At 43.2% G+C, this 144,179-nt stretch overlaps 4 protein-coding genes across 6 annotated transcripts in view; 2 read left to right on the forward strand and 2 right to left on the reverse strand.

Annotated features, from left to right (window-relative positions):
- Nucleotides 1-599: 599 nt before the first annotated feature.
- desi2 (desumoylating isopeptidase 2) lies at nucleotides 600-59,120 on the forward strand. Of its 2 annotated transcripts, none has more exons than XM_067988619.1 (5): nucleotides 600-893; nucleotides 35,192-35,264; nucleotides 36,064-36,157; nucleotides 38,364-38,505; nucleotides 57,602-59,120. In XM_067988619.1, exons 1-5 carry the CDS (start codon nucleotides 753-755, stop codon nucleotides 57,842-57,844), a joined length of 693 nt encoding a protein of 230 aa, XP_067844720.1. In that variant the 5' UTR covers nucleotides 600-752; the 3' UTR covers nucleotides 57,845-59,120. The 2 variants fall into 2 exon arrangements, with proteins under 2 accessions (XP_067844720.1, XP_067844721.1); XM_067988620.1 differs by lacking the exon at nucleotides 600-893 and adding an exon at nucleotides 1,276-1,615.
- Nucleotides 59,121-82,291: 23,171 nt separating this feature from the next.
- tspan33b (tetraspanin 33b) lies at nucleotides 82,292-111,906 on the reverse strand. 2 transcript variants are annotated; one of them, XR_010963600.1, is made up of 9 exons: nucleotides 111,656-111,906; nucleotides 101,600-101,657; nucleotides 98,556-98,683; nucleotides 93,516-93,590; nucleotides 90,501-90,596; nucleotides 89,143-89,271; nucleotides 87,142-87,303; nucleotides 85,736-85,903; nucleotides 82,292-82,438 (listed from the first exon to the last, which is right to left on the reverse strand). XR_010963600.1 is itself a non-coding variant. In XM_067988621.1 (8 exons), exons 1-8 carry the CDS (start codon nucleotides 111,749-111,751, stop codon nucleotides 85,838-85,840), a joined length of 810 nt encoding a protein of 269 aa, XP_067844722.1. In that variant the 5' UTR covers nucleotides 111,752-111,906; the 3' UTR covers nucleotides 82,753-85,837. The 2 variants fall into 2 exon arrangements, 1 of the variants encoding a protein (XP_067844722.1); XM_067988621.1 differs by lacking the exon at nucleotides 82,292-82,438 and having other exon boundaries at nucleotides 82,753-85,903.
- A 12,142-nt stretch (nucleotides 111,907-124,048) lies between these two features.
- Nucleotides 124,049-128,916, forward strand: cox20 (cytochrome c oxidase assembly factor COX20). Its single transcript, XM_067988622.1, has 4 exons — nucleotides 124,049-124,245; nucleotides 125,487-125,601; nucleotides 127,263-127,326; nucleotides 128,144-128,916. Exons 1-4 carry the CDS (start codon nucleotides 124,213-124,215, stop codon nucleotides 128,292-128,294), a joined length of 363 nt encoding a protein of 120 aa, XP_067844723.1. The 5' UTR covers nucleotides 124,049-124,212; the 3' UTR covers nucleotides 128,295-128,916.
- Nucleotides 128,917-138,356: 9,440 nt separating this feature from the next.
- Nucleotides 138,357-144,179, reverse strand: part of hnrnpua (heterogeneous nuclear ribonucleoprotein Ua) — an 18,953-nt gene continuing 13,130 nt past the window's right edge. The window contains exons 9-14 of the mRNA XM_067988623.1: nucleotides 144,043-144,171; nucleotides 143,417-143,585; nucleotides 141,965-142,228; nucleotides 140,980-141,179; nucleotides 139,947-140,051; nucleotides 138,357-138,706 (exon numbers count right to left, since the gene is read on the reverse strand). Of these exons, the coding sequence (XP_067844724.1) occupies nucleotides 138,650-138,706; nucleotides 139,947-140,051; nucleotides 140,980-141,179; nucleotides 141,965-142,228; nucleotides 143,417-143,585; nucleotides 144,043-144,171 (924 nt within the window). The 3' untranslated portion in view covers nucleotides 138,357-138,649. The remainder of the gene's footprint in view (nucleotides 138,707-139,946; nucleotides 140,052-140,979; nucleotides 141,180-141,964; nucleotides 142,229-143,416; nucleotides 143,586-144,042; nucleotides 144,172-144,179) is intronic.

The raw sequence follows: 144,179 nt of genomic DNA on the forward strand, positions 1-144,179 counted from the left end.
ATATTTCTGGACATTCCTCCTACGCTCCAACTGTGCCATCTACGATGCTCTTGCTCCATTCGTTCTGATTCTGTTGAAATTAGGACTCATTTCACATAGGTCCAAGTGTGGCCTATCAACAAAAATAACAACTTTCATTTAATTTATTTTAAAATTACAAGCTTTCGGAGATTATCTCCTTCGTCAGATGAATGAGATAATCTGACGAAGGAGATAATCTCCGAAAGCTTGTGATTTTAAAATAAATTTGTTGGACTATAACCTGGTGTTGTAAGATTCCTTACATTTGTCCACCCCAGTCCATCACCGGCATCTCCACATCACAACTTTCATTTAGGTAGTGCTTTTATAGGGATGATAACTTAAAGCATGCTTGAACAGATAGGTTTTGAATAGATTTTTCAAAGTGGGCGAGAGGTGGCAAGATAGGGATTTAGACTTAGAGTTCCAGATCGTAGGGCCTGCTAGTGATGATAGTATGGAGGGACAACATAAGATTCAGAGGACTGGAATATGTTAGCTGGAGTTTGCAGAGATAGGGAGCAGTAGAGGGATTTGTAAATGATGAGGAGGATTTGAATCCAACAAGTTTGGGGATGGAGAGTCAATGGAGATTGTAAAGACAGCATGTTGGGCGATGTTATCCAAATTCTGCTGCAGGTTGACATGAGACGCTTTGTTATCAGAGGAGTTGCGAATGGAGCTGAACGCTGTGAAATCAGCAACAAACAAAGAGTCCCACTCCTGACCTAATGATGGAGGGAAGGCTATTGCTATTGCCAAAGCAGTTGAAGATGGATGGGCCAAGGAAGCTTCCCAATGAATTCCAGCAGCAATGTCCTGGGGCTGCGATGATTGGCCTGAACAAACACAACCATCTTTCTTGTTTCCAGGTATGAACCTTATTGGCTTCAGTTTTGCCAGTGTTTCATAGTCGGTTGAATGCTGCTTTGATGTCAAAGGCACCTCTGCTCTTGCCTGCATGAATGCTGTGACTGACACATGTTGGTCTCCCACTCGATTCCCTCCCCCTGAGCAGCGATGCATCGACAGTCTCCCGGTCCGATTGCCTCTCCCTGACTGTGGGCGCTGCCCTCGGCGGACACCTGGTGGTGCTGTGCGGCCCCAGTGGCTGGGTTCCCATCACTGCTTCCTCCTCCGGCCCTGACGCCAGGTACGGGGTGGGGGAGAGAGAGAGAGAGAGAGAGGAGGAGAGGGTTAGTCGTCTTATCCGCGGGAGCGGTGGTCCAGTGGGGGGTGGGGGAGACGGAGGGGAGAAGTGGATGCGGCTGAAGAGTTGGCGCGCGGTGCCCGGTGCGCGCCCGACTCTCGTGCGAGGAGTGTGTGCGCGCGCGCGGGTGAGTGAGGCGGGCGCGCGGGGCAGGCGGGCGGGCGTCTCGCCGATGAGGAGAAGCAACGGGACCGGACGGAGGAGATAGGACGGGGGGGGAAACCGAGAAAGGATAGCCCCGGGAAGGGGGAGGGGCGGGGAGAGGAGAGAGAGAGAGAGAGGGAAGAGAAACGGAAAGCCCAGCCTGTGCCGGCCGCCGGAGAGGAGCGGGGGTGGTGGAAGAGAATGGCCAACGAGCCGGTGATCCTCAACGTCTACGACATGGTGAGTGAAGCAGCGCCGGCCGGCGGGCCGCCTACGCGCCAATACAGTAGCCCCATGTTTAACCCCCTCTGCACTCGGAACTTGCTCAAGTGGTTAAGATCTGTTGCTAATACTCTTTTTTTATATATATATATATATATGTGTGTTTGTGTGTGTATATAATTTAATTACCGTTTAGTATGTTTTCCCTGCTTCATGTGATTTATTCCATTGCTGCCAACATAAGCAAAAGAGATTTAGGACCCGAAAAGAGAGTAAAGTTGTTCTCAAACTCATTGAAACGCGTAGCTCTATACGCACACATACATTGTGTTGCATTTTTGAACCAATAGGACCCAATTTGCCTTCACTAAATAAGTCACAATCAGTTATTGTCGCATTTGATTTAAGATTTTTTATCTGTGGGTTAGGGATCGAATTCCTATTTTTCCATGAAAACCGCAAACTCTTGGAAATTTCTCCTTTTATTGTGGAACGTTGCTGCGCAATGACTTGTTAGTATAAAGGCATAAATAAACTCAATTTTATTTTTAAATTGTAAATATATTTGTCAATTGCATTGTAGTATATCTTGAACTAGTTTAATGTGTGGTAAAATCATTGTGGAAATCAAACTGAAAGTGGAGACTTTTTAAACTAAAAGCTTTGCCTGAAGCTTAATGGCACTTTTTTGTTGCAAATAATTTAAAAAAAAATTCTTAGCAACAATACAGTAATTTTATTTAACTTGTCAACACTGCGACTCAGTCATACCATTTTGTGTCAAGATAATTTTAGTTCTTGTTGACTAAATTGAATCTGATCCTTTTATGAATTTTAAAGCTTACCCTTTGCAAATTTTGTTGAATATGACTCAAAGAATCCATCTTTCTTTAAACCCCTGTGGCATTACAAATGTTTGTAGTACTATACAATAGTGTCACGTTTACTGAGCACTTCAGGTAACCATATCTGTCTTAGCATGTAAAGCTTGATGAAGGGCAGAAGTCTCGTCTCCCACCAGCCCCCTAATGGGGCAATTTCACATATTCTGAGAAGATTGGGTCAAAGTGATTGGGTTACAGTTGTGATATAGCTTTAACCGCAAATCTTGTTTGTCCCCCCTCTCAAAGTTTTGGTCAAGCAACAGTGGGGAAAGAATTGCTCTGATTGCTACATATAGCAACATTGTAAATGCATTTGAAAAGAACGTGATTATGCTTTTGCTGCACATAGTGAACAGAGGAATTTGTTTCCCACAAAGACCAACATCAGGTTTAAAAGTCAATACTCACAAATGTAAGTGTTATTTGGAATTTATTTCATACTTGTATGTTTAGTGGAATTATTCCCTACCAAAGGGAAGGGGTCGGAGACATAACTTGGAAGTGTTTAATCGCCTAACTTTTAACAACTCCCGTGCAGGCTGCTGGATGGGTGATATATCAAAGAGAAGACACATTGGGCTCGAATTTAGCAGGCCTGCGGGTTCCCAGCGGGTGGTCCTCCGGGAGCGTGGTCAACACGCTCGGCGAAATTAGTGGGTTGCCCGCGCGATTGTAGCAGGCAACCCACTAATAGGAATCAATTACCTGCTCCTCCGGGGTCCACGGCGCTGGACTGCGCGTCAGTCGGGCTGCGCATGCGCAGTATGATCTGTCAGCTGGAGGCTCTCTAGTTAAAGGGGCAGTCCTCCACTGACAGATGCTGCAACCAATGGAACAAATTGCAGCATGGAGCAGCCCAGGGGGAAGGCTGCTCCCAGTTTAATGATGCCTCACCCCAGGTATCATCAGATGGGGTGAGGAGGAGGGGGAGGACACAGATCTTCCCCCTGGCGGGCGGGAGGAAGCGGCCTGCCTCTGCCACCAAGAAGGCCTGGCTCGAGGTGGCAGAGGGGGTCACCTGCGCCACCAACATATGGCCCACCTGCTTACAGTGCAGGAGGCGCTGCAATGACCGCAGTAGGTCAGCCGCAGTGAGAACACGAAGTCTTTCCCCTACACTCCGTCTGCCACAACACTGCCCCCACCCCACATCTCCTTCGGCACCGCCAACACTACTCTGTCACATCACCCTTCATACCCACTCAAACCCCATCCTCATCTTACCTCCACCTACTCACCTCGCCAGTACTCATCCTGCCACTAACACGCAACCCAATCCTCATACAGTCTCATTGCTCCATCCCATACTCACCCTCTCGTGCATCTCCCTCACGGCCAGCCTCACTCAACCTGCCACCACCTGTGCTGCAGCCACAGGGCATGCATCACATATGTGCAGTAGGCAGCGTAAGGCAAACGTGTCGTGAGCATGAAGGGGGTGCACAAGGGTGTCTGAGGGTTTGTCATGGGTGTTACCTATATTGAATTTCAGAGCAACAAACAGCACACATTATATTGACACCACCACTGCCATGTCTCCGCGAATCCTGTCCGTTGTGTCCAATAATGCCCGCTCCTGGGTATCACTATGAGGACCCACCACTGATGCCACCCATCGTGTTACTGCAGAGTAGGTGCAGGTGTATTTGCAGGGCTCGTCCGCGCAGACGACTGAGAAGACATCGGCGGTGTAGCCGGCTGCACCCTGGAAGGATGCGGAGGAGAAGGTGTGGAGGGCAGTGCTGACTTTGACAGCGACAGGTAAGCAGTTGGTGCTGGGGCCAGCCAGGAGCAGCTCGGCATGAAAGAGGCTGCAGATCTCCACGACTAGATGTCGAGCGAATCTGCGCCTCCCTGTGCACTGCTGCTCGGAGAGGTCCGGGGAGCTGCGCCTCGGTCTGTGGACCCTGTGGCGAGGGTAGTGCCCTCTGCGATGCGTCTCTCTCTGCGGAGCCCTCCCTCCTGCTGTGCAGGTGGGCGTGCAACAACACCGTGTTGGGGGGATCCACGTCTCTGCGGCGGACGGCGTGGACTGCGAGGCTGCTGGGGCTGGTCATGCTCTTCGTCCTCCAAGGGTATCCACACACCACCCATCTGGCAGGAGGTGGTCTGAGGGGTTGTGCAGGGTAGGTGGGTGGTTCCTCGGACTGGGGCTGCGGTTTCGTGTCGGTCTGTCCTCTGGCTTGGCGGGGGGTGGTGGGGGGCAGGGGTTGCCCTATGTGACGCGGTGGCCTCCTCCGTGGGTGAGGGCTGTCCCCCGTGGAGTGCACCTTGGCACCTGCCACAGGCTGCTGGCTGCAACACGCCTGGTTGGACAGAGACTGTTTCCCCCAGTGTGTGAAGCTCACTGCCTTGAACCTAAAATCCCACACTTCCTCTTTTGACAGCTGATTCAGCTCATTAACTGACCTCAACAAGCAAGGTAAGTACTCAAGTGGAACCCCGCTGGCTTTAATTGCCTGCGGGATTCCCACCAGCGGGGCTTGCGCGCGCAGCCCCGCACGTCAGCGCGGTACCTGGAAGTGGCCGGGATTTCGTCGCGATCCGGTCACGTGACCGGATATCGGGATTTTCCGGGCCCCCCCTGCTGGAAACCCGACGCCAAAATCGAGCCCATTGTTTTCATACCAAGTTTTAATTGTGATCTGGTTATGGGTTGGAACTGCTTTAGTTGGAGGTATCGCCACTGTTTTGAGCTGCGATGGAATAGCTTTACTTGCTATATTGCCTCCAGGCATATTTTCTCTTCTACAGTGTCCAGAAGGAATTCATGATGTGGAGATGCCGGTGATGGACTGGGGTTGACAATTGTAAACAATTTTACAACACCAAGTTATAGTCCAGCAATTTTATTTTAAATTCACAAGCTTTCGGAGATTTTCTCCTTCCTCAGGTAAACATTTACCTGAGGAAGGAGAAAATCTCCGAAAGCTTGTGAATTTAAAATAAAATTGCTGGACTATAACTTGGTGTTGTAAAATTGTTTACAGAAGGAATTCAGTTGAAGTGAGTCGAATGTCTTGAAACTGATAACAGTGGCAACGCAGCTAATGTATCATTTATATGTCATAGTCGACTTAGGGTCAGGATTGAAAAAAAAACAAGGTGTCATACTTGCCTTCTCACAAGGTGGTTTGTTCTTTGCCTCGGAGCAAAGTACCACTGAACGCAAACACAATGCTGGTGATGTTTGTTGGTGGAACCATTATATGTGATCTTGGGCGGGTCCAACAATGCGATTTTTAATTTGCTGCTGTTCAGGGCCATTGAGAAATCCAAGGCTACAATCGTGAAGTAGGAATGTGATTTTGGGGAAACGTACATGCAGAGGATCGCACTTCTGCAGTTCTGCTAAAATTAAGATCTTGACTTTTGAGCAAATGTTAGTCTGGTTTCAGAATCCACTTTGTCTGTACTTGGTTTGGTAACAGTGAGATTTCAAAAAGCATGTATCCAATTTAGTGTACAAACATTAATGACTTGCATATATAAGGACAATATTGAACTCTAACTGTGGTAAGTATTTGCAGTTAAAAACAATAGTATTGTAGTACTGTATATTGAACAGTTTGACATGCAGTAAAATCATGTGCAAATTAAAAGTGAAAAACACTTTTTGCAAACTTCTTCATAAAGTTTAATGGAACCTTTTTTTCTACACATGCTTTTGCAAATCAAAAATAGCATTTTATTCTCGATGAGTGACAGCAATGCAATATCAAGAGTTTATTCACCTCACTATTAGATGATTAATTTAGTACTTGAGATACTCATTTGATCCTTTGGAAGTTTGTTTAAAGCTTGTTATCTGAGAGTTTTACTGAATACAACATGAATGATCCATCTGTAAGCACCACTGCTGAAATACCGTGTGCTCAAAATTAGCTGCATAATTCCCATATTCTACACATTAAGATACCCATGCGTTCAGGTGGTGTTGAACGTTTGTTACCGCCAGTCTCAGAATCTGCCCTGTAGATTAAATCGGGTGAATTCAGAACACAGGCAGTCGCATCATTTGAAGTTATTCCACATGTATATCATATATAATATGTGACGCAATTGAAACTCACTACAGGTTTGTAGTTAGTACACTATTTTGGTTGGATTCTGATTCTGTACCAGCCCCATCAGAAGTGATTTTATAATTCAGCCCAGTTCCAGTAACTTTGCAGTATTGTTTTCCCTAGCTGATAGTCTAGTGGGTAAGCGGTACCCTGTGTGGGTATGGGCTAGAAGGTCGCAGGTTTGACTCCAAGTCTGTGCTGACTTGGTTAATCTCAACTGGGATAATGGTCCAGGAATATACCATTGGGCTAGTAGTCGTAAGCAAATTGCCAGGTTTCCCACTCTGCATCCCTATTCAGTGACGCCTGCTGATAAGTCAGGTGAGATCGGGATTGGGTTGAGCTGTAATGCCCTCCACAGTTGTTGAATGGCCTGTAGAGATTCTTGGTGCTCAGACATAATGAATGGCCATTTGACTGAGGTACCAGAAGGCTGCCAAGGTTTTATGACTCTACGCTGTGGCAAGAGTCAGCAATTTCATAAGGAGCAAAGAAATGGGGAGAAAGAATTGGAGGAAAGATGAACACTTTGCAATGTTTGAGCGGATTATTTGCTGCATTTGGCACGTTGCAATAAATTCTGTCGTGCACGATCTGGAAGCCATGTTGGCTGGCTATTGTAATATAACTGGATACCCACAAAATCTGGAAGCAAATTAGTTATGCTTGGTCAGTCAGGGAGCCAACCCAGGTGGATATGCTGCACTTTTCAGAGCAATTGCCCTTCCTGTACCAAATGTGCATTATAACCACGGTATAAATGAGTTGTTTTGACTTTCTCACTGATGCTTCCAATTATGCCTCCAATTATCTGCTGTACAACACACTGACATCTGATACCGTGGTACGTGCAGATAAATGTTCTTGTGGAGAAGAAAATTCCTTAAAATTACAGTACATTAAGAAGTCTTTCATAGAATCATAAGTTACAGCACAGAAGGAGACCATTCCTCCCATCTGGACTGTGCTGGTGCTCGCTCTTCAACTGGAGTTATCTAATCAAATCTGATCCCATTTCACTGCCTTTTCCCTATACTTCCTTTTCAAAGACTTAATCAATTCCCCTTATAATTTGTGTCTTACCAAAAGTATAAGCCAGCTCATACAGATGAAAGAAAGTGATCTGAGCCTGTGCTGCAATCAGATTGGACCACATAGTTGATAATACTCTCGCCTCTGGGTCATAAAGTTGCGAGTTCAAGTCCTACGCCAGAATTTTAACTCTAAATCTAGTCTGACAATTCAGCACGATATTGAAGGAGTGTTTTATTGTCGGAGGTGCTGTTCTTTGGATAAGATGTTAAACCTCTGTCCATTAACGGGGTTCAGGTGGATGTTAAAGATCTTATAGCACCATTCAAAGAAGGAGTTTTCCTAGTGTCCTGGGTAACATTTCTTCCTTAACCAATACCACTTTTTTTTTGAAAAATAAATTTAACTGAACATTCATCTGAATGTTGTTTCTGGGATGTTAATGTGTAGAATGGCTGTTGATGTGTACAGAATTGACACAGAAGTCTGAGTAATAACATTAGGTGCTAAATAAATGCAAGTACTATATCAATTCTATAACTGTAGCCTATTTACACAAAAATCCTGTTCAAATAATACTCCAACCGAGCTTACTGTGGAAATAATTTGCTTGCATATGAACCATTTTATCTGTTATGGTTGAGATTGATTTCTCAAATATTTTTTACACTGCATATGTACTTGCATATAAGACTAGCAATTTAGATCACTGGGGGCTAAAAGTAAGATGATCATCTTGCATATGAATCATTGTGGTGCACGGTATTGTAGCTCACATTGCGGAACGTATTCACCTTCTCCTGGCCTGGTCCCATTCTCCTGTCTACTTTGGGCTCTCCAGCACTGGCTCCCTCTGGCTCAGCTCTCAGTTTCCCACTTCCTGTCTGCATGCACTAGTTTCACTACATAGAAAATCATCAGAGTTAAAATCAAATTTTCCACTTTGAGGGTTTTTCAGCTTATATTGGCTGGAAAATGGTGGGATTGTCAAATACATACAATACGTGCCATAGCAATTCAAACTATAAGGAAAGATCAGGGTTCATTCCTTATTGGTATACGGGGTATGCCCAGGCATGTGCTGACACGGAATGAATATCTCTACAAGTGAGTTTGGCTGAATAACTTCTGCTTGAAAAACGTCAGTGAATAATCATCTGTGTCAATAGAGTGCTTTGTCATTTCCTTTTGCTGTTTGTGACACATTCTGTTCATTGCGTATATTTACAATAACTGGTACATCTCCCGTGGCATTGCTCTTGACAAAGATTAGGGTCGTTTGTTTTGGAACACTGGTACAGTATTTTTGGATATGGAAAGACAAAGCAACCGCAGCCATACATCAGGTACACAAAGAAATCTGTACACTCTACGCACGTTATTTACATAAATAAATCTATGATAATTAGAACCCAACTTGAAATTTGAACTTGAATATTGTTATCTGCTTATAAATGTTACTGGAGGCTTCACTAAGTCCAACCAGGTCATATCCCCGATTCCTGAGTACATTGGTGTCTCATAAGGAGAGCAATAACATCAATGTGTTGATGAATGAATTGAAGCCTTATCCAGGTGGCCCTAGACTTAATTCCCTGAGAGTTGTGTACTTGTGTCTGGTGGGTCCATCTTCTGTTTAGCTGTGATGCTGGATACAAGGGATGATTTTGCTACAAGTGTGCTGGGAGTTCCAACCAGCCCAGAGCCATTACTCTTTTTTTTAAAAAAAACCCACAAAGCATTGAGTCTTCCCACCAGACATCCATTACCCATACTGTATCCCACTGGTCAGGGTTATGCCAAATCTTCTACCTCACAGGTGGATAGGCCTGTCAATGAAATATGTTGGACCAATGATATGGGAGGAAGTTGGAATGGACAAACTAAAGAGATCGCATAAAACAGAGACACATACACCGAGGCTGGATAGATGCATTTAAAAAAAAATGTATTATAGATAATTAAATTGTATTTTTTATGACCATGTAAGACTGACAAAAGGAAAACTTCTGTTCCAAGACTGTTCGTGTGGTGTAATGAGCCCCTCTCCATTATTGGCACGTACTAGGGGATCAGCTATGATGTAGCTTTGGGTGTGCTTTGAAAACAAAATTGTACTTGAGATGACATCTGACCACATTTGTGAACTGCTGTATCATACTTTGTCTCTTAAGCTATCTTGCCTGATTGTGTTCCCCTTCTTAGGGTGAGTTGCTCAAATTTGGGCTTTTCCTCATGAGATACATTGATTTACTCCTCCTCTCTGCTTTCTGTTCTTCAGCTATCCCTCTATCCATGCAGTCATGTTACCTTTAGTACAGCGAACCTTAATCTTCATAACACCATATCAAATGCTTTTTGAAAATCCAAATAAAAAATATTCAGTGTGTCCTCTTTGTCTACATGTTCATAAATTGCTCAAAGAATTTAATTAAATTGGTTAAGTATGACCTCTTTCTAAATTCACGGTATAGGTCCTGATTACCATATTTTTCTAAACGTTCATTAATGTTAACCCCTATTATGGTCACTAGCAATTTGTGTACTATTGATGTGAGGCTAGCGTCTGTAGTCACCTGACATTCAGTTCACTCCAGATCTTTGCGGCAATTCCCTTTCGGAAATAATTTTGGTTTGTAACTCTGCTAGTTCATCACTAACCTCCTTCGGTATCCTTGACTGTAGTCCATCTGGTCCTGGTGACTTGTCAGCACAAGCATAGGTGATAATTACAGAAATATCGATGAGGAAAGAAAGGTCTGGTGGGAAAAGCCCATGAACAAACTTGAGGTGTGGAAAAATGGTATTAATGTGCCACTTAAGCTTTGCTATGGTTATACTGTAAATAGTTAGGCAATGGTAAACTCATAAGGTTTAAAAGTACAGGAGCCGTAGCAGAACAGAGTTGTAGCTGTTGCTATGTAGCAACATACTACCTCATATCTGTGTTGTGATTCTTCAAATCTCTACCCACATGTCTTGAGTATGTTGGACTTAGCTAGGCGCTAACTTATAATGGTGTTGAGGGAATTCTCGGAAGATAGTGTTGGGTCTAAAGTAGTACTATAATGACCCTATAGTGGCCTCTCTCCTCTTGATTGCATTTGGAGAATACTCTTTTTTTTGAAGCAGAGATACATTAAATGAAAAATTCAGCTTGGTTGCCGTGTGGAAAAAATACCAGGGTACAAAGTTTTTTTTCTGTGCAAGTATTTGTAGGAGCACCAGTGAGGTATTTGTAGGGAATTAAATTTGTTCCATATGTCTCAATTTTGCACTGCTGCACCTGTTAGGACCAAAGCCACTGTTATGAAATTTATAAGAATTCCTGTATTTTTTCAGAATCTGCAAAGGTACAGGGAAGAAAGTTGGAAATCTGTGGGAAGTGAGCAAATGAGGGACGTGTCCTGGTGCCTTTTAATAACCTACAAAACAGCTTGTTGTGATTTTAAAACCGAGATAGCATAAGGTCAGTGAAACAGAACAGGCAGGATATTTGCTTTCTCCACAGGGATGTAATCAGTTTTTTTTTACTGAAATGGAAATTCAGTGCATTGTTTAAATATTACTTGTCAGTTATTTAGAAATGCCCATCAGTCAAATTTGAATATTGTATTTCTTTATTATGTAGCAAAATATTCCAACTAGCCAGATTTCCTGGTGCATTTCCATCCCTTTAGGCACAGGAAAAAGTGTCAACTGATACTCTGCAGGAAAAGCATGATTGTAATGCAGGAGCCTTGCGTCAGAGGAGTACGGTCACAATATATCTTGGTTTTGTCATTCCTTGCAGTGTTGGGGAATCTTTGCTATCTAAAATTATAAATAGTTCTGTGTTATATTGTACTCCTGTTTCTTGTATTTACACTATTTCAATACTTCCAATATCACTCGGACCTAATAATCCTAAATTAAGATATTTATTACATTTGGCGGGGGGGGGGGCGCGCACGCATTCATATTGAACAGAGCATCAAGTATTACAAAGCTCAAATATTAAAATCCAATTAAACTAGATATACCGGGGACAGGGTGACGCAGTGAGTTAGTCACTAACCTTTTACCTCTAGGACCTTTTGAAGCCAGGCTGAACAGATTGCTGTAAGGGTCCTGTGTGAAATGAGTTTGAGCAGCTGTAATCCAGTTCCCGTAAGGCATGGAAAAAACACCCCTAATTTGGCACTAAATTAACAATTTCACCCCGGCCATCGGACGGAATGGGCAACAAACATTTGCGATTGGGGCTGAAGCACTTTGTTGGAGCAGACTATTAAGAGCTTTTACTCTGCTCATCATTCCTTGCCTGGGAGTGCATGATGCTGATAATTAACATCTGAAATTAGCAGCACTCATCTCGTTGAGTATAAAATTTACAAAAATAAGGCTAGAATTACACAGTCTATATATTCTGTTACAATGCAGTCCTGAACTTTGTCATTATTTTGAGAATGTTGGATATTAGTTTGAGGCTAGAACAAATTGTTGGTCCTGTCTTTGTCTAACTTTCACATCTGCAGCTGCACAAATTAGTGTGTAGGCTGCGGTTGCTCACCCATTCAATTTGAACGTTACATAGTATTAGTGCCAGTCACCTGTCTCCCTCCTTTTTGTGGTTGAAGAATGCATGGAAAATCAGGGAAACTGCTTATCTTTAAAAAGAAAGGAGAAAAAACAGGCATCCGAGTTCAAAGTCAAAGCAAAGCCACATTTATTTGGGATAATATTGCATGCAAGGCATTTGATGAGATCATTTCCTGATGCAGTGTGTTTTTAGGTCACAAAAGGAAATGGTCACAGTGTCAAGTCAAGAGTAAAATATATTAATACTTCTAGTGTTGCAGATTTAGGAATGGTTCTTATGAAAGATTATTTCATTCAGCTGAATTGCATCACTGGTGAGTCATTTGTGATTTCCTCAACCCTTTAAGCAAGTTCTTCAGTGCAATTACCTGTTGAACAATCAGGCGAGCCTGGTGATTGTCTTTAAGAGAATTTTCCCCTTGCAGATCTTGTGGAGAGTTCAGGATTCTTTTTACATCTTTATAAAAGTTGAAGAAAACTAAGGTTTGGAGTGTGAAGATTATTCTATTCATGGTGATACATCATATGCATATCCACGTGTTATATTTAGACCACAAGATTGTGACACTCCTATTTGAAACCGAGATTTAGTCTGCTCCTATTTGGACTGTACCTGTACATTGCTACATTATAACTCTTTTGGTATCCACGTTGAAATTGTTACATGCGGTTTTAAACTTTTCTTAATAGTACTTATTTATTTTCTCCCCTCACTATCTCTGGCTGAAAGAGCAGGAAGGTAACCCGTTCACCTATCTCAACAGTGCTTTGCAACTGCCTAATGGGTGATGAAAGAAACTACGTTTCCTGAGCCAGTCTGTCAGTTGCTGACCTGAGACCAACTTTTGAGATTAACTTTCTAGAACAAGTTTGTAGTATGGGATACAGTAGCATGTTACTGGAATAGTGTTCCAGAGGCCTGAACTAATAATCCAGAGCACCTGAATTAAAATCCCAGGTTGAGAATTTGAATTTGGTTCTAAAAAATCTGGAAATAAGCTAGTAGCAGTAAAAGTGACCATGAAGCACTCTTAACCTTCCTACAAAGGATCGTTGCTGGCTCCTTTTCTCTTCTGTGAAGTGCCTTGAGAAATTTTTCTATGCTAAAGGTGCTGTATAAATGCATGTTGTTGCTTTTGTTAAGGTGAACAAATTAGTCCACATGAATCTGACAGTTTAGTGGGTTCTTGCTTAATCAATGCTACCAATTGGAGATTGGATCTGAAAATTATTGGAACCTGATCTGTCAATGAAAACTGCAAATCTTGATGTCTGAGTCGGTCTTAACTTGGTGCAGGATTTGCAACAATGTCTGCCCTCCTCTGCTCAACTGTATAAGAAATGGGATCGGGAAGCAAACTGGGTGATGCAATCTATTAGAATACTGCCCTTTCACCTCTGGTACTTCGGTTTCAATCTAGCCCAGATGGATGAAGTAAAAGGATCCTATGTGAAGTGAGTTTGAGCAGTTTCTGCTCAATTCTTCATGGTCATGACATTAAATTGAGGAATTGCTCAGGGAAATCACGAGGATAGCTGGTGTAAAGAATTTAAAAAGTTCACGCTGGTGCAAGAGGACTGGGATAGATAGCAAGATTTGTTTGTCATATGGGTGTATATTTATTAAAAGTCTTGCTATGTACACATTTCCTGTTCAACTGCCTGTTGACTAAATTTGTGGTAGCGCTTTTTATGTCAACATTTACAATTGGAACTGCTGATATAAAAATTTATAATGGGGAATTTTACCCCCTACAACTTAAAATCTTTTCCTTTTCTGTTAAATTCATTATGAGCAATGTCATGGGAGGTGTGTGTGTATGTGATTATGAAGATATATTTAACAATCTCTTCCAGTGAACTTTGTGAGTGATGCTTTACACCGACAGTTTTCTTCCACCTCCCACCACCCCCCAAATCCAGTAAAGTTCTGCTTTAATGACAACTTGAATGTTGTTAAAATGGGCTTAGCTTTCCTTAGTTTACAGGATTTGTAGTTATGGTATTAGTAGAAAATTAGTTGCCACCTTTGTTTCTTTTTTTCTCCCTTTTATTTTCCCCCTCCCTCCATTATTTCCCCTAAAAGATCGGTCTCCTATCATGCAACTCTCTTCGGTTAGGGTGGAACATAGTGCTTGCAGTCGAGCTGGTCATCCTGTGCTTCTCCCTTCTCTCATTTCCGCCCCCCTTCCCCAATCATAAATTGAGAGAGATTCTGCATCATTTCAGCTGAAAGTCTGCTAACTGAGGCTTAAAATCAATCATATCACTGAAACACGAGTGCCTGACTGGAGGCAAAGCTGTGAACTCTAAACTGTCATGTGCTGGTTGAAATTTTAACTACTGTGGGATCTTGTGAACACACACAATCCTTACACATATACCTTCTTAACCGTACATTTTACTTCCAAAGTGATGTGTTTTCAGATAACGAACATGTAAGTAACCAATACAAGATCCTAAGATTTGACTGGAACGATGAGAATTCTAATGGTAAAGTGATTGTGTTTCATACCAAAGTAGAAAATAAGTTGGGTTATTATAATCAAACTGAGCAATAATGAGAGATGTTGCTGGATAGAGTTCAGAGAGGGAAAGAGGAGTTCCGTTTCAATATGAATCACCATGATGACTACATTCTGGTTTCTACATGAGAAAAATTGGGCTGTACGAGAAATTACAAGCATTGCCTGTCACAACAGTCTGCTGCCATAGGAACCATATGCATGTGGTCGTCTTTGTTTCACTGCATGCTAAATCTGTCCACTTCTTTTATTTCCTACACTGAATCTGGAGCCCACCATTAATGGATACGATTACTTGGAAACAATTTGGGTAACGGTAGCTATGGGTGGTAGTTCCCACTGTCTCGGATGAGGGTTTCCATATCACAGCTGTCTGGTTTAGGTTTTCTTTCTAAACTGTAAAAATACCACACATTCCAACTTAATTGAAATTGAACACTTTGCAATTTGCAGACGTTGGCTCATGCATCCTTAGGCTAATTCTGTTGTAAGTGCCATTTGTTCCCATCTCTTTCAGTGTGTTTTGGAGACTGAAAAAGCTTTATAAGAACTGTTCCTGTAATGATCAAAAATCTTGAACTCTAAGCACACTAGTTTTTTTTCCAAAATGAAGCCAGCTTTGTAAAAAGATGCATGTTTGTGTATCAAAATTAATTTGTGCGCTACAGGGATTCAGATGACCCAAGGATTAAATGGCTTATTGGTGTAATTTGAACCATGTGGTTAAATTACAGCTTCATTCTCACTTTCTACCATCTAGCACTTCTATAAAGTAATCTGAATAAATTGAAACTGTTTTACTACAACAACAATCTGCATTCACATGGTGACTTTAACTTAGAAAAACATCCCAAGGCACTTCACAAAGGCATAATCAAAAACATGGACGCCAAGCCAAACAAGGAGATATTAGATGGGGTGATCAAAAGTGTAGTCAAATAGATGGGTTTTAAGGTGGAGAGGCAGAGCAGTTTATGGAGGGAATTCCAGAGCATGGGGCCTAGGTGGCTGAGAGAACAGATGTAAGAAATAGGAGCAGGAGTAGGCTAATCGGCCCCTCGAGCCTACTCCGCCATTCAATAAGATCATGGCTGATCTGATCCTAACCTCAAATCTAAATTCATGTCCAATTTCCTGCCCGCTCCACGTAACCCCTAATTCCCTTTACTTCTAGGAAACTGTCTATTTCTGTTTTAAATTTATTTAATGATTTAGCTTCCACAGCTTCCTGGGGCAGCAAATTCCACAGACCTACTACCCTCTGAGTGAAGAAGTTTCTCCTCATCTCAGTTTTGAAAGAGCAGCCCCTTATCCTAATTATTAGTGGATGAAAGGAGAGGGGTGGACATGAGGCCAGAGTCAGAGGGACAGTGATTTCTGGGGGCTAGGGAAAGTAGGACTGGAGAAGGTTACAGCGTAAGGGAGGGACGAGGATGTGAAGGGATTTGAGCACGAGGATGAGAGTTTTAAATCGGAGGCATTGGGAACCAATATAAGTCAGTAAGGATGAGGTCTGGGATAGGATATAGGCAGCAGAATTTTAGATGAGCTGAAGCTTTTGGAGGATGGGAGGCTGGCCACGAGAACATGTGAATAGTTGAGTCTAGAAGTGATAGACATGGATGAGGATGTCAGCAGCAGATGGGCTGAGGTTGGGACGGAGGTGGATAATATGGTGGAAGTAGACGGTCTTAGTGATGGAAAGGATATGGGTCAGAAACTCAGCTCGGGATTGAATATGTGCCGAAGTTGAGAACAGTCTGCTTCAACCTGAGACAGTAGTTGTGGAGAGGGATGAAATTAGTGGCAAGGTTATAGAAATTATAGTGGGGGCAAACGCAATAGCTTTGTTTCTAAAAATAACAAGAAAGAGTGCTGAAGTGACATTGACTGAAGATTGTGAACAATTATTCTGATGGCAGTGCAGAACAAAATGGATAGGAAATATCAATATAGAGAGTAATGGATCCCTAAGAATGATTACAAAATTGTAGTCTTATTGAGGATTTGAGTAGTTTCTATAAGGGATTCAGGAAGCAGTTCATAGAAAATAAGGCACCGAATCATGCTCACTTAAAGTTGTTTCTGCCATGACAAGTGATTTATTTATAGAAACCAACAGTTCCTGATATGCATTCCGTTTATACAATAGTCCACTGGTAATTCAAAATCATTTTGTTTTTGGGAAAAAAAACACATTAGGCAGTAGTACAAATTAAGGAATTTTTTTGCAAACGAAACAGGAGGCTGATTGTACATTGTTTTAGTTTGAATGAAGAGGACTGGTATTCATATTTTTTGCAAGTATTAATTCATAATATATTAAGCTTTTTTTGAATGTACTTCACATTTTAAGTGTGAAGTGCTATGTATGGTGAAGGTACATTATGCCATTGAGAAAGCATTGAGTCAGAAAAGGCTAAATGGCCATCAAGTCCATTGGTTCCGCAGATAATCAGTTCCAGTAAGGACACTATCCAACCCATTCAATTTTCTGAGGAAATGTTCCTCCTCACTTTCTTTTCTCTCTCTCTCTCCTCAAAAAGTTAAATTGAGCAAAACTGAATCATTCAACTTTTACTGATTTGTCTTTTATGGTCATGGCTCATGAACCATTAATGTTCCTTGGAGTATTCGATCACCCCTATCTATACACATTTTTAACCCCAAATCTTGCTCCTAACCAGCTATTCTTCCATAATAAAACAGAAAATGCTGGAAATACTCAGCAGGTCAGGCAGCATCTGTGGAGAGAGAAAAACAGTATTAACGTTTCAGGTCGATGACCTTTCGTCAGAAGCTATTCTTCCAGCTGGATTTTAAAAGGGTGTTGTTGATAATGGTTGCATTAACAGTTTTGATGAAGGGTGGACTCTTTGTGAAGAAGGAGGTATGGCAGAGATAGTAAATATTTTCCATCAGTTTTTAAAAAGGGAGGTAGTGAGAACATGGGTATATTAGAGGAGAGCACAAAACAATTGTCAGGGATAACTGTGGAAAAGGAATTGGTTCTGAAAAAATTCAAGGACAATAAATCACTGGGCCCTGATGGTGTAAACCCTAGGCTGTTGAAAGAAGTCAGAGATGAAATGTCAGTGGTTCTGGTCACAATTTTTGATTTTCTTTAAATATGCAAATTGTGCTGTTGGGCTGGGGAATAGCCAATGCAACACCTTTTGTTCAAGAAGGGAGGCAAGGATAAACCAGGTAACTATGGGCCAGTTAATTTAATGGGCTGACTTTTAGAATCCATAATTTGAGATCAAATTAGCAAGCATTTAGAAATGCATGGATTAATCAATGACAGCCAACACAGATTGGTTAAAGGCAAGTCATGTTCGATAAATGTAAGATTTTTTTGTGGAAGTGACTCATTTTATAGATAAAGGGAATGCAGTAGATTTAGTTTATATAGATTTTCGGAAAGCATTCAGTAAGGTTTCATGAGGCCTGTTGAAAAATTTGGGGTGTATGGTATGAGGAAATGTAGCAGCATGGTTAGAATGTTGGTTGACAGACAGGAAACAGTTAGGTTAAATGGGTGGTGTTCAGATTGGACAGCGACAACATGCATTTATAAAGAGCCTTTAACGTAGTAAAACGACCAAGGCGCGTCACAGAAGCATAATTAGACAATAGAATCATAGAAGATTTACGGCACAGAAGGAGGCCATTCGGCCAATCGTGTCCGCTCTGGCTGAAAATGAGCCACCCAGCCTAATCCTACTTTCCAGCACTTGGTCCATAGCCTTGTGGGTCACGACACTTCAGGTGCACATCCAGGTACTTTTTAAATGAGTTGAGGGTCTCTGCCTCTACTACCCTTTCAGGCAGTGAGTTCCAGACCCCGACCACCCTGTGGGTGAAAACATTTTTCCTCAGCTCCCCTCTAATCCTTCTACCAATCACTTTAAATCTATACCCCCTGGTTATTGACCTTTCTGCTAAGAGAAATAGGTCCTTCCTATCCACTTTATCTAGCCCCTCATAATTTTGTACACCTCAATTAAATCACTCCTCAGCCTCTTCTGTTCCAAAGAGAACAACCCCAGCCTATCCAATCTTTCCTCATAGCTAAAATTCTCCAGTTCTGGCAACACCCTCGTAAATCTCCTCTGTACCCTCTCTAGTGCAATCACATCCTTCCTGTAATGTGACCAGAACTGTACACAGTACTCAAGCTGTGGCCTAACCAGTGTTTTATACAGTTCTAGCATAACCTCCCTGCTCTTATATTCTATGCCTCAGCTAATAAGGGAAAGTATTCCATATGCCTTCTTAACCACCTTATCTACCTGTCCAGCTACCTTCAGGGATCTGTGGACATGCACTCCAAGATCCCTCACTTGCTCTAGACTTTTCAGATCCTCCCATTTATTGTGTACCCCTTTGCCTTGTTTGCCCTCCCCAAATGCATTCCCTCACATTTCTCTGGATTGAATTCCATTTGCCACTTTTCTGCCCACCTGACCAGTCCATTGATATCTTCCTGAAGTCTATAGCTTTCCTCCTCACTATCAACCACAAGGCCAATTTTTGTATCATCTGCAAACTTCTTAATCATGCCCCCTACATTTAAGTCCAAGTCATTAATATATATCGCAAAAAGCAAGGGACCTCGTACTGAGCCCTGCGGAACCCCAGTGGAAACATCCTTCCAGTCACAAAAACACCCGTTGACCATGACCCTTTGCTTCCTGCCACTGAGTCAATTTTGGATCCAACTTGCTACTTTCCCTTGGATCCCATGGGCTTGTACTTTTTTGACCAGTGTGCCATGAGGGACCTTGTCAAAAGCTATGCTAAAATCCATATAGACTACATCAAATGCACTACCATCATTGACCCTCCTTGTTACCTCCTCAAAAAATTCAATCAAGTTAGTCAGACACGACCTTCCCTTAACAAATTCATGCTGGCTGTCCTTGATTACTCCGTGCCTTTCTAAGTGATGGTTTATCCTGTCCCTCAGAATTGATTCTAATAATTTGCCCACCAGTGAGGTTAGACTGACTGGCCTGTAATTACTTGGTCTACCCCTCGCTCCCTTTTTAAACAATGATACAACGTTAGCAGTCCTCCAATCCTCCGGCACCACGCCTGTATCCAGTGAGGATTGGAAAATGATGGCCAGAGCCTCTGCTATTTCCTGCCTTGCTTCTTTTAACAGCCTGGGATACATTTCATCCAGCCCTGGTAATTTATCTACTTTCAAAGATGCTAATCCCCTGAATACTTCCTCTCTCACTGTTTATTCCATCCAATATTTCATACTCCTCCTCCTCCCCGTGGATGAGGGGGCGGACATATGAGGAGAGGTTGAGTAGATTGGGACTCTACTCATTGGAGTTCAGAAGAATGAGAGGCGATCTTATTGAAACATATAAGATTGTGAAGGGGCTTGATCGGGTGGATGCGGTAAGGATGTTCCCAAGGATGGGTGAAACTAGAACCAGAGGGCATAATCTTAGAATAAGGGGCTGCTCTTTCAAAACTGAGATGAGGAGAAACTTCTTCACTCAGAGGGTAGTAGGTCTGTGGAATTTGCTGCCCCAGGAAGCTGTGGAAGCTACATCATTAAATACATTTAAAACAGAAATAGACAGTTTCCTAGAAGTAAAGGGAATTAGGGGTTACGGGGAGCGGGCAGGAAATTGGACATGAATTTAGATTTGAGGTTAGGATCAGATCAGATCAGCCATGATCTTATTGAATGGCAGAGCAGGCTCGAGGGGCCGATTGGTCTACTCCTGCTCCTATTTCTTATGTTCTTATGTTCTTAATATTGACACAGAGCCAAAGGAGGAGATATTAGGAGCAGTGACTAAAAACTTGGTTAATAACGTAGGTTCTTAAAATGCTTTTTGCATTTATATATTGCCTTTCATGACCTCAGGCCATCCCAAAGTGCTTTACAGTCAATTAAGTACTTTTTGAAGTGTAGTCACTGTTGTAGGAAATGTGGCAGCCAATTTGCGCTCAGCATGGTCCCACAAACAGCAATGTGAAAATGACCAGACCATTTTTTTTAGTAACATTGGTTGAGGGATAAATATTGGCCAGGTCACCAGGGATAACTCCCCTACTCTTCTCCAAATAGTGCTATGGGATCTTTTACGTTCACCTGAGGGGCAGATGGAGCCGCGGTTTAACGTCTCATCAGCAAGGTGGCCCTCCCAACAATGCAGCACCATCTCAGTACTGCACTGGAGTGTCAGCCTAGATTTTGTGCTCAAGTCTCTAGAGTAGGACTTGAATCCACAACCTGCTGACTCAGAGGCGAGAGTGCTACCATTGAGCCACGGCTGACGCCCAAGAAGGGTCTTAAAGGAGGCAAGTAGAGAGGAGAATTGTAAATTGGGGGCATATGGGGAACCAGGAGTCAATGTAGGTCAGCGAGCATGGGTGATGGGTGAGTAGGACTTGGTGCGGCTTAGGATAACGGCAGAAGGGCTTTGGATGAGCTGAATTTTTTGAAGAGTTGACTAAAGTTGTGGTCAGGGGACTGTCAATGGATGTTATTTATATGGACTTCCAGAAGGCATTTGATAAAGTCCCACATAAGAGACTGTTAGCTAAGATAGAAGCCCATGGAATCGAGGGAAAAGTACGGACTTGGTTAGGAAGTTGGCTGAGCGAAAAGCGACAGAGTAGGGATAATGGGTAGGTACTCACGTTGGCAGGATGTGACTAGTGGAGTCCCGCAGGGATCTGTCTTGGGGCCTCAATTATTCACAATATTTATTAATGACTTAGATGAAGGCATAGAAAGTCTCATATCTAAGTTTGCCGATGACACGAAGATTGGTGGCATTGTAAGCAGTGTAGATGAAAACATAAAATTACAAAGCGATATTGATAGATTAGGTGAATGGGCAAAACTGTGGCAAATGGAATTCAATGTAGGCAAATGTGAAGTCATCCACTTTGGACCAAAAAAGAATAGAGCAGGGTACTTTCTAAAAGGTAAAAAGTTTTAAAACAGTGGATGTCCAAGGGACTTAGGGGTTCAGGTACATAGATCATTAAAATGTCATGGACAGGTGCAGAAAATAATCAATAAGGCTAATGGAATGCTGGCCTTTATATCTAGAGGACTAGAGTACAAGGGGGCAGAAGTTATGCTGCAGCTATACAAAACCCTGGTTAGACCGCACCTGGAGTACTGTGAGCAGTTCTGGACACCGCACCTTCAGAAGGACATATTGGCCTTGGAGGGAGTGCAGCGTAGGTTGACTGGAATGATACCCGGACTTCAAGGGTTAAGTTACAAGGCGAGATTACACAAATTGGGGTTGTATTCTCTAGAGTTTCGAAGGTTAAGGGGTGATCTGATCGAAGTTTATAATATATTAAGGGGAACGGATAGGGTGGATAGAGAGAAACTATTTCCGCTGGTTGGGGATTTTAGGAGTAGGGGGCACAGTCTAAAAAATTAGAGCCAAACCTTTCAGGAGTGAGATTAGAAAACACTTCTACACATAAAGGGTGGTAGAAGTTTGGAACTCTCTTCCGCAAACGGCAATTGATGCTAGCTCAATTGCTAATTTTAAATCTGAGAGAGATAGCTTTTTGGCAACCAAAGGTATTAAGCGATATGGGCCAAAGGCAGATATATGGGGCCCGATTTTACCAGGGGTGCGGGTTTTCGGTGGGTGGCGCGCCCGGCGAAATTAGTGGGTTGCCCGCGCGATCGTAGCAGGCAACACTAATTGGATTCACTTACCTGCTCCTCCGGGTTCCCCGCTGCTGATTTGCGCGTCGGGCGGGCTGCGCATGCGCAGTAAGATCTGTCAGCTGGAGGCGCTCTATTTAAAGGGGCAGTCCTCCACTGACAGATGCTGCAACAAACAGCAATAATTACAGCATGGAGCAGCCCAGGGGGAAGGCTGCTCCCAGTTTAATGATGCCTCATCCCACGTATCATTAGATGGGGTGAGGAGGAGGGGGAGGATAGAGATCTTCCACCCGGCGGGCGGGAGGAAGCGGCCTGCCTCTGCCACCAAGAAGGCCTGGCTCGAGGTGGCAGAGGAGGTCACCAGCGCCACCAACATATCGCCCACCTGCATACAGTGCAGGAGGCGCTCCAATGACCTCAGTAGGTCAGCCACAGTGAGAACACTTAGTCTTTCCCCTACACTCCGTCTGCCACAACACTGCCCCCACCCCACATCTCCTTCGGCACTGCCAACACTACTCTGTCACATCACCCCTCATACCCACTCAAACCTCATCCTCATCTTACCTGCACCTACTCACCTCGCGAGTACTCACCCCGCCACTACCACGCAACCCAATCCTCATACAATCTTATGGCTCTATCCCATACTCACCGTCTCGTGCATCTCTCTCACGGCCAGCCTCACTCAACCTGCCACCACCTGTGCTGCAGCCACAGGGCATGCATCACATATGTGCAGTTGGCAGCGTAAGGCAAACATGTCGTGAGCATGAAGGGGATGCACAAGGGTGTTTGAGGGTTTGTCATGGTTCTTACTTCTATTGAATTAAAGAACAACTCACATCACACATTATATTGGCACCACTACTGCCATGTCTTCGCGAATCCTGTCCGGTTTGTGCAATAATGCCCACTCCTGGGTATCCTTATGAGGACCCACCACTGATGCCACCCAGTGTGTCACTTCAGAGTGGGTGTAGGTGTATTTGCAGTGCTCTTCTGCGCAGACGACTGAGAGACATCGGGGATGTCCCCGGTTGCAGCCTGGAAGGCTGTGGAGCAGAAGTTCGTGAGGGCAGTGGTATCTTTGACAGCGACAGGTAGGAAGATGGTGCACAGGCCAGCCAGGAGCAGCTCGGCATGAAAGAGGCTGCAGATGTCCACGGCTACATGTCGACTGACTCTGAGCCTCCGTGTGCACTGCTGCTCAGAGGTCCAGGAGGCTGAGCCTCGGTCTGTGGAATGTGTGGCGAGGGTAGTGCCCTCTGCGACGCATCTCTCTCTGCGGTAGCCCTGCTGTACAGGTGGATGTGTCACAGCACTCTGTTGTGGAGCTCCACGTGTCAGAGGTGGACGGCGTGGATGGCGAGGCTGGTGATGCTGTTCGCCCTCCGAGGAGGTCATGACTGCAGCTACGGCGGCCCCCATCCGCAAGATGTACATCTGAGGGGATCCGCAAGGTAGGTACATGTCTCCGGACCCCGGGGTAAGTGTGCAGGCTGGTGACTTCGACCATCAGGAGGAGGGTGGTGGAGGCCAAACTGTCCCAAGTGACAGAGCGGCCTCCTGCAATGGCTGAGGGTCTCCCCGCCACCCCCCCCCCCCCCCCCCCCCGGCCACCTATCAAATGGACCTTTGCAGCTGCCACAGGCTGACAGCTGCAACACGTCCATTTCAACTGGGAGTGTTTCCCCCAGTGTGTGAAACAGTCCCATGTTTATCCAAAATCACACACACTCCCTTAATCAGGTCAGTTAATGACCTGAACAAGCAAAGTAAATACTCTCAAGTGGCATCCCGCTGGCTTTAATTGCCTGTGGGATTCCCACCAGCGGGGGCTGCGCGCGCACGCCGGCGCGTCATCGGGGAACCCGGAAGTGGGTGGGATCGAGGCGCAATCCGGTCCCGCACCTGGATTTCGGGATTTTCGGGGCCCCCCCGGCGAAAACGCACCCGGTAGCGGGTGCTAAAATCGGGCCCATGGAGTTAGATCACAGATCAGCCATGATTTTATCAAATGGCGGAGTGGGCTCGAGGAGCTGAATGGCCTACTGCTGTTCCTATGTTCCTATGAAGTTTATGGAGGATGGCAGGCCGACCAGGAGACCATTGAATAGTCAAGTCTGGAGGTGACACAGGTATGGATGTGGGTTTCGGCAGCAAATGGGCAATAATACGGAGGTGGAAGTAGGCATTCTTTGTGATGGAGAGGATGTGGTGTCTGAAGCTGAGCTCGATTTCACATACTCAGCTTCAACCTAAGACGAGTAGCAAGGGTAGGGGAGTTTGTGGTGGGGGCCGAAAACGATGGCTTCGGTCTTCCCAATGTTTAACTGGAAGAAATGACAGTTCACCTCTGCAACCTAGCCATCAACTCCACCCCTCTTCATGATTGCTCACTTGTGCTGAATCAGGCTGCAAAATATGTTAGATTCGACCCAGAGCTGAGCTTCAAACCCTATATTCTATCCACTACCAAGACTGCTTACTGCCACCTCTGCAATGTCACTTGACTCTGCCTGTACCTTATCTCCACTGCCACTAAAACGGTATCTACGCCTGACCACCCGTATCTGCTTACTGACCACGCATTCTTCATCCCCTTAAACTAAAGATCATCGAAAACGCCACTGCTTGCCTCCTTTCTGACAAAGCTTGCCCATCGTCACTGACCTCCATTGGCTTCCTGTCCCCAATTGACTGAATCTAAAATTCTTGTCTATGAATCCATCCATGACCTCAACCCACCATACTGCCAACCTCCTCCAGACTTGCATCTCCTCCTGAATCTTCTGGTCGTCTGACACCTGGCTCCTGTGCTTTCCTCCGCCCTCCATCCAGTCAGTGGTAGAGCCTTCATCCACCTCAGCCCTACTCTCTCGAACTCTTCCCTGAAACCCTTCTACTTCACTACTTACCTCCCACTGTTAAAAGCTCTTCTTAGAACACATTGGTTCCACTAAGCTTTTGATCACCTCTCAACGTTCTGGAAAGATTTGAAACCCACTTTTTTTTTCTTCCCATGCCTTGGGACATGTTTCTATATTAAAGGCACTAAATAAATGCATATTATTGATTTTTCTGTTTTTACCCAGAATAATGGAATTAAGAACCCAGCTATAAATAAACAAGATGTGGAGATGCTGGTGATGGACTGGGGTTGACAATTGTAAACAGTTTTACAGTCTGTAAACACCATGTATTGTTCTGTGATATATAAATGCATAGGCTTCAAGGAGCTCCTGAACATTTACCTGAGGAAGGAGGAAACCTCCGAAAGCTTGTAGATTTCAAATAAAAATCGTTGGACTATAACTTGGTATTGTAAAATTGTTTACAATAAATAAACAAGACTGAGTTTGAGGAAATAAAACAAATGTTTATTGTAACTTGAATTATTAATTCATCAATATGGGTAGTTGCATTGTTGGATCCTAATCTGCTGGATTCCCAGGGAAAAGTTTCTTTAGGATTGGACGATTTATGTAGCTGACAGATATTTCTGATGGTGTTAATAATAAAATGTCAGTATTATCAAGTATAAGCTAGACAAGTGTAAACATTGGTTGACCTACAAATCATAAGCACTAAAAATGTTCCTCTCTATCACCCTGGTGCAATAAAAACAATCTAATAAGGTTGTATAAAATTAAATGGAGGATAAATATCAAGAACTGACATTTTATTGTGTGTAAACTGCATATGGTATTGTCAATGCCATTCATTAGTTTACTTTCTGTAAAGCAGCAGTCACTAACATGTATCCTATATATACAAACGGTCTGCACTGTAGTACTTGTATGTGGGTTAAAAACAAATTGTTGCTCAATTTACTTGTTAGATGTGGGATGCTGCATTTGATGGTCAGGTGATATGATCCTGCCCTATCTTTTATTCCAAAGTAAGTTTCATTTAACAAGGAAGGGAAACCGTTAAAAAATATATATATATTCTTGTGTAGAAGAATTTTAAACTGAACAAACTGGAGGGTGTTTTTTTCACATATTTTGATTTTTTTTTTTCAGTGCGTGCATGGCCTGAGTGGATTTTTTAGTTATTTACATCGGATGTTCCACCAGTAACTACAGAATTAGAAATAATTCCGCTTTTGTCTTTTTTTTAATGTATCATTTTATTTTTGATGTGCTAAGTTGAAATAAATTAATGAAGTATGTCTAGTTCTAATATCCAGGGTACCTAGAACTACATGTTCTACCTAACAGCGCTGTGGGAGAACCTTCACCACACGGACTGCAGCGGTTCAAGAAGGCGGCTCACCACCACCTTCTCAAGGGCATTTAGGGATGGGCAGTAAATGCTGGCCTTGCCAGTGACGCCCACATCCCATGAACGAATAAAAAAAAACTGTTGCCTAGTCACTGCCTGGTACAAATTCAACACCACTTCCTTGCTTTTATATTCAATGGCTCTATAAATAAAACCCCAAATCATATTTTCCTTTTTATGGTCTTTTCTACCTGCACTCCCATCTTTGAAGGTCTGTGTATCTGTGCCCCTAATTGCTCTGTTCCTCCACTCTAAAGAATCTTTAGGATATACTTTATTTTACTGTTTTTTTCAATGTGCTACTTCACATTTCTGTGCATTGAACTATATCTGTAAACTTCATGCCTACTCTGCTAACTTGTCCATGAGCTCCTGCAATCTATTGTATTCTTTCTCATCGTTTATCATACCTCCTAGATTGATATCGTCAGAAAACAAAAGTCCCAGCACAAATTATTGGGGCATACTATTATCAACATCCCTCCAATCTGAAAAATATCCCTTTATCCTACGCTCTGCTTTCTGTCCTTCAGCACTCACTTTATCCATGCAGCAGTATTGCCTTTAATACCATGTGCCTTAATTTTCACAACTCTTTTATGTGGCACCATTTTAAACTCCTGAAAGTCCCTGTGTACAATCACCACTGTATTCCTTTTAAACATTGATTTTCTGAAAAAGCGCAATTAAATTAGTCAAGCACAACCTGCCATTTACAAATCCATGCTATTTAGTCCTAGTCTTTAAGTTTTTGCTATTTTCTAGACGTTTGCTCACAATCAAGGTAAGATAATTTCATATTTTTTATTGTAACCCCTTTCCTTGAACAGGGCTGTAAAATTCATTACCATGGCACAGTTTCCATTTCCAAGCTTTTTTGGAATATTATGGTTAATGCCCCTGCTATTTCTCCCCCTCAGTATTCTGATATTCATAACCATCTAGGTTTGGATACTTCATAGCTTTCAGTCCCATTAACTTTTTTTTTGTAGTTTTCTTTTGAAATTTTATCTCCAATAATGGCTTTCCTACCCCCCTCAGCTACCCTTGGAGAGTCCCACTTTCACCTGCTGCTGTAAAAAAAATAATTATTAAGCATGTGTGCCATTCCTTCACTTTCAAGTACAAGGTGCTTCCCTTTGATTCAAAGTGGTCCCACCCTTCCTTTGACTATTCCTTCACTACTGATGTGTTTATAGAAGTCTTTGCTATTTCCCTTAACTGCTATTCTCTTCATACTTCCTCTTAGCCTTCCTAATCTTCCTTTTTGCTTTCTTTCTATTTTTTTTTCCCCTGCACTATCCTACTTATCTTTTTTAAAATCTCATTTTGCTCTAATCGATTTATAGGTGGAACCCCACCCTTTTTCATATCCCCTTTACTCCTCGTCGGAACACATTTAAATTCTACCGTACCAATTTCATATTTAAGTATCTCCCAGTGCTGGTCAACTGTGATCTTCCATTTTTTCCAAACAATTAATCTAGGTTAGGTCGCCTTTCATTCCATTGAAATGAGCTCATATCCGATTCAACATCTTAGTTTGACATTGCCTACTTTCAGTGTGAACCTAATTAGGTGATGGTCACTGTTTTCCAAGTGTTAGCTCGAATTAGATCTAGCGCTGCATTTTTTCCTTTTTAGACATACAACATACTGATTAAGGAAACAGTCCTGGATGCATTCCAAGAAATCCTCCCTGTTTCAATCACAAATGTTTCTTATCCCAGTCCTACTTGGGTAAATTGTAAGCCCACCATTATTGCAGCTCTGTTAGTACTGCAAACTGTCCTGGGATGCATTCCAAGAAACCCTCCCTATTTCAATCTCCTATGTTTCTCTTATCCCAGTCCTAGTTAGGTAAATTGTAAGCCCACCATTATTACAGCTCTGTTGGTACTGCAAACTGTCCTGGGATGCATTCCAAGAAACCCTCCCTATTTCAATCTCATATGTTTCTCTTATCCCAGTCCTACTTAGGTAAATTGTAAGCCCACCATTATTACAGCTCTGTTGGTACTGCAAATCTCATCTGATTTTTTTCCCAGTGATGGTTTGTGATGTACTCCCAATGTGGTAACAGATCCATATTATTACTTAACTGAACCCAGACAAACTCCTTCTGAGCACTATCATTGATATGTTTTTTATTAACTTTCCTTTCTATGGCTGTGCAATGTATACTTAATTAACAGGAGCATCTTCCTCTTTTTCCTACTCTCTCTCCTGAAAATGTTATGGCTGGGAATATTTAGTTCCCAGTCCTGTCTGATTGAAGGCAAGTTTCCTTCATTGCATTCCGTCCATTCTAATTTTATTCCTGACTTTATTTCTAAGGTTTTGTGTTTTGCCTATAAACACCACAACGCTGACCAATTCATATTCATAAGAAAGAAAGAAATAAAGAGATTGCATTTGAACAGCATCGTACCCAAAGTATTTCATAAGCAATTAAGTACTTTTGAAGTGTTGTCACTGTTGTAATGTAGGCAAACGTAGCAGCCAATTTGCATACAGCAAGGTACCACAAACAGCAGTGAGATAAATTATGAAATAAAACCAGAAAATGCTGGAAACACTCAACAGATCAGGCAACATCTGTGGAGCAAGAAACAGAATTAATGTTTCAGGTCAATGACCTGTCATCAGAACTGGAAGATGTTGGAGATTGAGAGATAAATTATCTGAAGTTTTTTTAGTAATTTCTCCCTGAGCATCCTAGTTTAAACTCACACCCACAGCACTATCTATTCTTGGTGCTAGGTTTAATTCAGGTGGAGTCCGTCTTTCCTGCAGAGACAGCGCTGTTCCAACACCCACAAAATTGAAACCCTCTCTCCTACACCACTCTTCCAACCATACCTTCAGCTGTCTAATCTCCCTCTGTCTAGCTGTGCATGGTTTAATTAGTGTTTCTGAGATTATTAGCCATGGTCTTTTTAGCTTTCTTCCCAGCCTTTCATGACGTCCCAAAGTGCCTTACAGTCAATGAGGTGTAGTCACTGTTGTAATGTAGGAAACGTGGCAGCCAATTTATACACAGCAAGGTCCTACACAGCAATGAAATAAATAGCCAGGTAATCTTTTTTAATGATGTTGGGTAAGGGATAAATATTGGCCAGGATGAAGGGAGAATTCCTCTGCTGTTCTTCGAATATTGCCATGGGCTGTTTTCCGTCCACCTGAGAGAGCAGACAGTTTAACTTCTCATCCAAAAGATGGCACCGCCTACTGTGCAGCACTCCCTCAGCACTGCACTGGTGTCAAAAAATTTCACATACCCACTCTTACTGAAATCTTACTGACAAGATTGACCTGACACGGTACAAAAAGGCAACAAGTATACAGAATTTATAACACAATAGGCTAGGTAAACATGGATTAGTTATACTTTTTGTTAGATAAATCAAAGGCAAGAGGCCTAATCTCAAGGTACAGATTCAATTTGTGGGACCTAGAAGAATTTTTTTCAGTTATAGGAATGTGGAATACTTTGTCTTAAGTTGTAATTGATGTAAAATTGATTTATAACATTCAAGAAAGTACTAGAGAATTAAAAATAAACGGGCATGACAAGACAGTGGGAAAATAGGCTTAGTTTAGGGAGAAAGCAGGAAAGTGGGTCTGTGTAAAATCAGTCTCTGAGAGTTTGTTATATAGGATGGTGCCAAAAGCCTTTCTGAAATCCATGTAGGTGACAACCACTGCCTCATCCTTAACCACCAGATCTGTAAGCTCCTCAAAGAACTCCAATAAAAAGTTCATTCGTGACCTGCCCCTTCTGATTAGAGACCCAGCATGGGTTCAGAACAGTTTCCCCACAATGGAGGTACAAGGTTTGTAATTTGAGGGTTCATCCCTTCTTCCTTTTTTAAAGATGGGGGGGTCACATTTGCTATTTTCCAATCCCCATTGGGATGTTACCCGATCCCAGTGAAATTTGGAAGATATCATTGAGGGGATTTGAAATCTCTTCTGTCAACTCCACCAGCATTCTTGGATGGAAATTGTTAAGAGCTTGGAGCCTTCTTTACCAACTGTCTCCTAAACCTTTCTACGGTGCTTTCCCATGTGATACTAAGGGTTTCCTGTCTGCTCACTCCCTTACATTCCTCTTTCAACACCAACATCCCTGCCCCCTTTTCAGTGATAAAAACAATCATACAATAATTTACTAATTCCACCATTTCTTTGTCCTTAGACACCAACTTCCACATTCACTGGTCCAATGTCCCTCTGCATCCTTCTCTTACTTCTAATATACTTAAAGAATGCTCTATTATTGTCCTTTACATTTTTTGCAATATTCCTCTCGTGTTTCATGTTTGCTTCTCTTATGTTTTGTGGCTTTCTTCTGTTTGATTTTATAATTCGCCTTATCCTGTTCTTTCCCTGTACATTTCAGAATTTTATACGGTCTTTTTTCCTGATTTCTCTTTTCATCTATGTCGGTTTTACCCTTCTTCCTTCCCTTTAAATTGTTCCTCCCATTTTATTCCTTTCATGTAGCATTTCATCCCCTCCTAGGCTGTGCCTGAAATTCACTTTCTGGATAACTTTTATTATGTTTTGTTGTCATTTCAACTTAAAATTAACAATTTGCTGTCACTGAACACCAAATGGTCCCCTACTTCAACTTGGCCAATTGCTGCATCATCATGGTGCAACAATATCCGAACTGGAAGAGAGCCAGTTTCAGTGATTTGAGAAGGGATCTAGCACAGGTGGATTGGAAACAAAGATTGGCCAGGAAAACAGTAAATGAACAATGGCAGGTCTTAAAGGTGGAGATAGTTCAGGTACAAACCAAGCATATTCCCATAAGGAGGAAAGATGAGGAATCCAAAGCTAGAGTTCCCTGGATGACAAAGGAAATGGAGGTTGAAATAAAACAGAAAAAGGTTTATGACGTCATGTACCGAATACAATTGAAAGCCAGACGGAACACAGAGTGCAGGGGGAAATTGAGAGAGGATATAAGAAGAACAAAGAGAGAGTATGAGAAAAGATTAGCGGGTGACATAAAAGGGAACCCAACAACTTTTTATAAACATAAAAAGTAAAAGGGTAGTTAAAGGAATGGTGGGGCTGATTAAGGACAAAAAAGAAAATCTTCTTGTGGAGGCAGAGGGCATGACTGAGGTACTGAATGTATACTTTGGATCTGTCTTAACAAAAGAAGAGGATGAAGTTAATGTCGCAGTAGAGGAGGGGGGGGAGTAGAGATATTGGATAGGATAAAAATAGATAGAAAGGAGGTGCTAAATAGATTGGCATCACTCAAAGTTAATAAGTCACCTAGTCCAGATGGGATACATCCTAAGTTGCTACGGGAAGCTAGGGGTGGAGATAGCAGAAGCTCTGACCACAATCTTGCACTCCTCCAGTCCTCTGGCACCACTCCCATATCCAAGGAGAACTGAAAATGTTACACTCCTGTTCATAAAGGGGAGAGGGGTAAACCTGGTAACTACAGGCCAATCAGTCTAACAGCGGTGGTGGGAAAACTACTAGAGACCATTATCAAGGACAGAATTAATAACTTCCGTTATGTGGAGGGATTGGTTAATAAGGGACAGCTAGCATAGATTTAGTAAAGGCAAATCGTGCCTGACTAACCTGATTGAGTTCTTTGATGAAGTATCAGAGAGGGTTGATGAAGGTAGTGCAGTAGATGTTGTATATATGGACTTTCAAAAGGCATTTGATAAAGTACCACACAACAGACTTATTCGGAAAATAGAAGCCCATAATATTCAAGGGATGGTGGTATCTTGGGTATATAATTGGCTAAGGGAAAGGAGGAAGCGAGTAGTGGTGAATGGATGTTTTTCTAACCGGAGAGAAGCATGCAGTGGGGTCCCCCAGGAGTCGGTATTAGTGTAATTGTTTTTCTTGTTATATCTAAATGACCTGGACTTGGGTATAGGGAGTACAGTTTTGAAGTTTGTGGATGGTACAAAATCAGACAGCTTTTTCAAAGAGCCGGCACGGGCACGACGGGCGAATGGCCTTCTTCTGTGCTGTAAGATTCTATGATTCTGTCATTAGTTAGAAACAAATTCAGTGATGCATCCTCCCTTCCTCTTGTGGGTTTCCTCACTTAATGTTTAAGAAGAAACTTTTGAAGTACTAAAATAAACTTTCTTGTGTGTACATATATTCCTAGTGTAAATCCTGGCCTATGTCAGGAGAGTCAGATCGTATCCAGAGATCTACAGTTGTAGCTTCTCTTCCCGCCCCATGTCCTTACCTCAGAGTCCCCCAAGAGTCTATCCTTAGCCTCCTCCTCTTCCTCATCTACATGTAGCCCCTTGGTGTCATCATCTAGAAACATGGTGGTCAGCTTCCACATGTATACTGATGACACTCAGCTCTACCTCTTCAACACTTCTCTTGACCCCACCACTGCTTCTGTGTTGGCAGACTACTTGTCTGATATTCTTGGATGAACCCCAATTTGCTCCTGCTAAATATTGGTACAGCTGAAGCCATTGTCTTTGGTCCCCACCACAAACTCCATACCCGTGGTTATGATTTTGTCCCCCTCCCTCACCACTGTCTCAGGCTGAACCAGGCTGTTCACAACTTCAGCGTCCTATTCAACCCTGAGCTGAGTTTCTAACCCCATATCCTCTCCATCATAAAGACCATCTACTTCCACCTCCACCCCAACCCATTGCTGCTGAAATGCTTAGTCATGCCATTATCCAAACTCGACTATTCCAATTCTCTCAGAATCATAGAAAATTTACAGCATAGAAGGAGGCCGTTCAGTCCATCGTGTCTGCGCCGGCCGAAAATGAGCCACCCAGCCTAATCCCACTTTCCAGCACTTGGTCTGTAGCCTTGTAGGTTATGGCACTTCAAGTACATATCCAAGTACTTTTCAAATGTGATGAGGGTTTCTGCCTCTACCACCCTTTCAGGAAGTGAGTTCCAGACCCCCACCACCCTCTGGGTGAAAACATTTTTCCTCAGCTCCCCTCTAATCCTTCTACCAATCACTTTAAATCTATTTAAGGTGATGGCCATTCTGCTATCCTGTTCACTTCATAAACTTCAGCTCATTCAAAACTCTGCTGTCTGAATCCTTTCTCACACCAAGTCCCACATGCCCATCACCATTGTCTTCATTAACCTATATTGGCTCCCATTCCTCCAACTCAAATTTGAAGTTCTCATCCTTGTGTTTCAATCTTCTCATGGCCTTATCTCACCCTTTCTATGTAACCTCTTCCAGACCTACAACTCCACCCTCCCTCCAAACTCTACGTTCCTCTGACTGGCGATTTGCGTACTGCCCTCCCTCCCTTTGCCCCACCATTGACAGCTGTGCCTTCAGCCACCTTGGTTCAACATTCCTAAACCCCTCAGTCTGTCAATCTCCCTCTTCTGCTTTAAGACCCTCCTTAAAACCTACCTCTTCGACCAAGCTTTTGGTCACTCCTCCAAATATTTCCTTTTTTGACTCTGCATCCATTTTTTCCTTACACTTCTGTGAAGTTGTGTGGGATATTTTTCTACATTAAAGGCACTATAAATGTAAGTTGTGTTTGATTGCAATCCCCCTTGATTGTAACTGAGTGCTTAAAACTAATGTTTTTATGTTCCACAGCAGGACATCTACCTCTATTTTGTGGTGCCCTGTAAAGTGATTCCGACCACTAACTTTTTCTTCCATCTTCTAGATCTATCCAAAGAGACTCTGTGTGCCAATTCCCAGTTCCTTCCTCTCAACATACCTTCCCCAATAAATAAATAGTGCCACCCACACTTTTTTTTCTTTATATAACCTCCTGACACCCATAGCACTGCAGACATATTCCCCATTTATCCTCTTTTTTTAGACAGGTTTCAGTAACTCAGATTAGACTCTTCAGTAACTCTTAAATCCCTGTTTGTCAACACAGTACTTCTAATTCATTCATTTTGTTATGTTTCTGGCATTCATGTAAATATATCTTAATTCATTCTTTAGCCGCCTTGCTATTTTTTTTGTATGATCCCTTCCTGACTATTATTGTTTCCTTTCCCCTATCCCGCCCCCATTTTTCTAATTTGAATTCTTCACAACTGTTCTACTTATCCTTTCAACCAAGATCAACAATAATGTGTGGCACTTCCTCCTCCAAACAAAAGTTTTGGCAAACACTTTTTCATGAAAGTGTTGCCACCATTGACTGAAAAGGAGCTTGACCTCTGTCCTCCATTGTCAACAGCTCTCAGACTACAAATATTATACCATAAAGCAGCTTAGCATCTGTAGAGAATGTGGTCATGTTTTCTTTTATGCTGGATTGGTCCTCTATTGTATTTATCTTTGATGCTGTGTCCTATTAATACACTGTTTGCTTTATGGACACTTGGTAAACAGATTAACTGCATGGACAACTGAACTATGTCTCGAGTGAAGCATAGGAATCATAGTGGTGTTCTAGTATTGCAGAGATTAGGAAATGTTTGTCCCAAACTTGAGCTGTCGTCAACTGGTATTGTCATTTCTCTGAACCTTTTTGCTTGTTTTTCTTCTCTAGTACTGGATTAATGAATACACCTCATCATTGGGAATTGGGGTCTTCCACTCAGGCATTGAAGTATATGGCAGAGGTGAGGACTTTTAAAATGTTTTTTCCATAAGGCAGTGCTATTTATACTAAATTATTTACTTGGTATTTGGATCAAAATGTGTGTATTTGATCAAATTTTTATAGGTTTCTGTTAGACATTCCTTTAGTCACATGGTTGCAGTTGTCTACAAAGTTTGTGGTTAGCATTGTATTCCCGTCCCCCCCCCCCCCCGTCAGCTTACTGCAATTCCCTTCAATTGTATGTTTTATACTGCTTTACCTCATAGATTGTGGAACGGTGCCAGCTATGGATTTCTACATGACTCTTGCCATTGCTGCTTTGTGATGTCTCCTGGCAGTTTGGTTCTGGGATTGTCCTTGCCTGTTCTGTTTCCCTCGCACCACTGGTCTACTGTTCTGTCTCTCTTCCTGGGGGGAGAAAAAATTCTTGAGGACTTTGATATTCAAAACCAATACTTAATTTAACAGTTGCATTTGAAGCTCACAGAAGGACTCTGTAACATGCCATCAATACCCCAGCCTTTTCCCCCAAAATGTTGATTTTAATTTAGCCTTATTCTACATTATAGTGCAAAGATGTTGTAATTGAGAACCTCAAGTGTAAGTAGTATGGAAACACAAGTTGTCGAGTTGATAAACTATCTAATTTCATAGCTCAAAATGGTGTTCGTTTGCAATTTGTGCTGCAGCTAAGTGCTTTAAATTTCAACAAAGTAATTATAGGGAATGCTGATTTGATAAATTTAGGTCAATGTCATTGCATAGCAAAATGCAGGTTAAAACTAAATCTCTGACTAAAGGCTTTTAATTTTCTGCAGAGTTTGCCTATGGCGGCCATCCCTATCCATTTTCAGGAATATTCGAGATCAGTCCTGGAGACTCAACAGAACTAGGAGAAACATTCAAATTTAAGTAAGTAATGTAGGCAAGATTTTTAAAAATTATTTCTGATGCTTTTGAAAGTCCAATTATTGAAATGATCCATTATTTTACATTAAGCATCCTTCACACACATAGGGATAAACTAGCTTAATGGGTTCTGGTGAAAACCACGTGCAAAGCACACACATAAAAATGTCAATGAAGTTGCAGATAGGCTGTGCCATCTACTCTCGCTGCATAAAGCTCCAGGACCTATGTCATAGCACCAATCTGTTTCTCCCCAGCTAAAGACATTATGTTCTTTGGTCCGCATAACAAAGGAGAGGTAGTACGGCAAAGTGATTTTGTTAGAGAATTTCAGAGGGCAGAGCTGTGGTGACCAAAAGATGAGCCTTCGATGGTACGTTGGAGAGCATCCAGGATCAGAGGATGAAAAAGTGTGGAATATGTAGCTAAAGATGGGGTGGAATGAGGCCATGGAAGGATTTGAAGATGAGGATAAGGATCTACAAATTGATTTTCATAGGGAGCTAGTGGAGCTTGACAAGGATAGGGATGTGATGACTGTAGAATGTTTTCATTTGTTGCCAGGATGTGGGTGACACTGGCAAAACTGCATTTATTGCCCATCCCTAACTGCCCTGAGAAAGTGGTCTCCTTGAACCACTGCAGTCCTCGTGATGGTGGGGCTCCCATGTTGGAGCTCCAGGATATTGACCCAGCAACAATAGCTAGGTTCTACTAATCAGTGCTCTAAAATAATACCCAACCCTAGAAAAAAATGCAGAAACCTTGTTCGGTACAAGTTGTACTTTGCCTTGTCTGGATGAGTTATATTTGTTTATGTAGCAATTCTGTGGTTTTTTTTATTCGTTCATGGGATGTGGGCATTGCTGTCAAGGCCAGCATTTATTGCCCAACCCTAATTGCCCTTGAGAAGGTGGTGGTGAGCCACCTTCTTGAACTGCTGCAGTACGTGTGGTGAAGGTTCTCCCACAGTGCTGTTAGGTAGGGAGTTCCAGGATTTTGACCCAGCGCCAACGAAGGAACGGCAATATATTTCCAAGTCGGGATGGTGTGTGATTTGGAGGAAAACGTGCAGGTGGTGTTCCCATGTACCTGCTGCCCTTAACCTTCTAGATGGTAGAGGTCGCTGTTGAAGAAGCCTTGCGAGTTGCTGCAGTGCAATCCTGTGGATGGTACGCACTATAGCCACGGTGCGCCGGTGGTGAAGGGAGTGAATGTTTAGGGTGGTGGATGGGGTAACAATTAAGCGGGCTGCTTTGTCCTGGATGGTATTGAGCTTGAGTATTGTTGGAGCTGCACTCATCCAGGCAAGTGGAGAGTATTCCATCACACTTCCGACTTGTTCCTTGTAGATGGTGGAAAGGCTTTGGTTAGCACCAGTAGGCTACAGAATGATTCTCAATTAGATCCAAGTTCAAGATATTTTCACAAATAACATCTACAAACTGAAGTAAAACATTTGAGATTGAGCTCAATTGAAGCAGTGTTTGCCAAATCATTGTGGTTTGATCGCGTTTCCCCTTTTGGGTTTAATACTGCACAATATAATGGTAGTTATTCCCATCTGAGTGGCTCCAGAATTGCTACTATAAAAGGCGATGGAGGGGGAGAAGCCACAATGTTTAATTACTGCTCTAAAATAATCCCTGTACAATAGATGATGTGTAACCAGTGTTTGACAAATTGTGCTATATATTTGAGGCATCTGGTAATATTTTATGACTGGGACGAACTATATTATATATTTTTCAAATGTTAAAGAAAAAACACTTTTATTGTTGCAAAGAGGGTGTGATTACTCCTGGTAGCTGAGTATCGTTAGAATGCAGTCGCAATGGTCATCAGATATTGCAGTTTTCACAATTAAATTTTAGGAACAAACTACTCATGCAGTCATTGCACGCACAAGCACAATGCAAAACACCCTGTATAAAGCTTGTTGAAGTTATATGTATGCACTTGGCTAGAATGAGTTGTGCACAAGACAATTTTTGCATGTCAGTAAGTTTGCTTTCTACTATGGCTGATTTTAAATCTGAGAAAGCTAGACTGGTTTGGAGAGCAGGACATTTCAGAAAACACGGGCACCATCTTGAGAATTTAGGGCAGTTAGAATCTCTAGATTGGTCAAATAAAGATTTATGGAGTTTAGTGCATTCTTAACTTCCTGTATGAGTTCACTTAACCTGTTTGCTTTTGTGTTCTGTAGGGAAGCAATTGTGATGGGTAGCACAGATTTTACAGAGGATGACATGGAGCGCATTGTAGAGGAGCTTGGAAAGGAATACAAGGGGAATGCCTATCATCTAATGCACAAAAATTGCAACCATTTTTCTTCAGCGATATCTGAGGCAAGTACATTGTAATTCACAGAACTGGCATGCAGAGTCCTTTTCATTTATCACGGTTTTATCTTAAATGGCTATTGCATTTGAAAGTGACATTATCAACATCAAAATAATGTGGGATTTATTTTTCCATGCCCTATCTGTCTGTCTCTTCCCCCCAACTTCGCTCACCCACCCTTGTATAATTTGATGGCAATATTAGTGTTCTGGGTTTTTCTTTGTGAGTGTCCCTAGTGAAACACTTGTGTACTCAGGAACGAGTCATTTTCCACTTTGGTTGATAGGAAATACATAAAAGCGACCTCAGAAATTACAAAGGATTACAAAGAATGTACAACACAGAAACAGGCCATTCGGCCGAACCATGCTGCTGTTTATGCTCCATGTGAGCCTCCTCCTACCGTTCTTCATCAAACCCTCTCAACATATCCTTCTATTCCTTTCTCCCTCGTGTTTATCTAGCTTCCCCTTAAATGCATCGATGCTAGTCACCTCAACTACTCCTTATGCTAGCAAGTTCCACATTCTTGCCACTCTCTGGGTGAAGAAGTTTCTCTTAAATTCCCTATTGGATTTGTTAGTGACTATTTTGGGTGCGCTTGTGGAACAAGTCCATTAAGTGAGTGTCTTTTTTGAGTTTTTACTTAGCTTATCTACGGAGGTCATATCCAGCGTTTCACACAGGCTAAGGGAGGGCAGCGGGTACTGGGGTGAGGGGAGGGCAGCCTGTGTTGTGGGACAACAGACGGGACCAGTCAGATTACACCAAGCATGGAATCCACCCAAAACTGAGAGTTGCAAACTGAGCTAGGTCATGAGGTTAATGTCCTGCCTGCCATATATCGATAAATCATCATCTGATGTATTTGGTGCTTTATTATTAAAACATACATCAATTATTAACACAACAGAGTTAACATGAAACATATTTACAATTGTCCGTGAAAGCGACTGTCGCTTTGATTGACACGCCACGCGGGGTCAGTTACACTTTGGTTTCCATACCCACTGAAACTGGGGCTCTGGATTGTGATCACGGACAGACTCCATATAGCAACGTCTCTTGGATTATCTTCCTAGAGGTGTTTTTCTTTGTTGTTCTTATTTACCGCATCAGCTCGAAAACTACTCTTGTGGTTTCCTGCTCTTCGGAATTCACCTCCGATCCAGTATTCCTCAATTTGGTAAACTGCTGGGCACTTGTGGATTTTATCTTGGTACCACCCTCCTTCTAGATTGCTTGGTGGAGGCTCCTGATGCTAGAACTGCAGGAGTCACCCTAGCGGTTCAGCTTCTGCACTTTACGCCTTGCGTCGCTGAAACGGACAGATGGGGAGGCTTTTTGCCCGGGACCAATCCCATCCGAATGTGAGCAGACTCACTTTATTTTCTTTATGTTCCCCTCCTATGAGGATGTGATCTCCGTCAGATCACCGTTTGTGAGTTCTGTGAGCGGTCGTAACAGCCACGAATTGTTATAATATGACTGGCGGGACAAAACTCACAGTGACCGAGAGCACACAAGACGATCACGGCTACAGTAATGGGATGACTGTAACCTGATGAGTGCTAGTTGGGTCGCGATTTAACAGCAGAGCTTCACGACTACAGCCAAAATGTACCATAACCGGACTTACTAAAACACAAATCAATTGAGGGCAAGTGGTTACCCTTAAACTTTGGTATCACCTCAGGGGATCCTGAACTCTTGCCTGGACGGGTCAAGAGAGTCATCAATTACCACCGCAAGATCTACACACATCACCCTTCCTTAAGTTCTTTGCATAACCCATTTAGCCAATGATGTGTTTGTTCCCAGCAGGACCCTGAGGAGGCACAGCTCACTGTGACCGAGAACTTAAAAGACTGTCACAGCTACAGTAACTAGAGGACAACTCTCAGTAGATTACTCCCATCTAAGAGAGCCTTAAGAAAGTAATAGTTACTCCTGCCAAAATTTTATGGTCCCTAGTTCTGGTCTCCCCCACAAGTGGAACATCTTCTCTACGTCTACCCTATCAAACCCTTTCATAATTTTGAAGACCTCTATCAGGTTACCCCTCCATCTTTTTTCTGGAAAAAAGAGTCCCAGTCTATTCAATCTTTCCTGATAGGTACAATCTCTCATATCTGGCATCATAGTAAATCTTTTTTGCACGTTCTCCAATGCCTCTATATCCTTCTTATAGTGTGGAGAACAGAACTGTTTGCACTACTCCCAAGTATAGCCTAACCAAAGTTCTGTACAAGTTTAGCATAACTTCTGTGCTTTTCAATTCTATCCCTCGTGAAATGAACCCCAGTGCTTGGTTTGCTTTTTTTAATGGTCTAAATAACCTGCGTCGCTACTTTTAGTGATTTGTGTATGTGTACCGCTAAATTCCTCTGCTCTTCTACCTCGTTTAGACTCTTATTTTCCAAGGAGTATGTGGCCTCCTTATTATTCCTACCAAAATGTATCGCCTCACATTTATCTATATTGAAATTAATTTGCCAATTACACACCCATTCTGCAAGTTTATTAATGTCTTCCTGCATTTTGTCGCAGTCCTCAGTGTTAACTATACCCCCCACCCCCAAATTTGGAATCGTCCACAAATTTTGAAATTGTACTTCCCATTCATGAGTCCAAATCATTTATGTATATGGTGAACAATAGTGGTCCCAGCACCGATCCTTGTAGAACACCACTTTCCACCTTTTGCCAGTTTGAGTAACTACCTTTAACCCCTACTCTCTGTTTTCTGCTTTGTAGCCAACTTCTACTCTGCTATCCATTCTGCCATTTGTCCCCTGACTCCACATGCTCTGACCTTAGTCATGTGTCCACTATGTGGAACTTTATCGAAGGCTTTTTAAAAATCCAAATATATTACATCTATTGCATTGCTCTTGTCTGCACTTTCTGTTACTACCTCAAAGAATTCAATAAGGTTGGTCAAGCATGACCTTCCCTTTTGAAATTCGGGCTGACTATTCTTTATTATATTTTTGTTTTCTAGATGTTTATTACATCTTTGAGTATGGATTCTATTACCTTTCTTACCACCGACATTAAGCTAATTGGTCTATAGTTCCTTGGACTTGTGCTATCTCCCTTTTTAAACCACATTAGCTGTCCGCCAGTCCTCTGGCACAACTCCGTTTTCTAATGAATTTTTATATATACGTAATAGTGCCTCTGCTGTTTCTTCCCTAACTTCTTTTAGTATGCGTGGATGCAGTCCATCCGGACCTGGGGTTTTATCCTCTCTCTAAGTTTGATAAGTTTATCAATTATCTCCCCCCTTTCTAACTTAAATATCTTTAATCTTTTTTGATCTCTTCTTCTAATGTCATGCTCACCATATTAGTCTCCATGGTAAATAATGAAGCAAAGTAATTATTTAATATTTCTGCCATTTCGCTGTCATTGTCTATGAATTTATCTTGTGTATCCGTTAGTGGCCCTAGCCCATTCTGATTTTTCTTCTGTTATTTGTGTCTGTGGAATACTTTACTTTTTTTATTTCCTTGATAATTTAATTTTGTGGTTTCTTTTTGCCATCCTAATTGTTTTTTTGACTTCTTTCCTAACCTTTTCGTATTCCCTTTTGTCATCCTCTCCTTTGTTGTCTGCGTACTTAGTGTATGCCTTTTTCTTAAGTTTCAATTTTGCCCTAATTTCTTTATTCTTCCATCCCACGACAAAGCTAGGTGGGAATATAAGTTGTGAGGAGGACGCAAAGAGGCTAAAAAGGGATATAGACAGATTAAGTGATTGGGCAAGAAGATGGCAGATGGAGTATATTGTGGAGAAATTGTGAAATTATCCACTTTGGTAGGAAGAATAGAAAAGCAGAATAGTTTTTAAAAGGTGAGAGACTAATAAATGTTGGTATTCAGAGGGATTTAGGTGTACACAAATCACAGAAAGTTAACATGCAAGTACAGCAAGCAATTAGGAAAATAAATGGTATGTTAGCCTTTATTGCAAGAGGGTTGGAGGAGAGGAGTAAGAAAGTCTTGCTGCAATTATATAGGGTATTGGTGAGACCACACCTGGAGTACTGTGTACAGTTTTGGCCTCCTTACCTAAGGAAGGATATACTTGCCTTAGAGGCGGTGCAACAAAGGTTCACTAGAATAATTCCTGGGATGTAAGGAGAGATTGGGTAGAATGGGCCTATATTCTCTGGAGTTTAGAAGATGAGAGGTGATCTCATTGAAATGTATAAAATTCTGAGAGGACTTGACAGGGTAGATGCGAGAGGCTGTTTCCCCCAGCAGGAGAGTCCAGAATTAGGGGTCATAGTCTCTGGATAAGGGGTCAGCCATTTTGGACTGAGATGAGGAAAAATTTCTTCAGAGGGTTGTGAACCTTTGGAATTCTCTATCCGAGAGGGTTGTGGCTGCTCAGTCTTTCAGTATATTCAAAAGTGAGATTGATAGATTTTTGGACACTAAGGAAATCCAGGGATCTGGCGATAGGGTGGGAAAGTGGAGTTGAGGTAGAAGATCAGCCATGATCTTATTGAATGGCAGAGCAGGCTCAAGCAGCCTTATGGCCTATTTCTATTCCTATTTCTTATGTACTTATGGTGTGTCATTACTGACTAGTTTGTTCTTGCTTTTTAGTGGGATATATTTCTCTTGGACTCTCTTGACCACCATTTTAAATGTTACCCACTGCTGTTCTATTTCTTTATTTGTCAGTAAATTTTTCCAGTTTATTTTTCCTAGTTCCATTCTTATCCCTCAATCAGCTTTTTTCCAATTCATTACTTTGGCCTTTGTCTTAGTTATGTCCTTCTCAATCTTTATCTTAAACTTTATTATGTTGTGATCGCTATTACCTAGGTGTTCCCCAACGCTTATATCTCTTATTGGTTCTGATCCATTTTCTATTACTAGATCCAGCAGTGCTTCCTCTCTTGAGCTCTTTACATACTGGGTGAGAAATGAGTCCTGCGCACATTGTAAAAGCTCCATTCCCTCTACCCTTTTACCTACCTCTTCTTGCCAGTTTATTTGGGGGTGGTTAAAATATCCAATGATGATTATTCTATGCCCTTTACTCATTTCACATATTTGCTTACATATTTCTTCCTTTACTTCCTTTCCACTATTAGGTGGTCTGTAATATACCCCTATTAGCGTGATCAGTCCCTTATCTTTTATTTCAATCCATATGGATTCTGTTTCTATCCTTCCGTTAGTAATGTCCCTTTTTTCTACTGCCATTGTGTTAACCCTAATTAGTACAGCTACTCCACCCCCATTCTTCCTTCCCTATCCTTTTCTGATTTAAGTTATAACCTGCAATATTTGGTTGCCAGTCCTGGCCTTTATGTAGCCATGTTTCAGTTATTCCTACCACACCTGGTTCCTCACTTTGGATTATTGCCTCCATTTTATTTTGGACGCTGTGTATATTGCTGCACAGGCAGTTTAAATTGTTTTTAGTGGTTGTTCCTTTTACTTTTACACTTTATAACTTTTTATTTTTCTTATTTATCACTCCCACTGTGTTTATTTCAGTTATTTTATTGTTTACCAGACCTGGAGTATTTATGGTTTCTACAACGCTGGCCTGGACTTTACTCTTGTTTCATATTTATTCATATTTTTGCCTGAACCATCCCCCCCCCTCCCCCTTGTCGGTTTAAAGTCTTATTAACCACCCTATTTATCCTTTCTGCTAGGTCTTTGGTCCCAGCCTGGCTCAGGTGCCGCCTGTCCCAGAACTGGTGCCAGTGTCCCTTTTTCCCACACCAGTCCTTAAGCCACATCTGAACTATTGTCCCTATGCCAATTTGCACGTGGCTCAGGTAATAATCCCTGAGATTACTACCCTGGAGGTCCTAACTCCTGACACTCCCTTAGAAGGACTTCATCCCTATTCTTTCCTATGTCGTTGTTTCCATCGTGGGTTACAACTGGATCCTCCCCCTCCCTTTCCAGATTCTTTTCCAGCCATTTCGAGATGTCCCTTACCCTGGCACCAGGTAGACAACACCCCCTTCAGGACACTCGATCCTGACTGCAAAGAATTGTATCTATCACTCTAAATATCAAATCTCCTATAACTACCACCTTTCTGCTCTGCACCTCCTCCCCTTGGACAGCCTCCTGCTCCAGGGTGCCTTGGTCAGCATTCTGGCTGTCCTTCCCACAGTCTTTTTCCTTATCCTCACAGGTATCAAGTGCTGTGTTCCTGTTGGACAGGACTAGTGTCTGTGGGACCACCTCCTCTATCTCCCTTCTGTTCTCACTACCCCGCTGACTACCAGTCACACTTTCCCTCTCCTGTACCTGTGCTATCCTCTGAGGTGTGACTCGATTTTGAAGAAAACTGTCCAGATATTCCTCCCCGTTCCACATGTGTCGGAGTGTCTCTAACTCGCACTCCAGCTCAAAGACTCTGAGCCGAGTGTCTCAAGCCAGAGACATTTACCGCAGATATGGCAATCCAGGAGTCTTGCTGTCCACAAACTGCCATTTACTGCAATCCCAGCACGTAACCTGCACTGCCATTTCTAATTTTTATTTGTTATTTACTTAGTTAGTCTAGTTATTTAATTTTTTGTTAAAAATAAGGTTTTAATTTTTTTTATATATGTTTATCCTATATCCTTATCCTAGATCCTTACCTCAATACTTAACCTCGATACGTACCTTAATTCCCTCGGGTTCCGCTGCTCCTTTCTCTCTGCGCTGCTTCTGACGTCACTTTTTCAAATTTCTACCTGTGGTTCAGTTGGTCTCGCTGTGCTCTTGCCACTTTTAATCTCAGGCCTCCGCTGCTGCTGCGCTTTATATCCCCACCGCTCTCGCTGTACTCGCTGCTTTCAGTCTCGGGCTGCCGCGCTTCAGATCCCTGCCGCTCTCGCCGCTTTTAGATTATTTTTTTTGTAAAGATGTCCAGCCTTTACAAAAATTCTGTAAAGATGTACTTGTATAAAACAATTTCACAACCTTCACAAAGCTTTATATTAATGGTTTGCTTTGTTGCCTACCAACCACATATAGGTTGGAGAGGAACCTTTGAGCAATATATTATGACTGGTGTCTTGGTTCTGGAAAGGAAGTGCAACAGAATAAACTGTAAAGATCCTCTTTTTTGTAAAAAGTATTTTGTGTAAACCAGATGTTTCACGAGTCAAGTCAGTTTCTGATCCATAGGGTATAATGCTACTTTTTTTTTAAAAAGGTGTTTGTTTTCCTCACAAACTTTCTTCCCATCCTCCTATCCTGAAATAGTGGGCTCCTTCCGCTAACTCACCCAATGCCCATTATTCACGTGTGAGCCTCGGCCATGAGCAACATAAGAAATAGGAGCAGGAGTAGGCCATACAGCCCCTTCAGCCTGCTTCGCCATTCAGTAAGATCGTGGCTGATCTTCTACCTCAACCTCATTTTCCAGCCTTGTCTCCATTTCCCCTTGATTCCCTCGGTGTCCAAAAATCTATCGATCTCAGTCTTGAATATACTGAACGACTGAGCATCCACAGCCCTCTGGGGTGTAGAGAATTCCAAAGATTCACAGCCCTCTGAATGAAGAAATTTTTCCTCATCTCAGTCCTAAATGGCCGACCCCTTATCTTGAGACTATGACCCCTAGTTCTAGACTCTCCAGCTAGGGGAAACAGCCTCTCGGCATCTACCCTGTCAAGCCCTCTAAGAACAATCAGTTATTCAACATTGGTGGCTTCACAGATGAGCCCGGTCCTGTTCCCGCAGGTATTCCACACATGCAGCAGTGGTTACTTGATGGTGATTCGGAGCAGGAAAACCTGGCCTATTTTCCCTTTCCTATCAGAACGGTGCTGAAACTAATTGTAGTGCCTCTAATGCTATCCACCTACGGTCAGCTAACTCAACATTGATGGGTATCAAGCCTGGGACCACCTTGACCTACTCACTGCAATAACGGTTTTAGTGTTGTACTGATTGATGTACATGTATAATGCAGAGACTCAACCATACTGTGGATGATTTCCTGAAACACGTGAGCATTGATGAAAGTAAATTTCACTGCTATCTTGGTGACATTAAAAACTTCAATGAATTCTGCAAACAAATAAATGAAGTATGAGTTTGTTTGTGTCAAATAATTAGTTCAAACAGGCAGCTGTATTGTGACCTTTCCTTACTGCTGCTCAATCCACACCACCTTATCGATTATTGCTTGGTCACATTGTTTGTAAATGCTGTAGTAGCAGTTGTATTATTCGCAAAATGTGGGCAATTTGTTAGTGCTGCTCTAATTCAGAAACAACGAACTTCTACTTTTTAAAAAAAAATGCCAGGTGGCATAATGTGGAACAATGCATTGGCATTTCAACATACTATGCCAAGGGGCTGAAATTTCATGTGCAGCGAGTTCCCAATCTCTCTCGTCTTGCTAAGCGCATCTTTAGAGTGAAGGGAAATAGTGGATGAGTTTTCCAAGGTTGTGCTTGGGTACCTCCTGGTGGTTGGTTGCAGGGTGGCATTGGCTATATCCTGCACGGAGCTCACCTGCTTGGCTAAGAGAATGGTGTGCGATGTGCAAAAGCCTGAAATGCCAGAGAGGTTGGAATACAGAAAATGCTGGCGTAAATGTGCTTAATTAAAAGAAGTTGGCGCAACTGTGGTAGGTTTACCTGTGGGATGCCCCACAGGTTTCAAATGGGATTTACTGGTGAATCAAAAAATAAGACATCATTATCTAAATATTTGGGCTAATGTTATCTTCTAGCTGCATCTGCCCGGTATATTTTAGAACAAATGGCTGTTATTGCTGTATTTGGAAAGTTTGGAAAGAACATGCTTGAGGGAGAAGTTCCAGCTTCCTTGAGGATTATATGCATCTAGTCCCCTGCGATTAGGTAACTGGGATGGAATTGACTACATGGGTTGGAGGAGGCAATGTACAAAATGGTCAGTACTTAAAAGGTACAAGGGCTTTGCATTTTGCCAGATGTCTTCTATGACTGATGATGTGTAAGGCTACTGGTTTTTCAAGGAGAAAAGACAGATTTGTGCAATGTGATTGAGAAAGATTGGGAAAGATCCTGGAATGCTACATAATAAAAACTTAATTTGACTTATCCAGTCACTGTAAACCAGTGGACATCTTATAATCAGTGGATTATGAGGCACTAGAACCAGTTTTCTGTAAGAGCTCTGCGCTAGTTCATCAATCTTTGAGTGCTCGTAGAACCCAGCTCAATGGCTCCATAGGGTCATCGGGAGCTTCACCACAGACCTGACAGTAAATCAATCCTCAAAGTGCCACAAGAAAGAGTTTTTTTGTCCTAGTTCATTTATGTATCATAGAATGGTGGAAATACTTTAACAAATTATTTGTATTGTGCACTCCCTATCTCTCCAAATCAGTCTATCTGAAAATGTCTTTGGGTGTAATCAACACTCAGAAATGTTAGTCTATAGAACATTAATTTATAGAACAGAGTGACTTTTTAAAATATCCTGGTTTGTCTATTTTGCTTACTGGCTACTTTATATGAAGTAAAATGCTATGGACTATGTATCAAAAACACTCTAAAGCAATGTATTCATTTTATTTTACTAAAGTTATGTATTTGTAGCAGTTTTAAGTTTTTTTTAATATCCTGACTCTAAAACAATTTAGCAAAGTAAATTAGATTACATGGGATGTAAAACCTCCCTAGAAAGATCAAATTTCAAACCCATGCCAATACTTTACTCAATTGTTTTGCAATACTGACATCCATGTGTGTGCTGTCTCTAAATGGGATTAGCAGGAAAAATGTTCAATTATGTTTCACCACTTTATTCTTAATTGGTTAAAAAATATCTGAGCCTCATTCACAGTGTGAATTATTGATGTAAAACATTTTTGCTCAATAATCTAATTTAGAAAGAACACAAATCTAGAGGTCCACTTTCCCACCATACAAAATAATTGGGGAAAATATCACCATCGTTTACGGTTGGATCTTTATTGGGACGGTTTTACATTCCTTAGAAACTTTTGTACTTTGTTTAAACTTTTTAGTGGCAGCCCAGGGTTCAAACTAGTAAATTGTCCGAGGTTGGTAATTTTAGCCATGAATAAATCTGTACGTTTGAAAGCTTCAGGCTACCAAACTGACATTTTCCATTGTGAGACTCCTACAATATTGCATGAGCATGTGGCAAAGATCTCGTTATCTTTGGTGCCAAAAATTTGCTCAGACGAGATAGGCCCGTCCAAGAGATATTTGAAGTCATTTGATTGTCTTACTGCTGTGTTTTATTTATGCATAGGATTTGTTCCTTTTTTAAAAAATCCTATACATCCCTAGAGGAGATTTGTCACGTAAAATGATTGTACTTTATTTTTTAAAAAGCTATCATACTGTTAGGTAAACGTTGATTTATATATAACATTACTTTAGAGGCGCCAGCTGTCTATTGAAAAAAGGGATGTTTTGGCAATAGTTCAGTGTCAACACTGGTTATAAACTAGAGCATATGGACAACAGATCATGGTGTTTTACTGAGAGAAATAACTCTGTTCAGTGTATAAATATGTAGACTTTTTTTATTTGATAAAAGATAGGGACTTTGCCTGAAGAAGGAGTTGGGTGCAGGGAAGATCAGCTATTCGTCTACCCTGAATGTGACTTTAACTATTATGTTTTAGGGTTGAAACCCTTTGAAATAAAAGGAAAGAGGTAACAGACCTTTTTCCAAAACCAAAATAAATAGTCGAGGCTCATAACGCAGGACACCATCAAGGTTGAAAAGAGAAGGCAATGTAAATCAGGAGGTATTGACTGGGTAGCACAAAACCTGGGTTTAAAGGCCTGATTGTAGAAGGAAGGAAAGATTGAGGGAGATGAGTATTCCATTTTGGAATTTCACAATAGATATTCTTAGTATCATTGTCACAAGCCACTCCCCTATGCTGACCTCTCAGACTCTGCAAAGCAGACAGTGTCTTTACCCACGCTTGAGTTTATCCATATCTTGTTTTTAAAAAAAAAATTACAGCATGAGCCAAAAGGGAGGGGGAAGGATAGGAAATAAGAGAGAGCTTGTTTGGGTGATATCTCTCTCATTCTGTTGCAATCGTTTGAAGGCATTGAGCAATATCCCATTGTACATGGAGATTGGAAAGACAGGAATTTAAATTCTTTTCATTCAAAGACAAGAAAAACATGCAGCCTCTTTGGCAGTCTCTGTCCCTTCTGCTTTAGCTCACGGTGCCGTTCTTGTTACAAGATACGGATGAACTTATACCATTAAGAAAATCATGCTTTCAGTACTCGTATGACCTTTCCTTTGCTGCACTACATGAGGCCTCAAGATCTTCTTTGATGGTGCAGTCATTATAGGGCAGTCAGGCTTTCAAATATGCCTCTACCCAGATGACAAGTTAATCAGGGCATCCACAAAACATTTGAAACATATTCCTGGTTATTTTGAGTTATAAACAGCTTTTCTTAAGTCTCGAAGTATTGTGGCATATTTTCAATATTTCATCAATTTGCCAAGATACCAAACTTTAAAAATTAACCATGAAGCTATGTTATAAACCAATTTTTAAAAATCCATCTTTTCTAAGCCAGAGTGCAGATAAGTAGCCATATGCCACACATGTGGTTGGCTAAAAAATTTAATTTCACTCAAAACTTTTCTTTTTTGCCAGTTTCCTCACATACTGAACCTTAAAAATACTGTAAACAACTGATGAGGTTGCATTGAACTCTGATATTTGATTTGAATTTTTTTTTAAAAAGATAATGGAATTGATTTATTACTTGGACATACAAAACTAGTGGCATATTTTCCCACAGGGTGTATTTTTTTAAAAGTTATTCTCAGGATGTGGGCGTCGTTGGTGAGGCCAGCATTTATTACCAATCCCTAGTTGCCCTTGAGAAGGTGGTGGTGAGCTGCCGCCTTGAACCACTGCAGTCCATGTGGTGAATGCAGTCCCACGATGCTGTTAGGTAGTGAGTTCCAGAATTTTGACCCAGCGACAGTGAAGGAACGGCAATATATGTCCCAAGTCGGGATGATGTGTGCCTTGGAAGTGATGGTGTTCCCATGCACCTGCTGCCCTTGACCACCTAGCTGTGGAGAGATGCTGCTCAAAGTTAAACAGTGAGCCCTGGCCAAAGAATGGCATTTATTTTTTAGTAGATAGGGTAGTGAGCGGTCAGAAGAAAACGTTTCGTGGCAGATTCGTTTAAAAGATTTTGATGGCCAAAACAAATACATTTTGTTAGAAGGAATTAGTTTAGAAATGTTTCCAAGCTGAATTTAACTGAAACTTTGTTAGGTTTGTCTTTGCAGGATTAATTTTTTTGTAATGTATTACAGTAGGATTCAACATCACTCACCACTCTTAAGCGGATCTAGTTTTCTATGATCCAGCGCATGCCTTTACTTGCCCAATATTTAGGTAATCATCCAGGGGTCGAGCAGAGAACCACATTCCCTTCTCGCATGTGAGCCTCCAACATACGGTTGATCCTTGAGTCATGCTTACTCATTTTTTAAGTGGTGATGCGCCCCTGTTATCCCTGCCACTGTTGGCTTTAGACTTACAGCTCTCTGGCTGCAATTCAGCCAAGATATAGACTCAAACCTCTTGGAAGATATCCCAGAAAAAAAGGAATTAAAAACTGTAAAACACAAAGCTGGAAATCTGAAATAAAAACAGAAAATGCAAGAAAGTCAGCCGATCAGGCAGCATCAGGTATGGTTAACGTTTCAGGTCTTATTACCCTTCATCAGAACTGGTTCTGATTGTGCGTCAAGACCTCGAACATTAACCCTATCTTCCTCTCCACAGACACAGCCTGACCTGCTGACTGTTTCCAGAATTTTCTGTTTTGAATTTTAAAAACTACTATTTTTAACTGCACTCGATGGTCGTCCATTCACAGGTTTCCAAAGGATGTTTGCGCGCACAAATACAGCAGTCACTGTTCAAACATTTCTCAGTTGGTCTGTACACGATTGGCATGTCAAGCTGACCAAATTGTGTGGAATGACACCTAAACGAGAGGTATCAAAATGCTTCTTGGGAATAATGCAGCTTAAGTAGCCATTTTGCATCCCAAATTATAATGTATATTTTGCAGTTCAAAAAATACACTATGTACCTGAATTTGTACGGTGACCAGAAAATAAATGATCTATCATACACAAAAAATACTCACTTTTGTCACACAGTATATAGTTGAGTTTGAGTTGATCATCTCTTCTTGGTGGTCTCTCAGATTTAGCATCACAAAATGAGAATGTTATCTGTAACTGTACAGTTATATACTTGTGCCCATGCCAAACTTCCACTTTGGTGCCTTGTAATTATTAACAGCATCAGAGTTTTAAACTGGAAGTTACCACATTGTATTATACTAGCAATTTAGACACAGCTGGATTTGCAAAAAGCATTTCAAAGTCTTGTATAACAAAATAAATCCCTTGCAGTCTTTTATAGAATCTTGAGGAGTGAAGTTAGGCATGTCTCCAGTTGAAGAGCCAGCCAAACAACACATTCTTTTAGATCTAGAAAAATAACTGGCAATATAATTACGGATTGTTAGTACTGAGTAACTTACCCTGTTTTTATGTAGCTGTGCATGACACAGGCATACAACTCTCCCAGATTGCTTTGTCATTAACTTGAGCCCTATTGCTACATTTTCTCTTTATTTCTCACTTTGTTTCCACGTAAGTGTCATCTTGCCGTAGTTGGTAGCACTCTTGTCTTAGTTGCAAGTTGTGGGTTCAAGCCCCACTCTAGGTCTTGAGTGCAAAATCTAGACTGACATTTCAACAACAACTTGCATTTGTATAGCATCTCTAACAAAACACCCCAAAGCACTTCGCAGAGGCGAAAATGATCAGAACTGAGAAATGGAAGGAGAAGGATTCGAGCTGTGACTGAAAGAAAGATCAAGGAGATAGGCTTTGAAGGAGGCAAGAGAGGTAACCAGTCGAGGGCCTTAACGAGAATTTTCCAGAGTATGGGGCCAAAACAGCTAAAGGCTTTGAAGCTGAATGTGGAGCTGAGAGAAGATGGATGCAAAGGAGTCTGGAATTGGTGCAGTACTGAGGGAATGCTATATTGGTTTTCAGATGAGTCCTTAAAAGAAGGCCCCATCTGCCTGTTCAGGTGGCATGGCACTATTCAAAGAAGAGCTGAATTCTCCCAATATCCTGGCCAAAATTCCATGAGAAGCAGATTAAATGGTCATTCATCTTGTTGGCTATTTATGGGACCTTCTGTGCATTTCCCTCCAGAACAGTGATTGCACTTCAAAAGTAATCATTAGCTATGAGCCACTTGGGAAATCCTGAAGACCTGGAAGATGCTATATAAATGCAAGTTATTTTCTTTTCTCTTCTATCCGATCCATGATTTTTGATGGTTGAATGTTATGGGGTATGCACCTAGTGACAACTTTGCTGAGGTATTTCTCGACAGCTTTGCTTAATGAACTGAGAAATGGCCAAGTCACACCTGCCTTTGGAATCATTGTGTTGGTAATAAAACTATAATTAGTCTTCAGTTTGATACAGGATTAAAAATTATTCAGTGATGTGGCATATGTTAATGTCACTCTGTGCATTAATGTGGTTTGTGCCAGCAGTTGCCCATACAGAGTTCTTGAACTTGGTTATTAAGAGAGAGTCATCAAAAGTCGGGCATTTTCTTCCATAGGAAGGCAGCCACTTTAGACCACACTTGCCGTTCCAGGTAAGTGGTTGAAAAATGGCTTTAGCAGAAGCCAGAAAGAAAACGCCTGCTTTTTGGTTAGGGAATGGTGTGTTCAAAAAGAGAAACCCAGCACCTTATTGAAATAATTCTTACACATCCCAGTAAGACTGTGTGCCTCTTATTCAAATCCATCACAGATTTATTTTATATGTTGAATAAAACAAAAGTGAAGCTTGAAATGTAAAAATAATTAATGTTTTGATATTTCATCTGGAAACTATCCTAGATACTAGCTTGCTGATCCAATTTTTTCCCTGCACATACACTATTGGGTATGTGCTGATGCACGCTGCAGCAAGCAAGATAATTACTGGGCATGTGGCAGTTCTTGGCCTGAATCCATTTCCCCCAGCATGAGTGCCACCCTGTAGTCACTGTTTGAACACACACATTTCCTGAAGTAAAGGATGTGAAGTTGGATCAGATGGATGCAAATTGGATTTTGTTGGTGCTAATAGTAAAGATTTATGAGGAACGTGTTCTTATATCACAAGGATAAGATGGGCTTGGACCCATGACCATCTGACTCTATCACTGCATCAAGCTGGCACTTGATGAAAGGGAGATGGAGGGGTTTGTATCTGTGCCCTATTGTCCTCCTACCTCAGAATATCTGAAAGTACTGTTCTGAGATTACTTTATTCTGTTGAAGCCTAACTGAGATGCATCATTTTGAAGCTAAAGAGGCTTGGCTCATCCCTCTAATACCTCGTAGCTTTCTTCTGTACTACCTCCAGGGCCTGGATGACCCTGTTATGTTGCAGCTGACAGAACTGCATGCAGTACTCCAGGTACTACTTGACCCCAGAGCACTTGTTAGTTTCTGGAGATGTGAACTCACTGACGTAACCCCTAGGATCTTGTGTGCTATGTTTCAACACTTCCCAAATACAATCCCATTGGAGTGCCTCCTACCTTTTTCTTCCAATATATGTAATACCTTGTATGTGTATTATTGAATTTTATTTGCCTCTAATCAGCCCAGCGGCATACTTTGTCAAGCTCTCTTCATAAAATCTTGTTGGCTTCCTCTGACCCCACAGTTTATTGCCTGTTCCTAGTTGCCCTAAGGAGGTGGTGGTGGGCCACTTTCTTGAGCCACCAGGTGATTTTTGATACAACTGAGTGGCTTGCTAGGCCACTTCACAGGGTGGTTAAGAGTCAACCACAATGGTGGGAACTGGAGTCACATTCGCGCCAGATAAGTGCCAGGCAATGACCATCTCCAACAAGAGAAAGTCTAACCACCTCCCCTTGACATTCAACGGCATTACCATCGCCGAATCCCCCACCATCAACATCCTGGGGGTCACCATTGACCAGAAACTGAACTGGACCAGCCATATAAATACTGTGGCTACGAGAGCAGGTCAGAGGCTGGGTGTTCTGCGGCGAGTGACTCACCTCCTGACTCCCCAAAGCCTTTCCACCATCTACAAGGCACAAGTCAGGAGTGTGATGGAATACTCTCCACTTGCCTGGATGAGTGCAGCTCCAACAACACTCAAGAAGCTCGACACCATCCAAGATAAAGCAGCCCGCTTGATTGGCACCCCATCCATCACCCTAAACATTCACTCCCTTCACCACCGGCGCACTGTGGCTGCAGTGTGTACCATCCACAGGATGCACTGCAGCAACTCGCCAAGGCTTCTTCGACAGCACCTCCCAAACCCGCGACCTCTACCACCTAGAAGGACAAGAGCAGCAGGCACATGGGAACAACACCACCTGCACGTTCCCCTCCAAGTCACACACCATCCCGACTTGGAAATATATCGCCGTTCCTTCATCGTCGCTGGGTCAAAATCCTGGAACTCCCTTCCTAACAGCACTGTGGGAGAACCGTCACCACACGGACTGCAGCGGTTCAAGAAGGCGGCTCACCACCACCTTCTCGAGGGCAATTAGGGATGGGCAATAAATGCTGGCCTCGCCAGCGACGCCCACATCCCGTGAACGAATAAAAAAAAAGGTAAGGACAGCAGGTTTCTTTCCCTAAAGGATATTAGTGAACCAGTTGGGATTTTACAACAATCCGACAGCTTCATGGTCACTTTTACTGATAGCAGCTTTTTATTTCCAGATTTTTAAAACTGATTTCAAATTCTCAAGCTGCCATGGTTGGATTTGACCTTGCATTCTCTAGATTATTAATCCAAGCCTCTGGATTACTAGCCCAGTAACAAAGCCACTATGCTACCATACCCCTCCATGTTCATCTATTCAATAAATTTGCTTGATAGTTAGTCTGAAATGATGTCTGATGATGTGCATTTTGAAGATGTAAAATATCCTGCAGAGATCCAGCAGCCAAAGAAAACTTTAAAGAAAGATTTTCTTTTCAGTACGCTGAGCAAATCGCCAATACTGACTTAATGTAGAGCCAATCAATGCTGTGAGGAGCTAAGAACACACTTGAGAGAGTTAAATACAAAATCCCAAGTATCTAGGATAAAGGGGAGGGCAGAAAAGATGTTACAGTATCTTCGATTTATTATTGCATGTTTATTTAATATGATTTATATTTATATCTAACTTTTTATTCTGCAGTTTATTTTTTTATGTATATTGAAAAATTTGCTTTGAATGAAGCTTGTAATCATCAAAGGAAATATCTCTGTGATTACACTTTCTGTCTGTAACTTCATCTCCTCCAAGGCTTTTCTTGAGCCTTTTTTGTTTTTCTCAGGTGATTAAGGAGCAGAGTGGGAAGTACTGACTTCACAATACCAGAGGTTGCCGAATTGAGGCTAGTGGCTGATGCATTGAACAGATCGTTAGGTGTGCAATGCAAGGCTATAATTCAATTGAGGGGTTAAGACGGCATAAAACTGTAAAAACTAAGGCATTAACATGTTTCCAGCTATCTACTATGTTTGTTTGTTCAATGTGATCAGAATACCAGCTTGCTGTTTTCTTTCATACTGCATGGAATTCCCCTCTATTGTGATGCTTATCTGACGCGATGGGAAGTTTGACCGACTTCTGTGGTTACTACATCCTGAGAAGAAAAGAAGAAAGAACATGCATTGATATAGCACTTTTCATGACCTCAAGACGTCCCAAAGTGCCTCACAGCCAATGAAGTGCTTTTGAAGTGTAGTCGCTGTTGTAATGTAGCAAACGCGGCAGCCAGTTTGCCCACAGCAAGATCTCACAGAGCAAATAAGATAAATGACCAGATCATCTGTATTTGATGGTGTTGGTTGAGGGATAGCTATTAGCCAGGCTACTCAGAGAAATTTCCCCTGCTCTTCTTTGAACAGTACCATGGGTTCTTTTATGTCCACCCGAGAGCGCAGATGGGGCCTCGGTTTAATGTTTTATCTGAAAGATGGCGCCTCCAACAGTGCAGAACTTCCTCAGTACTGCACTGAAGTGTCAGCCTAGATTATGCGCTGAAGTCTCTGGAGTGGGGTTTTAACCCAAAACCTTCTGACGCAGAGCCAAGAGTGCACTACACTGGGCTGAGGTGGACACAAGCCCCTGATTATGCAACTCATCTGTAATTTTTATCACGTGTCTTGACAACCAGAGTAATGTAAACAAATAGGCATATAGTGTCTGTACAAAAGAAATAAGGCACATGGAGCATAATTGATGCGGGGAGGGGGGGGCGGGGCGGGGGGGAAGTACATAGAGTGAACTGGGTTTTAATTAAATGTCGAAGAAGCTTTGATGGCTCTGTTAGCCCACTGTGAATCGAGCCCCACAAATTCGGAATAGTCCGGGTTTGATCCTGAGTCTGTGCTGAGGTAGCTGATCTCACCCACAGTTGCAGCAGAAACCCTACCATGGCTTCCGTGCTCCTGTCCTAGGTAGAGGAAAAATGGTGCTGGCTTCCTACTCCTGATCGCTCTCCGACAATCCCTGCAGGACGTGCATGTGGGTGAGGACAGGGTCAGGCCTGGCTGTAATTCCCTCCACAATGAACTGCCTCCTGACGCTCGCAATCCAGAATTATTGAATGCTACAGCATACAAACATTCCTTTTTAGCCCACAAGGTCTGTACCAGTGTTTTTCTCCACATGAGCCAGAAAGTCTATTCCCACCTTGCTGCTCACCCCCTTTACCCTTTTAATATTCCTCTTTTTAGGTTGCACAGCAAGAATGGTTACTTGAGCAAGGTTCTGGACGGCAGCCAGTGTCCTTCACAAGTTAGGTGGAGGAGGAAATTTGAGGGAAGAATAATATTTGTGTCTTGATATGCACACCTAACCTTAGAAGACTTGGATCCTTCAGCTGTTTGCAAAGCAGCATTTTGATTTATCCCTGGAATAATGCAACATTTTATTACATTAAAAAAGGGCAGCACACTTGTAAACTATTTAAAAATGACTTTCTATTTTTTTTTTTAAAAACAGATTCTCTGTGGAAAGGAGATACCTCGCTGGGTCAACCGACTGGCTCACTTCAGCTCCTGCATTCCCTTTCTCCAGAGTTGCTTGCCGAAAGAATGGCTGACACCTGCCGCACTCCAGACCAGTGTAAGCCAGGAGCTGCAGGATGAGCTGGTGGAGGCGGAAGATGCAGCAGCTTCGACCTCTGCCTCAGCGTCGACCACCAGGTCCACTTTGCCCAGACCGGGCCACCACACCAAATTGTGATCCTGCGGAGTGACCCAAGACTGACTTTGTAGATGTACAACTGACTTTTTTTTAAAAAGTAACTATCTCAATCATTAGAAACTGCTCTGCAGGGTGCTGAACATTCAAGATCCTTGTTTTTCATTTAGATTTTTTTTTCAATATTTTACCCGGCGTTTGTTCCATGCTCAGGATTATGTTTTCTAGTTGATATTCCTTGTTCTTTTTTGTGATAGAAATCAACCACCTTTTTCTGATGGCTTGAAGGGGTCACTTTAAAGAACTTGTTTTAAAAGGTATATATACAGTATTTTGGATAATTGTTTACAAAATCCCATGTTGTAACTGGGATCAACACTAACGACCTGTTGTAATGATGGTACTGGTAATTTTATATTTTTCAAGCACTCTAGCTGTTGTAGACTGGTACAGTAATGAAGCCACGCGTTCACTGGTGATTATTCCATGGCAAATCTTTAATAACTCACCCTTCACATCATTGTCTCCCCACACCAGCACCCCTCCCACCCCCACCAAAAACTAGAGAATAAACACACGATTGACAGACTTTTATGTTGATTATAAGACGTTCAAAAATAATCTTTTGAGTTATGTTTTTCAGAGAATATATTAGTGCAACAAAATAAATCTTTTGTGTGCTTCTAAAACTGTACCGGTCTGCAACTTCTACTGAAGTTAAAATGCTATTACTGTACGCAGAGAGAGTACAAAACATCATAGTGAGCAATAAGCCTTTCACCAGCATTCTAAATGAACAGGGAGTTTGAGTTTTGTTATAGTGAAATAATTAGTGTCTCTGTTCTTGGGGCAGAGAATAAAAGATCTCTTCAGCTGCATAGACCAATAAGTGAAACAACCCATACTAATTGGCCTACTGTTTAGGGTGCCTCATTCTGCTAGTATTGTACGTAGTCTGTTTAAAACTTTACAGTGTCAAGAGTTGCACCTCAAGGAATTTTGAACCTTGTAGGAACTCTTGTCTAATCTTTTCTAACTAAATGACATTGTAGGAGGGATTAGCACTTTAAAATGTACACTTAAGACTACTGTGAATCATGAAATGTGAGATAAAAATGTTAAATGTCTTTTTTATTAAGAAATCCCTTTGGCAATGCAGGGAGACTATTATGGAAGTTTTATTTTTCAGAAGTGATTTACAGTATTCTGAGGAAATGGTGTTTTGATCATGTTAAGTGTGCACTGTTCCAGCCAGCTGGGGATGAATTATGTAACTGTCCCAGGCTGTTGCAAACCCTCATTCCTTGCCTTTTCTTTTTTTTTTAAAACCCACTGTTCATTTCAGCAACTCTTTAGCAGGCTGTCCTCGCAATTGACACTCTGCGCTGTTGTGTGCCTTAGAGAGTTTGTAAATGGGGTATTACAGACTATCCTAAACTTATAAAAGGTGACTTAAAGGGACATTGTGTTTCTATGCTTGGCAATCATGTGTACACAAATCCTCCTTGGGTACCACGCCAAACAGATCTTTCTAGTCAGCCCATAGAGTTCATTTGCAAAAACAGTTTAATATTTATTAAAACTGCTTGATGTTAGAATGCACTTGATAAGAGAGTTGTCACTCATAAGAATGTACGGTTGGAGAGGTTAAATGGCAGAGTTGTCAAATGTTGAACAATATTACCAGGCCTTTTCCTTTAACATCCTCAGGTGTTAACGTGTGACACTAGTTAGAACTTGTATAATTCTGACAGACTGACTCTGATCCCTGAATGATTCTAGTTATGCTTCACACAGGAGTTCTTGACATCCTGCCAAGAGTTGTGTTGCTATGCAATAGTATTCCGAACACTGCCTAACTTTTGTCGAGCAATGCAACTGCTGTCAAGATCACTGGCTGTTGTTGCTTATCTAAGTACAGAGTGTGTTCTGGTCAGGTGACTAACAATACTCGTGAGTTCCCTATCTCTACTGCGTCTGTCTGGGGAGACATGTTAACTGAGTGGTGGGCGGAGGAAAATGGAAGAACAAGTCAACTTAAATCTGGCTGATATGCCCCCTACTGACTAGTTTGTAGTGGTACACTTTGCCTACTATCTTAGTGATGGAGTGTCGCATAGAGTGGGAGGAAATGTTTTGGCAGTGTGCATCATTGGGGAAAGATAAATGGTATGAGGCTGCTCTTTAGTTCATTTCAATTAAGAACACACACAAGTTTGTAATTGCCCTACACTAGGTATCGGTCCCTAAAAGCATATGCAGTCCCATTAACCCTTTGCTGGCCAGCCGTAGCTTAGTGTACTATTCAAAAGCCTTTCTAACTCAACTGGGTACAAATCTTGGCCACCGATGTTGCAAATGAGACCACACACTTTATAACTGAATTTGATGTCCATTTTCTCTGAACTGATGGACATTGAGCACAATTTTGCAAACATGGCTATGTAAGTGACTTACCCAGATTAATAATGGACATTGAGAGGTGGTGCTGTTTCAGCCTCCCCCACACTCTAAATCTGATCTATTATCACTGGGTAATAGACTGGTTTTAGAGCACAGTTGAGATGGGGATACTCCCACTACTTCATAGTGTTCCCCTGATCTGCTGCACAGTTAGGGAGCGAGCAGTGATATTTAGTGACACTTTGAATGGGGAGAGGGAGTAACTCAGAGCCACAACAGGGGTAGGGAAAACCTGATACTCAGGCAAATGGGTAAAGCAGTTCAGGTGCGCACACACACCACTGATGCAAGGGCAAGTGGCCACTCTGTAAGGCTGAGCCCTGCTTTATGATTCGCGTTAAAGTGATCTGGTGGACACTGGTAATGGCCGCTGGTCCAAAAAACATCTACTTTGGGATTAGCTATGCAGCATGTCAAGAGTCCTGTGGCATTTTGGGTCTTAATTGGGGGAGAAAAGTATAATGGCCCTTGTTAATTTGAACTCTGGACTGAGGAGGTTAAATACACCTGCATCATGCTCCCAATATTGTCTCTTACCTTGTGTAGCACTATTTCACTGAGTGAGACCTGCAGGCACTGTGTACCTGTGACCGTATCTTGGGTAAAAGTTGCATAAGTCCACACAGCACTGCCTCTTAGTTGGTACAGGATATGTTACGTACCCGATTGCCAGGGTACTTCTGTGAGGTGCCTTTTAATTGTGACACAGGGACCTATTGAGAATCCAGGTCAATTCATCCAAAATACCTCGTCACATTTTCCACTCCAGTAGCTGTATGTAAGATTAATTCATGGTATATCTATTTAATTAAAAAAATAACGATAGGCAACAGTCCCTTTACTATTCCAGACCTTGCAAACTTTAAAAGTAGTTCTTGTACTTTATTTTTTTGAACAAAATGATGTGATGGCAGCATTAAAAACTTGTTTGTTCTAAAACTTGCTTGATTTTGAACTTGTTTTATTGTCAGAACTTTAATTGCCGACACCTGCAACCCACACTATCTGCTTTCTCTTTGTTGTTTTCAGTAAAATTATAGTAAAAGGAGGCAGTGTTAATGGGAAGAACTGTTCAGGACACTTTCTTGGCATCTGGATTCTTTTTTTTAAAAAAGAGCTTAAATCTCTTGGGTTTGGATATTTTAATTTTGACTGTGTCATAATTCCAGTTTGTGCCAACATTCGGGTGCTGCAGTTGGTGTTTTCTGATTCCAATACATTGAAGGAGTGTTGCATTTGAACAAGGGTACACTGTCCTTTTTTTTCCCCCAATGGGTCCTTTACACCCAGTGGTGTAAAGTAAGGTGTCCAACCAACTGGATAGATCTTGTTCCATCACCTGCCACAGAGCAGAAGGTTCCCGAATTGATGCCCAACCTGTGTGAGTTAACTGATCTCAGTTGGGGTGGCGAATGGAGCACTGTAGTTAGGGACCCTGGACAAGGGAGGAGATAGGAACATAGGAACTGCTAGACGAGAAAAGACAAAGGTCCATCGAGTTCACCTTCTACCATCCTGGTAGACGCACAATACAACAATATTGTATGAGATTGACTAATCGTAGCGATCGTTCTCTATCAATTAGTCTACAAATGACCTGAGGAATACACCAGTGGTGGAGAGCTTTGGGAACCATAGATCCAAAGTCACTTTTTTTTCCTCCCAAGCATGTCACGCGGTTCCTATTCCCACTTGTCAGCCAGCGACACTTGCCGGAGAAATGTTGGGGAAGAACAGAATTAGACTTGGTTGCGTGTCTCCGATTTAATGAATAGACAGCCAACACTCATTCCATCCCTGCCCTGGTCCCGGGCATTGAACTAGTCCAAATCTATTCTGTTGAAATTCATCACTATATAGCAACTTCCTCTACTTTCCCTATCTTCTCGATTATTGTAATATTGGAGCCGTTTTCATCCAAATCTGTAAACACTCAGGATATTATAGATGCTAAAGGTTAGCAATTTTTAAACTTGCAGGTGTGTATGCTATCAGATAGCCCCAGAGGATTTAAATTATAACCTCTTGTTCTTGATTACTGCTTTTCCTACAATAGATTATGCCTGGCTATTATGGACTGATGCCCAGTCATAGATGAGTTGTCTGTAGACCATGTTAATGCTAATTAATGTCAAGGACGTTCACCAATATACAATGGTGGTAATCTCCTTTGTTATACCTTTCTATTGTCACTGGATAATTGGATTTATCTAATCTTCTTAATCCTCAGTTCAGTCTTCGATGAATAATTATTTTTGAAGGTCAGTGTGCTGCTGATGTGAACTGCTAATGGAATTATTTGTGCTGTGTTCCTTAGTCTGAAAGTAATCTTTTCTGCTCTCTTACATAAATTAAAACTTTTTTAAAGCTCACTCTGCAACTTTCTGACTCGTGGGGTGTGCAGTTCCATAGGCTATACCTTACCCAGATGGCAGTTCATCCTGGCAGACTAGGCAGTGAATGTGAGCCAGCTATTTGACCATGGGTGAGGTAGGATTTCACAGCTCAGCCTGATCCTACCCTTGATAGTGAGACAGGTATAACACCCCTACTGTTGCCCAGTTTGAGATTGTTTGGCACCCCAGATACTGATCCTGAGCCAGCGGAGAGCTCTTTCTGGTTTATTCCACTTCTTTCAATTAACACACAGATTGATAAACTAACCTGTGGCACCATAGAAGTTTGCAGAGGAATTACATTAGTGTTAGCCTTGGCTCAGTGGTAACGCTCTCACTTCTGAGACAAAAGGTCATGGATTCAAGACTCTCCAGAGATTTGACCATATAATCTAGGCTGACGCTTCTGTGCAGTGCTGAGGGAGCGCTTCACTGTTGGAGGTGATCTGTGTACATGGACACCTAAATCCCTTTGCTCCTCCACAGCTCCTAGTCTCTCATCGTTAAGAACATGTTCTGATTTGTCTTCCTCCGATCCAAAGTGGATGACCTCACACTTCCCCACATTGAACTCCCATCTGCCATTGTTCTGACCACTCATTTAGTCTGTCTATGCCCCTTTGTAACCTCCTGCTCCCCTCTACACAACTTCCTGCGCCTCCTATTGTAGTGTCATCTGCAAACTTGGATATACGCTTCTCTATTCCTTCATCCAAGTCATTAATATACATGGTGAAAAGCTGAGGCCCCACTACAGATAACATCCCTTTATCCCCAATCTCTATCTCCTACCTCCCAACCAATTACTGGGGGTGAGAGGTTGGTAGTTGAGTCTAATGAGGCGGTCAAGGAACCACAGAAGCATCTAGACAAAACTTACAAGTGGGCAGGACTATGAGAGATGAAATTCAATACAGGTAAGTGCAAGGTGGTGCACACTGGAAGAAAATAGATATACTGATTCAATGAATGGTGTTGAACTGGTAAGTGAGAGCTATATTTTGGAATAGTGCTCTGGTCAGTCCACATATTGAATACTGTGTTACGATCTGGCTACCAGCACACAAGGGGACCATCCAAGGCTTGGAAGCAGTGGAGAGAAGGTTTGAGTTATGAGGAATGGCTACAAAATGTCAGATTCTTCAGCCCTGAAAGATGATGAATGAGAGGTCTATAAGATACTAAGTGGAAAGGTTCATCTTGAGCATGATCGTAGGACAAGGGGGAAGAGTTATAAACTGGCAAAAGACCAGTTCAGGACTGATATTGGGAACCATTTCTCCACACACACTGGTTAATTAATACCTGGAATGGTTTTCTGGGTAGGGTAGTGGAAGCAAGAGACAGATAGATGTGTGTTGGGGCTGAACGTGAGGTTTCTATATATCAGCTTGGCTCTGATGGTATTGCAGCAATGGACAATATCCAGGCTTGGGCTGTCTAGCTGCTCAGATAGATTTTTAAAATTCTATGACACTATTCAACGAGGAGTTCGGGAGTTCTCCCAGTGTCCTGGCCAACATTTATCCCCAATAGCCCTAAAATCAGATTATCATCATGGGGCCTTGCTATGTGCGAATTGGCTGCCACAATTGCCTACAAAACAAGTGGCTACACCTTAAAAGTAATTAATTGGCTGGGAAGCACTTTGGGACGTCCTGAGAACATGAAAGGTGTTTTTTTATATACACAAGTTCTTATCTTTGTGTGTGTGAGGATAGGATTGGTTTTGGTTACAACGCCCTCAAGATCTGAATATTCTGCTGACACTCACTCCAGCTGATGTGCTAAAAGTGGCCGCTGGGCTGAGCTACCAGAGGGTAGCTGGTGCCTTTGGACTTGTATCCCAGTAGGGGCGGGTGCTTTCAGGAGAGGAGGGGGGGGGAGAACGATTGAGGAAGAAACACAGCTTTCTCCTGACAGTTCCACCATTGCTGCCAAATATCCAGCAGATTTTCACCTTTGGAAATCCCTGATCCAATTAGACTTTTTGTTAAAGCAACAGAAGGTGTAAATTGCATTGGATTTCAAACCTTCCTTTCAGCCAGATTTCACAAGACTGGTGTGGTTTTTCTTCCCCCCAATAAAAACTTTAACAAAATAAACAAGAATCCAAGTCCAAGATAAGCATCTGACAAAAAAAATGTAAACACAGTACAAACTCTAAAGCTAGACATAGAAACTCAAAGCTTTGAACAGAGTACAGCTGCTGATTTCCCTTTCTTTTCCCCCTTTCTCCTGAGGGCACTGACTTGTCCCGGCGTATGATTCTGCCGGCACTGACAGCCCAGCATTGCTTCTTCATGAATCAGCTTAGACAGTGAGTCTCAACGGGATATTTGACGGCAGGGTTGAGCCAAAACCATTCGCACTTCCAGAAGTGGGGTGGGGTGGGGGGGGGTGGGTGGTGTCGTTGGATAGAGAAAGAATGCTTATAAACTCCCTGCCTAGAAACAAAGAAATGAGGAATTAGGTTTAGTTAGGCTCACTGATTTAAATACACGTAGGAATGGATCTCTGCAACCAACTGTTTGCTATAGAGCCTCCTAACCATCAGAGTATTATTTCCTTGTCTGGGATGGGTTTTACCTCACAGTGGCGCATGGCCTGATAATCCAGTCAGCACTGGGTATGGAAAAGAAAGAACAAACTTTATTTATGAAGCATCTAATCAGATTGTAGAATGTCTCAGCTATTACTTTTAATTACTTTTGGGAGTAATGTAGGCCAACTTGGCAGCCATTTTGTGGCAGGCAACAACGTCCACAGAAAAACAATGATGGTGGCACATGTGGAGGGAGGAATGTTGGTCAGGACATCAAGGGATCTCCCTGCTCTTCAAATCATGCCGGGGATTTTTAATGTCCACCTGAACAGGCAGACAGGACTCTAGTTAAACATTTCAACCCAAGGGCAGTGCCTGTGGCAATGCAGCACTCTCCTCAGTGCCAGTGTCAGCCTAGATGTTCACTCAAATCCACAACCTTCCGACCAAGAAAGAAAGAACTGACATTTATACAGAGCCTTTCACAACCTCGACGTCCCAAAGCGCTTTACAACCAATGAAGTACTTTTGAAGTGTAGTCACTGTTATAATGTAGGAAACGTGGCAGCTAAGGTCCCACAAACAGCAATGAGATAAATGACCAGATAATAGTTATGTTGGTTGAGGGATGAATATTGGCCAGGTCACCAGGGAGAACTTCCCCTGCCCTTCTTCAAAATAGTGCCGTGGGATCTTTTACCTGCAACCTGAGATTGCAGACGGGGCCTCGGTTTAACGTCTCATCCGAAAGACGTGAGATAAGCTGACACAAAAGGAAGAAGCAGGGGGAGGGTGATGGGCTACTGCATTTATGAGTGAGGTTTTAAAAATGCATTTCTGTTTTAATCAAAGTGAGCTTTGCAGGTTCTGCAAATTCATCTGATGGCTGCCATGGAAGTACAGTACCTGGAATGTTATAAAAGATAAGCACCAAAGCTAATATAAATACAAACTGATTAATGGTAATAATAGAAGATATTTTGGGTCCCACTTTCAGACACTATCTGAACAATAGTTTGGTTCTAAACTCTGCCCATAACTGTCTGAACACATAATGGTTGTCTTGAATCTAATCTGTGACTGAACCTTGATGAGCACTGGTATGTATCGCCCCCTTGGGGTTTCATTGTGAATAACACTGGCTCTGGGCAATCAAAAAGAAATCAGATTTCTCAGGCAAGGCAGGTAAGTCGTACAGACAGAAAACAGCGAGTCTCACGGACCTCCCTTCAAAGTTAAATGGTTAGAGGGAATTTTGTGTTCTGCATTTGTGTTCGTGATCAAGAGGTAAGTATCGATGAGGGAGACTGTCCAGCCCATCTTAGCATCATCCTTCCACAGAAAATCGCCAAACCCCAACCCTCGGCCCATAACTGCTTCTTGAATGACTCCAGAATTTTTGCCTCTACTTTCTAATATTTGTTTAAACAATGTGTTAATGGTCTTAATCTGGGGGGATGGTGGTAAGTAGTAACTAGCTTTGGGCAGTTACTACGGGTGCCGTCATACAGCCATTTTTGTAACAGTGCAAAATGGCCTTTGGTGCTTGTCAAGACAAATGTGACAGTGTGAGTTGGGCATCAGATTCCGCAGTGACCTCCAAGCGCACGAGAGCGAGGTGGTGCGAGGTCCGCTCTCTCTGGTGGTTGTTATGACGTGGGCTCTCTCCGGATACTTTTTACTTGTGCTCAATGCAATAGTCTGCTCCCAGAGGAAAGCATATGCTTCCCAGTAACTGAAAATTGACCTTGTACGCAAAATATCTAGGATAGTGGGCCCGTGGGTAAATAATAAACCCTTTTACTACTGGAAATAGAATGGAATCCCACCCCGCACTCCTGATCTCTCCAACTGATGGTAAACATCAGACGTAAAAGACTCAGGATAAAAAGTGTGGGTGAACAGTGTGACCTAAGGGTTCGAATACATAATCCCCTGGAATTACGAGTGGTGCATAATGTCATAAAAATGGCTAAGAACATTTTGGGTTTTATAAATAGGATCATACACTGCAACTGCAAAGAGGTAATGATACATTAATGAAGGTAAACATTAATAAAGAGGTAATGAAGGCAATAGTTAGGCCACAGTTAAAGTCGCACACCATCCCGACTTGGACACGTACTCACCGTTCCTTCACTGTCACTGGGTCAAAATCCTGGAATTCCCCATCTAACAGTACTGTGGGAGCGCCTTCACCCCACGGATTGCAGCAGTTCAAGAAGGAGGCTGACCACCACCTTCTCCAGGGCAACTAGGGATGGGCAAGTTAGTGACGCCCAAATTCCAAGAATGAATTCTTAAAAGGTCTAAATCACAAGATAATGAGAGAGGTCATTTGACTCACCCTAATTTATCCACTCAGTGTTACACACCCAGCATTCATAAACCAAATGGCACAGCACAATTTCAAGGCCTGGGTTTCATTACGTTTGAGAAACCAAGGTGAAGGGTCAAAGCTCATGGTGAAGGACGGCGGCAAGGTTAAAAAGACCGACCAAGAAAACAAGTAGTTACCAGGAGGCACCAAAACAAACAGGTTTGGGGGAGAAGGTAAGCTCGGTTTCAGGAGAGCAATTATGAGAATGACATGGAGGGAGAGAGACTGAGAGGAAGAAGCAAAGAGAGAGAAAGGGACAGGGGAGGAGAGAGAGGGTAAAAACAGTTCTGCCAACTCCCCAAAGACTTTGGAATATCCTTGTGGTAATTAGGGGCGTGCTCGAGAGGTGGTGATGGTCCTAATTCAGGCAATCCAAGGTCTGTCTTCGATTAAATAAACTGACAAGAGTAACCTTGGCTTACAAGGAGCCTGTGACTTTATGCCAGTTTTTTTCACAGTGCTGTGAGAGAAACATTAATTACCTTTTTTTAATAGAAGTGTCACTCACTGCATGAACAAGACCATTATCTTTACTTCATGAACCATTTCCACCTTCTAAAAAGTGTTGAACAGTGTAAAATAGACCATAATGACATAAAATTATTCATGACCACTGGTGCGAAACTATTGCCAGCCAGATGCGATGAATAATTAGTAAACGCTGTTTCAAGTGAAAAATAATATTCACTTCACAATTGATTTGTTGTTTGTTAAGTGCTACAGAGACAAATGACATAGTTGCTGCAGTGAATGCAGATTTGCTGCATGAGACAGCCCAGATTTCAGTCACAGTGGTGCCTGTGTGCCAGGGGGGCCCTGGACTTGTGGTAACCCTGATGACCGTAACTGAAGGTGATGCCCAGCTGACAAACTTGGCACAAAATATGGGAGCTTGCATCCAAGACTGTGGTTATACTGCACAGCCAGTGTGAGGCTGGTAGCTACAGAGCGCGGTACACAGCCAGCTAGACCTAAGTTATACTGTGGGCTGTGAATCTCTGCTCCCGCTGTCAGGAGAGTATCTACATTAGCACAGAACTCTGTCCATAAACTTCTTAACAGAATTCTGTTATCCGTATTCTATCCTGCACTAAGTCCCGCTCACCCATCACCCCTATGGTCGCTGACCTGCACTGGCTCCTAGTCCTCCGTAAATTTAAAATTCTCATCCTCATGTTTGAGTCCCTCCATGGCCCCGCCCCTCCCTAGCTCTGTCACCTCCTCCAGCCCTACAACCCTCCGAGACCTCTGCGTTCCTCCGACTCTGACCTCTTGTGCATCCCCCACTCCCTTTGCCCCACCATGGGTGGCTGTGCCTTCTTAAAACCATCCTTCAAAACCCAGCCCTTTGACCAAGTCTTTGGTCACCTGTCCTAATATCTCCTTTGGATCAGTGTTGATTTCTGTCTGTTTACAGTTCTGTGAAGCACCTTGGGGTGTTTTTTTTACATTAAAAGTGCTATAGAATCATAGAATGGTTACAACACAGCCATTCGGCCCATCGAGCCTGTGCCAGCTCTTTGTAAGAGCAATCCAGTTAGTCCCATTCCGCCACTCTTTCCCCGTAGCCCTGCAAATTTTTTCCCTTCAAGTATTTATCCAATTCCTTTTTGAAAGCCACGATTGAATCTGCTTCCACCACCCTTTCAGGCAGCGCATTCCAGATCATAACTACTCGCTGTGTAAAGAAGTTTTTCCTCACGTCACCTTTGGTTCTTTTGCCAATCACCTTAAATCTGTGTCCTCTGGTTCTCGACCCTTCCGCCAATGGGAACTGTTTCTCTTTATTTACTTTATCTAAACCCTTCATGATTTTGAACACCTCTATTAAAATCTCCTCTCAACTTTTTCTGCTCTAAGGAGAACAACCCCAGCTTCTCCAGTCTAGCCACGTAACTGAAGTCCCTCATCCCTGGAACCATTCAAGTAAATCTTTTCTGCACCCTCTCTAAGGCCTTCACATCCTTCCTAAATTGGCCAGAATTGGACACAATACTCCCTTTGTAGCCGAACCAGTGTTTTATAAAGGTTCAACATAACTTCCTTGCTTTTGTACTCTATGCCTCTATTTATAAAGCCCGGGATCATGTATGCTTTTTAATGGCTTTCTCAACCTGTCCTGCCACCTTCAATGATTTGTGTAACAAATACCCCCAGGTCTCTCTGTTCCTGTGTCATTTCGTTTATATAAATGCAAATTGACGTGTGGCTCATGGATGGTACATTTTCAATGTTTTGAGGACACGGCTGGGAGTATCTATATTCACAGACCTCTGCTTCGGTTTATAAATTGTCCAGGACTCCAAGGGAACCCCTGAGCACTTTTTAATCCCAGGTTTGGCACTGGCCGAGAGTTACGCTCCACACACAGCATCAAGCCCAAGAGGGATGAGAATATCCAGCCCTCCCAGGGAATCTCACATCACCGCGCTCCGGGGTCAGACCGCGACCTGGAAGCAGAAAGTGTTCCGCTGTGGCATGGAAATAACAGCTTGGCTGTGCCCTAAATTATGTAACTTTTAACAAAAACAAAGCTCATTAAAAAAAAATAAATGAGTACATCTGTCAGCACAAGTTGAAAGATATTCGGGCATTGAAAAATAAATCTTTCCAGCAGTTCAGTGACTATGTGGAAAATGTGAGCCAGTGATGCATAAAGGGTATGTAAATGGTGAGAGCGAGTTACAGCAACTGTTTCACAAGTGTGACAGGCCCATAACTCAAGAACACTACAGTTATTAAGAATGAATTACTGTCTTCAAGCACCAGGGCTACAACAGCAGCGGGACATCAGAAGTGAGATTTATGATTTAAAAAAAGAGAGGCAGACTGATTTGGAACCCATTTAAACATGACTGAGATACATCAAATTAGACCATTTATTTTGACTCCAGTTTTCTTCCTGGGCGCTACAATCACCTCACCCAGGGGCTGTTATTCATGTGTGAGCCTTGATGGATATGCTGAGTGCCTGGGCCATGTCAATTATCATTAGGCAATCCACTCCCTAAGGCGATATATTCAGCTCGAATTGCTTGCAATTTTTACAAATTTATAATGGAAGCTGATAATGGGACTACTTCTTTATATTAAAAAAAATGCAGTGTTAGAACTATACGTACCCTCGACGTAGTGTGTAATGATACCACCTCGTGTTGTACTAAACCATATAGATCAAAGGACCAAGGTCAGGCCCTGGACTATGATGAGTCCTCTGAACTCAGCTGGGCCTGCATTTGGGTTGCTACCCAATGACACCTGCGGAAAATGAGAGCACGATAACGGTTAAAACTTCACTGTTGAACAAAATAACTGTAAAAAGGTTAAAATGTAAAATTAATACTTATCCGGAATGAACCCGAGTTTGGTGAATGGAATCTGTGAAAAAATTCCTGAAAGTTGGGGAAATGGAGATTTTGAAGCTCTATGCAGTGATTGAGGTGTGCGGCCACTGGCAGGACCATATGAAAGATAGCCTCATATTAAGGAACCCTTTAAGGAGCTACCTAGAGGTGTGACAAAATAAGGAGTGTGTGATATACATTGTAACTCCATGTGTAAAATTTGCAGGACTATGGTTAAAGAGCAGGTGAGTGGGACTAATTGGATAGCCCTTTCAAAGAGCTGGCTCAGGCATGATGGGCTGAATGGCCTCCTTCCATGCTGTACGATACGATGATTCTATGATAAGGCATGCTGACTTAGTCCAATCCCCATTTTAAAAGTCATACCCAGATATATTTTGATTTTATCTTATTATTTATTGTTAAGTAGCAGTTTGGGAAGGAGGGCAGTAGAGCTGGTTGGAGCGTGGCATTGGGCTCGATATTAGGAGGGAGGCATCGGGGGGTCGACTGAGCGCGTGGGTAACGCACCCAGTGAATTCGGGGTGCTCCACACGCGATCGCAGCATAGTTGAAGCCACTTGCCTTGGCTTCCGGGTTTCGCGCTGTAAAGCTGCGCGGTGGGCGGACTGCGCACCCGCATCATAGGCTGTCAGCTGGAGGAGCCCTATTTAAAGGGGCAGTCCTCCACTGACTGATGCTGCAGAAAGGAGCCCAGGGGGAAGGCTGCTTCCAGGTTTAATGATGCCTAACTCCAGGAGGAGGGGGAGGACAGAGATCTTCCCCCTGGCGGGCGGGAGGAAGCGGCCTGCCTCTGCCACCAAGAAGGCCTGGCTCGAGGTGGCAGAGGAGGTCACCTGCACAACCAACATATCACGCATCTGCATACAGTGCAGGAGGCGCTTCAATGACCTAAGTAGGTCAGCCGAAGTGAGTACACTTACTCATTCCCCTACACTCCGTCTGCCACATCACCGCCCCCACCCCACATCTCCTTCTGCACTGCCAACACTACTCTATCACATCACTCCTCACACCCACTCAAAGCTCATTCTCATCTTACCTGCACTTACTCACCTCGCCAGTACTCATCCCATCACTACCACTCAACCCAATCCTCATACAATCTCTTGGCTCTATCTCATACTCACCCTCTCATGCATCTCTTTCACGGTCAGCCTCACCCAACCTGCCACTACCTGTGCTGCCGCCACAGGGCATGCATCACATATGTGCAGTAGGAAGCATAAGGCAAACTTGTTGTGAGCATGAAAGGGATGCACAAGGATGTTTGAGGGTTTGTCATGGTTTTTACTTATATTTGATTTCTGATCAACTCACATTACATATTATATTGTCACCACTCCTGCCACGTCTTTGCAAATCTTGTCTGGTTTGTGCAATAACGCCCTTTCCTGAGAATCACCATGAAGACCCACAACTGATGCCACCCATTGTGTCACTGCAGAGTGGGTGTAGGTGTACTTGCAGGGCTCTTTTGTGCAGACGACTGAGAGACGTCGGCGATGTCCCCGGTGGCACCCTGGAAGGATGCGGAGGAGAAGTTGTTGAGGACAGCGACAGGTAAGAAGATGGTGCTCGGGCCAGCCGGGAGCAGCTCGGCATGAAGGAGGCTGCAGATGTCCACGACTACATGTCAAGTGACTCTGAGCCTCCGTGTGCACTGCTGCTCAGAGAGGTCCAGGAAGCTGAGCCTTGGTCTGTGGACCCTGTGGCGAGGGTAGTGCCTTCTGCGACGCATCTCTCTCTGCGGTTGCCCTCCCTCCTGCTGTGCAGGTGGATGTGTCACAGCACTGTGTTGTGAAGCTCCATGTGTCAGAGGTGGCCGGCGAGGCTGGTGATGCTGTTCGTCCTCCGAGGAGGTCATGACTGCAGCTATGGCAGCCCCCATCCGGAAGATGTACGTTTAAGGGGGTCCGCAAGGTAGGTAAATGTGTCTGCACACCGAGGTTGAGGCTCCATGTTGGTGAATTTTGTTGTTAGGAGGAGGGTGGTGGAGGCCAAACTTTGTCCAAAGTGACAGAGTGGCCTCCTGCAATGAGGGGAAACACGCTCAGTTGAGATGAAAATCCCACATCTCCTAAAATATCCTACAAATCAGGTCTGCTAATGACCTGAACTATCAAATTAATTGCCTTAAGTGGGATCCCGCCGGCTTTAATTGCCGGACAGAGTCCCGCATGCGGGGGCTGCACGCGCATCTAAACACGTCACCAGGGAACACGGGAGTGGGCGGGTTGGAGCCGGGCTCCGGACCCGCCCCGGGAATCCCCGATTTTTGGAGACCCCCCGCCACGAACCCGCCGGCTCGGGGGTCCGAAAATCGAGCCCATTGTGTCTGTGCAAAACTGGGGCCACAGTGCCACAACTGGCAGCACAGTGTCAATACAGCATGACAAGTTTACATAGGCAGATTCCATCATTGCAATTTATGCGGAACAAGTTGACAGAAAATGCGGACTGAGGTTAAAATTTTTCCATGTCACAGATAAAACATATACAACTGAAACTTGATTCTACAAAAGCAGAATTGCAGTTTCTATTTTTCGAATGCTGTCAATTGAATCCACCATGCCTAGCGGGCCTTTCTAGACTGACTCCCACAGCTTTGATCAGAGGCCACAGCCAGTACCAAGAAACGTAGTAAAATGACATAGAATAATAAAAAGCGACGCTTTCCGTCGGGCTGTAATATTTCTTTGGGAAGACAAAGGCCCAGTTTCAGAATAGGTCTCACCTAACAGACAGCAAGAGATCAGGACTATCTGCAAGAACGTGAGCAGCTAGTATATTTAGCCTGAAGATGCTCTGTACATGAGTATATTCCAGACCCAAGTATGGAATTCCAATGGGCCAAAACACTTCCCAGTCGTTCCCATTGTGTAGAATTCATTATGCTCATTACTTTTCATTCATTCAGAATTCAACACACAAAACCACTTCCCATTCACTCCCACTGTGTAGAATCCCAGTGGGCCCCTAAGCATTATTTACTCTCATTGCGAAGAATTCCGATGAACCAAACCGCTTCCCATTCGCTCCTATTAAAGGAGCATGCCTTCATGAAAAAGCATTTGGCAAACCTTTTCCAAGAACACATGACGTGACGACATAAATCACAATGAAAAATGTCATTGTGTCATTTACTGATGACAAACATGATGCAGGGCTCCCCCCAAAAAAACTAAATGTTTGCCAAACACTTTTTGCATGAAGACAGCGTTCCGTTAAATAGAATATCTAATCTATGCATAAAATCTTCCCCATTGTATGTAGTTTCTCACTGCCATACACATTGCCCGTAGTCAATTCTTTGTGAGATCTCAGAAAGAATTAGCTACATATTCAGAAGGTCAAGGCTATGCTTGTAAATATGGATTTTGTCATTGGTGCATGGAGTAGATTGTTGAGTGAATCAGGTGCAGCACAAAGATTGAACAATTGGCTGTTCTTGCTCATAGTTGACAGAAAGCTTTTTTTAAAATGACTTTTTGGTGTCAGCCTTTGTGCTCATCAAGGTGAAGCATTTCATTGTTAAGGACAGAAACACTTCCCACTTCAGGCACCTAAGTGCCAGTTTTAAATAATCACAGATCGTTATAACAGTGAGACGCAGAGTAAAGCTCCCTCTACGCTCTTATAATAGTGAGTCGCAGAATAAAGCTCCCTCTATGCTCTAATAACAGTGAGACACAGAGTAAAGCTCCCTCTACGCTCTTATAATAGAGTCGCAGAGTAAAGCTCTCTCTATGCTGTTATAATAGTAAGACACAGAGTAAAGCTCCCTCTATGCTCTAATAACAGTGAGACACAGAGTAAAGCTCCCTCTACGCTCTTATAATAGAGTCGCAGAGTAAAGCTCTCTCTATGCTGTTATAACAGTGAGACGCAGAGTAAAGCTCTCTCTACGCTCTTATAACAGTGAGTCGCAGAGTAAAGCTCCCTCTACGCTCTTATAACAGTGAGACGCAGAGTAAAGCTCTCTCTACGCTGTTATAATAGTGAGACGCAGAGTAAAGCTCTCTCTACGCTGTTATAATAGTGAGACGCAGAGTAAAGCTCTCTCTACGCTCTTATAACAGTGAGACGCAGAGTAAAGCTCCCTCTACGCTCTTATAACAGTGAGACGCAGAGTAAAGCTCCCTCTACGCTCTTATAACAGTGAGACGCAGAGTAAAGCTCCCTCTACGCTCTTATAACAGTGAGTCGCAGAGTAAAGCTCCCTCTATGTTGTTTTAACAATGTGGCCTAGCTGCAACTTCTGAAGAGCACTCCCCTACTCCACAAGTGTGGCATTTTACCATTTCCAGCACCCCAGCCACCCAGTGACCTGGGTGAGGTTTGAAACTGGTGCTGGATTTAGGAGTATTTTTTGTGCCGTGGGCCTGCGCCCATCAGGAGCTAGATTGAGATGGCCCAAACTCACTTCATGTAGGAGACTCATACAGTCAACAGTTTACAGGTCCAAAAGCAGCATTTCTTGGCAGGTTATTTATATGATTACTATAATTCTATTGTAATTAGTCATGTCCTTGGAAGGGTGTGTGCCAGGATTTAACGAACTGAAACGTCCTGTAGCCAATAAACATTCATTTAATATCCACCCTTCAGAGCTGCTGTGACTAAAATCAAAACTACCACAAAAAACCCTCAGGACATTGCGATTGGTGTTCACAAGTTAGAGTTGTACAAGCACCTTCCTAGTGGGCTTTCTTTTTTGGCTAATTCTCGCTGGATTATAGTTGTACAGACGTCTTGCACTTCTCCGGTATTTGATGCGTGAAAAGGAAGCTCTAGTTTCAGTGTTCCTGCACCAATTCGGTAAATTGGACATGCATTATCGTGCATGGCTCAGTTGGTAGGACTCTTGCCTCTTGAGTCAGAAGGTTTTGGGTACAAGTCCCACTCCAGAGACTTGAGCACAAAATCTAGGCCGACACTCCCAATGCAGTACTGAGGGAGTGCTGCACTGTTGGAGGTGCCGTCTTTCGGATGAGACGTTAACCTTCTCAGGTGGACGTAGAAGATCCCATGGTACTATTTCGAAGAAGAGCAGGCTAGTTCTCCTTGATGTCTTGGCCAATATTTATCCCTCAATCAACATTACTAAAAAAAAAAATCAGATTACCTGGCCATCATCAAATTGCCATTTGTGGGACGTTGCTGTGTACAAAATGCTTACTGCTTTTCCTACATTACACAAGTGACTACACTTCAAAAGTACTTAATTGGCCGTAAAGCGCTTTGGGACGTCCTGAGGTTGTGAAAGGCGCTATATAAATGCACGTCTTTCGTCTTATCGTGGCTTTTGGATCACTGGGATGATGACTGAGGTACTTTCTAAACACATGCGTGTATATTTGTTTACTGGCACACATTCTGATTCGATGCAACGTGTGGAAACTGATAGAATGAATACAGTGCCAGACAGACTGCTACAGGCTCACAAGAAATGTTTCCAGTACAAGATTAAATGTGCCTTTGCCTCGTTATTAGTTGTGTCAATAGCAGCACTTAAATACCAAAAACGCACCATCTCGTTTTTTGGGGCGAATCGGCTGGATGATGTTGAAAATCCTTGGTCAAACAGCCTGCCAACATACACTGAAGATTGGCCATTTGAGTAAGATACCGGAGGGACCTGTGAGGCCGTAGCTGAAGTAGGAGCAGAGGAACATAAATTAAGCTCTTATGATACCAAAGCTGTACCTAGCCAGAACAGATTGGAGTCCCACTAAAAAAAATAGGGCATGAGTATGGACGTACTGCTGAACTGTTGAATGGGATGTTAGCTTATATGCATCTTGGTCTCTGTTAAAGATCTTGCATTTATATAACACCTTTCAAGTTTTAGGACGTCCCAAAGCGCTTTATAGCCAATGAATTACATAGAATGTACAGCACAGGAACAGGCCATTCGGCCCAGCAGGTCCGTGCCGGTGTTCATGCTCCACACGAGCCTCCTCCCACCCTACTTCATCTAACCTTATCAGCATAACCTTCTTTTCTTTTCTCCCTCAATTATTTTTGAAGTGTAGTCACTGTTGATATGTAGAGAAATGCAACAACCAATTTGTGCACAGCAAAGTCCCACAAATAACAACCAAATAAATGGCTAATCTGTTTTAGGAACATTTTTTTAAAATTCGTTCACGGGATGTGGGCGTTGCTGGCGAGGCCGGCATTTATTGCCCATCCCTAATTGCCCTTGAGAAGGTGGTGGTGAGCCGCCTTCTTGAACCGCTGCAGTCCGTGTGGTGACGGTTCTCCCACAGTGCTGTTAGGAAGGGAGTTCCAGGATTTTGACCCAGCGACAATGAAGGAACGGCGATATATTTCCAAGTCGGGATGGTGTGTAACTTGGAGGGGAACGTGCAGGTAGTGTTGTTCCCATGTGCCTGCTGCTCTTGTCCTTCTAGGTGGTAGAGGTCGCGGGTTTGGGAGGTGCTGTCGAAGAAGCCTTGGCGAGTTGCTACAGTGCATCCTGTGGATGGTACACACTGCAGCCACAGTGCGCCGGTGGTGAAGGGAGTGAATGTTTAGGGTGGTGGATGGGGTGCCAATCAAGCGGGCTGCTTTGTCCTGGATGGTGTCGAGCATCTTGAGTGTTGTTGGAGCTGCACTCATCCAAGCAAGTGGAGAGTATTCCATCACACTCCTGACTTGTGCCTTGTAGATGGTGGAAAGGCTTTGGGGAGTCAGGAGGTGAGTCACTCGCCGCAGAATACCCAGCCTCTAACCTGCTCTCGTAGCCACAGTATTTATATGGCTGGTCCAGTTAAGTTTCTGGTCAATGGTGACCCCCAGGATGTTGATGGTGGGGGATTCGGCGATAGTAATGCCGTTGAATGTCAAGGGGAGGTGGTTAGACTCTCTCTTGTTGGAGATGGTCATTGCCTGGCACTTGTCTGGCGCGAATGTTACTTGCCACTTATGAGCCCAAGCCTGGATGTTGTCCAGGTCTTGCTGCATGCGGGCTCAGACTGCTTCATTATTTGAGGGGTTGCGAATGGAACTGAACACTGTGCAATCATCAGCGAGCATCCCCATTTCTGACCTTATGATGGAGGGAAGGTCATTGATGAAGCAGCTGAAGATGGTTGGGCCTAGGACACTGCCCTGAGGGGCTCCTGCAGCAATGTCCTGGGGCTGAGATGATTGGCCTCCAACAACCACTACCATCTTCCTTTGTGCTAGGTATGACTCCAGCCACTGGAGAGTTTTCCCCCTGATTCCCATTGACTTCAATTTTACTAGGGTTCCTTGGTGCCACACTCGGTCAAATGCTGCCTTGATGTCAAGGGCAGTCACTCTCACCTCACCTCTGGAATTCAGCTCTTTTGTCCATGTTTGGACCAAGGCTGTAATGAGGTCTGGAGCCGAGTGGTCCTGGCGGAACCCAAACTGAGCATCGGTGAGCAGGTTATTGGTGAGTAAGTGCCGCTTGATAGCACTGTCGACGACACCTTCCATCACTTTGCTGATGATTGAGAGTAGACTGATGGGGCGGTAATTGGCCGGATTGGATTTGTCCTGCTTTTTGTGGACAGGACATACCTGGGCAATTTCCACATTGTCGGGTAGATGCCAGTGTTGTAGCTGTACTGGAACAGCTTGGCTAGAGGCGCAGCTAGTTCTGGAGCACAAGTCTTCAGCACTACAGCTGGGATGTTGTCGGGGCCCATAGCCTTTGCTGTATCCAGTGCACTCAGCCGTTTCTTGATATCACGTGGAGTGAATCGAATTGGCTGAAGACTGGCTTCCGTGATGGTGGGGATATCGGGAGGAGGCCGAGATGGATCATCCACTCGACACTTCTGGCTGAAGATGGTTGCAAACGCTTCAGCCTTGTCTTTTGCACTCATGTGCTGGACTCCACCATCATTGAGGATGGGGATGTTTGCAGTGCTTCCTCCTCCCGTTAGTTGTTTAATTGTCCACCACCATTCACGACTGGATGTGGCAGGACTGCAGAGCTTTGATTTGATCTGTTGGTTGTGGAATCGCTTAGCTCTGTCTATAGCATGTTGCTTCTGCTGTTTAGCATGCATGTAGTCCTGAGTGAGGATATATGCCAGGCCATGAGGTTACAGATTGTGCTGGAATACAATTCTGCTGCTGTTGATGGTCCACAGCGCCTCATGGATGCCCAGTTTTGAGCTGCTCGATCTGTTCTGAATCTATCCCATTTGGCACAGTGGTAGTGCCACACAACACGTTGGATGGTGTCCTCAGTGCGAAGACGGGACTTCGTCTCCACGAGGACTGTGCGGTGGTCACTCCTACACAATACTGTCATGGACAGATGCATTTGCGATAGGTAGATTGGTGAGGACGAGGTCAAGTAAGTTTTTCCCTCAGTGTTGGTTCGCTCACCACCTGCCGCAGGCCCAGTCTAGCAGCTATGTCCTTCAGGACTCGGCCAGTAATGGTGCTACCAAGCCACTCTTGGTGATGGACATTGAAGTCCCCCACCCAGAGTACATTTTGTGCCCTTGCTACCCTCAGTGCTTCCTTCAAGTTGGTGCTCAACATGGAGGAGGACTGATTCATCAGCTGAGGGAGGACAGTAGGTGGTAATCAGCAGGAGGTTTCCTTGCCCATGTTTGACCTGATGCCATGAGATTTCATGGGGTCCAGAGTCAATGTTCAGGACTCCCAGGGCCACTCCCTCCTGACTGTATACCACTGTACCACCACCTCTGGTGGGTCTGTCCTGCCGGTGGGACAGGACATACCCAGGGATGGTGATGGAAGAGTCTGGGATATTAGCTGAAAGGTATGATTCTGTGAGTATGGCTATGTCAGGCTGTTGCTTGACTAGTCTGTGGGACAGCTCTCCCAATTTTGGCACAAGTCCCCAGATGTTAGTAAGGAGGACTTTGCAGGGTCGACTGGGCTTGGTTTGCTGTTGTCGTGCCCGGTGCCTAGTGGCCCGATGCCGGGTGGTCCGTCCAGTTTTATTCTTATTATGACTTTTTGTAGCGAGATTTTACAACTGAGTGGCTTGCTAGGGCAATTAAGAATCAACCACATTGCTGTGGGTCTGGAGTCACATTTAGGCCAGACTAAGTAAGGATGGCAGGTTTCCTTCCCTAAAGGACATTAATGAGCCAGATGGGTTTTTACGACAATCCGGTAGTTTCATGGCCATCATTACTGATACTAGTATTTTAATTCCAAATTTTTTTTATTTAATTAATTGAATTTAATTAATTAATTGAATTTAAATTCGCCAGCTGCCGTGGCAGGATTTGAACTCGTGACTCTGGATTTTTGTCTAGGCCTCTAGATTACTAGTCCAAGTAACATAACCACTATGCTACCGTACCCGTACATAGGAAAATAGGAACAGGAGTAGGCCATTCAGCCCCTCGTGCCTGCTCCGCCATTTGATAAGATCATGGCTGATCTGTGATCTAGCTCCATATACCCGCCTTTGGCCCATAATCCCTTAATACCTTTGGTTGCCAAAAAGCTATCTATCTCAGATTTAAATTTAGCAATTGAGCTAGTATCAATTGCCGTTTGCGGAAGAGAGTTCCAAACTTCTACAACCCTTTGTGTGTAGAAATGTTTTCTAATCTCGCTCCTGAAAGGTCTGGCTCTAATTTTTAGACTGTGCCCCCTACTCCTAAAATCCCCAACCAGTGGAAATAGTTTCTCTCTATCCACCCTATCTGTTCCCCTTAATATCTTATAAACTTCGATCAGATCACCCCTTAACCCTCTAAACTCCAGAGAATACAAACCCAATTTGTGTAATCTCTCCTCATAACTTAACCCTTGAAGTCCGGGTATCATTCTAGTAAACCTACGCTGCACTCCCTCCAAGGCCAATATGTCCTCCAAAGGTGCAGTGCCCAGAACTGCTCACAGTATTCCAGGTGCGCTCTAACCAGGGTTTTGTATAGCTGCAGCATAACTTCTGCCCCCTTGTACTCTAGTCCTCTAGATATAAAGGCCAGCATTCCATTAGCCTTATTGATTATTTTCTGCACTTGTTCATGACACTTCAATGATCTATGTACCTGAACCCCTAGGTCCCTTTGGACATCCACTGTTTTTAACTTTTTAACTTTATTCACTGTTTTTAACTTTTAGTGATGTTGGTTGAGGGATAAATGTTGGACAGGACAACAAGATCTCCCCTGCTCTTCTTCAAATAGCGCCGTGGGATCTTTTATGTCTATCTGAGCCTCAGTTTGGTATCCCATCTGAAAAGCAGCGCCTCTGACAGTGCAGCACTCTCTCCGTACTTTACAGAAGTGTTAACCTAGATTATGTTGTTCAAATCCCTTGAACCCACAACCTCCTAACTCAGAGGCAAGAGTGTTACAACTGAGCCAAGCTGTTCCCAACCTTAAATATTGCAAATCCACAATTACATCCCGTGCACATCAAGACAACTTAAATTAATTGAATGCTTTTGTTAGGAAAAACTTTGTGTGATAATCTTTGGGTTGGAGATAGTGTTAATATTTGTAGATTAGAGCCAATACAAGGTCCTGTAGGTAAAAGGGAGTGTATCAGATCCTTTCTTCAGTGTGCACAGGTTTGTTGTATTGAAATGACAAAAAAAAATGGGAAAATGCTCTGTTATTTCCCCCTTATGTACAAATTGGTGCAGGAGTCCAGTGGACCCTGAAGTTATGATGAACCTTTATAAAGCACTGGTTCGGCCACAACTGGAGTATTGTGTCCAATTCTGGGCACCGCACTTTAGGAAGGATGTGACGGTCTTAGAGAGGGTGCAGAAAAGATTTACTAGAATGGTTCCAGGGATAAAGGCCTTCAGTTATGTGGATAGACTGGAAAAGCTGGGGTTGTTCTCCTTACAGCAGAGAAGGTTAAGAGGAGATTTAATAGAAGTGTTCAAATTCATGAAGGGTTTAGATAAAGTAAATAAAGAGGATCTGTTCCCATTGGCGGAAGGGTCGAGAACCAGAGGACACAGATTTAAGGTGATTGGCAAAAGAACCAAAGGCGACAAGAGGAAAAACTTTTTTACGCGGCGAGTAGTTACGATCTGGAATGCGCTGCCTGAAAGGGTGGTGGAAGCAGATTCAATCATGGCTTTCGAAAAGGAATTGGATAAATATTTGAAGGGAAAAAAACTGCAGGGCTACGCGGAAAGAATGGGGGAATGAGACTAACTGGATTGCTCTTACAAAGAGCCGGCACGGCTCAATGGGCCGAATGGCCTCCTTCTGTGTTGTAACTATTCTATGACCCAGAGTTGCAACAGTCTCTAGTGCGGAGAGAAGTGGAAACAGTAATTATAAACTTGCACTATGCAGTCAAAAAAATACTGTGTTGTTTTCACAGGACTTTTCTCCGTGGAACATTTATTTTTGTCAGCGATACATTCCCCTGGTGTTAAATCAATTTCCATGAATTTGAAGTAGCCGAGGGCTAAAGCTGATACTTCTTCATAGGTCACGAGCACCACCCACTGGTCAACCAACGTACTGCAACATCAGATATCTGTCAATATTGATCAGACGTACAAAGCAATGAAAAGCTTATTCAGTGCCGCTGTTTTTTTTGGTGTTCTAGTAAAGCAAATTAAATCATGGAATGTACTTCCCAAAACACTGGTAAAAATAATGGGAATCCCATGTAATAATAACGGAATTTGACTTATTCAGTAAACCAGTAAAAAGCCTTGAGTTTCCCATATTGTCCTGTTGCCCAAACCAGAACATGCCAGTAATCAAATATTGCCAACCAACGACTGGAGGTGGGCAAATGAACGACAATAAATGTTTATTAAATCATTTGGTGAGACGTCATTGCAGTTCTGTTTTAATAACCACTTTTAATACCGTGCAACAATAACATAAAATATAAATAATCATAAATAACTATTAATATCTCCACATATAAAAAAAATTCCTAGCAATTCCATAACTCAAATTCTTGCTTTGAGCCCTTTGGAGGATGCAGTTATGTTTCTGCATCAAACGAGCTTCAGTTTATTCAGCTTTCTGTCACCTAAGGAATGTTTCTGTCATAAAAATCTCCAGGAAATTATTCTTACAGCTGTTTCGAGAACACATACTAAGTTATTTTGAAAACTGCAATGTATTTTTCAGAACGCAAAGGTTAATTAAAAAAAATCTTTTTGCATTTAGGTATTTGAAGTTTAGGGTTCTCTAAGGCGTCTGATCTGCTTTAACTTCCAGTGCCTCACTAACAGATTAAGTAGCTCTCATTTTTGGGCTTCTCACAAAAAGTTGTAAATTGTACATTGCTAATGTTGACCTTCTTGTTATAATAATCTCTGTGTTAGCCCTCCGGAATGCAGGTGGTAAAAATGGATCGGCCACAGTCCTTTAAGAAGGGACTTGACCAGTTTTCTGAGGGAGAAGGGAGCTGTGGTATATTGGGGGTGGGGATGGGCGTTGTGGGTTGGTTGAGTTCTCCTAGTGATCTATCATGGGTAGACGGAGTTTGTTTGATTACTGTTGGAAAGCAATTTCCCCCCCTGAAATTGGCCGATTTAACTCCTTAGGAATTAGCATTGCTACAAGTTTGGGGTGGGGGGAGTGCACAAGATTGTGGTCTTTTCATGCCCTTATTTTCATATGGGATATTACTGACTGTCTCTTGTGTAGCTAGCAGCACACCCTTTAATCCGCTGGCCCTCTCAGGTCAGGTATTGTATGAGGTTTCTGCTCCATGGCTCTGATATTCTAGCTGCTGTCTCATTCTCCCATTCAGCTGCAGGAAATCAAGGGTAGAAATTTGTCATTGGCCGTATGTTAGACACCACGCCCGATTTACAGCCACATGTAGATCAGTACCCTGGTACAGGTCAATGTTCTCAGGAGGAGGGGAGAAAACTGGGGAGGGAGTTAGAAGTAATGGAGGGAGAGGGGGGAGGATAACTAACACGCAAACCTTTACTGCGGGAGAAACAGGCTTATTGGAAAATAATCTTATTTTTAAAGACAAGACAATGAGTTTCTCTATTGACATCTGAAGATCTATTTGGAAAAGAACCACCATTTGTTTTCTACTGTTGCTTGTAAATGTCCCAATGATATATGACGTAGCTCGGTCTACATGTAACACTAGGGAGAAATCAGTCCTCCTTTAAAATACAGGATTTAATCAAACTTTTCAGTAAAATAAAATGAACACCTTGCTGTGGCAGAGATGGGATATTTAGGTGGGGTTAAAAAAACACATGAAGGCTGGAAATCTGAAATAAAAGCAGAAGTTGCCAGAAATGCACAGCAGATTGTTTCTGTTGAAGGGACATTCCTGAAATATTAATTCTTTCAGATGCCGATCAACCTTCAGTGCATTTCCAGCATTTTCTGCAGATAATGAAATGCCGGTTTCCTGTTGGAATCATCTAAAGCTCCCTAATGATCTGGTATCGGCACTGAGCCAAACAGACCACACCTTCCCAGCTTTGAGTTGAATTGAAGGAAGAACTTGCATTTATATAGCACTTCTCACAACCTCAGGAGATCCCAAAGCACTTTACAGCCAGTGAAGTATTTTTGAAGTGTAGTCACTGTTGTAATGTAGGAAACATGGCAGCTAATTTGCACACAGCAAGGTCCCACAACAGCAATGAGATAATGACCAGATTATCTGTTTTAGTGATGTTGGTTGAGGGACAAATATTGGCCAGGACACAGGCAGAACTCCCCCACTCTTCTTTGAATAATGCTGTGGGATCTTTTACACCCACCTGAGAGGGCCTTGGTTTAACATCTCATCTGAAAGACGGCACCTCCAACAGTGCAGCACTCCCTCGGAACTGGGGTATCAGCCTAGATTTTGTACTCAAGTCCCTGGACTGGGATTTGAACCCATAACCTTCTGACTCAGAAGGGAGAGTGCTACCAACTGAGCCACGCTAATGTTACCTGATCATAGCTGGGTCGCTACATTTGGCCTTGGCGCCTCTTAACTAGGGCGAAAAGCAAAATCATACAGGGCTCCTGTTTCTAATTGCTCTCCTGCAACTGTTCTCCCGCCCCTGCCCCTCTAGCTAGAAAGTGCACTTGTGCAAATGCCTGGTGATGGCAGGGATCAGATGTCAAATAGCCTGCTGCCACTCACTGTGTAAGCAGTGCAAGAACGGATGGAATTGCACAACAGCAGTCAATGCCTTCAGGAGATGAAAAGAGGAGAGGGGCAAGGAGAAAGGAGGGAAGGGGAGAAAATTGGAATAACACCACAAAAGATTAAATGGGAGAGGTGTTTATACATTGCATGCCTCCCTGTGTTAGAGGTGCAAACCTCTGTGCTGAGTTCTAATGCTATTGCAGTGCTTTGAAGGTAGCAATTTCTTATTCTGTACCTTTCTGAAGAGAAACAGGTAAATTGCACTGTAAATCTATACAGAAATATTCTGGTAAATATATTTACTATTTACAAATGATTTTGTGATGTGAAATCATGTTGGAAATGCTGAAATTGTTCTCAAGTTTTCATGATCTCACGTGGACATACGGGATTATTTAATCCTTTGCCTGCAAGGTGACTGATTAAACAATGACTGAGGAGCAGGGAATGGGGATGTTGACTGTGGACTAAGCTAAGAGCAGTGGTCCTTGTGACCCTCAGTATCTCTTACACAGTAGATCTCTGTACTGTTCAAATCTGAGCCCTGAAGGTGAAAGGTCAGGAGTGAGACTGGTGATCTGCCATCTTAGATTCCTCCACCTCAGTTAATTGCAATTTAAAAAAAAAAGAACAGTATTGGGAACTGTGGTATGTTTGTTTTTCACACAAAAAAAGTCTTGAATGTTCTTTCACCCTGTTTGCTTCTTTCTTTCTTGGACAAGGCTCCGTGAATCCCACTGCCTTTGGTTCGCTCCCTGTTGCCAAGGCTTCCAAAGCTGCATACTGCCTCCTTCGTTATATTGACTTGATCTCCTCTTTGATTTGTCCGATCAGCATCCGAGAAAGTACAATTCCTCCAATCTGCAATGACAGATCAGAGAGAATTATTTCATTTCCTGAAAAAACAGTATCAGCAGCTGCACCGCTTCATCCATTTAACTCAAGTCTCCTGTCTGCACATGTCACTATGATTTATTTAGTGCTCAAGGTTATACCTTTATGCTTGTGAATGCACTTTTAGGGTAAATGTAGGTCTGAAATGTACAAAATATCCATTAACGGCAGCTCGCAGCCATTACACAGACCTTTGCTGACCATGTCGAGTCAGTAAACCTCGGCTTGTATTGGAGCGGGGTCCTGGGGGTTAGGGAGTTGTCTCTCACTAACCATTGCCACTTCTGCCCACATAGTTCCAGCTACTGTATTAGCAGGTCCCTTGCCACCCACTCCCATCATTCCATTTCCCCCTGCCCATGCCTAATTTCAGTAAGAATATTTCTATCACTCTCTGAGACGTTTGCTGCTTGTACCTGTAGGAGTTGCGTTCTTACCTTCCTGTGTACCCGTTCTGCTTTAAGATCTTTAAATACTGCAGCTGCAGCCTCAGAAGTATATCCTCTGCTGCACGCCCCCCCGCCCTGACCTCCCCCCCCCCATGTATAGTCCAGGCCTCCCAGATGCAGTACATCAATTTCTGGTGGGATTTCCACCTTTGTCCCGCCCAGCAATATCCTAATGACCCTGTGATTTCTGGTGGGGTCAGCATTGGGGTCATAAGGCTGATGGGGTCAAGATTGGGCCATGGGGCAAGCAGAAGTCACATGTTTACAAGTGCACAGTCAGCCAAGAATCAACATTATTACAACGACGGGTTCTGACTCTAATATAATTTATAGCATCAGTTAGAGAGAAATCCTCTCCACGTTGTGAGTGTAAGCTTGAGACCTGTGCACTGATTAGACACAGAGAGGAATAAGTGTGCAAGGAACTCCTTCCAACGGAGATTGTAAAGGCACTAAAACTCATTTCTTCAAACAGGCAAACCCTAAATGTTGTAAAGGGCTGCAGACACTCTTCGTGGGCTGGATTCATTTCTATCTCCTCAGGGAGCGTGGGGTTTAACTGAAGAAGACAGATGACATGAATTAAAATCAGAAGGTATTTAGTATTGACAGAGAGATACACACAGGCGCATACATATAAACAGGCACAGACAGATATGTACAGGTAAGAAGATCCACAGATACATACAGACACAGGCAGAAAGATACACACAGACACATACACATAAACCTATATATGGGTGAATTGATCCCTACCTGTGGCAGTGCCATCCCAAGGACTACACCTCCCACCAGCAGCAGGTGACTCTCTATCCAGATCGCTGCTTTGTCAGCACAGCCCACTGGGTGCAGGAATTTTGAGGCCTCCAGTTGGTCTAGTGATTGCTTCCCGAAACCACACATTGTGTTGATCACCGACTGGGAGGAAGAGGAATAAAAAAGCATCGAATGATGAATGAGACAGACAAGGTGTGCTTGTGGGGCGTGACAAGCGGTCTGGAGGAGGGGTTTGATTTCCAGCCGTTGCTACTAATCCAGCGCACTCCCTGAACAGGTAAAGGCAGGAACAACAATGACTACATTTCATTGGCTGGAAAGCGCTTTGGGGTGTCCTGAGGTCATGAAAGGCGCTATATAAATGCAAGTTCTTTCTTTAGGTTTGTGGTGCAGTACACAGGGACACAACATGCCTCTCAGTGGAGCCTTCCAGCAGGTGCCAGGCACTTCTCTCCCATGGAAGGAGAGGGTGTGTTAATGCTGACATCCATGTGTACCTCCTCATAGCACTGTTAGAGCCCGGGGTACATGTCACCTGCTCATCTTGTTGATGGGTTAACAGTCTGTGCCCTCACAGAGACGTAAAGAGGAAAAAAATACAAAAGCAAACAAACTTGCACCAGGGTGTGTTCTAAAACCAGACTCAAGTACAGTTCCAATACCTGTTGTGAACTGAAATGTGAAAGTGCCTCTGTCACTTGGTCCCTTACACCAGCAATGCCACGACAGACCCAAAGCTATCCCTCAGCAATAATTTGTTACCACTGCCCTAAACAGTACTGTCATTAGGATTTCAATAAGGCATGATGGTGGGTGTGCGAAATTTATTGTGAAAATACCCTACAGTACAATTACAGATTCAGCCTGTCCAAACTTGGACTGTACTTGGATAGAGCATTTGGAATTATACAACACAATGGTGAACTGCCGATGGTTATAGGTCTGTCACTGGTGGTGGCGATAGAAGTGGTGGGAACAAATATCAAGTGATGAATTAAGAGTCTCATAACAAGAAATTCTTTGCACAACATTAAAATGTACTGCTTGTGTGATTTTTATTTTCTTCATAGTGTATTGGTCCATGTAGGCTAAATAATATTTTGGGATACAGTATATGAGTAATTTGAGTCGTGACCTGTGGTGAGTGTAGCATGCTTGAGAGGAAAAAGGTGATTTTGAACCTAAGCTCTCTACCACTGGCGTTTTCTTGTGTCATATCTGGGTCTGTTGTAGACTAATTGATAGAGATTGATTGCTATGATTCGTCAACAACTCCATTATCAGTGTATCATGCGAGTACCAGGATGGTGGAAGGCGAACTAGATGGACCGTGGTCCTTTATCGTCTTGCAATTCCTATGTTCCTAGTCACAACACTGATTTTTTTTCATGTGCTCTTCACTGAGGGGAGTTTGCGTGTTCATAAAATAACATAGCGGAAAAAGTTACAAATAGCTGTGCAACCCTCACACTGATGTTAATATAGCCCTGGGCGCATTCTCGATTCTGAATGTGGTTTTGAAAGGATCGAATCAGGACTGTGCCGAGTTAGACCAGAATCAAAACATTAAAATCACGACTTAACGATTCAGACTCGAGAGCGCAGCCTGGGCTATATTAACATCAGTTTGAGGGTTGCACAGCTATTTTCAGGCAGCACTCCAGGGAGCTACAATTGGCCCCCAGCACGCCTGAGTTCAGGAGGGCTAAAGCCAGTAGGGATTCCCACCTCTGACCATTATTCGGTGACTCAGACCGGAAAGTTTGTGTGTACCCAGACACTGGGCGACAACAGGATTTATCTCTCTGCTGACACTCGCTTCTAGGTTCACAAATTAAGGATGGCCACTCGGGCAAGGCACTGGAGGGCTGTCAGCACCAAAAGAATCAAACCCCAGCAACACTCAGTGCCCTTGAGAAGAGGAAGAGGAAAAAAAGATGGTAAAAAATAAAAGCGCTGTTGTTTTATCGAACAACTTACCTCACCAGGTACCAGGGTACAGCAGGAATATGGCACACCGCAGCGCTCAGGGCTGGGGTTGTCAGGGGTACAGTTGAAATACATGTTCTTAGACCAATCTTTGTAGTTGGTCCAACCGCAGCACTGAAACTGCATGAAGGTAAAATAAGAAAGGTTTTACAGGGTGTATATTACATTAAGAGCATCATTAACACTATTACAAGAAACCCTTGTGTGTATATATATGTACCATAACAGTGGTTTTATGAAGTATAGGTTATTATTACAAAAAACCCTCAAACATTACTAAGAATGTTGCATTTAGATTGTGTCATGAAAGTAGCATTTTGTATTATTATATAAAACCAAATAACAAGATGTTCCATAAAATCAAGTGCATAAGTCACTCTTCAGTCCAAGGTGTTACTTTTATACTAGTGCACTGTACACATCAATTTTAATGGTAATACATATATAAAGAAAGGAATAAGAACCAACTCATAGTATAAATGAAGAATAAAAGGAGAATAGAGTATAGGTCAGGTAAGTTCACATAGGATGTTACATCCTACGATGGAAACAGACCTTTTTTTCTATTTAGTATAATTTTAAAATACCTAGGTTCAAAACGGGGTTACGTAGAAGAAAGCAGACACGGAGTGGCAGCTGCAATCTTCCCCCAGGGTCCAGCGCTACGAAGCCGGAGGGCCCACCTGAGTCAGGTGGCAAGCCCCTTTAATATGCTGTACATAGGACCCTATTTGCCATTTTAGGACAGTATTGGGCGGGGCATCGCCACGTACACTCCGCCCGGTATCAGCTGGCGGCCCAGCTGAGGAGGATCCCACAGGTTGGTTTTACTGTATTTTTACAGGGCTGTGAGGAGCAAGAGTGTCCCCCCGGGCTCCACAAAACCGGCGGTTCCCCCATCAGGCAAAACCTGCCGGGAGCCGCATCCTGGGCCAGAAAAGGCCCAGAAGGCATGTTTTGAATTTATTTTTCAGGTTTCCTTGTGGGCCAGCAGGGGCAGGAGAAACCAAGGAAGCCTTGGACCTCCCTTGCACCCTGCAGCAACCATCCTCCCCACCCCATAGCAGCCAGATACCCCCCCCTTCTTGATCACAGCCAGTGCCGCCAGTAACTAAAGGGGACCGTTCCCATGGGTCCCCGGTTGTGACCTCTTGCCTCAAGTTCCCACCCGCCGGCCAGGCTGTCAATACGGCCTGCTTTCGGGCAGGAGTCTGCATTCTCTTATAAAAATGAGGTCCTGCCGTTAAGTTCGGCATGGCCTCGATGTCCTTGGCCTTGCTGGGTTTTTACCCGTGCTACCGCATTCCCCCGCACCCTCCCCACCTCCCCGTTAATATCAGGGCCGTTACCTCTCCCTGAATATAGTCGATCAGGTTCTGCAGGTCAATATCATCTCGATAATGGACAATGGCTTTCTTGATGAATTTGCTAACTGTGTCTTCAGCCTAAGAAGAGAAGACAAGAACAAAGTGATTGGTGTCAGAAATTAGAATAAAATCGCAATAAAATATTAACATTTTACACAAGAGTGTTTGTATTAAAGGTCGAATCTGCAAAAAAAAGGGTACTGGTTATGGAGATTCTGGGTAGGTGTGTCTTTGAATCTAGAAGCAGCAATGCTAGTCACTTCCTGCTGCAGCTCTCAGTGGCCGAACTGGCCCCAAGATTTCTTAGCTTGAAGTTAAAAGTCAAGTAGCAGTTCATAGGTCTCAGTCGTGATTCAGTGATAGCCCTCTCATCTCTGAGTCAGAAGGTCGTAGTTTCAAGTCGCACTCCAGAGACTTGAGCACATAATCTAGGCTGACACTTTAGTGCAGCACTAGGAGAGTGTTGCACTGTCGAAGGTGCCGTCTTTCGGATGAGATGTTAAACCGAGGCCCCGTCTGCCCTCTCGGGTGGGCGTAAAAGATCCCACAGCGCTATTTCGAAGAAGAACGGGGGAGTTCTCCCCAGCGTCCTGGCCAATATTTATCCCTCAACCAACATCACTAAAACAGATTATCTGTTCATTATCTCATTGCTGTTTGTGGGATCTTGCTGTGCGCATATCAGCTGCTACGTTTCCTATATTACAACAGTGACTATACTTCAAAAGTATTTCATTGGCTGTAAAGCGCTTTAGGATATCCTGAGGTCATGAAAGGCGCTATATCAATACAAGTCTTTCTTTTCTTCTTTCATGAGTAAACTGCATTTGGGTCATTTCAGTTTAAGTGCACTGAAGCTTTTATACACTTAACAGGAGCAAGCTAAGTCTTCATTTGTTTATAAGTATACAGTGCTATACCAACCCCATCAACGTTCATTTATTTGGAGTGACACTCACTCATTTTGGATTAAATATAAGCTGCAGCTCCAGGTGTTTAAATGGACAGGGTCATCTATCTCATGCTTTGAAGAGCAATCTCAGGAATTTCTTCTTCAAAAAAAGCGTGATCAACATTTGAAACGGTCTTCTAGGTAGGGCAGTGGAGAGAAAATCCATGGAATCATTTAAGGGACAATTGGATGCTGCGATGGGGGAAACTGCAGGTTTTTCTCGATGGATGAGCTAAAGTGGGCCGAACGACCCTCCTCATCTGTATTATTTAAGATTTTCTATTGATTCATCCACAAGAAGGAAACAAGAAGTTGCATTTACATAGCATCTTATATCGTTTCACAGGACGGCCTCTGAGCTTGGAGTTAAAGGTCAGGTAGCACGCCATACGTAAATTGCACTTGGTTCAATTTCATTTCCCAAACTTTTATACATTTAACAGGGACTGGGGAAATCCATGCTCCGATTTTCCTGCTTTTTAGTGGGCAGAAGCCCAGTTTCTCTGCTTGGCACCTCTAATGGCAGCCTGGTCAATATCAATAACGTACCATGTTGAGAAGGGACTTAGTCATAATTTCCATTTATCCAGGATATTGACCGGTGCACCAATATGCAATGGCACAGCACATTTAATCCTTCCCCTCCCTCTGCTCTCCTTACTGCCCAGTTCTATGTTTTTAATAGATAAATAAATAGATCGATGATAAATAGATAGATAGGAACATAGGTACAGGAGTAAGCCATTCAGCCCCTCGAGCCTGTTCCACCATTCAATTTGATCATGGCTGATCTGTATCTTAATCCATCTACCCGACTTGGTTCCCTATCCCTTAATACCCTTGCCTAACAAAAATCTATCAATCTCAGTTTTGACATTTTCAATTGACCCCTAGCCTCAACAGCTTTTTGGGGAGAGAGTTCCAAATTTCCACTGCCCTTGGTGCGAAGAAGTGCTTCCTGACATCACCCCTGAACGTCATATATCTTCTGAGGGACATCAGGAAAACCCCTGCTCTTCTTTGAATAGTGCCGTTGGATCTTTTGTGTCCATCTGAACCATCAGAACAAGCAGATGTTGGTTTAAAGTCTCATCCAAAAAAAATGGCACATCCAACAATGTAGCACTCCCTCAGTACTGCATTGGAGTGTCAGCCCTAGATTATGTGCTCAAGTCCAGAATTCGTCTTGAATCTTCTGACTTGGGATAAGAGTGCAACCTACAAGCCAGAGGGAAAATAAAGCACCTTCAAACCAGGTTGGTATAAAATCAAAGTTTTCCTTAATTGCTGCTTGGTCATATCACAATATAACTCTTTATACAGAATAGAGTTACATAGAATCTACAGTACAGAAACAGGCCATTCAGCCCAACTGATCTATGCCGGTGTTTATGCTCCAGACGAGCCTCCTCCTACTCTACTTCACCTCACCAAATCAACATATCCTTCTATTCCTTTCTCCCTCACGTACTTATCTAGATTCCCCTTAAATGTATCTATGCTATTCGCCACAACTACTCCATGTGATTGTGAGTTCCACATTCTAACCACTCTCTGGGTAAAGAAGTTTCTCTGAATTCTAATTAGTGACTATCTTATATTTATTTCCCCCAGTTTTGGTCTCCTCCACAAGTGGAAACCCCTTCATAATTTCAAAGACTTCTATTTGGTCACCCCTCAGCCTTCACTTTTCTAGAGAAAAGAGTCCCAGCCTGTTCAGACTTTCCTCAGTTTACAAAAGGCAAACCAATGAGGAAGTCCACACAATTTTTGTTAAAAACTCAATGCCAGGCATGATCAAAACAAGGCTACTAGACCTCTTTATCAGATGTGGGCAGGGGCGGAATGGTTTCCGTGATTGGGCATGGGACTCTTTGGGACTCACGGAGAAAGGGAGGCTATGTAATACAGTGCTATGGAACCATTCACGGGGCATTCAGGACATCTCTTGATTTCCCCTTTAGCCAGTCTGCGCCTGGATTTGGAGTGCACCACTTTCATTTTCATGCAGGGGACTTTCAACCCAGCAGTGTGCGTAGGATTACCTTATCAGAGTAGACGAATCCCAGCACTCCAACCGCCAACTGTACCAAGAAGAGGACCATCAGGCTCATTGAAAACTGTGAAGAAGAAAAATTCATAAAACCACCTGGTAACATGTTTGTAACAGAGCAGTTATAGCGGTAGGGACTATTGTTATGGCAAGTGATTTATTATCACTCAGGTGTCCTCATGCACCAACATTTTCACAGCTTCTGAGAGTTCTTAGGCAGAATTGTAGAACTGGGTCAGCAAATAATGCTACGTGCAATGAATTAGACAATTGTGGGATTTTAAATGGCCACTCATTATAGGGTAGGTATTGGTATTGTGACTAATAAGAGGTACCCTTCTTCACGTATTGTAACTAATTGGCCTAAAATCTTGCCTTTCTATTTGGTGCGGGTGTGGTTGGCACCATAGGCAGGGGAAAGGGGCACAATTATTGATCCCTAAAATACACTTGTTGGGATTAATGTCAAAAGTCAAAGCTTCACCGCGTTTATGCAGAATAATTCTATCAGTGTTGTTGGCGGTGAAGAAGTTTATTGTACCGGCATAATGCTCAATCTACGCACTCCCACTGCAGTCCTTGAAGATATAAACCTGGAGAGACTAGCACTTTACAATGGAGGAAAGATAGAAATGTACTACCACATTTAGGAATGGATGAGGAGGGCTTTTGGAGTACAAGATCAAGGCACTCCAGGGACAGGGAGCATGATGGAGGTAAGACAGGCTTGAACTGCAATGGGGCAGATCATCTTTTTCCCCCTTTCGTTCTTTCTTTCTATGCTCATTGTTTTTTTCTTGTTGTCTGGTAGGTTAATTAGAAAAGAGGATGCAGGGGGAATTAATAGGGGTTCATTGGAATATTTGTACCACATCTTGAAATGTTGATGTTTACATGCTGGCCTGTGTTCTTATTGTTGAATTGTTTCTTATTGTGGTACATTATATAAAAACAAATATTCTTCCCCCTTCCCCTCCCCAAAAAAGTGGGATCTGGATGTTGCAATAAATCATTTGCCTCAATTAGTATAAAGAGCCTGGTAGGGCAAGGGTGTCAAACGTGCCCTTTGGATTCCGGACCCCTGAACAGTTTCACCCAACTTCCCCCCTCAGTGGTTATTGGGGAAATTTTGCTTGTGCTCCGAAACCTTGACAGATCAATTTAGAGCACACTTAACTTGCTAAAAGAGAGTCTTTCCTGTGGCTCTGAAGCGTTTCCCCGGGATCCTCGACTCCCCTGCCCGCGCTTCTTGCCATGCGCTGTTGTGACCTGTGCACCCCCCGCGCGCTCTCTGATCCTCCAATCGCTGCTTTACATTTTTCCCGCTCTCTCAAGCCGCTCGCGCTTTTTTTCCCCGTTGGGTTTGAACGCTCGGCTCGTGCTCCCCCCCCCCCCACCCACTGTTGGGTTTGAACGCTCGGCTCGTGCTCCCCCCCCCCCCACTGTTGGGTTTGAACGCTCGGCTCGCGCTCCCCCGCCCCCCCCCCCCCCCCACTGTTGGGTTTGAACGCTCGGCTCGTGCTTCCCCCCCTCCCCCACTGTTGGGTTTGAACGCTCGGCTCGTGCCCCCCCCCCTGTTGGGTTTGAACGCTCGGCTCGTGCTCCCCCCCCCCCCCCCTGTTGGGTTTGAACGCTCGGCTCGTGCTCTCCCCCCCCCCCCCACCCCGTTGGGTTTGAACGCTCGGCTCGTGCTTCCCCCCCTCCCCCACTGTTGGGTTTGAACGCTCGGCTCGTGCTCCCCCCCCTGTTGGGTTTGAACGCTCGGTTCGTGCTCCCCCCCCCCCCCCCGTTGGGTTTGAACGCTCGGTTCGCGCCGCCTGACCGGAGCTTTCCCTCCTGCCTGGCCCACTTCTTACAACCTGCAGTCCAACCAGGGCGCGCTCCCTCTGCTCTGCAGTTAAATACCCGTTTTAAAATGAGGCATATTACCTGACATGATTGAAAAAAATGGATTCCACACCCTGAATTCGGAAGGTGTGCTTGCTTGCTCGCTCGACAGACTGAAGTGGAAGGATTCTCTCTACCCAGGGTCCGATCAAACTGTGAGGCGTGGGAATGGAGAAGCAGAGGGGGAGAAGTCCAGCTTCAAACCCCGCATTAAAAGGAGAAAAAAAAACCCCGCAAAAGCTGATAAAAAACGATCAAAAGCTCGTTGAGTGAAAGGGACTTGGATGAGGAGGTGGTGAAAGCAAACTTCCTCTTTTCTGAGATCAAATCCAGAGACCACTTGTACTGAGAACTGTAAAATGGAAACCTACAAGTGCCTCAGTATAGGAAATAGTCACTGTGGCAAAACTAGCTCTAGTGAAGGTGAAAGATGGATAATGGATGAAGGTACGGTGGAATCAGAATGACATGGGGCCTGGTGACATGTTATTGTCAGAGGCCCTTTGCAGCCAGACAGATGACTGGATCTACTTGTTCTTATGCCAAAATCCCAAAGTCTAACGTCCCTGATGTCTTCCTGTAAGAAATGTAGAGATGTGAAAGAAGGGGGTGAGTGAATCGAGCTGAAGCCAGAAGAAGGTTCCCTGAATTAATAACTCGTGAGCCTCTTTTTGTGATTCATTATGATGAGGTAAAAAGCATAAAACGAGAAAAGGGCGGAAGGTCAGCCAAAGAAACCTTGAAAAATGCCAGAAGGGAGATACTTTATTTGAACAGTAAAGATTACAGACTAAAGCACACAGATTGCCTGGGGAAGGAAGCGATCTTGTTTTTCTGCCCAATATGGAGGACCCAGAAATAATGTTTATGCACAGCAGAGAATGTTATGTGCTTGTGTTTTATGACTAATAATCACAAAGGCAGCCAGTTGTGCTTGTATAACAGATTAGGAGTTCTCTAAGTCAAACAAGACGGGTGCATTCCTGACCAGAATGGTAGGTGACTCAGTCTCAGGCCCATTCTGACTTTGTGCCCTTTCTATTAGGGCTCATCCTTCTGATACTCAACACACTGTATGGGGCGATATGATAGAAATGTTTAAAATTGTGAAAGATGGGACAAGGTAGAAGTAGACTGTTGCCAGTAGTTGTGGGGTCAAGAACAAGGGGCCATAGATACAAGATTAAATGAAAGAAATTTTGAACAGGGAGCAAGATAAACTTCTTTACACAAGAGAGTTGTGAAGCGACGGAATTCACTTCCAGGGTTAGTGGCTGAGGCACAGAGTTCTGTAGTGACAAGTGACCCACGTCTTTATCCACGACAGGCCTCAGCCCAGTCATTTGCTCCAAATGTTGATGGAGTGGTTCAAGCTAAGAGGTAAGAGGTGCCAGGCACCAGAGAGCAGCGGTAGCAGTAAATACAATGTAAGTAAGTACCAATATGGTTTATCTTTATTTCTATTTTAATAACTTTTGCTGAATGTGGCAAGTGCCAGGATATCGGATCTGGCCCACTAAATAAAATGAGTTTGACACCCCTGGGGTAGGAACTTAATACCAATTTGAATGCATCATAATACAGCTAGAAAGAATGTGCTTCTTTTATTGCTTGTTGCCATCCAGGGACCCATCCTCCTCATACACACATTTTACTTGACAATTTCAAATGTGTAAAGTGGATAGAAAAAAAATTGCATTCATCACGCCTCTTGTTTCACATATTACTTCGAAATGCAGTGACTGTTGTTGCATAGGCAAACTCAGCAGCCATTTGCACATAGCAAAATCCAACAGCAACGAGATGAATTGCTAACCACATTTTTGGTGATTGGTTAAGGGAGAAATGATGGGTATGATATCGAGGAAACTCCCTGTTCTTTCTTGAATAGTGCTAAGTGAACTTCAGTGTCTACCTCATAAGCCATCAGAATAGAATTCCAAAGGAGGACATCTTTGACAAGGCAGCACTGCCTCTGAACTGCACGAACTATCAGGCAAGATTATGAACTTAAAACCCTGGAATGGGCTTAAACCCTCAACCCGCTGACACAGAGGTGAGACAGAACTGCTGCAAGCTGACACCTTTGTGCTCTATAAAGCACAAAGATTACTATTATAATTGTTATGGAATTAGAATGCAGATGTCCTCGACTCCTGCTTGCTAAGCTTCATAAAAAACAACAAAGCAGCTCTCCCAAAGGACTAGTGCGCAAAGGCACTTAAGTCATTTAGACCAGGAAGATCCTAGGCTCAATCTCCAGTCTATGCTGAGTTACCTGATCTCACCCAGGTTGGTGCGCTGCAACTATCCTCAACACTCTGGGCTTAGGAAGGGGGAAGAATTAGGATAGTGGAAATCTGGAAAACTCTCCTCCAAAAAGCTGTTGAAGCTGGGGGTCAGTTGAAAATTTCAAAACCAAGATTGATAGATTTTTGTTGGGTAAGGGTAGTAAGGGATATGGAACCAAGGCGGGTAAATGGAGTCGAGATACAGATCAGCCATGATTGAATTGAATGGCAGAACAGGCTTGAGAGGCTGAACTCCTGTTCCTATGTTTCTATCAGCAAGGGTTCCTGCTGCTAATTGCTATCCAATGTTCCCTGCTGGAAAGTGCATTTGTGTGGACAGGATTGAACTCTGCTACGACACCTCCACATACAGTACTCGCATGAAAAAAGAGCACGAGTGAGGTTCTGAAGAGTGTCTGGAACCTGTCGAAATGTGCCTCAACCTGAGTCAGCTCCTTCAGGAAGAAAATGGAGCAATATAGTGAAATGTGTTAAAACAAAAGCAGAAAGCACTAAAAGAGGAAGGAGAGTTTCGCACACTTAGCAGGGAGTGTGTTTCCCTTGGCCTGGGTAGCTGCAGATTAGGCCAGTCTGTAATCCTGTGTTTTCAATGGAGCTGTTCCAGCATGTCTACTACTGATGTCACTGAGAGGTCTACCAGCGAGAAGATCTAAAATGGTGCTAACTATACAAAATACATAAATAAATTTAAATAACGATGACCCCAGGAAGGATGAGAGCACAATGTTCTTTCAGTGAAAAAGCCGCTCTGTTCCTTTGAAATGTCAGCAGTTATGCATTGATGTTTTATTAATACACACATTTCAAACATAGCTGTGCTGCTCTAAACTCACCACTTGCAGTAGCGCAATGTTTTCTCGCAAGGCCCCAATGCAGCCGCAGAAGGTGATTAAAAACATAATGGCTCCGACCACAATCATAATTATCGCAGGATCAATTACAAAGGTATCCCGTACAGCGTCTGAAAGAAAACCAGAGCGGCAGTCATTCAGTGGACTCAATGGAGTAGATCTTGACTTTGTGCGATAGTGTAAAACGGGTGATAACGAGTCGGCAGCCCATTTTATATCTCCCGATTTTTATTTCCATTAACTTCAATAAAAATCAGTATAGATAGGAAGGAAACCTGCCTTCATTACCCCGTCTGGCCTATATGTGATTCTAGATGACTGTTAACTGCCCTCCAAAGTGGCCTGGCAAGCCACTCAGTTGTCTCAAACCACATTGGGATGAGCAATAAATGCCGGACTAGCTATCAATGCCCACATCCCAAGAATTATTTTTTTAAAAGGTGAAAATCTCCCAATACAACCACAGTACTTTTGCTCCATGCTTCCCTGATTCTTTACCCTCTCCCCTTCACCCCACTACATCACTACTGTCAGGAAGTCTGTAGACAACTCCTACCAGAACTCCTGCCTGATCACCCTTACTGAAATCCCTTCTTTCCATTGCTGTAATTCCATCTTTTATCAATATTGCTACTCCCCGTACTACTTTCCCAATTTCTTTGCCCTTTCTAAAGATCCTATAGCCTGGAATATTTAGCTCACAATCATGCTCAGGTTGTAGCCAGGTTTCTGTAATGGCTACTACATCATACCCTTTAAGCTGAATTTGTGCTTCTAACTTTCTTGTTTTATTTCTTATGCTACATGTATTAATACACATATTTGTGTTCTTATGCTACATGTATTTGTGTACAGAACTCTGATTTGGATAACTAACCCCATGCTGCAGGTCTTTTTCTCACACTTTTAGTGGTTGGGGAATCAAAAAGCCTGGAATCATTTAAGAAATAGTTGGATGGTGTGACATTAGGACTGTAGGCTTTTCTAGTTGGATATAATCCAATTTCAAGGTTGAGATGTCCACCTGTACCCTGCTATCCCGTCTAAGATAAAAATCAAAATGTAAAATAGTTGGCCTTTGATTCCCCACTCAGAATTATATAGTGGGATGGAGGCTTGTGCTTCAGAACTATCCATGCCTCTAGCCAAACTGTTCCAGTACAGCTACAACATTGGCATCTACCTGACAATGTGGAAAATTGCCCAGGTAGGTCCTGTCCACAAAAAGCAGGACGAATCCAGTCCAGCCAATTACCACCCCATCAGTCTACTCTCAATCATCAGCAAAGTGATGGAAGGCGTTGTCGACAGTGCTATCAAGCGGTACTTACCAATAACCTGCTCACCGATGCTCAGTTTGGGTTCCGCCAGGACCACTCGGCTCCAGACCTCATTACAGCCTTGGTTCAAACATGGACAAAAGAGCTGAATTCTAGAAGTGAGGTGAGAGTAACTGCCCATGATATCAAGGCAGCATTTGACCGAGTGTGGCACCAAGGAGCCCTAGTAAAATTGAAGTCAATGGGAATGAGGGGGAAAACTCTCCAGTGGCTGGAGTCATACCTAGCACAAAGGAAGATGGTGGTGGTTGTGGGAGGCCAATCATCTTAACCCCAGGACATTACTGCAGGAGTTCCTCAGGGCAGTGTTCTAGGCCCAACCATCTTCAGCTGCTTCATCAATGACCTTCACTCCATCATAAGGTCAGAAATGGGGATGTTCGCTGATGATTGCACAGTGTTCAGTTCCATTTGCAACCCCTCAGATAATGAAGCAGTCCGTGCCAGCATGCAGCAAGACCTGGACAACATCCAGGCTTGGGCTGATAAGTGGCAAGTAACATTCGCGCCAGACAAGTGCCAGGCAATGACCATCTCCAACGAGGGAGTCTAAACACCTCCCCTTGACATTCAGTGGCATTACCATCACCGAATCCCCCACCATCAACATCCTGGGGGTCACCATTGACCAGAAACCTAACTGGACCGACCACATAAATACTGTGGCTACAAGAGCAGGTCAGAGGCTGGGTATTCTGCGGCGAGTGACTCACCTCCTGACTCCCCAGAGCCTTTCCACCATCTACAAGTTACAAGTCAGGAGTGTGATGGAATACTCTCCACTTGCCTGGATGAGTGCAGCTGCAACAATACTCGACACCATCCAGGACAAAGCAGCCCGCTTGATTGGCACCCCTTCCACCACCCTAAACATTCACTCCCTCCACCACTGGCGCACAATGGCTGCAGTGTGTACCATCCACAGGATGCACTGCAGCAACTCACCAAGGCTTCTTCGACAGCACCTCCCAAACCCGCGACCTCTACCACCTAGAAGGACAAGGGCAGCAGGCACGTGGGAACAACACCGCCTGCACGTTCCCCCCCCCCAAGTCACACACCATCCCGACTTGGAAATATATCGCCACTCCTTCATCGTCGCTGGGTCAAAATCCTGGAACTCCTTACCTAACTAGCACTATGGGAGAACCTTCACCACACAGACTGCAGCGGTTCAAGAACGCGGCTCACCACCACCTCAAGGGCAATTAGGGATGGACAATAAATGCTGGCCTTGCCAGCGACGCCCACATCCCATGAACTAATAAAAAAAAGGTGCTTTTTCATATATTTATGGTACTATTGAGGTATGGATCTTTGAAACTCATGTAAGACTTGCATTTGCTGGGAGACCTAGTTCATGTACTTAGATCACAGGGGATATAATCTTGTATCTAGAATGAATATGGAATTGTTATAACTCATCTTCGCTGGTGTAGTATGTGCTAGGCTAAATGCAAAACTGCTATATCTGACCTTCATTGCAGAGATGCTCTGTATATGTTTAGAATGTACATAGAACTACTGTGCCTGATCATTGCTGGTATATGTGTAGAATACAGAAGTTACTACAAAGTTTAGGAGTTATAGCTACTTTGAAATTCCAAGTTGCCCAATGCAGGGTTTTGAAGATTCTCTGAACCTTATTGTCCATATAACAGAATAAAGGGGAAGCTTCTCACCTACCTGTGGCTTTCTGAATCTTAGCGTATATCCCTACAGCAACAATCACCAGTGAGATGATCTGCAAGGAAAGAAAATAAATAGAAAACTGTCTGAACATCAAAGGTGTGAACATCAGTGACCTCTGCTCACTTAACCAGAAGCAAACACTAGGCTTATTAAAACAGGAGGATTTTTTTTTTGCAGCATTCAAATGATAATAGCAAAAGGTATTCCAGGAGATAGTTGCATTACACCAAGTGATTAATATAGCTTTAAAGTACAGTTACTTAACCAATATGCCATATGACACAGACAACATTGTGCTGGAATAGCTCCATTTCCACAGGAATGTAAGTGAGTTCTGCAGCTCTCTGCCAAGTCCAACCTTGATATCCAGTAGCACGTACTAAGAAGTGAATATATAACCCTAAATCCTTCCAGCTTTTGCTGCCTATGTAACTCTCACAGAAGAAGGGAAACATCTACAGGAAATGTAAACATTTCTCCCATGTTGTCCTGAAAGAACCAACCCATACTATGGCACAGTTCCACAGAAACTGATTGCCCTGTGTAACCTCTGATTTTTTCTCAAAGCTCATCTCCCTTACACTTGGGATCAAGATTGTTGCTCTTGTTTGTACCTATTCTGCTGCCTGTACATCTTTTTTGTAGTGTGGTGACCAGAACTCAACACAACACAATACAAGTGTGGTCTTACTAGTGCATTATAAAACCTTACCATAATCTATGTAGGCTTGTGTTCTACTGATCTGATTATACATCCCAGAATTCTATTATCTCTTTAAATTGCTTTGTCAAATTATCTAGATATTGAAAATGATGAGTTTATGACTCCCAGCCCCTTTTCTATGTTCACCTCTGTTGGATTATGACATTCATTTGTTTTTCAAACTATTTACATATCCTCTCCATCTGGCAGCCCTTCATTACCTTGCCTAAGTGCATGTTCAGATCCTAAGCAGTGAGTGTTGGCAGGCTATTCAACAGCGCAGGGCATCACAGCTGAGTCTGTTTGTCCTAAACTGACATCGACACATGTGCACTTTCCAGGGGAATTCACCCGGGCTGCTCTTGTGCACCTTCTGGTGGATGTTCCAAGAGCAGCAATAGGAGAGCTTGGAATAGGAGAGGTTGATTCCCCACTCTTTTGGGTAGGAAACGACAATGGTATGGAAAGACCTGGGGTAGGGGAATACATTTAAATGAGATGGAGGCGGAAATAGTGTACTGTACATTTTCTATGAATTAATGAAGAGAGGGAAGTGCTACGTTACTGCTTAATGACTTCTCCATAGATAGCAACAACAACTTGCACTTATATAGCACCTTCAACATAGAAAACGTCCCAAGGTGCTACACAGAGGTGTAATGAAAAAAAAATGGATGGCGAGCCAAAGAAGGAGATATTAGTAGAGATAACCAAAAGGTTAGTCACAGAGGTGAGTTAAAGGTCTTCAAGGAGCGGAGGGAGGTAAAATGACCGAGGGGTTTAGAGAGGAATTCCAGAGCATGAGATCTAGGTGGCTTAAGGCACGGCTAATGGTATGACAAAGTGGGGGATACACAAGAGGAATGCTGGATTCTTGAAGGGTGTAGAGCTAGAGGAGGTTACAGAAATAAGAAGGGGCGAGGCCATGAAGGGATTTAAAGACAAGGATGAGAATTTTAAATATGAGGCATTGGGGCCTTTTTTTTATTCGTTCATGGGATGTGGGCGTTGCTGGCGAGGCCAGCATTTATTGCTGATCCCTAATTGCCCTTGAGAAGGTGGTGGTGAGCCGCCTTCTTGAACTGCTGCAGTATGTGTGGTGAAGGTTCTCCCACAGTGCTGTTAGGAAGGGAGTTCCAGGATTTTGACCCAGCGATGATGAAGGAATGGTGATATATTTCCAAGTCGGGATGGTGTGGGACTTGGAAGAGATCGTGCAGGTGGTGGTGTTCCCACATGCCTGCTGCCCTTGTCCTTCTAGGTGGTAGAGGTCGTGGGCTTAGGACGTGCTGTCGAAGAAGCCTTGGTGAGTTGCTGCAGTGCATCCTGTGGATGGTACACACTGCAGCCACAGTGCGCCGGTGGTGAAGGGAGTGAATGTTTAGGATGGTGGAAGGAGTGCCAATCAAGCGGGCTGCTTTGTCCTGGATGGTGTCAAGCTTCTTGAGTGTTTTGGAGCTGCACTCATCCAAGCAAGTGGAGAGTATTCCATCACACCCCTGACTTGTGCCTTGTAGATGGTGGAAAGGCTTTGGGGAGTCAGGAGGTGAGTTACTCACCGCAGAATACCCAGCCTCTGACCCACTCTTGAAACCACAGTATTTATATGGCTGGTCCAGTTAAGTTTCTGGTCATTGGTGACCCCCAGGATGTTGATGGTGGGGGATTTGCAATGATAATGCCGTTGAATGTCAAGGGGAGGTGATTAGACACTCTCTTGTTGGAGATGGTCATTGCCTGGCATTTGTCTGGCGTGAATGTAACTTGCCATTTATCAGCCCAAGCCTGGATGTTGTCCAGGTCTTGCTGCATGCCGGCGCGGACTGCTTCATTGTCTGAGGGGTTGCGAATGGAACTGAACACTGCAATCATCAGCGAACATCCCCATTTCTGACCTTATGTTGGAGGGTAGGTCATTGATGAAGCAGCTGAAGATGGTTGGGCCTAGGACATTGCCCTGAGGAACTCCTGCAGCAATGTCCTGGGGCTGAGATGATTGGCCTCCAACAACCACTACCATCCTCCTTTGTGCTAGGTATGACTCCAGCCAGTGGAGAGTTTTCTCCCTGATTCCCATTGACTTCAATTTTACTAGGGTTCCTTGGTGCCACACTCAGTCAAAAGCTGCCTTGATGTCAAGGGCAGTCACTCTTACCTTACCTCTGGAATTCAGCTCTTTTGTTCATGTTTGGACCAAGGCTGCAATGAGGTCTGGAGCCGAGTGGTCCCGGCGGAACCCAAACTGAGCATCGGTGAGCAGGTTATTGGTGAGTAAGTGCCTCTTGATAGCACTGTCAACGACACCTTCCATCACTTTGCTGATGATTGAGAGTAGACTGATGTGGCGGCAATTGGCCGGATTGGATTTGTCCTGCTTTTTGTGGACAGGACATACCTGGGCAATTTTCCACATTGTCGGGTGTTGTAGCTGTACTGGAACAGTTTGGCTAGAGGCGCGGCTTGTTCTGGAGCACAAGCCTTCAGCACTATAACCGGGATGCTGTCGGGGCCCATAGCCTTTGCTGTACGCAGTGCACTCAGCCGTTTCTTGATATCATGTGGAGTGAATCAAATTGGCTGAAGACTGGCTTCTGTGATGGTGGGGATATCGGGAGGAGGCCTTGTGGGGATGTTTACGAGCCTCCTCCTCCCGTTAGTTGTTTAATTGTCCACCACCATTCACGACAGGCCTGGGAGCCTAAGTAGGTCAGCAAGGACAGGGGTAGTGGGAGAGCGGGACTTGGTATGGGATAGGATAGGGGCAGCATAATTGTGCATGAGCTCGAGTTTACAGAAAGTGGAGTATGGGTGGCCAGCCAGGAGAATAATGGATTAGTTGAGTCTGGAGGTGACAAAAGGCATAGATGAGGGTTTCAACAGCAGACGGGTTGAGTTGGGGGGTGGGTTCAATGTTATGGAGGTGGAAGTAGGTATTTGTGATGGAGAGGATATCGGGTCAGAAACTCAGTTCAGGGTTGAATAAAACGCCGAGCTTGCTAACAATCTGGTACAACCCGAGACAGTGGCCGGAGAGGGGGATGGAATCAGTATCAAAGTTATGGGTTTGTGGTAAAGGCTGAAAAAAAACGGGAATCAAAACTTTGCTCTGAAGTGAGACTGGATTCTGAGGGAGAATTAGATGGTTTTCATTTGACTTTCTTTGTGTGGTTTTATGTATTACAAATGTTCTAAATTACTGAAAGCCACTGAACACTAAGGATACTTTTTTACTCCTTTTCTTTATCTATTTCCCCTGGTTGGTTTCTTCCCAAGACTGAACTCTCTAGAATACTATACCATGAATATCTGAACCCATAGGCACCTCTGAGCTATATCTACAGAGGTTCCTTGTGCCTTGCATAATCAAATACTCCCTGCCTTCAAATACTACAGATGCTCACGCACTGACTGTCCCTATAGATGTGTATCCCTCACACCACATGCTGCTGTCTTTCCAAAGTACTTAATCTTAAAGAGAAATGAATACCTTCCAGAGGCACATCACAAGATTGGAAACTGGGGGTCATACAGCAGAATTACATTGCATTAGAAGGTGTTACTGATGAACGCACTCTATTATTTTTGGTGGGAGACATGGGCAGTAGAATACACAGATAAATAGAGTGAACAGTCAGACAGAAGGGCCCACAGGTTGGCAGTGGGCTACTCAGGCAGCCACCAGTCAGGCAGTTACCTCAGTCACTTTTGTTCTCTGCTGAGTTGTAAGGTGGACTGGAATCTAGTGAAATCATAAAAGAAAGGCTGAATGCAAAACATGTATACAACAAAAGAAAGATTTGCATTTATATTGTGCCTTTCATGACTTCAGGACATCCCAAAGTGCCAATGAAGTACTTTTGAAGTGTAGTCACTATTGTAATGTAGGAATTACAACAATTAAGGTTAAGAATTATAAAAGCAACTGGCCAAAATATGCATATTTTATGCATTGTAATAATAAAATACCAAAAACTATGAGTGGACATGTTTGTTGTGAGTTAAGTGGCAGTGTTTATCTTAGCATAAATTTGACCATGGCAACGTGCTATTTGACAGTAAGTATTACAGAGATAGAGCTGAACTGAACAGTGAATTGCAAGCTATGTAGCGGTCACTGATCAAAAGTCGAAGCTAGGATCTTTTGATCTGTATGGGTCAGTTGGACTAAATTGGGCTAGCTCCCTTTAATTTGTATAATTAACTGTGGTTATTACAAAATAGAATTAACAGGGCAAACTGGTCAATCTGAAAATATAGATATGTCAGTGAGTATGAACACCATCTCATAATCATGGAAGCTGCTTGCTGTTTTTAATAGTGGCTCGTAGATTATATACATGATGTATGAAGTGCTGAATAAGCAGTAATGAACACAGTAAAGGCAGTGTTCGCAAAATCATCACTTGGTCTTAGTCATTCAGCTCGGAATGCAAAGCAGCCACTAGTACCCACAAAAAGAATGAGATTAACTCAGATGAAACACTTTCACAGTCCAATTAACATGACACAAAACCAAAAAAAACAACAGTCCAGCAACAACTGTGAGCAGGGCTCAGCTTTAAAATTATTTCCCTCATTCTCCTACAGTTTTCTCTTGCTGAGGTGCGGCTCCATGGGCCACCCTCCGGATCCTCACCCATGTAGACGTTCTCCATGTGTGAGCATACATTGTCAGCAGGCTATTCACCATGGAAGGCATCACAGTAGAGCCCAATTCTGTGACATCCATACACGCGCACACATATATATTCCAGCACGTGTCACTGGATAGTATTCAGGAGCAGCAACCCTGGATGATTCCCCCCCCCCCCCCGACCTCCTCCCCCTCCCCCTCCTTAGCCCAGGCATGTTGAGGACAATTGTATCACTGCAACTGCTGGCCAGGCTTAATATAGGCAGCAAAATGAACCTGAGACTTTCTGCTCTGTGTGGCTTAGTACTGCACCAAGCTTTATTCACTGGGTTGTCGAGTGAGATAAAAATATTTTACTACTAAGAAAATGACTGCTCCTGCACAGTTCTTTCTGAAAGGGAGCCTAAATGGCATTTCATCCTGGGGTTGTGTGATATTGGATAACACGCAATGTCAAGTGTGTTATGAAGCAGCAACACGTGACTGGTTGATAAAACCTCATAAACAACCATGGCAAGCTCATCCAATGTGTTGCATGTGATGTGACAAATTGTACATGATATAAAGGAATATCTTAGCTTCTATTAATTATAAATCTGCATTGAGAGGGTAAAGTGAGGTACAAAGAAAAAACTGCATATGCTGAAAATCTGAAATAAAAACAGGAAACACTGCAAATATACAGTAGGTTCATATCAGCAGCAGAAAAGGCTAACATTTCAGGTAAAGACACTCAGTCAGAACTTAACCTGTCTTCTCTTTTCAGATGCTGAAAGACTGCTGTGTATTTATACTTCCAACATTTTCTGTTTTTGTTCCATGAAAAAGTGCTAACTAACCCTTTTTTAAAAAAGAAAAAAAGAGGAATGACAGCCAGAAGACTACATGACATTCTAATCACAATGGTTTATGTTATACTGCAATTGTTCTGTAAAAGCACATAGTCACACAGTTATACATTGCTGAAGTAGTGCGCGGTATGTGTGGTTCAGCATCTTTACATGATGTAGAGTGATAGAAGGTGAGCCTTACATAGTACCTTACAGAGGATCTGGGGCTGTTTCTGGCGAGTGATATTGGCTTTTACAGCTCGAGTTGTCTTTTCCAGTAATCTCTTTGAACACTGGATATTTTCAGCCCTATTGTAAGCTCCTAAAGGCAGGCCATGACCCTCTTGCGGCTGCCTGGGTTATATGGGGAACAATGCTGTGTTTTGGCACTGTTTACACAATAGTGTCATGTGTTTGCAAACAAAACAAAAATAAGTTGGTCTTCCAGTAAAATAATATTTTCATTTACATAGCAACTTTCATGTCTTAAAGTGCTCCACAGATTGCTTTTTGAGCAGCAGTGACTGTTGTGTGAGCAAATGTGGCAGCCATTCTGCACCAACTAAGTGAGCAATACCAGCTGATCTGTATTAGGGGGAGGAAGGAAAGTTGGCCGGGACACTGAGGCAACTCCCTAAGCCTCTTCAAATAGCGCCATAGAATCCTTAATGTCCACCAGAACAGATGTTCGAAGGACAGAATTTCTAAGTGCCGGCTGTAAAGACTTACAGATTGCTCTGAACAGATTCCCCTCAATAAGGAAAGCAGGTTGAGATCTCAGAGGCAGTTTCTCTTTAGAAAGAATGTGCAGCAGCATCACAATCACCTGGAACAGCAATTTTTTCAGAAGATAGATTATTCTTAAAGATGAATGCTGCTCATAGCTGTCTTTGTTTTGTATTCACTCGTTTTCTGCTGTGCTAGTTGACTGTGAAATGTTTAATCTGAGCCAAGATTGAGCTTACCTCCTGTTGTTTGACTGTTTTTATTAATAAATGTTTGACTACAGTGGTTTGGAGTGGGATTCAAGAGTGCATGTGAAATAATCAAGGGGATAAGGGGAGAAAGTGAAAACAGCATGACTATGATGCCACATGTAGGTGCGTTGTCAGCTCTATTTGCGCATTTCAATAAGCAGCAAAGATCTGAAAGGAATGGTCTGTTGCTGGAGGATCCTGTCAGTGTCATTTTGGGATTGGAGCTTCAAACATTCAGTGCATACAACACTGGAGGGGAAATTCTTCTGTGCATCACACACATATACCCATATACATATAATTGGCACATGGCTTTGACCTTGGATAAATGTAATGCACAGAGTGATATTTTTCTCCTAGATACCGTGGGGACTGCCATGCCTGACAGGATACCTGAGATCTGTAACATGCCTTGTGGCGAATTGTGGACACAAAATCAGTTCCTAGTGGGCATGGGCCTATGGCACAGAACTGTCTCTATTTTGGCACTAAATTTGATGACATTAGTGCCCAAAATGGAAACAACAACTTGCATTTATATAGCGCCTTTGACATAGTAAAATGTCCCAAGGCACTTCACAGAAGCGATCAGACAAAGTGTTTAATTCCCCAGTATAAAATAGCTGTATGTGAGGAGAGTCTGTGGTTACTAATTAGTCATTTACTAACTCGCCCTGGAAGTACTCCTACAAATGCTTACCACATTGGCACAATTGTGCCACTCGCCACCCCGTTACCTGTAGACAAGTTACATATGTCAGAAACAGATTTGGTTTAACCCCTTTCGGCCAGTGAGTTTTTGCACGAGTCTATTCTTCAAATTAAAAGTTTAACTGCAATCCCATCTGCATGTTCCAGTGGTTCGGATGGTCATTAAAGATCTACGGCACTATTCAAAGGAGAGCAGCGAGTTCTCCTGGCATCGTAGCCAACATCCCTCACTCGCCATTATCAAAAACAGATTACCTAGTCATTTATCTCATTATTGTTCGCGGGATCTTGCAATGCGTAAAATGGCTGCCATATTTATCTACATAACAACAACCACTCAATTTCAAACTAATTAATTGTGTTTAAATGGTTTTGAGATATAGAAAGGCACTATATAAATGCAATTCTTTCTTTTTCTTGGCAACTCTGGAGTACCAGATACACCACACCTTGTCTTCAGAAATTGTACTGATTTCAGACTCACTCAGAAGGCACTAACTCCTTCTTTGGATATGGTTCCACAGACAACCCCCTCAGTACTTTCCCCAAGTAGTCATTTTCCTTGTGTGAACCTAGACAATGAATGTCAGGAGGCATCACAGCTGACTCAAACTTGTCCTTATATAATGGTCACATGCTTGCACACTTCCATCAGGATTCACTGGATAGCGATAAGGAGTGGGATCTTAGCCAATTTTCTCCTCCCACATGGTGAGTTCTTAACTTCAGCTGTGCTTTGGAAGGGAAGGCAGACTGAGCTAAGAAGCTTCCCTACTGAAAGTAAAAATCAAAGGGGAAGTCCACTCCAGCTCCTCTCACCCAGTGCTCAGAGCATCATTGGCAGCAAGCTGGGGACAAGTCAAATTAATGGTTTTGAGATGTTCCTGAGAAACACAATATGGTGCTTTTTAAATGCAAGTCTTTTGTTTTACAACTTTGGAGTACATTATGGCTCCACTTGGGCCAAAGAGTGATACACGGTGTTGGGGAATGAAGGGGTAATTTATGTGCATGTGTGTGTGTGTGTAGATGTATATTATGTCATACCTTTTAAGAAAAATCTTGCTCCAGCACATGTCCATCCTACTCCAAGTGTCACAGTATATGAATGAAGCTGGTCATTTCCTGCTGGTTTTTCTGACCTTGCAAACCTGGCCTCTCCCCAAGGACAAGAGCCAACGATTTACAAGCAGCTGCCAAATACACTCTAATTGACCTCTGAATGTGCAGATTTAGTTCACTTCCCCACAGGAAGTGTCCAAGCTGTGGTATTAAAGAGACAGGCTACATTAACCAGCTTCAAAATGTCACAGTCATGCTCCAGGCCCAGACTACTTGTAAACAACGCCATGGAAGATCACTTAGTTTTATAATTATAACTATCATGGAATGCTGGTAATATTTTTCCAGTTTTTCTTTTAAAGACTCTTTATGAGGAAGTTAAATACAATATTATCACAGTGAAAGGGTAATCGCAACTAGGCTCCCCTGATCATTGAATTGTCCAATGTGGAACTGAGCCATACAAACCAGGACACTCCCAGAGTTGATCCCCAACCTGTGATGAGTTAACTGATTATCAGCTAGGGCTGCAGTTGGAACTGGCTCTCTTAGAGCTGTGCACCAGTACAAGTGGTAAGGTAATCTTGGGATGAACTCTGCATAAAATGGATGCAACAATCAATAGAAATCTCAAGGACACAAATCTACAACACATCTCTGCAGAGGGAGGGAAATGGGAAGATGCCCCACCCACTCCAGGCACCAGTGCCCCCAGATGAGATAGAACAATCCCTCACCCAGCTACCCCTTCCCCCTAAAGCCACCTGGATCCCACTATACCAATACATACAACTGATCTGACATGCTCACTGTATCAATGTACACTCCTGCAAATTCCATGAAAACAAAAAGCATAACTGCACCAACATGTAAAACAGTGGACCATTTAAAAAAAAATAATAGACACCTCAACAAATGATTACAAATCAGTCAAGTAATAATCAAAATGAAATTTGAACACATGCTCAAACAATCCCCACTAATAGCTTCAATTAGAACTGATGAGTACTGTTACTGAGCGAAGAAGGGATTACATAAGGTGCTGCCAAAAATTAAGCTTTAAACAAAATAAATTAAGCACGCATACATTTTCTGGAAAGATGGACTGTAAATGTCAGATCAGCAATTACTTACCCAGAACAGGAAACTGAAGAAAAATAGATAATATTTAATCCAGGGGTTAATAAATGTAATATTTTCACCTCTGTTCAACCTTCTTCCAATATCCATTGTGGAAATTCAACAGCTGCTAAAAATATATATATATCAGGACAGGGAAAGAGAAAAGAATCCACCAAATGAGAACCGATAAAGAAAATGTCAGCAGACTTCTGGCTTGATGTTCTTGTGCAGTGTGTGTGCATGCGTGTGTGAATGAGCCTGCTTGTTACTGAACACTGCGACTTACTCTGTGCCTCCAGTTGGTTCTGTACCATAAATAGACGTATTCTCTTATCAGCCAAATGCATCCAGCTCCGACACAACATGAGCTGGAATACTGATTCAGCATTAGATGGGGCACATTTGGAATCAGGATACACAGGACCGGCTGCAGTGCTGTTTTTTTAAATTTTGTTAATTACTGAAGTCAATGGTTTTGATAAACAAATGCCTATAGCTGTGCCCTTGATCTCTTTTGTTCTGGCCTTCAGAGTAAGACTTTAGTATGATTTCATTCATCTGTGTCATATACACACATATATATACACATGCACTTTAAGCAAAACAATCACTAAATACTAGGATGTTATTCTCCTCACAAAGATTTTCAGTATCAGTTAAAATGCTTTTCTGCCAATTTATGCTAATTTCCAACAAATGTGCATAATTTGCAAATTGCAGTATTGATAACTGGCTGCAGAGTTTTTACTGACTACCGTTGTTTAAGGTACAAACAGAAGGGGACCCTTGCAAATGAATATTCCCATGCCATGTACTAAAAGCTTCTGTTTTCGGGATTCCACTTTACATCATTGAATTAGAGAAGCTTCATGCTGCAGTTATTAACTGCAGGCAGTGTAAAGTACCATATTGCATTGCTGTAGATATAATGAATGCACCTACATAAAAATGAGCAGAAACATTCATTATAAGCATAACTTAATAGGATCTGTAGGCCATTAACTTTTGCTCTCTTATCATGTTTGATGTAACATGCTCATTTTAGAACATCCAATTTCTCTGTCGGTTTGATTCCTGGTGTGTTGAGTTTACTGATGGTGCATTTTTGAGCATAGGTCACTGGATAGCAATCAGAAGCAGGAATGGTAGCTGATATTTTTTTCCACTTCTCGGCAAGAGTTACTAAGCCATATAAATCAGGAGGGTCCCAGATTCTATCCTACGTATGTGTGAATTAGCTTATCTTAGCAGGAGGGGGAAGTGGAGACACTACCATTGGCTTTAGCGCTCCTCGATTAGGATGGGGAATAATCAGCCATAGCTCCAACTCCTCATCGCCATCCAGTGACCCTTGCTGGAAACATTGCATGGATGGATTTCAGATGAGGATAGAATTGGGCTTGATGTGTCATGCCACAAATGGTTAAATAGTTTACTGACACTGACTGTTTAGGCTCATATATATGAAGAATAACCACTTGGGCGAGAAATTGGAGGGTATCTGGCGCTCATTAAATGATACCTCAGCGAGTGGTCAATGCCTTCTGGAGAAGAGTGAAGATAAGGGGAAGAAAATAAATTAACATGTCACACTACTAACGGATGTTTCTAGTACACCATGTGGCGCAAGGTTTACAGCTACAACCAGGGTGTAAATAGCCTCACATATTGTAGGAAGGTTAAACAGGCAATTTCCTCTTTAGTTGCAACAATGGATTTTGCTGAACAGAGCACTAAAGTCATTGAGAACCTCTGACAAATAAGAGTTAGAGTACTGTTTTTTTTATTGTTTTGTTTTGCCCAAGAAGTTTACACACTTTCTGGGGACCTGGTTTGAGAGAGCACATGCTTTGATACAGATTTCATAATATTGCAAATAAATGTAATGAGAGTCATATATAGTTTGTGGAAGGGCTGAGGTTCTAAACGGCAATGAATTTACTGTGTTGGTGCCACATTAATACTGCCCCTGCCTTTGCATAGCATTGTGTTGCTAACATCATGTGTGGCACCTCATGGGGAAAGGGGAAGTATATAGATAGCTTTTTGGCAACCAAAGGTATTAATGAATATGGGCCAAAGGCAGGTATATGGAGTTAGATCACAGATCAGCCATGATCTTATCAAATGGTGGAGCAGGCACGAGGGGCTGAATGGCCTACTCCTGTTCCTATGTTCCTATAAGCTGATGTTCCTCTGCTTTATGCCTAGAGAGTGCTCAGTTCCCAGGCACAAAGCAGAGGAAAAAGTGGAAGTATATGGGCCAACTTTCCAACCTCTTTGCGTTGCCATGAAATTTCCAGCATTTCCTCTTGGGGTGGAGGGGGAGTAGTGCTTGCATGGAATAGACAAACGCATTCAAATTGCATTTAAATGAGGCAGGAGTGACATAAAGGCATCCCCTGCCTCATGTCGTCTTCCATTGCTGGAGAAGCCCCAGATGAAGCAGGCCTTATTCCTTGCGCCCTCCGATGTGAGTGGGGCTTACTGTTGGAGCCATGCAGAAGGAAAGTGCTATTGTGCAAAGAAGAGGATCGGGGCTGCTAGAAGACCCCACAGCCTGCAGCCATTACTGATGCTGCAGGCCTCAGGTTCAGGTCATGACAGGCGAAGCGCACTTTGGGTGAGCTTTGCCTAATTGCCATTCACGCTGGGGTGGGAGAAGCAAAATCAGCCCCATAACGTATTGTCAGCTCACCACAGAATTGTGATTCTGCTGGGAGCAAGACCCAAATTAAATTAATGTACAAACAGAAAACATTTTAGGGACAGGAAAAGGCCAATACGCCCATCCCTTTTCAATAGATTGCAATTCCTACCTACTTGTCTTCTCAATATATTTCTGTGTCTGCTAGGAAAAATGTAAACACAAGTAATAAATGGCGTAATGTCATGAGAAAGTGCCAGTGGATGATTTGTCTGTGTTTAGTGCTGGGCTGAGCATGCCTAACCTTCCAAAAAAGACGAATGAAAAATGAGAAGAGAATCCTACTTGCTAAGGGCATTAATGATGAACTTGTACAGCATTGTGTGATATTTTACTCCAGTAACTAGTGAGCTTCACAAAGGGAAGACCTTGAAAAAACGCCACCACAGTGTAGTGGCCTTTAGCAGTGGAGGGGGAGTAGGAGAACAGGACTCAGAAAAATGTGGTGCATGACTTACAGCCCATACTAGCCCAGGCAGTAGGTGTACAGAATCAGCCATCTGGATATGGTAAAGAAGCAGTCTGAGGATCACCCGTGAGACTATTGCTGAAGTGAACCGCCTAGTCCACAAAGACCTACATGGACAGGCAGCCAAACACAATGCATTATCAGTGGCACGGAGCCGTGCATGCTGTGTGAAGAGAGCAGATAGCACATTATCAGTATGCTCGCAGACTTATTCATTTGGGATTGGCACTGGTAACTGTGTAATATGTTTAAACAGTAGTTTTCATTTAACATACTTTGACAGCAAAGGTTCCCTCATGATATTATTTAAAAAGTATAATTTTATTAAAACTGTTTGAAAGATAAATGTTCAATGTCATAAAAAATAACATTTTATTGGCTGTGTGTGGTTTACTATTTGTTGGCTTTTTGACAGCACCATTGCTCAACCCACGACAGATGGGTGAGCAGTCACACGCTAACCAGGAGGTAAATACAGTGGAACCCGCTTAATTGCAATCGCCTGGGACAACCTCACAAATTGCAATAAAACGGGGATTTCTATAAAGTGGGAAACAACAAAAATCAAGGCTGGTCTCATGCATAATAACCTTTATTTTCCTAAATTACAAAGATGAATACGGTGCAACGTCTTAAAAATTGCAACATCTTTAAAAGGTGAATACAGAATAATATCTTAAAAATTAAAGATAAATGCTCACAACTTGAGAGTTTTTTTTATGCTGCCAAAAATTCTGTTTTTTTTTTGTTGGGATATCAGAATTCATCAACCGCAGCATTTTCCCTTCCAGTGCATAAAATTCATTAAACGTTTCACTATCTGTTGACTCGATGAATTGACGCACAGTGCACAGTGCAGAATCGACCTCTCCAACTTTGGGAATTTCCAGCTCTGGCACATCCTCATTCACATCCTCTGCAGCCTCTGTTTACCAGACTTTCCAAGAAGAAATGATTTCTGCATCAGTCATCTCTCCATGCTTTCCTCGCTGAGTTCGTTGGCAAGCTCATTAGCTTTAGCTTTCAACAGGTAGCAGTCAAGCGGGATTTTCTGAGCTCTTTTGTGGTTAAACCACCTAAGCAGTGCTTCATCAATGTTGGACTTCTTAGTTTCATGCTTCCAATTCCTATCCTGGTTCTCATTTTTTACCCAGTTCTTCAAGACGTTCACTTTTCTTTTCAGAATTCTAGAAACCCGAGATTGAGAAATGCCATGCTTCTATGCGACTAGCTTTTGAATCCTCAATTCTTTCAAACTGTTCAAAACATTCACTTGCTTGCTCAGCGACAAATCACGGCACTTTTTTTATTGAGCTATCTGGAATTTCGACTTCCATTCCTCTCTCACCCACACAACACCAGCAAATAGGTGGAAACCAGGTCAAACTGGTTTTCAGGCACAAACCCAATCAGATTGAGAGGTGAAAGCCTCAGGTTCAAAGGTGACAAGTCTTGTTAAAGCAGTGTGTACCATCCACAGGATGCACTGCAGCAACTCACCAAGGCTTCTTCGACAGCACCTCTCAAACCTGCGACCTCTACCACCTAGAAGGACAAGAGCAGCAGGCACATGGGAACGACACCACCTGCACATTCCCCTCCAAATCACACACCATCCTGACTTGGAAATATATCGCCGTTCCTTCATCGTCGCTGGGTCAAAATCCTGGAACTCCCTTCCTAACAGCACTGTGGGAGAACCTTCACCACACGGACTGCAGCGGTTCAAGAAGGCGGCTCACCACCACCTTCTCAAGGGCAATTAGGGATGGGCAATAAATGCTGGCCTCGCCAGCAACGCCCACATCCCATGAATTAATAATAAAATAGAATTCCTGCTCGCCACACTTCCATATAAGAGGGAAATGCAATGAATGAAATTGCAATAAAACAAACTTTTCACAATTGGAAGTATAGGGAGGGGGAAACGGGACTTTAGAAATGGTTGTGTTAAAACGGAAATTGCAATTAAGCGCATTACAAATAAATGGGTATGACTGTATATTGTGGTGGTAATGACTCCCTCAGGATATCATAGGAACATAGGAATTGCTAGGCAAAAAGAGATCAAAGTCTAACTCGCCTTCTACCATTCTTGTAGTCACATGATACAACGATAATGGAGTTGTTGACATCGCTAACGATCTTGGTATTTTAGTATTAAAAATGCACCAGGGTATCATTAAAATATATAACTATGAAATATTTTAAACTCTTTCCTCTGTGTGGTTTGACTCAGGATATAAAAATTAAATAAAATCACTGTAAAAGTAGAGGAATTAGTGATAGTGAATATGAAATCAGGATACCTCCAGAGTTAAAAATGAAGTAAAAAAGGAGGAATAAAGTAAATCATTAATCAATAACATTCAATAGCAACATCTCAGCAGCATAGTCTATGAGGCCTCAGTCACAGCTTCAGAACAGCTCAAGGTTCTTGGCATGCTTGTCTTGTATTGGTCAAAACTATGAAATCCTTTTTCATTGTTCAAAGCAATTAATTAAAGTCATTATCAAATTGGACTGCCTCGGAGTATAAAAATGAAATACAGAACGGCTGTTTTGTGGTTATGCTTCTGGACTTGCAACCCAGAGAATGTGAGTTCAAATCCCACCATGACAAATTGTGAAATTGAATTCGATCTAGCTATTTGTGGGCTGGCACCAGAAAAATGACCATGTAAAACTGCCAGATGGTCGTAGAAACCCAATTGTTTCATGTAAAAGAAACTGCCACCCCTACCTGGTCTGACCTACACATGACTCCAGCCCCACATAGGATTAACAACCCTTCAGGATTGTCCTGGAGTCTCTAGAAATTAATGATTAAAGTCCTGAACACTGATGCCAGCAACCTGGGAGTTGGGATGTCTTGTTGAAGTTGTACAGGGCATTGGTGAGGCCACACTTGGAGTACTGTGTACAGTTCTGGTCACCCTATTATAGAAAGGATATTATTAAACTAGAAAGAGTGCAGAAAAGATTTACTAGGATGCTACCGGGACTTGATGGTTTGACTTACAGGGAGAGGTTAGACAGACTGGGACTTTTTTCCCTGGAGAGTAGGAGGTTAAGGGGTGATCTTATAGAAGTCTATAAAATAATGAGGGGCATAGATAAGGTCGATAGTCAAAATCTTTTCCCAAAGGTAGGGGAGTCTATAACGAGGGGGCACAGATTTAAGGTGAGAGGGGAGAGATACAAAAGGATCCAGAGGGGCAATTTTTTCACTCAAAGGGTGGTGAGTGTCTGGAACGAGCTGCCAGAGGCAGTAGTAGAGGCGGGTACAATTTTGTCTTTTAAAAAGCATTTGGACAGTTACATGGGTAAGATGGGTATCGAGGGATATGGGCCAAGTGCAGGCAATTGGGACTAGCTTAGTGGTATAAACTGGGCGACATGGACAAGTTGGGCCGAAGGGCCTGTTTCCATGTTGTAACTTCTATGATTCTATGATTCTATGATTCTAACCTGGGAGAAAAATCATAAGGGGCATCAAAAATAATTGTATGTTTCTTTTCATTTTCTTTGAACACTTTTGTTAATTAGTTATAAAAACATTGGAGATGGAAACAAAGGCTAGTTCATTGGGTGGAGCAGTTGGAGGCGGGAGGTCGTGTGATGAAATCTCCAGGAATACGTCCAACCAGAGTTGGCGACCCTAGGCCCACGCTACGTGAATGACTCTTAATGCCCCCAGAAAGCCAGACACCAGTTGTAAAAACAGTTGCTGGAGAAAAAAGCCCACCATCTTCTCAGGACAGCCTTGTCTAGTGTTGCCCACATCCTCAGAGCAAATAATAAAAAAATAACTGCAATAAAACAAGTTGCCGTAAAACTGAAAGAACAAATTAACAAAAATAAAGGGCTACTCCTCAGGAGTTGCATGAGCCCCAGGGCCGCAGCAATAGCTGACTGAGACCTGTCGCAGTTGAATTTAAACCAAATAATGAAAATATAAACTAATTCCCCATGGGAGTCAAGACCAAATGTAGTTTTCAGGTGAATTGGGGCTAGAGGGTGTGGGACCAGGGCACCCAGGTGTAATTCAGTCTCCATTTTCAAGTCAAACATTCTGTTTTTATTTACATAGTAATTTGATTTAATATTATTATTAAATAGAAAAATCTATGACAATTTGGGAAACAGAGGTGGGAACATAGGGGTTTCTCTGCAGTACAGGCTGAAGAGCTGGAAGTTGCAAAATTGAAGTGCTGCAGCACCACCAGTGGCAGGACGGTATAATTAAAGCATGGCAAGTGCAACAACAACTTGCATCTACATTACCATAGAATTACATAGGGCTCGATTTTCGCACCCCCAAGCAGGTGCGTTCGTGGCGGGGGGGCTGCGAGAATCGGGGATTCCCGCGGCGGGTCCGGAGCCTGGCTCCAACCCGCCCACTTCCGGGTTCCCCGGTGACGTGCTGACATGCGCGCGCAGCCCCCGCATGTGGGACTCCTGCTGGCAATTAAAGCCGGCGTGATGCCACTTGAAGTAATTAACCAGGTACTTCAGGTCGTTTACAGACCTGATATTTTAGGAGGGGTGGGATTTTCAAGTCAACTGGGACTGTTTCCCGTACTGGGGGAAACACTCCTAGTTGAAATGGACGTGTTGCAGCCATCAGCTTGTGGCAGCTGCAAAGGTCCGTTTGACAGGTGGGGGAGGGAGACCCTCACTCATTGCAGGAGGCCACTCTGTCACTTTGGACAAAGTTTGGCCTCCACCACCCTCCTCCTAACAATAAAATTCACCAACTTGCACACTTACCCCAGTGTCCAGACACATTTACCTACCTTGCGGACCCCCTCAAAAGTACATCTTCCGGATGGGGGCTGCCGTAGCTGCAGTCATGACCTCCTCGGAGGACGAACAGCATCACCAGTCTCGCCGGCCACCTCTGACACGTGGAGCTCCACAACACAGTGCTGTGACACATCCACCTGCACAGCAGGAGGGAGGGCAACGACAGAGAGAGATGCATCGCAGAAGGCACTACCCTCGCCACAGGGTCTACAGACCGAGGCTCAGCTTCTTGGACCTCTCTGAGCAGCAGTGCATACGGAGGCTCAGAGTCACTTGACATGTAGTCGTGGACATCTGTAGCCTCCTTCATGCCGAGCTGCTCCCGGCTGGTTCGAGCACCATCTTCTTACCTGTCGCTGTCAAAGTCACCACTGCCCTCAACAACTTCTCTTTCGCATCCTTCCAGGGTGCCAACGGGGACATCGCCGACGTCTCTCAGTCGTCTGCACAAAAGAGCCCTGCAAATACACCTACACCCACTCTGCAGTGACACAATGGGTGGCATCAGTTGTGGGTCTTCATAGTGATCCTCAGGAAAGGGCATTATTGCACAAACCAGACAAGATTTGCAAAGACGTGGCAGTAGTGGTGCCAATATAATATGTAATGTGAGTTGCTCAGAAATTAAATATAAGTAAAAACCATGACAAACCCTCAAACACCCTTGTGCATCCCTTCATGCTCACAATACGTTTGCCTTATGCTTCCTACTGCACATATGTGATGCATGCCCTGTGGCTGCAGCACAGGTAGTGGCAGGTTGAGTGAGGCTGACCGTGAAAGAGATGCATGAGAGGGTGAGTATGAGATAGAGCCATGAGATTGTATGAGGATTGGGTTGAGTGGTAGTGGTGGGATGAGTACTGGCGAGGTGAGTAAGTGCAGGTAAGATGAGAATGAGCTTTGAGTGGGTGTGAGGAGTGATGTGATAGAGTAGTGTTGGCAGTGCAGAAGGAGATGTGGGGTGGGGGCGGTGATGTGGCAGACGGAGTGTAGGGGAATGAGTAAGTGGACTCACTTTGGCTGACCTACTTAGGTCATTGAAGCGTCTCCTGCACTGTATGCAGGTGCGCAATATGTTGGTGGTGCTGGTGACCTCCTCTGCCACCTCGAGCCAGGCCTTCTTGGTGGCAGAGGCAGGCCACTTCCTCCTGCCCGCCGGGGGGAAGATCTCTGTCCTCCCCCTCCTCCTCACCCCATCCAATAAGACCTGGAGTGAGGCATCATTAAACCTGGGAGCAGCCTTCCCCCTGGGCTGCCCCATGCTGTAATTTTTCCTATTTTCTGCAGCATCAGTCAGTGGAGGACTGCCCCTTTAAATAGGGCTCCTCCAGCTGACGGCCTATGCTGCACATGCGCAGTCCGCCCTCTGCGCAGCTTTCCAGTGCGAAACCCGGAAGCAAAGGTAAGTACCTTCAATCCAGCTGCAACCATGTGTGGAGTGCTCCAATTTCACTTGGCGTGTTACCCACGCGCCCAGTCGACCCCCCGCTGCCAACCCACCGCCCTCCTAATATCGGTCCTATAGAGTCTACAGCACAGAAACAGGCCATTCGGCCCAACTGGTCTATGCCGGCATTTATGCTCCACGAGCTTCCTCCCATCCCTTTTCATCCAACCCTAGCACCTTTAACGTGGTAAAACGTCCCTAGGCGCTTCACGCGAGCATTATCAAACAAAATTTGATACCAAGCCAAATAAGGAGATATTAGGGTAGGTGACCAAAAGCTTGGTCAAACAGGTAAGTTTTAAGGAGCATCTTAAAGGAGGAGAGTGAAGTAGCGAGGTTTAGGGAGGGAATTCCAGGCCTCAGGTCCTAAGCAACTGAATACAATATTAGCACAGTGAAAGGAAGATCACAACTAGGCTCCCCTGATCATGCAATTGCCCATTATGGAACTGAGTCATACAGACCAGGACACTCCCAGAGTTAATCCCCAGCCTGTGATGAGTTAACTGATTATCAGTTAGGGCTGCAGTCAAAACCGGCTCTCTTGGAACTGCACCAGTACGAGTGGTAAGATAACCTTGGGATAAACTCTACATAAAATGGATGTTCCAGGGATGTTACAGAAATAGGGAGGGGCGAGGACGTAGAGAGATTTGAACACGCGGATGAGAATTTTAAATTTGAGGCATTACTGGACCGGGAGCCAACTTAGGTCAACGAGCACAAAGGTGATGGATGAACAGGACTTGGGGCGCGTTAGAATACAGGCAGCAGAGTTTTGGATGAGCTGAAGTTTATGGAGGGTAGAGGCTGGGAGGCTGGCTAGATGCGAGTTCAGAGCTAGAGTAAGGGGGAAGCTTTGGGGGAGATTTGGCTTGGTGGGCAAGAGAAACTGAAGATGTGGCAGAGGCAGCTGGATGGGTGGTCTCAATCTCAGTGACAAAGAAGTCCATGAGCTCCTCGCACTTGTAGGTGAGGGTGGAGCGGGCAAAGGAGAGGTATTTTAGGAGATGATTAATAGTGGTGAAAAGAAGCCAGGAGTTAGCTTTGCTCTCCAGTTGATCCTGGAGTAGTGGATGATTTTGGCAAAGGGGAATGAGGCCTGATAGTGCTTGCTGTGGTCCACATATCTGGTGATGAATGATTAAATCAATTGTATGCTAGAACCAGAATTTGAATGTACCATTGTCAGTGACTTACGAGGAGAGGTTTTTTCCCAGGGGTAGATGCAGGAGGAAGTGAGATTGTAAGGTATAGGGGGATGTGGGTGGTAAGGGATACAAGGAAGTGATTGGAGATGGCTTTATCAGTGATTGAGACTGTGGTAGTAAGGCCACATGAGATGGTAGTTGAGAGGGGTGACTAAATATGGGCAGGAGAGTTTGTATGGAGAGAGGTTAAGTGAGGGCAGTAAGGCAGCAAAATCAGAGAGAAGGTAAGGTAAGGTGAAAAAGAAAAGACTTGCATTTATATAGCGCCTTTCAGCACCTCCGGATGTCCCAAAGCGCCTTACAACCAACCAATGAAGTACTTTTGAAGTGTAGTTATACGAACATATGAATTAAGAGTAGGAGTAGGCCATTCAGCCCCTCGAGCCTGCTTTGCCATTTGATAAGATCATGGCTGATCTGATTTGTGAGCTCAACCCTACTTTCCTTTCTACCTACTATAACCTTTGACTCCCTTGATAATCAAGAATCTATCTAACTCAGTCTTAAAGATATTCAATGACCCTGCCACCACTGGTCTCTGGGAAAGGGAGTTCTGCAGACTCATGACCCTCTGAGAGAAAAAATTTCTCATCTCCGTCTTAAATGGGAGACCCCTTATTTTTAAACTGTGGCCCCTAGTTCTAGTTTTGTTTTATTCGTTCATGGAATGTGGGCATCGCTGGCAAGGCCTACATTTATTGCCCATCTCTAATTGCCCTTGAGAAGGTGGTGGTGAGCCACCTTCTTGAACTGCTGCAGTCTGTGTGGTGAAGGTTCTCCCACAGTGCTGTTAGGTAGGGAGTTCCAGGATTTTGACCCAGCGACGATGAAGGAGCGGTGATATATTTCCAAGTCGGGATGGTGTGTGACTTGGAGGGGAATGTACATGTGGTGTTGTTCCCATGTGCCTGCTGCCCTTGCCCTTGTCCTTGTAGGTGGTAGAGGTCGTGGGTTTGGGAGGTGCTGTCAAAGAAGCCTTGGTGAATTGCTGCAGTGCATCCTGCAGCTGGTACACATTGCAGCCACGGTGCGCCAGTGGTGAAAGGAGTGAATGTTTAGGGTGGTGGATGGGGTACCAATCAAGCGGGCAGCTTTGTCCTGGATGGTGTTGAGCTTCTTGAGTGTTGTTGGAGCTGCACTCATCCAGGCAAGTGGAGAGTATTCCATCACACTCCTGACTTGTGCCTTGTAGATGGTGTAAAGGCTTTGGGGAGTCAGGTGAGTCACTCTCCGCAGAATACCCATCCTCTGACCTGCTCTTGTAGCCACAGTATTTATGTGGCTGGTCCAGTTAAGTTTCTGGTCAATGGTGACCCCCAGGATGTTGGTGATGGGGGATTCGGCGATGGTAATGCTAAAGGGGAAACATCCTCTCAGCATCTACCCCGTCTAGTTTCCTCAGGATCTTATATGTTTCAATAAGATCACCTCTCATTCTTCTAAACTCCAGTGTATACAGGCCTGACATGTCCAACCTTTCCTCATGAGATAACCCCCTCATCCCAGGAATAAGTCGAGTGAACCTTCTCTGAACCGCCTCCAAAGTCACTGTTGTGATGGAAGTAACCCTCCTAATATTTCCTTCTTTGGCTCTGTGTCCATTTTTTTTTCATTGATTGCACTATGTGAAGTTCTTTGCTGCGTTTTTGTAAGTTAAAAGCGCTAAAAATGCAAGTAGTCGTTCATGTCCTGGTTAACACATTAACTGCACCACTTCTGAGAATGTGCAGAATTCAACTTCCACCGCGCCCCACGACAGGGCGCATGCGCAGTGCCTTCCGTTCTGACGTGACGCTCCCGGTACTTTCAGGCAATCGCGGCAGCGCCCGGTCCCGGTCCCGGTCCCCTTTTTTTGTCGAAGACGGGACTCTGAGCACCGAACGAGGGAAAAGTTTAGATTTCCGGTGAGCAGGAAAAGCCGCCATGTCGAGCGAGAGTGACGCGGAGAAGACGAAGGTGAATACGTCATAACGGCTGGCTGGAGCGCGTGTTGAGCGGCGGGGACAGGTGAAAGGTCACGGGCGCGCGCACTGGGCACCATTAATGTCAAATAAATGGAACAGAACAAAAACAGAAAACGCTGAGCAAGTGAAGCAGGATCCGTGTCTACAGATGCTGCCTCACTTGCAGAGCTTTTCCAGCATTTTCTGTTTTTATTTCAGATTTCCAGCATCTGCAGTATTTTGTTTTTGAATTAATGTCAAGTCAAGGTCACAAGCTCCTTGTGGTGAAATGAATCTGCCTTATTCTACTTCAGTGTTGCATAAATCTCACCACAGCTCTGATGATGGCACCTCTTTTGGTGCCTACCAGTCACTTTTTGAAAAATAAACACGGCTCCATTTTGTTCAAATATTTGCTAAGACCTGTGTCAGTGTTTGTGACCATAAATCTCCTAACTGTGGTGACTACCTGTTTGGTTTTCAACTAGGTTTCAGAGTTGGCCAGCAATTTTGTGGAATCAAATCCGGACAGCATAATTTTTAAAAAAAACGATGCTGCAATTTTTCCTGGTGGTTGAGTCCTACAGATGAGCAAGGGCCTAGGTTTGATCCCTGGTCGGTACTGTTCACTAATCTCCGCCACGGCAGCTACAGGGATGCAACAATTGCTCTTGGCGTCACTGGTTAGGAAAGGGAGAATCGACTAAGGCTCCCACACCTGATCACTATCCAGCACCTCGTGCTGTATGTGTGCGATCAGGCGTGGCTCTGATGTCACCCACCCCATAGTCAAATAACCTGCTGACACTCACAATTAAAGAATGGGCTGTGGAACTGCACCCTATAGGGATCAGTACAAGACTGAAGGAACGCTGCATTGTCAAGAGTGCCGTCCTTCAGTTATGGCGTTAAATTGAGATCACCTCTGCTTATTCTGACATTTCAGTTAGACGTTAAATATTCCATGGTACAATTTGAAAAAGGGCAGAGTTCTCCTTGTTTTGTAGCCAACGTCCCTCCCATTCACCAACTGCAAACAGATTGACTGATTATTCATTCATAGCTGTTGATGAAACAGGTGCTGTGTTTTCTTACATACACTACACTTCATGGCGTGAGCTGTATAGTCTCATTGGGCTATCAGTTTTTTAAAAAAATTGTGTGCAAGCCTAATATTTCCAATCTGTATTGTTATTAGAAAGAAATCATATTTTATCTAATTTGTCAATAAAACTCTTCTTTTTATGCTTTTAGTCATTCAAGCTCCTGGGAATCTTGGATGTACAGAACATTCCCTGTGCTCGAGACTCTGTACTGTATGGATCAGCTGGCGCTGTTATAGCTGGGCTTGGCCATTTCCTGGCAACAAGTAAGCATCCTCCTCAATATTTCAGTAAAGTTTTTCAGAGCTCCATTCTGTAACATTTATTATAGAGTCAATAAGAACAGAAAAGGTTTGCAGGTGGCAGTGCTGTAATACTTGAAGTGTGTGTGTTTGAATAATGTTAGGATTTATTTTTTTTGGAAGTGATCAGTCTTCATTCTGGTCAAGGGATGTTAGTCCTGGGGAAAATGGACACCCTCCATTTTCTTATTTCTTGCACCCAGTGTCAGGCATACCACAATCATATGCAGGGTGAAGCTCCCTCTACTCTGCCCTAATGATTCACTTTAACCTCAATCTTAGAAGAGCACCTCAATAATATTATTATTATTATTATTATTATTATTATCAACAACAACTTGCATTTATATTGCACCGATAACGTAGTAAAACTCCCCAGAGCACTTCACAGGAGCGATTATCAAACAAAATTTGACACTGAGCCACATAAGGGGATATGAGGACAGGTGACCAAACGCTCGGTCAAAGAAGTAGGTTTTTAAGGAGCGTCTTAAAGGAGGAGAGAGGTGGAGAAGTTTTGGGGGGGGATTGGGGCTCTCTCGAGAAGATGTTTCCACTTGTGGGGGACACCAGAACTGGGGCCATAAATATAAGATAGTCACTAATAAATCCAATAGGGAATTCAGGAGAAACTTCTTCACCCAGAGAGTGGTAAGAATGTGGAACTTGCTACCATAAGGAGTTGTTGAGGCGACTAGCAAGGATGCATTTAAGGAGAAGCTAGATAAACACATGAGGGAGAAGGGAATAGAAGGATATGTTGCTAGGGTAAGATGAAGAATGGTGGGAAGAGGCTCACGTGGAGCATAAACACCAGCATGGACCTGTTGGGCCGAATGGCCTGTTTCTGTGCTGTACATTCTTTGTCTCAATCACAAACAAGGCCATCTCTGACCAACTCCTTGTATCCCTCAACACTCACATCCTCTTTCCAATCCCACTTCCCCATGGGAAATACTCTTCCCCAAGTCACTTACAATGGCACTTTCAAACTCCCAACTGTCCTCCATTCGCCACAATATTTCTGCACCTGTCGATCTGCTGAGTCACACCCTCACCTTTGATGTCGTTGTTCCCAGTAAGGCCCTTACTCTCTTCCACCTTGGTCGTTCACCCTGGTGCGGCCCCCATCTTCGCACGCTTAAGTCTAAGGGGCACAGACTTGAATGTATCTGCCACACAACCCGTTTAGCCATTCATCGCCACACCTGGCTGGACCACATCAAGCACTGCTGGGCCCTGCTCTCCTCTGGTATCTTACCTAATGCCCATTTTCCATGTATGAGCCTGGATGGTGAGTGTAAGTTGGCTATTCATCAGTAGGAGGGGGCATAGCTAAGCCTGACTCTGTCTTCATCTGGTTGTCCACTTTCCAACAATAAGTGACTGGTAATCAAGAGACCAATTGTAATCGCTCCGTCACTACCCTGGTTGAGACCAGTTAACTCAGCGTAGACTGGAAATGGAAGCTGCGACCTCTGGTCTATATGGCTCATTTATACACTGCCTTTACCAAAGGAGCCTCCAGGAAGCCTCCTGACCAATGCTTTATTTACAATACTGGTAAACATTTTTGAATTTTGCATTGAGTTTTTAAAAAAATTCTGCCTTCTCTTTTCCGGCAGGCAGAGTAAAGCGATCTTTTGACTTTGGTGTAGGGAGCTTCCTACTTACAACTCTGGGAACATGGTAAGTCATTTGTCTGTTCATCCTGAGAATGTACTTAGAGCATTTTTGTTTTAAGGTTGCAAGGTTCTCCTATGTTTTATGTTCTTTCTTGATTTTTATTTTTTGTGAACATTTGGACTATTTTTCTGTTTTGATTTTTAATAGATTTTTGAACTTTAGGGGAATCAAGGGATATGGGGATCGGGCGGGAAAGTGGAGTTGAGGTCGAAGATCAGGCACGATCTTATTGAATAGCAGGCTCGAGGGGCCGCATGGCCTACTCCTGCTCCTATTTCTTATGTTTCTTGCCTTTATGTGGCTGGGTTAGGGAGGAGAAAATCAGTCAGGGATTGTTATCTAATAACCCTTCCTGGAAGTGCACATGTGGGGCTGTTGGGATTGTGCTCATCTGTAATGCTTCCTGCAGTCAAATAGCCTGCCACAACTCCCCGTAAGGCTTCACACATGAATAATGGTCACTTGGCCGGTGACTACAAAACTGTGCATTGCATTATTAGGCAGCATCTTCAGGGAAGGGAGACAATTATTGGGGGGGATAAAATGGCTTGGTAAAAGTTGCACTTGTATTGTGTGAGCTGTCTTCGTGAGGTGGCCTTGTAGCATTTGCCGAAATTCAAATTGCCCTCAGATTGGTGACTTCAAACCACAATTATGCTGGGCTTTGTGCAGACACTGTTGTATTGGTACAAGGGACTGCAAGTACAACTGGCCTTTTCAGCCTGCTGCGGCAGTATCTCAATGCACCTGAAATTCTGTGTGTTTGCTGGAAGTGATTTGAGGCAGAAAAACATTTCAAACCTGCGTAAATCTTTTTCAGGATGTTCTGCAGGTACCAGAACGCAAAACTGAGAATCCAACACCGAATGGTGCAGGAAGGTGTTAAAAACAAGGTCATGTTCGAAGGGACCAAAATGGATCCAACCAGAAAACCGGATAGAAGCAACGAAGACAACCAAGGAGACAACTGATAGACCATTGGCCCTGAGAGCAATGTGGTTTGTGGCCAGAAAAATGAATTCTTGCAAGTTCAAAGAATTTCATTTAAGACCGTGGGTTGTAGCACCAGCCCTGTGGATTGTGAGAGCCTAGTCTTTTTCTGTACGTGGATGTCCGGTGTACAAGAGACGTGGTCCAATGTGAGGGGTACTGCTGAGAGAGTGTGTAGTTGTATGCTTTAATCACGAGGAGGTCTATTTGCTATTATCTTGACAAGATAATGAACAGCCTCCAGGGGTAATTTTCTGACTTCGTGCTCCCAGTGGGAAGTGCACATTGGCAATTTGGGCGTGTGATTTTTTTGACTATTCATTTCAATGGTTGGAACATCATACACAGCGTGGGATCGAATTTCTGAAACTGGTGGGCAAGGAGCTCTGCTGAGTGTGTGAAGCCTGAAAATTACCCCTTACATGTGAAAAATTCAAATCCGAAATTGATGATGCAGAATCTTATCCAAGGTCTGAGAAATATGATTACTTTAAATTAAAGGCCTCTAAGATTAGGTTGTTGTATTTAAAGTTTATACAATCACAAGCCTCATGTGGTGAGTTTCTTATGTCTCAAGTCATAAATAAATACAGGGTTCTCCCAGACCGTGCTCCATTCCTGTTCTGCACCAGCCAGGGTATCCTCAACTCTACTACTTCTGCGGCTTTGATTGTCCTCTCACCTTCTGCAACTGCATCCCCACTCCCCCAAAATCACTTTCCTCACAGCTCAGTGTGTTTAAAACTGTCCTTGAGGCTTGCACGTATTTTGATCACCAAAACATTTTGCTTGTTCTATTAGATTCATGGCACTGAATGTAGGCTGGCAAATCTGGGTGGAACCAAACTTTGCACATATGGCAACTGCAAGGACTTTTAAGAGTTGGGTACTTGTTTTTCTTTTTCTACCGGCTCTCCTGAGGGTTCTTCAGTCTTTCTGCTCTTGTGTTTCTGCTTTAAAACCTCACTGGCTTGCAAGTGAACCCGTTCAAGTTGAAGTTTCCCTCTGTTCAGACGGTCACGTTTGCTGATTCCAGTTGTCGTTGGGCTGCAGTGAAAATGGGTTAAGGACGAACAGTGACAATTCACCCGAGGTGAGAGAAATCCTCAAAGTGTGATCCTCTGCAGGCTGTGTAGGTAGTTGGCAGAAAATTACAAGCGAGGATCCTTCATTGCCAACACCTGCTCAGCCAACCTTGGGAAGTGTAGCAACTCTCTTGATGCTACAACTCCCTGAAAGAAGTGCTTACTTTTGAAAGCTCGTACACCAAACCTCGGTTAGGATAGATTTTTCTACCTTCCCATGAGGTCCCCATTGAGCTCATTTGAGGCGTTCGAAAATGTCTGATAAGGAAGGAAGGATAGGCATCTTTCTCAATAATCAGCAAACCGGGGAGGCTTTTGAGGAATTCCAAGGCTTCCTCATTCTTCACAACCCACACCCTTCACTTAGCCGTCCGACATCCCAGTGCATCAAAAGGTCGTCATGCTCAACAGAAATTTCGGTTAATTGCCAGTGCTGCAGTGGGGAATTAAAGAAAGAACTTGCATTTATATGGCACCTTTCATGGCCTCAGAATGTCCCAAAGTACTTTATGGTTTATGAAGTACTTTTGAAGTGTAGTCACTGTTGTAATGTAGGAAATTAAGTTGGTAAACTGCACGAGTGCGCGCTTGATGTCCGCAACTTTGCTTTTGAGCTTTCCACAAAGCACAGACTGATGAATAATGCCCTTACAGAGATAGATTTTGTTCATTCACTTTGGCTACCATCCTATTCTCATATCCCACAGTTGCAGGAGCTCTGCCTGTGGTTATGGACACCTTCGCACTGAGCTCTTGCTTCTAGAGCAATGGTTATACCTCCTCGAAAAGCTAATTTCTTCCTGTGTGATTCTTCAACGGCAATATTGTTAATAGGTCTTCAACAAATGCTTCATCATTGTACAAATGGGCAACCATGCAATGTCAATTATGTCACCTGATTTGTCCACTGCAATGACAGCAATGTGCACCTTTCAGATCCAAGTACTACCTGTCAAAAACCAGCAAACAAAACTTCTACATGGTGTGCACTGATTGAATTAAATAATGGGACTACTTCAATGCCTTTCACCAATCCCTCATTAAATCTTACTCTTGTTACTTCCAGAATGCATTCCTTCACAATCTCAGCATGACTAAAAGGTTTACAACAACTGCATTTACAGAAGTCCCAAGACATTTGATAAATAAGCACTTATTTCATTTTCCCAGGATCCCATGTACTTGCAATGATGCTTCCATTGTTTCCTAGTAGGAGATTCTGCAATTGTAGTGGGAGAAGCCACAATTCCATTTTCCCAAAGCCCAGTTCCTTATCATCATTACGTGTGGCAGCCACGACATTTAATCACTACGGCATTCAGCCCTTTATCATTTAAGATCTTCCAAGAATTCTTTTTGACTTTAGAAAGTGCCAGGCGACAGAGATTTCAGGGTAGCACTTGTGGAAAGAACAGAGGTGTTCGGCAAAGCGGTCACCTTATCTGAGTTTGGTCTGCCCGGTATAGAGGAGATTGCACCGTGAGCAGCGAATACAGTATACTAGGTTGGAGGAAGTACAAGTGAATGGCTGTCTCACGCAGAAGAAGTGATTGGGACCTTGAACAGTGGAGTGGCAGGTGGTGAAGGTGCAGGTTCTGCATCTCCTGCGCTTGCACGGGAAGGTGCCAGGGGATGGAGAGCAGGTAGTGAGGATGATGGCAGAGTGAACCAGGGTGTCATGGAGGGATCAGTCCCTTTGGAATGCAGAGAGGGGAGGGCAAAATGTATTTGGTGCTGGAATCACTTTGGAGATGGTAAAATTGGCGGATCGTGATCTGTTGAAATGCGGAGGCTGGTGTGGCAGAAGATAAGAACATAAGGGACCCGAACATGGTTCTGAGAAGAGGGCAGCGTGAGTAAGGGTGGGTGCAGAAGCACGAGAAATGGAACGGACTCAATCAAGAGTCCAATCCACCATGGTGGGGGAGCTGAAGATAAAGAAGGACAGTACAGAAGCTCTGGTGTGGAAAGTGGCCTCATCAGAGCAGATACGATGGAGATGGAGAAATTGGGAGAATGGAGTGGAGTCCTTACAAGTTGCGGGGTGGGAAGAAATATATTCCAGGTAGGTGTGGGAGTCAGCAGGCTTGTAATAGATGTCGGTGGACAGCCTATCCCCAGAGGTAGAGAAGTGATTGCCAGAATCTGCAGTATTTTGCTTGTCCGGGTTTGATTGTGTAGTGTTTCCTACCGGAGTTGTATTCTATGCTGGCAGATGTTTAATTCAAATAATGAAGCCTTCAGCTCCCCCAAGTGGATAGTGAATAAATGCACTGCCTTTGGTGGAAATTAGCCAGCCGAGATCACAGACAGATGAGGAAGGTTAAAACAGAAACCAAAAATGCTGCAAATTCCAAGCGGGTCAGGTCAGCATCTGTGGAGGGAACAGATACGTTTACATATTTTGGGTGTGGAACTTCACAACTGAAAAACAAGAGTTGGACAGGTATATTAATATGATCAGAAATATTCAGCTCTGATGGCTCTACCGCTCCAGAGATTCTGAAATGTCCTCCTTTAGCCTCAGTTGTGGATTCCCCTCTGTTGTGGTTCACAGGGCCCTTGGCCAGGACTGTCCCTTTTCCCATGCTTGTGCCTCTCCCCTGTGTGACAGCCGTGACCAGAGTTTCCCGAGTCTTTACCTTCCACCCCACCAGCCTCCGCATTCTTCCATCATCTTCCATCAGTTCAGCCACCTACAACATGACCCCAAAACCAAATGTATCTTCCCCTCCCCTCCTCACTCCAAAAATAAAATGCCAACTCCCAGGTAGTCCCATTAGAAATTGCTTGATGGCCAATCAGGATGGAAATACCAGGGCAGGAAATAGGTTGCTGTTTATTGTACCTGGTAACACTAATGGCAACAGGAACTCCAAGGAGCCCTTATGTGTGGAAAATTCAACGTAGCCAAAAGTAAATGATAAAGATGGCTTATATCTATCCTTCCTACTTTCTATTTGCTAAAATAAATGAGCCATTCGTTAACATTTCTCTGCTCTACTCAACTTCTGTATCACTATAAATGAGGCATTAAGTAAGGAATCTGTAAACATAAGAAAAAGTCAGAAGGACTAGAAAAAGCCATTCAACCCTTGGAGCTCATACTGCTGGTACTCTAATTCTCCGAGTCCAGTATCCAACTGCATCTTGAACACCCCTAACTACCTTACCTGTTAGATTATTCCAAACGTTCATCACCCTTTGAGTAAAGAATTGTTTTGTAATATCTATTTTAAATTTACCTCTGTCCTCTGGTCCTGAAATAACTATCTGGGTTCATATCTATGTCAGTTAATATTACATACTTTGATGAGGTCTCCACTTTACCTGCATTGTTTCTAGAGTGTAGAACTTAAGCCTTTTCCTCATAGCTCACTCTCTTTATCCTTGGGATCATTCTTGTTGTTTTTCTCTGCACACATGTCTGTTTTGAAGTACGGTGACCAAAACTGCACACAGTACTCCCAAGTCTATCTGACCAGTCAATTATGAAGCCTCTGTAAACTGACACTCTTGCTCTGTGTCCCAACAGTCTATTTGCTGTTTTAACAGCTTCGTGTCCATTGTCTTGACTTTGAAACAGTCAAGTCTACAATCATTTCCAGGTCCCTTTCAAATGCACCCTGTGCTAATTTTTGTACCCTTCATTGTAAATCTATGATGCTCATCTGTGTTGAAAATATGCATTATTTCGCATATGTTGGTATTAAATTTCATTTTCCATTTGTCTCCCATTTGCAAATCCTTCTGCAGAATATCAACTGCATCCCCCATCCCTTCTGCACTCCCTATTTTAGTGTTGATCTTTGCATCCGGGTCATTTGTGTGGATACAAAAAAAGCACCAGCACCCGTGGTACTCCACTCAGCACCTTCCCCCAGTCTGACACTACACCTCTTCTGAGTACTCTCCATTTTCAGCTTTTCCCAGTGTCATATTCTACCCTGAATATTAGTTTTATTAATAGGTCTTAGAGAGTGAATGAGTATGAACAGAGTTTGTGTGAGAGAAAGTGCAGCATAAAACATTTAAATTTCACCCACCTTCTATATTTCTCACAAGTTTTGATCTCTCTGAAAACTTAACTTTTGATCTCCCTCATAACATTTCTTAATTTTCTTAATCTGTTAATTTTTCTCCTGCCTCCCCATTTCTCTCTTGAGCTTTCATCATGGACCCCTCTGTACTCTCCCCTGAAGCATCCAACAAACAGTACCTTTTGCAGAGCAACACCCCTCCTTCACACACCCATAATGAAAACTCTTGGCTGAGCAAACAGAGTAGGCCCTGTCACAGAACTGAACTGTCGTATAAGACCATCTAACCTTCGTGCAGCTTGACTCTGCTAATTTAGTTAATGTATTCCATTTAAAATGCACAAACCAAGATACATGACAGGCCTTGGGAACTTGTGGCAAAATAAATTACCAACAGGTCAGACCTACATAACTCAGGAGCTTGAAGCGGAAGACAAAAAAATGGAAAATAATTACAGGGGCAGCAGTAGAGATGCGACAGTTAGTCTCAGTGCTCCGTGGTGGGAATCAGACAGGGGTCCAGGTTGCTATGCAGCATCCCCGGCTGGAAAGTCAATGCGTAGAAAAGTCAGGCAAGGACAAGAGCAGGCTCATATGTGATGCTGTCCACAGTTGAATTGCCTACCAATGTTCATTGACTTCTAGAACATTGCAGGAAAATGGATGGGGCACATTTTAATTTTATTCATTTGTTCTCAGAATATGGACAATGTTGGCAAGGCCACATTTATTGTCCATCCCTAGTTGCCCTCAGAAGGTGGTGGTGGGCCTTCTCCTTGAACTGCTCCAGTCTTTGTGGTGATGCTACTCCTACAATGATGTTAGATAGGAAATTCCAGGATACTGACCCAACAATGGTGAAGGAACAGCAACATATGTCCAAGGCAGGATGGCGTGTGATTTGGAGGGGAACTTGGTCGTTTTATTATAAGAGTTATGAATGGAGACGAACACTTTGGGATTGTCATTTAAAAGCCCCATTCCTAACTTTATGACAAGTGGAAAACTTTGATGAAGCAGCTGAAGGTGGTTGGAGCAAGGACACTACCCGAAAAATTTGACAGCGATGTCCTGGGGCTGTGATGATTGGCCTCTGACAACCACAACCATCTTCCTGTGCGTCAGGTATGACTGCAGCCATTGGACGGTTTTCCCTTTGACCCCCATTAACCTCAATTTTGGTCGGACTCCTTGGTGCTGTACTTGGTTGAGAAAGGAAAGCACCTTTCACAACCTCAGGCCGTCCCAAAGCGATTTATAGCTAATTAAGTACTTTTGAAGTGTTGTCACTGTTTTAATGTAGGAAACGCAGCAGCCAATTTGCACACGGCAAGATCCCACAAACAGCAATGTGATAATGAGCAGATAATCTGTTTTTAGTGATATTGGGGTTGAGGGATAAATATTGGCCAGGACACCAGGGAGTACTCCCCTGCTCTTCTTTGAATAGTGTCATGGGATCGTTTACATCCACACAAGAGGGCAGACGGGGCCTCGGTTTAACGTCTCATCTGAAAGGCACCTCTGACAGTGCTGTACTCCCTCAGTATTGCAGTGAAGTATTGGTATTGGCATAGCTCAATGTAATAATCTGGGATTTTTTGCTTAGTCTGTCTTTGTATGGGTAAACGGGAGGAGGAAGACGAGCATTTATTTTCGGTGCATCTATGGTATTAAAATTCTAAAATTTCTATCTATACTTTTGAGCAATGTCCCATGTCATCTGAGTGTTGTAAGTTCCAAGTCAATAATTTCACTACCATTTATTTTCTCAATGATTTATTAATGTGCAAGCAGCCCTTATGCTATTTAGGAAAAAAAATGCAAATATCTTTGGCAAATTTGATTTTTAAAGGTTTAGGTGATCAAAGAACTTGAAATGAAATTTAAAAAAAAAACAAGCTGGAAATCTGAAATAAAAACAGGAAATACACAGCACCTGAAAAGATAGATTAATGATTTAAATGGAAACTCTTCCTCAGCACTCATGTTACACCTGAGACATTACCTCATATTGCCTTCCAGGGCTGGAAAGTTGTTAGCCAAACAGAATTCTGAAGTGACTATTAAGGAATGTGATCTGGCTGATCCAACCATCAACCTCTTCCCCCACTTGACTTTATTTTAAATAAAACCTCTCAAACCAAATGCTCATGCAACCTTACTTTAACATAATTCATTGTCTTTCTTGTTGCTTTGATTCAACTTAAGTTTTCCATAGAACTGAACCAGATTAATTAGAGTTCAGACAGAACTGCCCACAAACCTTGCAATTATTTTGTTGCAAAAGGGGAATATAGGTGCTTATGTAATTGTCACCCACCTCCCATTGACTCCTTAATTGGGCTGATTCACAGTTGGCCGACCCAAGTAACAATCATTCACGTGTGAACCTAGATGGTGACGTTAACCAACCGTAGAAGACATTGTAGCTGAGCCCATTTGTTTTCTCACAGGTTATGAAAGTAGAATGTTTTTCTCACTGGAGAGAAGTATGCAGTGAGGTCCCTCAGGGATCTGTATTAGGACCATTGCTTTTCTTGTTATATATAAATGACCTGGACTTGGGTATAGGGAGTACAATTTTGAAGTTTGCAGATGATACAAAACTTGGCAACCTAGTAAATAGTGAGGATAGCGACAGACTGGTGAAATGGGCAGACACATGGCAGATGCAGATAAGTGTGAAGTGATGCACTTTGGGAGGGACAACATGGAGAGGCAGTATAATCTAAATGGCACTATCTTGAGGGGGGTGCATATTCACAAATCTTTGAAGGTGGCAGGGCAAGTTGATAAGGCGATTAAGCATATGGGATACATGGCTTTGTAAATAGGGGCACTGAATACAAAAACAAGGAAGTTATGCTAAACTTTTACAAATCACTGGTTAGGCCTCAGCTGGAGTATTGTGTCCAAATCTGGACACCACACTTGAGGAAGGATGTCAAGGCCTTGGAGAGGGTACAGAGGAAGTTTACCAGGATGATACCAGGGATGAGGGACTTGAGTTATGTAGAGAGAATGGAGAAGCTGGGATCGTTCTCCTTAGAGCAGAGAAGGTTAAGGGGTGCCCTAATTCAAAATTATGAGGGCTTTTGATAGAGCAAGTAGGGAGAAACTGTTTCCTCTGGCAAGTGTGTCAGTAACCAAAGGTCTTGGATTTAAAATAATTGGCAAAAGATCTAGAAGGGAAATGAGGAGAAATTTTTTCACAAAAGATTGTTGAGATCTGGAACACAATACATATATTACAATATAGGAACTTTCAAAAGGCAACTGGACGTGTACTTTAAGAGGACTAATTTCCATGGTTTGGGGGAAAAAACTGGGGCGTGGGACTAAATTGGACAGCTCTTTTAAAGAGCCGGCACAGAGACCACAGGCTGAATGGCCTCCTTCTGTGCAGTAAGATTCTATGATTCGAAAATCAGAAAATTTTAAATCACCTGGAACATAACCTGTTTTTTTTTTCCCCCCAGAGCTTGCTCAGAAATACTACAGCAATTCTCAAAGGGTTAATATTCTCAGTGTGAGCAAAATGTGACTGTTCAAATTACAAATAAACATTGAAGGTTTTTAATAATCAGCCTCCATGCTGAGCTCCATGCATTAAGCTGAATGTAATCTGGGTAGTTAATTTTTTTTTAAGTGTTCAGGATCACACTTCACTTCTCTCAAAGAACAAGCTTGCATTTATAGAATACTTTTCAAGTCCTCAAGGTGTCCCAAAGTGCTTCAGAGCCAATGAATTGAAGTGTAGTCATTTTTAAATAGACATGGCAGCCAAATTGCACACAGCAAGCTCACACAAATAGCAATGAGATAAATGACAAGTCCAGGACACCAGAAGAACTCTCCTGCTCTTCAAATAGTGCAGATCCTTTGTGTCTATCTGAGCAGGCAGATGTTATAACACCTCATGCAAAACATGGCATCTTAACAATGCAGCACTCCCTTAATATTGAAGTGGCAGCCTTGGCTATGTACTGAAGTACTGGAATGGGCTTGAATCCGACTCGAGAGGCAAAACTACCAAGAATCAAAACTTTTACAAAGTTGCCAGGGTCCACTGAGCTGCAGTTAATCTGGTGCAAAGCCAAACCTGTACAAGACTGCCTACCAGATGAGGGCTCAAAAGCTTTTGCTATAGTGCTCAGTTTATACCACTACTATCATGTTAAAGGTACATCCTGTGAGCAGCTTTGTTGATGCAATCTATGAACATATTTTCCTTTTATATTTGAGCAGCACATCAGTGGTGCATAAAAGAAAGCAGATTTAGTAATATAGTATACAGAAAGATGTTTGGAGGTGGGGGAATAAAATGTTACAAGTTCTATTCTGGGCTCTACTGGTATCAATAGACTGGATATGCTCCGCTGTGACTGAAGTACCAGCTAATATTACAACTACATTATTGTTGCTAGCCTGTTCTCATTTTATTTTTTTCTGACTCCAGTTTTCTCCTCACAGGGCTGAGGCATAATTCCACAGAAGCTCTCTGGTATCTCACTCAACTGCCCATTCTTCACGTGTAAGCCCAGACAGCTGTCAGTGGTCAGAATCTCCCAGGGAGAATCACAGCTGAGCTAGATCTATCCACATCATATGCTCACTCTCCAGCACAATTCACTAACTTTCAGGGCAGAGTAAGATAGCAAATAATAGTAACACCTTTTAGGGGGGTGGGGGGAGGACAGAACTTCCCAGGGTTTTTCCAGAAATTGGTACAGGTTTTCCCTTCCTCAGGAGTTGGCATTAAGAATAGCTAGGGAGCACTGAAGTTGTACCATATAGGAGAAGAGGGGGACCATTAAAATGCCCAATGGGTTTTTTTTCCCCTCACCTGTCCTTTCATAGGTTTGTAATAGTAGCAGAATCAGTTGGTTAATAAACACAAGCAACACACTCAAAGCACAAGTTCAGGGGTTTTTTTTTATTTGATAAAATTTTACAGAAAAAAATGCAGAAACTGAAAATGTTTTCATCCTCTAGAAATTGGAGGTTCACCACATTCCACCTAAACATTACAATTAAAATGTAAAAAAATAAAAGACACTTAAAAATCAATTAATTGATAAAGCTTCCAAATACGACCTGCAGGCACTTTGTTTTGGAATGTTTAAAAATCAAGATTAAAAAAGTTGACATCTCTTGGTTGAAGTTACAGCCGCGGTGAAACTGGCGTTGGATCACTCACTGCAGATCCTAGTAGTAGTCTTTGCTATACTGATTGCTGTACTGGCTCCAGAACTGTTGAAGTCGCTGTAAGATTTTAAAAAAAAGAATGTGAGAATCAGAAAAAAAGAATTGCAACTTTCTGAAAATACAAACCCAGAAAGGTTTTAAGATCAAAGCTGTCATAACTAAGCTAGTTAAAGGGAGTAGTATCTCAATAAAGTGCACAGAATCCTAAATGGCGTAAAAGGTCTAAAAACTACCACCCCAGTACTCTTTAATTTCTAACAGTGTCAGAGGCAATCAGAGAATCCAGTGGTATTGTGAAGTTTAGTTGCCCATAGTCCTCTTTCCTACTTTGTGTCATGAATGGCCATGGGTTCATTCGAGGCTCTACTTGCAGTACTGAGGGAGTGCTGCATTGTTAAAAACAGCATTAAAAACAGACTAACTGGGTCATGTTTTGAGTTATGCACAAAATGCCCATATAATAGTAAGTGCAATTCAAAATAATTACATTTACGTGAAAAATTGAGACATTAGAGAAATGTGATACGGCGCTATACAAATAAATATCTCAACACACTGGAGACCACCGTCTACACAAAATGTCTGTTCCTAGGGTACCATCCTGAGAGGTTCTCCGTTCCTAGCAGAAGGCAAAATGAAAAGTGTGACACCTATCCAGGGCTAGTCTAATAGCTTCAGTAGACGTAATAGTATTGCACAAATTAATAAATTGTTGCTTCATCAAAAAAAATGAATGCAGCAATGTTAGGACGACAATATTTTGCTTTTCAAAGCATGTGCATGAAGAGAAAGGTATCTCCAATTTTAGAAGTTCCTGCTTCTGTGCTTCAGGATTCTTGAGATTCTTTCATCACAAGGAAACCGGGTTTAAAATTGAAATACTAAATCACTATCAATAGCCTTTTCTCCAGAGGCTGCCAGATGGGATGTCCCACTTTTGCTCAGCCGTCCTCCTCTCTAGGCTGCTTCACGATCCTCCATAATCTTTAACATTCAAGCAACTAATTCCCTTGTAAATGGACTCCAATATGTCTATCAATTTTCTTATCAGCACTCATCCTTAGTTACCACCCACAGTTTGAGAATCACTTGTTTTGCATGCTGTCATTGGGGAAGCTAGTTTTTAAAGAACAGTTTTGAACAAGCAAAAAACTAGCAGATGTCACCATGCTTTTAAATTAATACTTCAGATCAAAAACTAAAATAAGCAGATACCAAATTTAGCAGCAGCATTTGAGATACCTACAAAGAGGATACAGGGCTGCAGGTAAACTTGTGGTGTCTGCTGGTCACTTACCGCCTGCTGGTGACGGTTCCAGTTCTGTTTGTAGCCCTGACCTTGGTTGTAGTTTTCATTTCTGTAGCCTTGGTTATAGCCACGATTTCCCCTGCCCCTGAAGTTCTGTAGCAATTAAAAAAAGGGTGTTTTAGTCAAGAAACAGGACTGCAGTTTGCTTTCACATACCCACTAAGCTCAAACTAACAGTCAACAGTAATTTTTTTAGTCCTGCATGTCGCATCTTTCAACCCAAGCGTACAATGGGGCTGATCGGAAATGATTAACTAATACGCAGTGTTGCTTGATTGCCACCTCCATTTCAACAGCAATGTGAATGACAACAGAATTCCCTCATTCCTATTGCAGATTTCAGTATTGTGAACAACTGGTGTATTAGTTTCTTATGAAAGGTGAACCAACGGAGTGCGGTTGGATTTTCCACACTCCAAGCCCTCACACTTTCGAAGCAGCAATCACACAATCCTGCTCAGATATCCAATAAATAGTAAAATAAAGGCGGCAATAAACCTCACGGCTACATCATTTCAAAAATCTTTATCCTTAACGTTAACTGTCATGACAATGTTTGGGTGGGAAGGACCAATTACTGTGCAGGACTTGCAACCAGAAAGAGCAATGAGTACTGTGCATTACAAAGTCAGTAAGAGGAAGAAATACTGAGCAGTCGGTGGGAAGAATAATAGACTACCGTTTCAGTCATTCACAGTGAAAGGGTAATAAATGCTGGCGTTGCCAGCAACACCCACATCCCATGAATGAATAAAAAGAGTAAGAGAAGGTAAGACTGGATAGACCAAAAGGAAAATCAGAGAAGGGAAAACAAAGTGGTCAGGAAGAAAGAAACTGAGGTTTGGCTGAGAAGATCCATGCAATACTTAATACTTGACACAAACTTGGATGAGCAGCTGCTAGCTTACTGGTACCTAAAACACCACTTGCAAGATGTATGGTCCTACAGACTCTGGTAGTTTGCGTTTCAAAAAAACAGAATTATTTTAGAGACAGAAATAATCCAAAATCTGTAATGTACCTGTCCATAGCCTCCTCGGTTACTGCCTCTGTGGTTGTCTGCTGCACCCCTGTGGTTGTAAGAACCACCTCTGCCACTGTAAGAGCCTCTATCAACAAAACCACCCCTGTTGTAGCCTCCCATTGGACTGTAGCGTTGATTGTGAGCATAGCCGCGGCTCTGTTGATTCCCCCTTCTATTATATTGTCCACGGTTTGAACCTGTGTAGAAAAGGCAGAGTGTTGGGGTTATCACATTTCATTTAATAATTCAATTCAACGCTTGAAAAGGAAAAATTTGCATGGCAATGGGGAATAGGACTAATTGGATAGCTCTTTCAAAGAGTTGGCACAGGCACAATATAATAATTCTAGGAGAAGATGACTTTGAGAAATAGTCAGTTTACAGCAAATATGTTCCCCGCAGAAGGTATTTCCCCAAAACATACACATAAATAAGTTCAGAAGACAGACTCTAGGTTTATCCAGTGAGCAGCTGAACCCTACAAACTAGCAAGGTCTCATGTTTGAGTTCTGATCTCAACCAAAGCTGCTATGGGAATTCCTAGATCGGGGAAGGGAAATTGTCTAGGATTCCTGCTCCTGATTCGTATCTAGCAAAACCTTGCTGAAAGTATATATGCAAACAAAATTATGACTACGCAGGCAAGACACTGGAGCCTGCCCGGGACACCAATGAAATCATTCCCCAAAAAGGTTAGTTAGTGTCTTCAGAAGAGACGGGGAGAAATCATACACACCTAGGTGGCCAGCTGAAAAGGAGCATTTCCCCCTTGCCTGCAGACGATATAAAAATGCTTACAAAACTATAACATTTTATTCTACGTGTTACTTCTGGTCAGCAAGGCTTGTAGGATTTTCTTTTCCCAGTGCAAATACGTGGGTTACAGAGAAAGATTATAATTTTCCAACAAAAGCACCCAGACAAAATTGAACCTCATTTTTTTATATATATAAAGCTTGTACAAATGCATTAATCCCCCTACCTCCTCGGAAATGGCCACGGTTCTGATATCCACCACGCCCTCTCTGGCCACCTCTATTGTACTGGTTCATTCCACCTCGTTGACCACTTCGTCCCCGATTCACCCCTCTTTTCCCAGCATTGGTATTGGGCTTTTTCTCTGGCGGAAGGGCCGTTTTACTTTCCTCCTTGTATTTCTCAAGCAATTTCTGGGCATCTTCCTTCTGCAGTTCTGCGTAGCTCACCTCATCCAGAAATTCACCTGCTTCGGGCAGTGCGAAGATACCTTGAAAAACAGACCATTAAATATAAGAATCTATATGGTGTAGAACATTTCAATAATTGTCTGCAGGTCCACAATGACCTCCTTAGAGGTGCAGAACATTGCAGTCATGTTACACCACCATTCTTATTAATAATTCCTTCCTCTCTTTCCCCTGAGAGCAGCTCAATGGCACCAGCTGTCTTTTGCCACCTTTCTTCATGTGTCAGGCTAGACTGAGCGTAAATAGGCTATTCAACTGTGTGAAGCATCACAGTTGAAGCTCTGTACTCACCCAATGTCCACATGTATGCCTTTTCCAGCACTGAACGGCAGCAAGAAAACTTTTTTCTGCTCCCCATCTCAAGGGGTGCAAAAGCCACTTCAGCATCAGCCACCAGTACAGATCTGGTATCAAACATGGGATAGTCCTGATCTGCATTTCTCAGAGCAATCCATTTATCAACTGAAGCATCAGAGGAGCTCAAACAGAAGCTTGTAAAACCCGGGAATGCACCCTTCCCCTCTCGTCCTTCAATCCAGGCCACATCTCGCACTGAGCTCGTGACAAAGGACACCGATAATAAAAACATTTGAAGAAATAAATTTATGAAGTTCATATTACAGGGAGTATATGGGCATTTGTTAAAAACAGGTTGGAAATACACCAATGTGAAGCCTAAGTAATGCGAGACAATATCCTGGCTTCAGTGCATTTAGCAGTCAGAACACTGACCAGAACACTGACCAGATTCTTGAGTAACACTTCTATATAATCGCTGCACATCAGAAACTACTTCATATCAGTGAAAACGATAGTATGCAAATTCAATGAGTAAAATAAACTATTTTGTGAATAGCTGTACGGCCACAAAGGTTTACTGACTGCTAAAAATTTAACCAGTAGCTTATGACTACAGATCAATTCTGAAGCAATATTTTTTTTAAAAAGTCACAAGACATTTTAGTTTTATAGCAGGCATGTAAAACACCTAAATTAAATAAATCTCTATAATTACACTTTACTAATGTCATTTTTTATGGATCAGAAAGGCCAAAAGAAAAAATCCAATGTAATAAGTTACCAGGTGATCAGTAAGTGCACTATTGTACCACTAACACATCCAAACCAGAGTAAGACCAGGTGTTCTAGCTTCCAAAGAAAAACTGATCAAGGCAAGACCAGAGTTGGACTCAGAATTGGATCTACACCTTTCATTTTCAGAACAGCATGCTCTGGGACATCCTTTCCCTCTTCCTCTGCTTTCTTCTTTGAACGCTCCTTATATTCTTCATCTGATGGGCAAATGACAACCGCTTTACGCTGGAAGCCTGCGAACAGGCACATCTTCCTTCTCTGTGCAGCTGCACACACATTTGTCTACACAAGAAAATTAAAAGTTTTTTTTGAAAAAAAAACTGTCCGGCTCATTTGAGTTATCCAGGCACCCCTGCCCCCCCACTCTGACACAGCATCCCATCTTTCTTAAATTAAGCCCAGACAGCACTAGTTATTGTGCACTAAGTATACAATTAATTACAGCAAACATATCAATACAAAAAAGGAGTGGCTACATCAAGGAGTGAAAGTGCAATATACTAGGTTATTTGGTTGTTTTCCTACTTAGCGAGAACTCCAAAGTGCCCTAGTTCTAATCTGTACTCCAATATCAATTTCTTTAAATATAAAAAACTGTAGTCCTAATTCTATCCTATTCTCCCCCAAACAACCTGACCTATTGCATAGACCATATACAGGAATAAAAATAAACCTGATTATACAACCAGTCAAATGCACGTCTCAATTGTTAAATAGGAAAAATCAACTCTCCACATACCTGATCAAGAATGTAGTTGCGCTTCTTGCGAGCTGCAATCTCAATAAACTTGCTCAAACACTGTGTAGCTTGTTGAATCAATGTAGTTAGTTTACCTCGGTCAGTCTTCTGACGCTTGAAGCTTAATACCTGAAACA

The sequence above is a fragment of the Heptranchias perlo genome, chromosome 8 (genome assembly GCF_035084215.1).
Source record: "Heptranchias perlo isolate sHepPer1 chromosome 8, sHepPer1.hap1, whole genome shotgun sequence".
NCBI lineage: Eukaryota > Metazoa > Chordata > Chondrichthyes > Hexanchiformes > Hexanchidae > Heptranchias > Heptranchias perlo.

Coding starts and splice junctions, on each gene's coding strand:
- desi2 (XM_067988619.1), top strand. CDS start 753: ATGATGGAGGGAAGGCTATTGCTATTGCCAAAGCAGTTGAAGATGGAT. Junction 35,265..36,063: donor CATTGAAGTATATGGCAGAG/GTGAGGACTTTT, acceptor AATTTTCTGCAG/AGTTTGCCTATGGCGGCCAT. Junction 38,506..57,601: donor TTTCTTCAGCGATATCTGAG/GCAAGTACATTG, acceptor TTTTAAAAACAG/ATTCTCTGTGGAAAGGAGAT.
- tspan33b (XM_067988621.1), bottom strand. CDS start 111,751: ATGGATATTGGAAGAAGGTTGAACAGAGGTGAAAATATTACATTTATT. Junction 101,658..111,655: donor TCTTCAGTTTCCTGTTCTGG/GTAAGTAATTGC, acceptor CTTTCCTTGCAG/ATCATCTCACTGGTGATTGT. Junction 89,272..90,500: donor TCGACTATATTCAGGGAGAG/GTAACGGCCCTG, acceptor ACCTTCATGCAG/TTTCAGTGCTGCGGTTGGAC.
- cox20 (XM_067988622.1), top strand. CDS start 124,213: ATGTCGAGCGAGAGTGACGCGGAGAAGACGAAG. Junction 125,602..127,262: donor TGGCCATTTCCTGGCAACAA/GTAAGCATCCTC, acceptor CTTTTCCGGCAG/GCAGAGTAAAGCGATCTTTT. Junction 127,327..128,143: donor CTTACAACTCTGGGAACATG/GTAAGTCATTTG, acceptor AATCTTTTTCAG/GATGTTCTGCAGGTACCAGA.